The 130,637-nt window shown below is 45.5% G+C and overlaps 3 protein-coding genes across 3 annotated transcripts; all 3 read right to left on the bottom strand.

Annotated features, from left to right (window-relative positions):
* Positions 1–29,846: 29,846 nt before the first annotated feature.
* On the bottom strand, positions 29,847–73,324 carry FAAH2 (fatty acid amide hydrolase 2). The gene is made up of 11 exons (XM_060249674.1): positions 73,074–73,324; positions 57,282–57,364; positions 53,708–53,844; positions 45,969–46,178; positions 43,830–43,949; positions 43,320–43,455; positions 42,124–42,241; positions 38,558–38,677; positions 35,273–35,384; positions 33,475–33,669; positions 29,847–30,970 (listed from the first exon to the last, which is right to left on the bottom strand). Exons 1-11 carry the CDS (start codon positions 73,320–73,322, stop codon positions 30,795–30,797), a joined length of 1,656 nt encoding a protein of 551 aa, XP_060105657.1. The 5' UTR covers positions 73,323–73,324; the 3' UTR covers positions 29,847–30,794.
* A 16,085-nt stretch (positions 73,325–89,409) lies between these two features.
* Positions 89,410–104,595, bottom strand: LOC132579414 (transmembrane protein 47-like). The gene is made up of 3 exons (XM_060249738.1): positions 104,048–104,595; positions 90,631–90,771; positions 89,410–90,123 (listed from the first exon to the last, which is right to left on the bottom strand). Exons 1-3 carry the CDS (start codon positions 104,244–104,246, stop codon positions 89,942–89,944), a joined length of 522 nt encoding a protein of 173 aa, XP_060105721.1. The 5' UTR covers positions 104,247–104,595; the 3' UTR covers positions 89,410–89,941.
* Positions 104,596–116,742: 12,147 nt separating this feature from the next.
* On the bottom strand, positions 116,743–127,390 carry BRCC3 (BRCA1/BRCA2-containing complex subunit 3). The gene is made up of 8 exons (XM_060249096.1): positions 127,269–127,390; positions 126,027–126,146; positions 125,295–125,382; positions 124,126–124,214; positions 122,788–122,843; positions 120,688–120,819; positions 118,947–118,990; positions 116,743–117,392 (listed from the first exon to the last, which is right to left on the bottom strand). The coding sequence occupies exons 1-8, from the start codon at positions 127,371–127,373 to the stop codon at positions 117,244–117,246; spliced, it is 783 nt and encodes a 260-aa protein (XP_060105079.1). The 5' UTR covers positions 127,374–127,390; the 3' UTR covers positions 116,743–117,243.
* Positions 127,391–130,637: the final 3,247 nt, after the last annotated feature.

Genomic DNA, 130,637 nt, shown 5'->3' with positions numbered 1-130,637 from the left:
CAGTTCGTGATCAGAAATCGGCAGTGAGAGCCATGGTCTACCATTTTCTGCCCATTAGCTGCCAGCGTCCTCACTGCCTCTGCCCTAAGCTACCAGGATCTACTTTGACTCTGCAACTTCCCTCCCTCCTTTGCTAGTGTTTTCTCACAGGGAGTTCACCAGTCCCATAAAGAGGCAAGATATAACTGTATGATGGAATGAGTCGTGCTTTTCATTAAGATGTATGTCCAATGCATTGGCTGGGAGGGGGAAATGCAACATGATAGCCTGTTGCAGCGAAGGCAACAGGAGCCCTGTGAAGTTAAGGATGACTGTGACACAAAAAGTATTTCTGAGTCATCCATCTGCCGCTAATGAAAGCAGGCTGTGGCTCATTCCAAGAGGGGCCACAGTAAATGGGTTTGTCTTAGGATGTCCGGTAAGGTTTTGTGGTTTTCTCCAAGGAGTTCCTAAACTTCTCTCTGTTGCACTAAAGCAAAGTCTGCTTTGTAATCACTCGTATGACTGTAATGATAATAAACTTTATTTTATGTACAACTTTCACTACTCGGCCTCGATGTGTGCAAAGAAGAGCTGCTGGGCTGTGTGAGATGCCCAGACTTTGGCAGGCTCCGTGCAGTCATGAGATCGTTTGCACGGACAGCAGATAAGATGATGAAACTATTCCTGGGATCTACTGCTTCATAGTGCGGATGGGTAAAATGCAGGGTTAAATACGTCCTAATGGTTAAATTAAAAAATCTCTGCACATAGAAACCCAGTATTTTGGGAACAGAGAAAAGGGTGTCTTTTCTCTTGACATTTAGTAACAGGGAAGATATAGGCAGGAGCACTTCCCCATAACACCGAAACAAACATTATAACTACTTTGTCCTCGCTTTGCATCTTCAGCTTATGTGCGGACTGACTTTCTAGTAAATATGGTTAGAATTAAGTGAACTTAACCAAAATTGCATTTGAGTCAGCCTAGGTTGGGTTGTTAAGCTGTCTGGGCATGATCCAGCCACAAGTAAGCTCATTTAAGACCCACAGATGCCAGTGAGAGCATTGCTTGTACCTACCTCTCTCCAGCTGGTTTCCCACCATGTGAGAGGACAATACACCTTACACTATGAACCAGCAGTGATGGCACAATGAACTGTTCCTTTGCAGAACCCGAGGGCTGAGATATTTGGAAGCCCATTCGGCCGCATGTAGTGGCATGGGAAAATAAATGGCCCTGGTGCAACCTAGATGTTAGGTGTTTTTACATTGTTTGATCCAGAGTTTTAGAGTCTTCAAATCGCCTGCCACCGTTCCACTTTAATTATTTTCCTTTTGCATTGGTGGATTTGCTCGGCTCATTTTACGTAACCAAACTTCATTTTCTGTTGAAAGCGTTTTTTTTGCGGGGGGGGGGGGGGAGTGTCTCTGATCAGAGGGCAGACGGAATACCAGTGCTTAGTTAAATGTATACAATTGCTTGGAAATTGTGTCAACACTGCAAAAACAATACAAATTTAAATTACACAATGAGGCAAGCAATGATATGTAAAAATCTCAAGTGCTATCAGTTCTCATGCAAATTACTGCACCTTGCGGCTTTTGGAGGAGTCTTTTAAAACGCATGAAAACTTCTACAATACAAGTTTGAAATGCCTGTAGAGAAATGACTGGATCAAAACTAATTTTGAGAAAAACATTGCAGCAGCAGTGCCAGAACTCATCTCACCGAAACAAATGAAAATGCTTCGGACAGCAACGATGCAAAACAGTTGTGAGAACGTTAGGTAATGTAAAAGGTGAGTTTCCAATGCAGTGATAGTCACAAACTGTCAGTGTAAAAACACCCATTGTTGCTGTTTAGACTAACCGCCATGTGGCAGCACAATGGGACACCCTGGCCTTGTTAAGCCTGAATCCTAATCCACACAACCCACAGTGTCATTCAAGCGTGGTTTTAGCCCCCAAGGAGTGTCACCCTTGCCACAACCTGCCACACAGCATACATGTCTCCAGTTGCCCTGCCCTAACACACATTGAGGGAGCACTGACCCCCCTCCCTGTGTCCATTTTCAGACACACAGCCTGCCTCACCTGTACAGCCAAAGACAGCAGGGCCAGAGTGACACAATGATGCCAGGCTGAGACAGCGAATCTAGAGGAAGAGAGGATCGCACCAGTCATAAACATTGAAGGGTTTATTCAGGAGGATGCAGGATAGTCATACAGGCTTGCTGGCAGTGAAGTGAGAGATAAATAGTCAGCCTGAAAGTTCTGGGTCTTAGGTGAGACGATTCAGAACTTGTTTTGTAGCAGGAACTCCTTTGCATATTAGTCCAGACACCCCTGATGTAGCCAATCCTCCAAGAGCTTAGAGGGCTCTTAGTACAGGGCCTATTGTAAGCTCCAGGAGGGTTGACTACATCAGGTGGGTGTGGTCTAATATGCAAAGGAGTTCCTGCTACAAAAAGAAAAGCCCTGATGATCATCACTAGTTGATAACAGTTATGTAGAAGCGGAGCTAACCAGTGGTGTTGTGGACATGAAAGGTCACGGTGTGTGGCTACGTCCTATCTTGTGTATGGTAAGCCCTGTGTATCGGCCCTCCTTGCCCATACAAGGCCAGTGGGACAGCCTTCTGACCCCTATGTGAGTAAAGAACTCCTGGTTGGTTTAAGATTTTTTCAGTACCCAAGGAACAGCCTGGAAGTACAGCCATGAATCATGCGATGGGCAGGAAATGAGCTTGGTATCTTCAAAAAACCCCCAAAACCACTGAAGTTTCTCTTGAAACTATTTTTATGCCTCCTGTCAGCCCAGTTTGATTTGTTACAGGAAGTGAAACTCCTCTCCCAGGAGTGTTTGAAATCAGGGTGGGGTTCCAACTGATGCCAAAACCAGACTGCCTGTCCTTTTAACAAGATCTCCTCCTATTTGTCTATTTGTCTGGCTAAGGAAGACAGGACAGAAAACCTCTGAAAGAGCTTTGCTTAAAAAACATTGACCCTTTCCTATGCATTTTAACTTAAATGGGGGGTGGAGTTAATTCAGCAGTGGAATCTCATCGGCATTCATGAGGGAGCCAATTCACCTGCTCCTAAATGCTAGATTTTCATGTGTTTGCATTTTGACACAGTGAAAGAAATGAATAGACTTTTCCTCTTCCTCCCGCTCTCAATCTTTACAGCACTATCCATCACGCTTTCTCTCAAGACAACCTGTCAGACTCCAAACCGAGCCAGCTTCTGTTTTACAAATGTCTTCTGCTTTCCACTGATGGGCCGTCATCATGATTTGCAGACTTGTATTTACAGCACAATGCAAGGCATGTCCTCCGTGCAAACAAAGCAATGTGGCTCATTGTAGGTGAGTTGGCACGGGGAAGGCTGGGTGAAAGCAAGGGACCCACATTCAGGATGACTGGGTTTGAAGGCATTCTCCAGGAGGGATTTGGCAAAAGGGGGGGAAAGGCCGCACGCTTGCACTCCTCGCGCTCAGTTGGTGACACAATATTTCCAGAAGCAAGCTGGCAAAGAAAGAGAAAAGACATCATTAATGGCATGATGCCGATAGCAGTATTCATGCTCAAGAATGTATATACACACACACATATATTGGCCACTGTGTGACACAGAGTGTTGGACTGGATGGGCCATTGGCCTGATACAACATGGCTTCTCTTATGTTCTTAAGAATGCTCCAGCTTTGGTTCAGGGATCTTCTGCTGGCAGCCCCCAACTTCCCACCACTCAGTTGGCCAGCAGGGAAGAGAAATGGTGGGAAACCAGCAGTGTCCTGACACTTTGACATTCCATTTGCTAAGAAGTGATGTCAGAACATCGCTAGGGATGCTCTATCATTTGGGCAAACTGATTTGTTATGAAGGCTGGATCTGACATAAATGAGACCTTGTTGGGCTGGACCATGTGTGTCATGAGATGTAAGGCCAGGGAGCAGAGACATAAACTTTACAGGGCACAAACACAAAAAGTTTTTTTTTAAGGCTTAAAATAAAACTTGCTTAAAACATTAGTGCTCATAGGTCTTAAAGGTGCTTTCTTTGTATCTCTCCTGTGCAATCCAAGGAACTGGGCAAAGGAAGCTCTGGATCTCTCCTTTCTTCCGCAGGAGGGGGAGGAGCCTCAGTCAATAGGAAGAGAGGCTTGCCTCAGTAGCTCTGCTGTGTGATTGAGAGAGCCTGGCAAAGCAAGCTATTCCTCCCCCATTCCTCCCCAAGGAAGGAGCCTCAGCCACTGCAGAAAACAGAGGTTTTGCTCTGTAGCTCCTATGTGATTGAGCAAGCCTGGCAAAGGAAAGTATGATCCAGAAGGAAGCAAGAGAGGGAGAAGGAAGCAGATGACAGCCAGTTGATTGGGGGCCTGATTTGGCCCCTGGGCTTCATGTTTGACACCCCTGGCTTAAAACTATTAAAAAATAACCCATTCTCTCCAGTCCATAACACCCAGAATGCCTCTTGTTCTTCCGCCTGCTGCTGAGGTGGCTCACCTCTCTTGCTTGGCTTCTGAGGAGACTGCTCAGCTTTGACAAAGGACTGGCTCCTCAGTTTGTCCGCTGCTGCCAGCTTCCACAGAATGGCCTTCACATCTCCCACCTGAAAAGCAAGATTGCTTCAAACAAGAATTTCTCCTTGAGTTTTCCTGAGGTCTCTCCACACCCCACCTTCTCCAGGCCCCACCCCCAAATCTCCAGGAATTTCTCAACCAGGAGTCGGCAACCTGGCCTTCACCGCTGGCTCAGAGGACCTTGGACTGTGAACAATGATCTTTTCCCCCCTCTTACCAGATCTTGTGGTGCTAAAAGTGTTAGAAAGGCAGGTACTGCTCTCTCCACTGCAGAATAAATGGGGGTGGAGTTTGTGGCTAAGAGTTAGGGGAAGAATGGAGCCACAACTGGGGGGCAGAAATGTAGCTACAGTGGGAGTGGGGAAAGGAAGCTACCACTGATAACCCCATGCCTGAAGTCCTGATTTGAGAATTCAGGTAGGCTAGGCATACACAAGTATCTCCATTTTGATCTGTCGAAGAGCCTGTCGTAAATGCTCACCAGGTTCTCAGGGGTCTCATCCTGCAACGATTCTTTGCCTCCTGTAATAATAACAACAATAACAACAACAACACAAGGTATATCTGGAAATGCTACTACAAACAGTTAAACAGGTATTTTTCTGCAAAAAACAAGCGGTCAGTTATTTTGCAAGAAAAGCAGGCAGTACAGTTGATTGGATACAGTTTTATGGAGATGAGACCCAATGGAACTGTAAGTGGGAGTTAGGTCTCTTTGTCAAGAAGGACTACGGCACCAGCACCTTCTGAACCGGTGCAGATTTTTATATCTACATTTGTATACAAGTGGGGGATGCAGATAGACAAACGGCTGATAACAAAGCAATTAGACAGCCATTTCCATCTTCATATGCTTCCATCATATTTTAATTCTTACAGCAGCTCCATAAGGTAAGACGATATTATCATTCTCATATTGCGGATAGGGATGGGCTGAGGCTGAGAGAGGTTTGCCTAAAGCTGACTAGTGAGACTGTGGTGGAGGCAAGAGTTGGAATGGGGTCCTTCTGCATCACACACCATTGTATGCCACAACATAACCACACAAAGTTGCCAAAGTTGCACCACTATCACTGACAGTATTGTCTGCTGTGGCCTGCAGCAGCTCTCCAGGGTCTTGGATGGAGGTTTCTCATCACCTACTACACGATGCTTTTGGGGACAGCAGGGGCCTTCTGCATGCAAAGCAGAGCTTTTTTTTTTTAGCAGGAACGCACATGAATGCAGTTCCGTCTGGCTAGGTGTCAGGAGGTGTGGCCTAATATGCAAATGAGTTCCTGCTGGGCTTTTTCTACAAAAACCCTGTGTGAAACAATGGTGGTGCCAGGGGGTGTGGCCTAATATGTAAATGAGTTCCTGCTGAGCTTTTTCTGCAAAAAAGCCCTGGTTTATTGGATGTCCCATCCTGTTGACAGGGACAGCCTTCTCACTAGGCAAACTAGGTGATTGCCTAGAGCAGTGGCCTTCTGGAGGTGCCAAATAGAGCACCCCATGTGGCTTGGTGATGTCATCAGTGCAGGGGGGTGCCAGAAGTTAGCCTAGCCTAGGGTGCCAGATGGTCTAGGGCCAGCCTTTCCTGTCGATTATATTTACTTAATCTTTGTAATCTGCCTCGACTCCCAGAAAAGTGCTAAGTATTACGATTATGTAGAAAACCTACCAATGAAGCATCTAACTTTGGCTTCTCTCCCCCATTTCAACACAGCAAAAATGCAATGGAAGACATCATAACGCCTAGTGGGGAACTGCTAGCTCCAAACGATTACTAATCATCCATAATGAAGACTAGAGATAATTTACAAAGTTGTGGTCCTTTGGACCATGTACTTAAAAATGAAACACAACATGGTTGGAAGTCTACAGATCTGCTATTCTGGCATATTACCAATGGGATGCTAGCCTGGAGTGTAGAGAAGAGGCAACTGTGAACTACATGCTCACACAAACCTGTCCACCGCCCAGCCTTCTGCATCTGATTAATTCCTCCTTCCAGGGCAGAGAGAGCAGAGTTCAGATTTCGGGATGGGTGTAATGCAGCAGATGGCACATCATCAGGTACGAACCCCACTGAGTTGTCCAACAGATTAAAATCCGTAGGTACAAAATCTAGTATATAAATAACATTTAAAAGCATAAAAGTTTCTTCTCAGAGAACATATAATTATAAACCTGCATTATACCTGAAGTTGCTCCAGACTCAAACTAGATGTGACTTTTTTTAGCAAGTCTGATCAGGGTTCCCCAGGAAGACATCTATCTGTCTCACTCACTCACTCACATACACACACCATCCACTTCCCTCCCTCAGAAGCAAGGTTTTACCTCCATTTTTCTTTCCCTTTACTGACTGGGCTGCCCTATTAATATGTTTTCTTCTTTGCTGAAGGACTCTGGCTGTCCCACCCTGTCACAATATGATATCTTGGCAGTTGGCTCAGCCCAGGAACCTGAGGGAAGGATCAGGTGCCCCCTTTAAATTAAACAAATTAAATGGCACTCAAGACATTTTGAAATTCAAGAATAACAAAATATTTTATTTCACATAGAGGGGAAAGGTCAGGTGAAATCAGAGATTGAAATTTCTGAGGAAAAACCAGTACATGCACAGACTTCCAAGCTGTTCTGGAACAGGAAAATGTTTCAGTGGAATGCAGAGGCCCATCCTCTCCCCAGCACCATGACAGAGATACCAACTTCCAGGTGGGGGATGGAGATCACCTGCAATCAAAACTGATCTCCAGGCAACAGAGATTAGTCCCCCTGAAGAAAATGGCTGCTTTGGAGGATGAACTCCATGGACTCATATCCCTGTTCAGGTCCCTTCCCTCCGTAAATTCTGTCCCCAAATCTCCAGGAATGTTCCAGCCCTTAATTGGCAACCCTAACCCACGGGTTCAATCAGAATTGAGTCCTGTAGTGCTTGAGGAAAGAAGCTTTTAGAAAGTGCAGTCCATCAAATGTCCCACCCTTTGAGTTCATTGCTTCAGGGTAGGCTCTCACAAGCTGATGTGTAATGGGGTCAAGCAAGTTGATGCGTGTTACCTTTTTCACATTAATTTATTTTACAAATTGACTTTTAGCCTGCCCTCCCCTGTGCACAGGGCAGTGAACAAGAAGTTCAACAGACATTTACAGATCCAGTTAAAAACAATTAAAAACAATAAATACAGAAACAATTTCAAATGGCGCTGAGAATGAACCAAATTGTAACCTAACCCCTTGGAGGGAGAGGAAAGGAATGGGAGTGCCAGGCTAGAAGGAAACTATTGCTATCCTCAACCAATAGGCCTGGCGGAACATCTCTGCCTTACAAGCCCTGTGGAACGGCATAAAGTCCTGCAAGGCATAGATGGCGTTTGGCAGAGAGTTCCACCAGGTCATGGCCAGGGCCAAAAAAGCTCAGACTCTGGTTGAGGACAGCCAGACATTCTGTGGACCAGGGACCACCAGTAGGTTCTTTTCTCCAGAGCGTAATGCTCTTCGGGGGTATGCGAAGAGAGGTAATCCAATTGATACATTGGTCCCAGACCATTTAAGGCCTTGAAGGTTAATACTAAAACCTTGAACCTGAGCCAGTGTTCAACCTGGAGCAAGTGCAGCTGGAGAAACACTAGCTGAATATGTGCTGTCCATGCGGTTCTGGTATGGACCTGTACCACTACATTCTGGATCAGTTGGCATTTCCAGGTCAGTCTCAAGGGTAGACCTGCGTAGAGTGAGTTACAGTAGCTCAGCCTGGTAGTGACTGTTGCATGGGTTACTGTGACTAGGCAGGGCAAGGCAGAAAGGAAGTCAGTTGCCTGGCCTAGCATGCCAGTCTAGCAACATTTGTGATCTGGGCCTCCAACCATAAGGAGGCATCCAGAAACATACCCAGGCTCTTGACAGTCAGTGCCAGAGTTAGATAGGGACAACATCAAGAGCCAGGAGTTGGCACCTTGGTCCTGAGTCCCTTGTACCCAGCCACAGAACCTCTGTTTTAGCTCGACTGAGTCTCAGCTGGCTCCATTTCAGTCATCCCACCATGGACTCCTGCACCTTGGCCAAATTTGCTGGGGTGGTGCCCTGCTGGCTGTCCATCAACAGATACAGCTGGGTGTCATTTGCATACTGATGACAACCCAGCCTGAAACTGCACCAGCTGAGTGAGGGGGCACATGTACATGTAGAATAGCACTGGAGAGAGAATTGCCCCTGAGGCACCCCAGATACCAGGGGGTCTCTAGGTGACACCCTCTATCCTAGCACGACCCTCTGTCCCTGACCGTGAAGAAATGAGGTAAGCCACTTCAAGGCCATCCCATGGACTCCTACATCAGATGCAGTGGGTCAACAGGTTGTGGACAACCTGCTACCCTCAGATAGCAGTGCCAACCCATCTCAATCCAGCTGTCTGCAAAGGGGTGATCCGTGAGGGTGACCAGCATTTTCTCTATCCCATGACTGGGATGGAAGCTGGACTGGAACAGGTCCAGAACCAACATGTCTTCCAGAAAACTCTGAAGCTTCTCCTCCACAGCTCTCTGTTACCTTACCCAGAAACAAAAGATTCGAAACTGGGCAGTAATTAGAAGGATCAGTAAGATCCAAAGATCTTTAACAGCAGTGTTACCATGGCCTCTTTTGTTTACTTTACTTCTGAAAATTAAACATCTTATATCAACATATGCATTTACAACATGTAAAATGCATTTAATAACCTGTTTCAACAACCTCCACCCTCAGGTGGTTCTGGAGAGTGCATCTGAAATGACATTCTTCTTCCCTTTTATGTGCACTATGCCATCAATACAATCAAAAGTAAAACTTTTCATTCCATTAACAGTTTGCACATCAACCATTTGAACATGTTTGGGACTTTCCTAAGACCAATTGCTAAGATTGCGGACTCTAAGGGTCTCTCTCTGGTCACTAATGCAGTTTTTCACTGGTCCTTCAGGTCCATGGCCACCTGCCAATACCCTTTTGTTAAATCTACAGTAGATATGAAATGTGCAGTCCTAATTGTTTCCACTAATTCATTCACCCTTGGCATCAGGCATACATCTGGGATTGCAACCTTGTTTAACCCTCAATAGACAACACAAAATCTGACTGTCTGATCTGGTTTTGGAACTAAAATAAGTGGTGAGGCCCAAAGACTTTCTGAATGAACAGAAAGTCCAGGGTTTAACATTTCTTTAACCTCCCTCTTAATACTGATGACATTTGGGTCAGTTACTCTATCAGGAGGGAGAACAATAGGTCTGGTATCTCCAGTATCGATCTTGCGTTCAGCTAACTGGGTTCTGCCTGTAAAATTGGCGGGGGGGGGGGAGACTCTGATACTCTGTTATGATAGCCTTAATGTGCCAATGCTGGTCTTTAGTTAGGGTTGGTGCAAAATTTACCTCACTAATGCTGCTACCTTTGATTATCTTTCCCCAATCCATCAATGCAGCTCTTTTGGTTCCCAGAAGGCTGGTACACTCTTCGGTACCAAACCCCTTCTCTTGAAACACCACTACTTGTCTTGAGTTTTTAACTGACTCTTAAGGTCTTTAAAGGAAGTTTCTAACCACACTAGACCAGAGATCTCTGCACTCTTCAGAGCCAATTCTCTGTTTGACAGGGTAGGGAAATTTTCCTCACACTAGAAGACCTACCCCATTTCTTTGGCCCGAATGGGGGTCTCTGTCTAACTACCCCCTCATCTTTGCCAACTGTCCCCAGTTCTCCTGTGTTAAACTGTTCTCTGTCAGGGCTGAATTCAGAACCTGTCAGTTCTCAAGTAGGGCTGAAATCAGACTGAATTCTCCTCAGCATCCAGTTCAGAAGTCTTTCTCTATTCAGCTGATGCTAACCAATCAGATCTCTTGGAGAAGCCTGTCACTCAAAGCTCTCTGGCTCTGTGAAAAATTAATCCTTCACAGTCCTTTAGCTGTTTGTACGGCATTTCTACACTTTTAAAAAGTGCAGTCCGTCACAGCATCGTTTGCTCTATTGCAAAGCTGCTTGTGTACGGAATTCTGAACAGGCAGCCCCACAATGGGGGGGAAGTTCATTCCAAGCTGTTTTGGAACAGGAAAATGTTAGGAATGCCAACCTCCAGGTGGGGGCTGGAGATCGCCCATATTCAAAACTGATCTCTAGGCAACAGAGATTAGTTCCCCTAGAGAAAAAGGCTGCTTTGGAGAGTGGACTCCATGGACTCACATTCCTTCTCCGGTCCCTCCCCTCCTTAAACTCTGTCCCCAGATCTTCAAGAATGTCCCAGCCCATAGTTGGCAAACCTAACCCACAAGTCCAGTCTAAACTTAATCCTGCAGCACTTGCAGAAAGAAGTTCCCTACAGTTGCTGTGCGGCTGCAGTAAAAGCAAATTGTGTGAATGACGCGCCCCCCCCCCAAAAAAAAACTTGATTAAAAAAATCAAAAAAAAAGTTTGAGCTTAAGTCATTCCAAGGTAGAAGTCAGTTAGGGATAAGTGAAAGAGATCCAGACTAATAAAAGATTTTTTCTTCTGTCTGAAAGCATGCAAAGAAAACTTTTAGTGGTTTAGCTCCCAGCCTTAAAACTCAAATGAGGCCTGTGAACTCCCTTCTGGCCAAGACATCTCTTACGAACCTAGACCACTGGCATCTGTACCTAACATGAAACCATCTCAACAGAGTCTCCCAACTTCCACTTCAACCCCAAGTCAAAGGAATCATATTCAGCATAGTCCTTACCCTGAGTGCTGTCAATTTCTGGGTAAACAGGATAGGCACCCAAACCGCAAGCTGCTAAAAGTACCGAAACAGCATATGCCAGTATTTGGAAATACATCTCTGTCTGTCCTCTTCCCCTGCTGCAGTTTGGCTAAACAATGAGGATCTTGAAGTGGCCTGCATGCCCAGAAAACATGGACCTTCCTTTATACCCTTCTCATCCTCCTATCTGTGCTCGATCAATACATTATCATCTTGCAAGGGATTCTCATCTTCCCGCACCATTCATCCATCCCAATGACAAGAGGACAAGCATTACGGTTTGTCATCATGATGCCCCAACATTCCCTTTACATTGCCTGTCTATCAGCGCTTGAACAGGTAGCCCTTAACAAATGTTTGGACTACATCAGAGAGTTCATCATTGTTTGTTTTGGCCAAGAGAATCTGGGGGAGAAAATGAGCCTTTTGACGTCAGCGGTTGTCCAAATTAGCAATAAAATTGGCCTGGGTGAATGCAATTGATGGGCAGGGAGGAAGACCATTCAGTAGATGTGACCATTTGTTTTATATATGAAATGCAAATCAGCATTTCCTTTTCATAGGATGTTTCTCTTCAAAGATCACAGCCCACTTTTTCCGCTAATAGCTCTGTAGAGGAAGATACTTCCCAGAAGTAAACATTACCTTGGTAATGTATTTTCCCCACTTCTTTCTGGATTCAAGGGTCCCACAAAGCTGAAAAGGATTGTCCAAGTCACCCATTTTCATAGAAGCCCAAGACATCAGGCTAAAAATGATGAAGGATTCAGCTAGAGCATCACTGGTATCACTCAGCTATTAGTCATTCTCCAGAGTCTTACCAATCAAAGTAAGGTTCCTGAAGGAGACCCCATACAGTTACAAGACTATAAGAGCCAACTTGCTGGATTAGATCCATTACCCAGGATTGTTTCCAACATCCTGCCCCCAATCCTTATTCTAGAACCTGGGTTTTTTGGCCACTGTGTGACACAGAGTGTTCGACTGGATGGGCCATTGGCCTGATCTAACATGGCTTCTCTTAGGTTCTTAACCTGGTACACTGCCCTTGAGCATGAATAATCACAACTAACTCTTGTTAATATACCTGTTCTCCACCAAGCTGCTGATACCCTCCTGAACTAACCCCTAAATATTCCAACTGGAACTTGCAGTTTCTTTCTCATTAAACCACTTACAACCTCTGCTGAACCTTTCTAGACCATGGCTTTTGAACACTGAGGAGTTTAGGGAAACGGAATCCATCTTAGTGCTACCCAGGGAACCCAGCTGAGAATTTTCTACAGCCTTCACCCGCACTAAGATGGCTGATGGACGGCATATATTGCACTTGTCCAACCTATGGAGGAAATGCTTCCCCCTTTTCCCAGGAGCCAGAAAACTCATGATTCATGTCAGGGAAGGGGTCCAAAACTCAATAGCAAAAAGTTCCAAATCAACCTTGGGGGAAAATTTCCTACCTCAGACTTTGGAAAACTGCAGCTAGTAAGTAGATGATATTGAGCTAGATGGACCAATGGTCTGATCCAGCAGTGCAGCTTCATGCGTACATGTTTGTATCTGAGCATGGAAAAGTGGAGATCAATTTTTGCACTGAGCATGCCTGTCTACCTGGAAAAGGAAAGGTCCCCTGTGCAAGCACCAGTCGTTTCTGACTCTGGGGTGATGTTGCTTTCACAACATTTTCACGGCAGACTTTTTATGGGGTGGTTTGCCATTGCCTTCCCCAGTCATCTACAGTTTCCCCCCAGCAAGCTAGGTACTCATTTTACCAACCTCGGAAGGTTGGAAAGCTGAGTCAACCTTGAGCCGGCTATCTGAAAACCCAGCTTCCACCGGGGATCGAACTCAGGTTGTGAGCAGAGCTTAGGACTGCAGTACTGCAGCTTTAACACTCTGCACCACAGGGCTCTTCATTGTTTATCTGGACATGCTTCTAAATAGCACAGAAATGAAATTTGAGCTCCAGCAATATTCTCATACCCTCCCACCAATGAGACATGGAAATCTACCAACTCCTTCTTTTTTGCACTTCTTGGGGCTCCATGACCAATGCAATTGTGCCTTTGCGACCCTTTTGGCTGGAGAAGACACGACAAAGAATCAAGTGGTATCTTTCCTGAGACTTGAGGTCACAGCAGTTGTTGAAAGACTCATTATTTACTCCCAACAATGATGGGCTCATTTCCGTCTAGTAGCACATCCTATGCCCATCAGAGAACGAGAAGGACAGACAAATGAGAGTGATCAGCCATCCATCTTGATCAGAGTGTTCACCATAACTTTCAGCAGCGCGCCCTAATGAAATCTATTCCTGACCCATCGATTTGTTCCCATTTTCTGGATGTCAGATTGTTCGTCATCTGATAAAAAATTATCAACAAGGTTCTGCCCGTCGGGCAGATACAAGCCGAAGGAGAACGTCACAAAAGTACCTGCAAACATTGGCCAGAAGTCCAACGATAGCGCTTCAGTAACTCAGCAGTTACTTCAGCCAGTCTCCCGGAGGAGTCTTTTTACAGTCCAATGCCTTTCTTGACACATGATGTTTGCTTACCTGTTTTGGAACCAATCAGACAAGACTGCTTAGCACACTGCGTTGGGATCTGCTATCTTGCTGGTTCTGTCTCATCCTACACTCCCCATTCCCTAGTGAGTTGTTGAGTCATGAACTAACTCATGAAGCAGTACTGCAGGGGTTTTCAAGGCAAGAGAGGCGCAGAAGTGGTTCGTCATTGCCTTCCTCCACGCAGCAACCTCAGCCTACTGTGGAGGTCTCCTATCCAGGGCTTTTTTTGGACCAGGAACTCCTTTGCATATTAGACCACACACCCCTGATGTAGCCAATCCTCCAAGAGCTGACAGGGCTCTTCGTACAGGGCCTACTGTAAGCTTCAGGAGGATTGGCTACATCAGGGGTGTGTGGCCTAATATGCAAAGGAGTTCCTGCTACAAAAAAGCCCTGCTCCTATCTAAATACTGGCCACGGTCCAAACTGCTTAGCTTCCAAACTCCACTAAGATAGGGCTAGTCTGAGCTAATAGGGCTGGTCTGAGCTATTAGGGCTTCTGTAGGCAATGAGAGTTTCAGGGAAGGTTTCATAAGGTCAGTGGCTTTTGGAGGAAGAATGCTAGTGACATTCATTGCCGTTATCTGTTGATTTACCAGTGTACCACTTAAGCGGGAGTCCAAAAGTAGTGCTGGTCCAAAAGAAGGACTAGGGTACAACTGGTCCAAAAGTAGCACAGGGATATCTCCAGTCAAGAGCAATAATTAAATGCAGGGCTTTTTTTGTAGTAGGAACTCCTTTGCATATTAGGCCACACACCCCTGATGTAGTCAAACCTCCTGAAGCTTACAATACACCCTACAATAATAAGACCATAGATTTATACCCCGCTTGTCTCTCTGAATCAGAGTCTCAGAGCAGCTTACAATCTCCTTTATCTTCTTCCCCCACAACAAATACCCTGTGAGGTGGGTGGGGCTGAGAGAGCTCTTACAGCAGCTGCCCTTTCAAGGACAAGCTCTGTGATAGCTATGGCTGACCCAAGGCCATTCCAGCAGGTGCAAGTGGAGGAGAGGGGAATCAAACCCCATTCTTCCAGATAAGAGTCCGTGCACTTAACCACTACACCAAACTGGCTCTAAGAACCCTGTAAGCTCTTGGAAGATTGGCTACACAAGAGGGGTGTGACCTAATATGCAAAGGAGTTCCTGCTACAGGAAAAAAGCCCTGATTAAATGTATCATCTAATCAAGGGTCACCAGTATGGTCCCCATGGGTGCCATAGCAGTTAAATCTTTCCAGGCATCCATCAAGTGGCTTTAGAAAGCGCATGTGGTTTTCGTCCAGCAGTATTGTTGGAGTTCCAGTTGGCTTTGCAAAGTTTTTAAAAAGTTGCTTCATCAACCATTGCCCCCAAAACCCAAGGATCTTCACTGTGACACTATGTGTATGCAAGAAAATGTATTTATTTTAAAATGTTCATTTAAAAGTCATCCTGTTAAAACAGCTTCTGCATTAAAGTTTGAAGTTACACGTAACCTCCCTCCCTGACATTTTGTAGTTGGCTCCGCCTCCTGTGGCAGCCATTTTCTCAATTGTCTTGGCCTCCTGGGTCAGCCATTTTTGTGCTAGTGTCCACCACCCTGTGTGAGAAGCCCCATAGTGTCTAAACGCTTGAAGAGACTGGGGGCACCTGGTTTAATCAGACCCTAATAAAGAAAGCTTCTGAACAATCATTCACAGAACAGGATGGGGGGACGGAACTCGTAGTCAGATAAAGTCATTGTCTTTATGTCTCTGAGTTTCAGGCTGGAGTCATCTTGAAAGTCTGAACCTTTGGGGAAGCCATGAGGTTTGTGATGCTCCTCGGACTCAACGGTCTGCTGGGTTGGAGTCCCTTGGGATGTGTCACCATCTGTCCTTACAAGGTAAATCTCTGGACTGTACAATATGTCCACCTTCGTCACAGAGTTGATGGGAATATCAACCCGAGATGAAGACAATGATCCTGTCAGTCTGTTTTTGTTCTCAATTTCGCATTCCCACTTCTGGGATATATAGCTGGTCTCTGTTTCATGAGGAAGAATTCTCACTAATGAGGGAGATGGACATGCTGAAGATCCTGTGAGCTCTGGAGCAAGGCTGCAATTCTCATCTGTTGAATATTCCAGCTCTCCTGAGGAGAGGAAGTCACTGCTCCAGCTGCTAGTGTCAAAGCCCCTGGCATAGTAGGTACTCCACACCGGGGCACTGCAATCCCTTGGGATTAGGTGCAATGCTGTGTTAGTTTCAGAGGGTAGCACCTCAGCTGAGACAGAAGCAATGCAGTCCTCTTCCAAGCAAAGACTCAAAGCAGAAGGATTCCCATTTGGTTCTAGATTCAGAAATGTCTGCGGAAAACCATCAGTTTGTCAGTCTGAGTGAATCAGAAAGGATTTAATAAGTCAGCAATAAGCGTTTCAGAAGGGCAGTGGATATCTCCAGGGCTTTTTTTTGTAGCAGGAACATCTTTGCATATTAGGCCACACCCCACTGATGTAGCCAATCCTAAGAGCTTACAGTACAGGGCCTACTGTAAGTTCCAGGAGGATTGGTTACATCAGGGAGGTGCGGCCTAATATGCAAAGGAGTTCCTGCTACAAAAAAAGCCCTGGATGTGTCTCACTGGCAGAGCATCTGCTCAGTTCAATCCTGGGCATCTCCTGCTAAAAAGGATCGTGCAAAAGGTCACATGGAAGATGCCTAAGATGCTGGAAGGCAGCTGCCAGTCAGAGTAGACAATACTGACCTTGAAATAGCCAGGTCTGACTCAAGACCAGTCTAGTCATGACAGTGTCTGTTTGTCTAACACGTGGATGATGATGCCATTTTAAAGCCTAATGCAGACAATTTAAGGATGCTGGAAGAGCTTGATCCTGATTGCTCCACAGCACAATGGGACAAGATGCTCTTGCTTCCTTGTGCTCCTTTTCAAGTGCCAAAATGAGTCCCCCCACAGCTGTTTTGGCAATTGAAACAACAGAGGGAACAAAAGCAACCTGTTCTGCTGTGCTGTAAGTTTGGTCAGGATCAGGCCCCCTGCAGCATTTTAAAATTGCCTGTGTTAGGCTTTACAATGGTGGCAGAGGTCACAGGTTGGACACGTGGACGCCTTCTTGTTTACTTTGGTTGTCAGTATACGGCAGGTTCATGCATTCATTTAGCAGAAGTGTCTACTGGAACAATCACATTATATGGTATTCTGAAATCTGCGGATCCCCGACATGCCTCCAGGCTTAATGTGAAATGGTAGCTTGAAATCTAATTACTGGCTTCACAAGACTTCCTTATTTTATGCTACCGAGTGTTGCAATTGAAACTGTTTTATATTCATGGCAAAAATAACCGTCTGAAGTATGTCACCTTCTCTGTAAGTAACTTTGGGTTCCCCCTGGGGATAAAACCAGGGCATAAATATCTGAATATACACAGCAGAGACAACTCACTTTTAAAAAGCTATTAACTATCATCTATGAAAATACAATATGAGCAGCTACCTATTTTTACTGCTCCCAGGACAGAAGCAGTGAGTCTTTGTTTCAACCGTTTCCGATTCCCACATTTGCTTGTGTTAAAAACCCAGCCTTTCCTTAGTTGGATCAATAGACTTTTCCACAGCTCAGGGAACCTGAGCCTTTTACTTCTGAAAACTGAACAGTGCATTACTATCTAAGAAATCTGTGTGATGACTGCCCTTTAGCGTAACCAGCCCCAGCAAGCATGCCTTAGACTAGGGCGGGGGGGGGGGGGGAGGAAAGGGCACAGATATGGCCAGAGCTTTTTTGGTATAAAAAGCCCAGCAGGAACTCATTTGCATATTAGGCCACATCCCCTGGTGTCAGCATTGTTTCCCACAGAGCCTTTTTGTAGAAAATCCCCAGCAGAAACTCATTTGCATATTAAGCCACACCCCCTGACGCCAAGCCCGCCGGAACTGTGTTCCTGTGCTTTCCAGTTATTTTAACGCCCTGGGTATGGCTATTTATTTGAAAATCTTATATGCTACCACTTCAGAGGTGACAACCAAAGTCAAAACACTACAATAAAATCATTTCAATTCCCCCAAACATAAGAATGACCAATAATAAAGCACACCTTAAAAACAAACCAAAGGTATACAAACTAGGCTTCCCAAGCCTCCCGCCCTGGCGGGAGAATACTGGATTTTCAGCCTCTTTTCCCGCTTTCCATAACTCTGGAAGCGGGGGGAGGAGGGGGGAATGGCGCCAAGGAGCATTTGCGTCGTCCGGGGAGGAGGTGCTGAGCCTGGCAAGGGAATCTTGAGAAGGGAGGCTGGCTCGCCAGCGAGCGGGTGGAGGTGGCTGCCGAACGCAGCATTTCTTTTACTAAGGAACTTCCTCTTCGCCTCTGAATAGGCAACTGCCCAAATTCTTCCATGAGGTGGAGCTGTGTTTGTGTCAGAGCATCTTCTTTGCTAGCAGATGACTCAGTATCTCTGGCTAAGAGGACCAGGTGCAGGTGATGTAAAATGACTTCAAAGTAAAACTCTGGAAATTCTGTGCCAGTCAGAGCAGACAATGCTAATCTTGATGGAACAATGGTCTGATCCAGTCAAAGGCTTTTTCATGCATTCATTTATGCAAATATAAAGGCTATGGGAACCCTGACTTTCACATTGTGAATACGAGTTTTTCTGGGAGCCTCCTTTGGGGCTCTTACCACTCACTGATAGAGCTAATACATGCCATGGGAGTTATGAAGATTAATAGACTGAGACTAGGTTTATAAAATCTGGTCTGCTATGGAATGGACAAGACCTTACAGGGTGAGCTGGGCTGAGCTGGGTAACGTCCAACCAGCATATTCCCACCTTCCCACTCATCAAGAATCTACTCAGAATCTTCCAAAAGAAGATAGAACTCTAATTTGGTACTTGCTCTCAGCTGCTAGGACATTGTATGCGCAGTTGTGGAAGCAAGAAAAAATACCAGAGAAATGGGATTGGATTGTGAAAGTTTTATCGTGGCGTGAGATGGACAAATTAACAAGAATTTTAAGAGATTATGATTTAGATGTGTTTAAAAAGGAGTGGAAGAAATTTAGAGGATATATAGAGAAAGAGTGGAATGTAAAAAGGCATTGGACAATTTTTTAACATGAATATGAGGAAAGATAGATAGTGAACTTTGATTGGTTAAGGGTACCTTTATAACTGAACTTAAGTATATCACCTCGGCGGGAGTCTAGTAACGGAGGGAGGGGGATTGGAAAATATCATATGGGTTAGAGACAGTAATGATATAATTAGATATTGTTACCATATGTTATCAATAAAATTGTTTAAACTAAAGAATCTACTCAGAATCCTTCTTCAACCCTCAGAACAAGATAGGTTTCCTTACTGTCTTTGTAAGGCTGCAATACATTAGAAGACACCCATTCAGACAGCCTGGCTCCATCACATGCTCTCAATCTGGCTTGATAAAAGTCGTGTGAAGATGGCAGCAGAAGGCCATACCTCTGGGTTTGTCTCATCTTGTTATCCTGGCAGGATGTCACTTTGGTCCAGTCAGGAAAGCTGTTAAGTAGATGCAAAGGTGTGATGAGACACCCCTTTATAAACATTCACTTAGTCTCTGTCTTGTATGGAAGCTTTCACCACAGGCTTCCTAAGAACATAAGGGAAGCCATGTTGGATCAGGCCAATGGCCCATCCAGTCCAACACTCTGTGTCACACAGTGGCCAAAAAAACCCCAAGTGCCATCAAGAGGCCCACCAGTGGGGCTAGAAGCCCTTCCACTGTGCCCCCCCGCCACAATCACAAGAATACAGAGCATCACTGCCCCAGACAGAAAGTTCCAACAATAAGCTGTGGCCAATAGCCACTGATGCTTCTCCATTCCCCTCTTGAAGCTGCCAATGCTTGTAGCCGCCACCACCTCCTGTGGCAGTGAGAGCTGAGGAAAACATCACTGACTCAGAAGGCTCAATCAGACTGAACACCCATCTCATCTTGCTTCCCAATAGTGGTGGGGCTGCCCATCTCCTTGTGGGGGCTGGAGATCTGGAATTTCAACTTGTCTCCAGGTTACGGAAATCGGTTCTCCTGAAGAAAATGGCTGATTTTGAGGGTGCACTCTATTGCACTTCCCAGTGAGGCTCATCTCCTTTCCCAAACCTGTCTTTGCTAGACTCCACCCCCAAAATCTCCAGAAATTTCCCAACCCAGGGCTGGCAACCCTACACAGTGGTCAAGCAGAGGTTTCTGAGAAGACCCACAAGCAGGGTGTAATAGCTGAAGCTTTCTGCTGGTGGATACCCTGGCAACTGATATTCCAAGATACACTGCCATTGAACTTTAGAGCTCTGATTTAGCAACCTGGTTAATAGCCCTTGATAGACCTACCCTCCATGGATTTGTCTAAACCACTTTCAAAGTCATTTATGTTACTGGCCCTCCAATGGTAATAGGGGTATAGGGTTGCCAAGTCCAACTCAGGAAATATCTGGGGACTTTGGGGGTGGAGCCAGGAGCAAGGTTGTGACAAGCACAACTGAACACCAAATGGAGTTCTAGCCATTACATTTAAAGGGGGCCCATGTCTTTTAAATGCCTTCCCTCCAGTGGAAGCAATGGAGGATAGGGGCACCTTCTTTTGGAGCTCAGGGAATTGAACCCACTGGTCCAGTCTTTTTGAAACAGCCCCCCACCCCACCCCGAGTCCCAGATACCCATGGATTGATTCTCTATTATACCCTATAAGGTATAATGGACTAGTCTCTATAAGGTATAATGTGGAGAAATGCAGTCGTGAGGTCCTGGAGGGAAAATTTAGGCAGCTGGCAGAAGACTCAAGGCCAGAGTCTCAGAAGTGCTACCTGTTCCATGTGCAGCACTAGAGAGACAGGCACAAATTAGGAGTCTCAGAGCATTCCTTGATGGCTGTTGTAGACTCAACTGGGGTTAGGAAAGGGATATCTTTAGTATTTTAATTATTTAAGGAAATCAAGAGCCCACCTTTGAGTACAGTGATTCTAAAGGCAGAGAACAACCATTGAAACAATTTGTTGTTCCGTCTCACAGTCGAGTCTGACTCTTTGTGACCCCATGGACAAAGTCACCCAGGCCCTTCTGTCTTCCACCATCCTCCAAAGTCTGCTCAAATTCGCGTTAGTTACATCAATAATGCTGTCGGTTGAAACAATACAAACCACAAAACATCAATTGGCAGTAAGGGATAGGGGACTTAACCCTTCTACTCCCACTCAGTTTCACTTATTGCAACTGGCCTCTTTACAATTTTGGTATATTTTAGAGGGAAAGATGTGGTAAAAAGTAGATAACGCATCTTTTCCCTTTTAAAACACTAAAAAAGAAACAGCATAGGAAGCTTAGTTTTCATTAATGAAACTGAACAAGGACTGGAAAGGTTAAATCCCCCTTGCTCTGGTCCAAATTACAACTACATGAATAATTTACCTTTTACAGATGGTCAAAGATCTGCAGTATTTGTCATGTCCGTTTTGAGCCCTAAAGATACACTTTACATTACAGGCTGTTGAAAAAGGCCAAGATCACAGAACTTGTGTATTTCAAATTTGTACAAGAAATCAGGAATCTCCGTACCCACTGCTTCCACCGTACACTCTCCTTATCTCTACTTCATACTGCATGTTGTTGGTGAAGTCCAGAGATGGCTGCCATGTCAAGAAATTGAAGAAGTTCTCAGATGTAAGAGTCACATTTTGTGGAGGACGTAGAAGCACCCCTTGGACTGAAGCAACACACAAACAAACTGAGATTTCAGAAGTGAGAACATTTCCCAAGACCTGTTGTCTTCGCAGGAAAAAAAAGAAATTAACCTCTTTCGAGTTATAGGCTCAAATCCAGAAAGAGCATCTGCTTAGAATTCAACCAAAAAGAAGAGTTGGTGCTGCCGCTGCCAGAAGGAAAGTGGTAAAACCTACAAAACCTACACCTTCCTGAATAGACGGCGCAATCTTTGGGGGGAAATCACAGTAAACCACATTTGAAAAACCAAGCATGATGATCTGTGGGTTCTTTTCCTCTAACAACTAAAAATGAGCTTTATTTATTTATATTTCTATCCCACCCTCTCCGCAAGTGGACTCAGGGCGGCTAACAAGTCAGTTCAGACATTTATAATTACAGTTTAAAACCAATAAATTACAATTAAAACTTCAATGAACCGCACTTTTTAAAACAGAGAAGAAAGTTTAATTTTTATTAGGGTTTGCAGAATCTTTCGGGATCAAGTGCCGTGTTCTACTGGAGAAAGCAGCCAAGAAGGTCTGAGCGCCTGCTCCGGCTGCAACGCCACTGAGGATGTTCTCCGCAGCTGAGAACGAAACGTCTGGAAGGAAAACTTTCTCCAGTAGAACACGGCACTTGATCCCGAAAGATTCTGCAAACCCTAATGATGTTACCAGCCGTGAAAACCTGAAATCTTTGATAAGTTTAATTTTTCCACTTTGCACACGTATCAGTACTCAGCTCAAGACTTGAACAAAAAGAAAATAAAAACATCTAGAGACTAACTTTCTACTATAAAATAAAGTCTGTCCTGCAGGTATAAACTTCTCCAGCCCCTGCAGTACATGCACTCCTTCAGTCAGAGCTGGCAACCATAAATTTTGTGTGCTGTGTGTGTGCCCAAATCTGCTTCTGTTGTTGGCATAATAGTCTCTGTTCTGTCTGGCAATTATACCATTTGCTTTGGCAAGGTAACCTGTTACACTAGAGCTGCCAAGTTCCTGCTGGGGGCGGGGGATCCCCCAATTTGGTGGGCCCCAACCCACTGGCAGGGAGGAGGCTGCTGGGGGGGGTCCTCAAACCCCCCCCCAAAGATTCCCATTGTCACATGGCATATGTGGTGCCTGAAGTGACATATCGCACCAGGCACGTCATGTGAGGATGCTCTAGAAATTTGCAGGAAACTCTGGTTTTGCATGGGAACGCTTGGGGAGGAACTCTATGGTATCATGGAGCTGACAGCCATGGGGGACTTGGCAACTCTATGCCACACAGCAGGGGGAGCAGAAAGGGCCTTCTATTGGCTGCCATCACTCTGGTAAGGGTCTGTCTGGGAGGGCCCAGAACACGCAATCACCCTGTCTTCCTTATTAGCAAGTACTTTTTAACTGTGACCGAGAAGACGACATGAGAACCCAGGCAGTTTAACAACAAGAAGTTAATTATAAGTGTTCTAGAACAACAAATGTGTAGTAAAACATTTAATGCACAGTGAATATTTTAAATAGTAATGGTTGGTGTAAAGAAATAAAAGCTGTCACATTTAACTAGATGTTCCCTTCCTAATACCAAACAGACTTACCTCCTCGGGCAAGGGAACCCTCCAGCTACCTTCCCTCCCGAGAAAACCTTTCTACCTGCAGCCTTTCCAGAGAGAACAACTTTCCTTTCTAGCTGGGCCGTTTATGGCTTCCCTGAAGCCTGTAGGCCTCATTAGACCCAGGATTATGGCATAACCATTTAACAAGGATGACCTTTTTAAATTAACAATCATGGCTTCATTCCTAAAAGGAAGAACCTGATAAAAGTGCTTCCTTATTAAATTACACAACTGTTTGCCACCTTCCAGCACTTACAGAATTTAAAGTAAAAGTGCAATTAAGCCTGATCATCACGCCAAGTACCAAGGATGAAAGAAATGTTTAAAAAGGACAATTAGGAGATGACATCATGTGGATGCTCCCACAAACAGCACCTCTGTTTTGAGGTCAAGGGAAACAACAGGCATCCACTACCAAGGCAATAAATCTGCAAGAGTGGAATCCAAGGTAAGTGGGTTGCAAGGACTACAACAGAGGTGGCCAATTGTGGCTTGGGAGCCACATGTGGCTCCTTCACAACTATTGTGTGGCTCTCAAAGCCCCCACCATGCCATTGGCTGGCTAGGAGTAGACATTTGTCTCTTTCAATCGCTTCTCCAAGCCAAGCCAGCTGGCTGTTCGGAAAGCACATTTAAAGTTGCTTTCTTTCCACCTCTTCCTCCCCAATCCATTTTTTCCTTCCCTTCCTTCATCTGAACTTCATGTCTTGTGGCTCTCAAAATCTGACATTTATTCTATATGACCTTTGCATTAAGCACGTTTGGCCACCCCTGGATCACTGGCTTGCGCAAGGACTCCCTCCTCTTGAATGGAGCTCAGGTATCAAAGACTTTACTTCCTGGGATATGCGATGCCAATCAGTGGAGGGGGGATATTTCCCTTCCTGGCCTGCTTGTGGACTTCCTGGAAACATCTGATGGGCTACTGCAGAAGATAGGAGATTAAACAGCAAACCAAAACAGAAGGGAAACAAAAACCCAACCCAAAGAAACAAAGTTGGGCACCCAAAGGTTGGATGAGAGAAAAAAATGTGGTTTAAGGTTATCGAGTGAGAGATATTGAATTGTTGGTCCTCTTTTATTGATTCAAGGCTCTTAATCTAGAGATATTGAATTGTATCATTTCATATAGATCAGGACTTCAGAATTTTTGAATATTTGCTATTTAGAGGGCTGACGTTCTTAAAGTAGGGCTTTTACTGTACTTTGTAATAGACAGGGTTTCCAATCCCCAGGTGGGGGCAGGGGATTTCTTGGTTTGGAGGCTCTCCCCTCAATTCAGGGTTATCAGAAAGTGGGGGATGGGAAGGGAAATGTCTGCTGGGTACTCCATTATATTCTCTGGAGACCGATTCCATAGGGTATGATGGAGAATTGATCTGTGGATATATCTGGCTCGGGGGGGGGTGTCTTTTGAGGTAGAAGCACCAAATTTTCAGCATAGCATCCAGTGCCTCTCCTCAAAACAACCCCCAAGTTTCAAAAAGATCGGACCGGAGGGTCTAATTCTATGAGCCCCAAAAGAAGGTGTCTCTATCCTTCATTATTTCCAAATGGAGGGCAGGCATTTTATTTATTTATTTCTCAGATTTATATCCTGCCCTCCCCGCCAGCATGTGGTCCTTTTAAATATGATTGTTCCTGGTTCCATCCCCAAAGTCTCCTGACTTCACCCCAAAGTCCCCGAGATATTTCTTGTGTTGGACCTGGCAACCGTATTATGTTTATTTCTCAGAATTTTCTCTCTCCCAGTCTTTGGGTATCGTATCCAACACTATTAAACAGACTATCAGTCTTATTCAGTGGGACTTTTTTCATGGCCTTGCATGAAAATGGAAGATAGGGTGCCCCAGTTTTATTCATTGCCCAAAATACACCAAGGTACATTCCCTGCCCCAGGAAGACGTATAAGTATCTCGTTGTGGACCAGTATTGGAACTGTCAGCTCTCTACATGGATTTGTTCTTAAAACCACTAATTCCCAATTTTAGATTCTAAATGGATTTTTAAAATCACATCAACAGTATACAGTTCCACTCTGAGGAAATATTATTCATGACACTGGATGTTTCCAGGCCTCATTTTGGGCAGGAGCTCACAGGAGCAGAACTCCAAAACCTCTAAATTTTATTGTGTTCTTTCCTTCTCCGCCCCCCTCCCCGTCCCCCACAATACTTGCTTCTGGTCCCCATTGTTCAAACCCCCTGTGAGAATTTTGCTGAACTCTTAAGTTTTGACAGACTTTCTAATATTTCCCCTCACAAAAAAATGGGGAAATAATCAAAACATATAAAGCAGGCAGATGGAAATCTTCATCATGCTACTGGGGCCACATAGGAAAAAGTAATTTAAAAAGTATGACGGGAGTAAGGTTTTATTATGACAATTCTAATTCAAGAAGCATTTGAAGGTAGATGCTGAGCTGATATAATTTAGTATACCTTCCAGTGATGTCAGCGGTGTGTGGCATATGCAAATGAGTTGTGCTAATGAGCTCCAGCACCTCTTTTTCTATGAAACGATCCCTGGTTGTTTCCCTTTACACCAATATCCCACAGGATGAGGCTTTGGATATATTACATGAGGTGCTTGGCAGGAGAGAGCAGAATTCATATCCACCTACATCTTTTCTGTGCCAGGCAGCCAGATTATGTCTTAAGAAAAATGTCTTTCCGTTTCAGAATAGATTTTTTGGCAAGTTTCTGGCACTACTTTGAGTTGCAAGTTTGCTGCCAAGAACCAGTTTGGTGTAGTGGTTACAAGCGGCAGACACTAATCTGGGAGAACCGGGTTTGATTCCCCACTCCTCCTTCACATGCAGCTGCTGGTGTGATCCTGAGTCAGTCACAGTTCAATCAGAGCTGTTCCCTCAAAAGCACTTCTCTAAGAGCTCTCTCAGCTCTACCTACTTCATAGGGTGTCTGCTGCGGGGAGAGGAAAGGAAGGAGATTGTAAACCACTCTGAGTGAAGGACAGGCTATAAATCCCACTCTTCTTCTAAATTTGTTTTTTTTTAAAAAGCATACTGTTGCAATACAGCTTCAGCCATCTTGGTCCTGACTTTTATCACTAAGCCTGTTCCAACTTGCAACTGCTTCCTTTTCCCTCCCCACCCTCAGAAACCTCAGACCCACCCTACAGTTATAGAATGCCCATTGGAAAAATGCCCATCTCCTACCTAAGCATGAGCTCCCTCTGAGGAAATATCCATTGATCATTGTGAATCATTGCCAAGAAAAGAGGGTCATCGCTTCCCTGACTCGCTGCAATTCTTGCAATTCTCAGATAGGCTGGCCTAAAGCTCTTTTCTAGTGCCCTATTCCTACTCTTATTGATGCCAAACGATTTAGAATGCAGCGTTGCAAGAGTCTTCCGTATGAAAACCAATCAGTGAGTTTCTTCTTTAGCATATACGCTGTCCCAGGTACTTTTGCTTTTTGTTCCATTTTTGCTTGAAGTAAGTAACCCTGTATGGGATGCAGGGCTCTCCCCCCCCTCCCCCGTAGAAAAAGCTCAGCAGGAACTCATTTGTAGATTAGGCCACACCCCAATGCCAAGCCAGCTGGAACTGTGCATTCCTGTTTGCTTTTTTAAGCCCTAAAGGGCTGGAAGGCTGGAGGGTACTGCATGATCTTGATAGATCTTGGAAGCTAAGCAGGTTCAAAACTTGGATGGGAGACCACCAGAGATTCTGTAGAGAAAAGGCAATGGCAAACTACCTCTGCTTCTCACTTGCCTCGAAATCCCCTTGCAGGGATCACCATTTAACAGTCCATACGTTCATGTTTAACCCCTTTAGAGCCTGTGCATAACATTTTGCTGCTTCCTAAGAGTTGGTTGGTCAGTAAGAGAAAGGTACATGTCATTTTGATAACCCTATTGTCAGCGAAAGACACCAGAAAGAAAAAAGCAGCAAAGAATTTCACAAATTGGCTCACGAGTTCTATTTGCCAGTGTGAGAAATCACTTACCATGGCAGAAAGCGTTGCCCAGAATGAACACAATAGCCATCCATAGGAACCATGGTCCATCACTGGGGGACCTGGATCCATTTCCATCTGTCCCCAGGCCCCTCATTTGTGTCAGCGAGGGAGAGAAAGCAATAACTCAGGGACAGGCTGTGTGCTGCTCTCTCATCGTGCAACCTTCTGAGTAATTTTAAGATCTTGATGACATTCTTTATTAAACAAATGAGTTCATGAAGTGGAAAAACAGGTTGTTGTTTTTTTAAGGCATTCCTTTGTGTGCTGACTGCCGTTCTTGAGGATGACTCACGCACAAGTTTTTCCCTTCAGAACTTTTGGTCACCAGGCGTCATCTGAGTACAGGTAGAAACGTGGCCCCTTTTCACACACAAGCTACTAAAACAGCCTCTGGACTTTTTGCAAAAGTTAAGAGGACCAATTTATATGCTGCACACTTCCCCATCTAGCTGCAACCTTGGATGGATCGTTTCCTTTCCCATCTGTTTAATTTTTTCTGTGCCAACAAACTTTTGGTGATTTCCGCATAGGGTTGCCAGCTCTGGGTTGGAAAATATCTGGAGATTTGGGCAGCGGAGGGTAACCAAAAAAAGGTAGGAACAAAGTAAAAGAAAATAAAATATAATTATGCCTGTAGTACAAATGCATGAACACGGAAGCTTATACACAGAATTAAACTTTGTTGGTTTTAAAGGTGCCATTAGATCCAAACTTTGTTCTATTAGCAGATAATAGTTTGTTTCCATGCAGCTGAAGCTGATCTTTGCTTCTCAAGGGAAAAAAGTCGACCTGGATAGTTTTGTTGTCAATTTGGTTTCCCCAGTTTCAACCCACTCTCTTTCCTTGCTTGAAAGCGTTCACATAAAGCACTATATAAAGGTAAAGGTAGTCACAAGAATGCAGTTCCGGCCTGGCTTGGCATCAAGGGATGTGGCCTAATATGCAAATGAGTTCCTGCCAGGCTTTTTTCTATGTAAAAGCCCTGTGTGAAACAATGGTGACAATAGTGGGTGTGGCCTAATATGCAAATAAGTTCCCACTGAGCTTTTTTCTACCTAAAAAGCCCTGAATGGGATACAGGGAAGTGATAAACTGACTCTACCCAACCTCCACACTTTAAGGGCAACATTCCTCCCTAATTCTGTTCTCACAACAGACATTGCAGGTAAGTACAATCATGATGTATTTTGATATGACATGCTTGAATCAGCTCTTTTCATCAGCATGTTAAGGTCTATATAACCAAGATCAGAGATCACCCAGAGTAATTTAAAGGTAAAATTTTGGGTGTGCAAAGGCGGGGGGAGGGAATTAATCCTTCCAGTCCTGCATGGGTGCCTATGGAACCCAGTCCCTCTCCTGCAAGCCGTAACAGGGGGGGGGGGGGCGGGGAAGAGACCAGCATCTTTATTTCCTAAGGTAGATACAGGGGGGCCTTTTGGGATAGATAAAACTGTGCAGGATTGGGAAGGTTTATGTCAGCTCCCCATACAACCCCAAGTCAACATCTGAGATTTAATTTTAAAAATTACTGAGAACCAGTCACAGATCTCCCACTAGCTTGTCCGTTTTCATCCAAGGGAAGCATAAAGCTGTATTTCTCGCTCTCCTCTTCATCCATGCTTATGGGGACCAGCACACAAGGGTAACATTTTGGAAGGCAGGAAAAGTGAGGATGGATAAAACCGCAGTCAGAAATAGGGGACAGCTTTGGAGGGAGATTTTATATATAGTGTTGCAAGAATAGATCTGTTGTTTTTTATACAAATAATATAAAGTGTTTATTTTTAATGATGCAAAACCCATCAAGTCAGGGTAGCTGTGCCAGTATTACCATTACTTGCCACAGGCTAGTTTAATATTCTTTGCCTTTCCCCCCCTAAACTCATGAGTATTATTCTCCCAGTTGCAGCTGTTGGTACATCCTGGTCATTGTTTGAATTAATGAAAGTTTCAGAATGCGTTTTCTGCGATTTCCCATATTGGAATTTATATGGTACCTGCTTGAGTTTCTTGAGCTGTTAGTTGCATCGACCACAGAGAAGCAGCAAACAGATTCATAAACAAATGCTCGCACAGTGCTCCACATAAAAACCCGTTCAGTACCGTACTTCTCCTTGCCGCTTTCCATGAAAGTTGGAATTATGAAAATGAAACATGCATGTGCCAATTTGCTTGGTGCACTTATGCTATATACACCTATGTCCTGGGGAAATGAGGCCTTCTAGACCCTCCCAATAAAAATCCACACATGTACCCCTTTCTCCTGCTTGAAGCTCTGAGTATATATCTGCCAACTGACTGCATCTTAAGATGCCCCAAGACTGTTATTCTGTCCACAGTAAATTAACACAGCTACTGTTCTGGAATAAGCGACTCAGGTTTCAATTAGTGTTTTTTAAAATACTTTATTACTTTTTCCCTATATGCCACACTGAAGACAGGGTTACGTATTTTCACGTTAAGTGACCCCCCCCCCCCTATTAATTTCTCCCAAGACTTTCCTGAGTGCCTTATTCTTGAAAAAAAAAAAACCTGTCTAGTTCCCTATGTACATTGTTACCCTCGGAGTCTCAGATTAAAATACGCACATCTGGATCCCTAAATTCATGAGGACTAGCAGCTTTAGAATCTGGTCCCAGGCACCTGATGTTAGGAATGAAGATAACGCTAGAGATATCAGGAGTTCCAGAATATATTAGCTTCTCTTTAATACCAGTGCAGTTGCATAGGTTTGGCCCAACAGAAATGGTGGACGGCATGTTGTTTTTTGGTGCACCCAATCAAGAGAGCGGAATGATGTGATGAGGACCCACGACCAATCAGCAGGAAGAAGAAAAAGAAACCCCTGTACTAATACAAAGTACGTCTTGGACCCCAGCAGATTTAAGATTCGGTTCCTCTACAGTGGAAGAGAGTGGATGCTGTGTGTTATGCCCCACACGGAGATTTACCTGACTGATCAACATATGCCTTGGGAGAGTTAACAGCTGCCCTGCAGATTTGTCCACTTCTGCCCTGAGCTTTATGAAGTCTTGTAGTCAAGCAGGCAGCCAGTGCTGGGGACTTGGAAACATTCAAGCTGAGCTGAAGCCATGAAGAACTGAGGCTACCGGGAAGGCTCCTTCATCGCCAATGAACTTTTGCTCAAGTTGCAAGAAGCTGAGAGCCCCCAGATCTCCCACAAACAGATGGGAGATAAATAAGACCTCATAACGGCTCTCTAATGACCCTGGATCAGGTTTGGTCCTTAAAGCAGGAAAAGGAAAAGTGGGAGTAGAGGGTTTGAAGCCTGGCTCTACTGCTGCCTTGGTCAAGACAAGGAGGGGGGGGGGGGGAAGACAAAGCTATCTTCTCCCACAACATGACTCTTTCCAGCCAGAGATCCAAAAAAGCCCACCTATAGCGTATCCTTTCCCTGAATTGCTTTGCATCAGTCGCAACTGGGAAAGGGGAGGAAAACTAGATGTACGCCTTGCCCTTCATCGCAGCAGAGGGAGCACTAAAACGGTGGGCTGGTTCCCCCCCATCTACGATCCCTTCTATGTCAGACACAGTTGCCTGTTGCTAGGTTTGTTGCAGACGGGGTGGCCTTCACGTCCCTGCTATCTCTGGGCCCTGTGCAAGCGGCATTAGCGTTTGCCAGGAGAAACCCAGCCTCCAAACTCCTTCTCCAAGTACCGCGCCACGGCCAGGGTCAAGTGGTCATTGTGAGGGCCAGCCACCACCTGAATGCCCAGGGGAAGGCCTTCTCTGCTCAAGCCCAGCGGGCACTGGGTTACTGGTAAGCCAAGTATATTGAAGATGGCTGAAAGAGAGAGAGAGAGAGAGAGAGTTGAGAGAAGCAAACTCAAGCCACATCTCTGATACACAAAACAACCCATTGTGATTTACTCCACTGTTGCCTAGGGAACAATCTTTGAAATTGCGGAACTTCTGAAGATGTGATTTTAGAGGGCAAGTACACTACTGATAGGTAATGCTCCCTCTAAGCTGGAGTCTGGTGAGCAAAAATTCTGCTACTGACATTAAAGTGGTGAGCTACTGCATAAATTAAGTTTGCTCTGGGGCCGTTTTTCCTGAGCAAAGTAAAAAAAAAAATGTGTGGAGGCCAAAAATCTGTGCACTAGCTCACACTAACTCATCTTAGAGGGAATACTGCTGATAGGCAAATAGAAGGATGTCTATTTTCTTCATTTATACCCTGGCTTTCTCTCCTATGGGGACCCAAAGAAACTTACAACATCCTCCTCTCTTTCATTTAATTCTTGAAGTGACCCTATAAGCGAGATCAGGCTGAGGCTGTGAGACTGGCCCAAGGTCATCCAGTAAATGTCTGTGGCAGAGTTGGGGGGGGGGGGGAGGCGCTCAGACCCAGGTCTCTCAAATCCTGTCGACTCTCTAATCATCAAGCCACACTTGGTCCCAAATCCTAGCCCAAGACTCTGACTGCAACACTGCACTTGCTCTGTATACCCCAAGTATCCATAGAATTCTGGGGCATCAACAAAACCCCAGAGCCACAGACTAGGGTCACGAGACCATTAAGACCCCAGTGCAAAAACACGTCCTCCACGCTTGAAATACAAGCACTGTGTGACTGAGCTCTATTACACATAGATATGAAAGTAGGTATGTCAAATCTGCTAGGCCTGGAGAGAGGAGGAGGAAAGAGATGCAATTGGTCGCATCCTGCTATATATATGTAAGAAGTTGTCCCATTCACATAAGCATCAGGACTGCAGAGGAAAAAAAGCCACAAAATGTATCAGCAACTCTTTGCACATGAAATATCCACAGAAATATCACCCAATTTCACAATTTATAACAAATCATTATAATCCACAGTGACAACAAGAATACAGTAGGTAAGCCATGTCCATTGTTCATTGCAATTCCTGTCCAAATAAAGCAAAAATATCCACAATGGTTCATATTAGGTATTAGTCCAACAGAAGACCTGGATGGTCCAATTGTGGAAACCATTTCGGATGAAAATCCTTCTTCTAGGGACCATTTATGTTCCTTTATTGGTCCAGTAGTGCCAGAATTCATAATATCATTCCTCTGTATTGATCCAGGCTTCCTCTAATGTCTATGCATGATCTGCAGGACGCCGCTGTTAATTACTTTCCATAGCAGCACTGAAAGCATACCTAATATGCACCATTGTGGATTTTTTGCTTTATTTGGACAGTAATTGCAATGAACAATGGACATGGCTTACCTACTGTATACTTGTCACTGTGGATTATAATGATTTTTATTATAAACTGTGAAATCTGGTCATATTTTTGTGGATATTTTGTGTGCGGAGAGCTGGTGATACATTCTGTGACGTTCACAAAAGCATCAGCTGGCTCCCAGAAAAGAACTCAGGAATATCTCAATACACATTACAATGATTTCCTCCGCCATCCAGGTGCAGATAAAATCCAAATGCAAATGAATATGTCCTGGTGTCCTCATAGAAGACCAGCCTGCCGCATTCCAGCTTAACAGTCTCATGGAGGGAGACTGAGGACAGAGCAATTTGGACGACGCTGCAGTTAACAGAAGGGATTATAATAGCAGGCTGCAGCGGGATGGGGTGGGTTCATATGTAAATGATTCTTTATATGGGGGATGTTTCACAGGAGAAATGTTTTAGCTGGGCAGAGAGCTGGTCTCCCTCGCAGGATTAGAGTGGGACTGGACAGTTTTTAACCACTGTTAGAAATCTTTCCTGCAGGAATGAGGTGAACTGAATTTCCCAGACCACGGCTTGCCTGATTCTTAGTAATCGGCTTCCAATTTTCCTTATGATTCTCTAGTCCAGGGGTGGCCAATGGTAGCTCTCCAGATGTTTTTTGTCTACAACTCCCATCAGCCCGTCATTGGCCATGCTGGCTGGGGCTGGTGGGAGTTGTAGGCAAAAAAACATCTGGAGAGCTACCACTGGCCCCTGCTCTAGTCTGTCAGTTATATTGATCGGTTCCACTTTGGGCAAGACACAAAAGGACGGCATCAGGTTGGTGTCTTCCCTACCCAGGGACTCATCTTTTAGCAAGTCTGAAAGTGGGGGGTGAGCTTTTTAGGGTCACATGCCGTTCTTTATTATTCACAACTGAAATCCTAGTTGTTGGGATCAAGCTTGGATGGATCCATGTCTTTTCTTCCTGGGGACAGATGGATTAAAGGTCACGTAAAATGCCTAGATAGTTCTATTACAGTGAATAGATTGAAGGTGCTCTGGTTAAGGACGCTAACGACACAGCCCAAAAGCCTTTTGAGAGCACTACTAACTCTACAACAAAAAGAGGAATTCCTTACCTGTGTAGGCAAAATTGAAGGGCATCCCCAGAGGTGCATGGTGCTTGGGAGCCAAGACAGGGTGCGAAGGGTACAGGAAGATACCGTCGTCCTTGAGCAGGTTGATGAACTCCATCCGGAGACTGTGCCCCATGCTTTCTAGCTTACAGTTTGCTTTGGGGGTGTACTTCACAAACTTCTCACTTATCCCCAGTGCTAAGGAGAAGGAATTCAGAGAGACAGGCTGGTTAAAACAGGTGGGAGAGTGCAAGCTGTTCAAGACAAAGTATGCTGTGGCACTGGCAAAAGGGTTCTACTAGATCCAAGAAATGGGTACACAAAAGTTTGAAAGCAACGGCACGGAAGATCCAATTTTCTTGCTGTTGATGGTGAAGGCTTTCTGTGATACAAGCAGACTCGGGAAGGTCCCACTGTTGGGGAAGGGCCATGGTTGTGAGAATAAAAAGCAGGAGGGGAGAACGATGCTGCAAGCAGCTCTGGGTCCTCACTGGGGAGAAAAACAGTATAAATCTCTAAATAAACGCAATGATCCAAAGAATCCTTAATCATGTTTCATGGGGGGGGGGGCACAGAGAGGGATGAGTGGAGCAGTAAGTTGAGTTTGTGCCCAATCTTGGCTTCAGTAGAGTATGTTGTAAGCAGGGCTTTCTTATAGCAGGAACTCCTTTGCATATTAGGCCACACACCCCTGATGGAGCCAATCCTCCTGGAGCTTACAGTAGACCCTGTATGAAGAGCCCTGTCAGCTCTGTCAGGGGTATGTGGACTTCTATGCAAAGGAGTTCCTGCTACAAAAAAAGGCCCTGGTTGTAACACTGGACAGCAGGCACAAATTCCCTACCATGGAGAGCAGGGAACTTTATTACCTTTTATGGCTGGCTTATCATGTGGCCACAGCCAGTTTTCACTCTTAAACAACAAACTGCATGTATTTCAGCCCGCAATACCTGATCCCCTCATCTGATGAAGTGTGCTTAGAGAGCACACGAAAACTTACGTTCTCAATAAAACTTGGTTGGTCTTAAAGGTGCCACTTGACTCCTGCTTTGTCAGTATAACAGTCCTACCTCCAAGGATATGGCGCCCCCTTTGGGTCACGAATATTACTACAGGGTATCACAAATAATTGGGTTCCCGGATGAATTTTACCTAGAAGATATTGGATTTCTATCCCGCCCTCCACTCCGAAGAGTCTCAGAGCGGCTCACAATCTCCTTTACCTTCCTCCCCCACAACAGACACCCTGTGAGGTGGGTGGGGCTGAGAGGACTCTCACAGCAGCTGCCCTTTCAAGGACAACCTCTGCCAGAGTTATGGCTGACCCAAGGCCATTCCAACAGGTACAAGTGGAGGAGTGGGGAATCAAACCTGGTTCTCCCAGGTAAGAGTCCGCACACTTAACCATTACACCAAACTGGCTAAAATGGCTGAACTGAGGCTGTAGAACTTTGGCTGCATTATGGGAAGACAAGAGTTGCTGGAAAAGATAATGATGCTAAGAAAAGTTGAAGGCAACAAGAAAACAGAAAGACCCAGCACAAGATGGATCGATTCCCATGAGGAAGCCATGGCCCTCGGCTTGCAAGACCTGAGTCAGTAATAAGACTTTTGGAAGTCATTCGTTCATAGGGACACTGTAAGTCAGAAGCGATCTGATGGCACTTAACACACACATACTACCGCTCCAAAGTCAGATCAATAGCTACCAGGGACAAAATGCACACGTATCATGGATGATAGTTGAAAGTAGTGAAAAACACAAGCATCAAGCGGGCCTCCTGCTGAAATGCAACATTACCGATGGCTGGAAGAGTGTGCGAAGACATCCCCACTGTCCATTTCACGAGCTCCCACAATGGCCACACTGGCTTCCCATGGTCTCCAAGCAGGTCCGTGAAGTTGTGAATTTTCTGCAAGGAATGTGCATTAAAAAGTAAGAGGGAGAGAGACTCCTGAAAAACTTCCTCCTTGTGTCCCCATCGCCAGGCCTGCAGCCACAGGGGGGGGCCCATGAATTCCAGGGAGCCCTCTGGGTGTAGCCAATTTTTTTTTTTTTTTGGACTTGAGCTCAGCTGGAGCCGGGAGAGCTGAGCAGGGTACAGTGCAATGAAGCAGCAAAAGCAGCAGGTGAAGAGGAGGGAGGCGGAGGAGCAGGAGGCAGAGGAAGCAGTGTGGAAGGGGCCGGGGAAGAGGGAGATGGAAGGAACCTCCCTTCTTGCACACAAGGTGCAGCCCCTCCTTGACTCCCACGTTTTAGGGTTGGCTGCCTCGACTTGGCCACTTTCAGAGCCTCCAGCTTTTGCCCCTACCCCAGAAAGTTTCTGAGAAGTGGCAAGCCCTGCAGTGGATGGGAAAGGGTGCCCCCCCATTTTTTAAAAGGCCCCCTGACTTTTAAAATCCTGACTACGGCCCTGCCCATCACCCGTATTTTCTGTAAGGTGATCTGGAAGAAAACAGGACTTTGCCTTCTCTCACTTTACTGAGCATAATGACAAACCTCCCATGATGAGGGATGAGCTGCGGAATCAGGCAATGAAAAGCTTAGGCCTCTGGGTTGTGTTGCAACTTGCAAGTAACCTTGGGATTCCTTGGAATCCTGCCAGGGCTGCTTCCCCCCAGAGATGATTCTCTGTGCAGCTCTCATTGCTGCTGCTAATGCAGATGGAGTCACAGTTGTGACAGAGCATTCCAAGGAAAGTGTCCCCTGCACTTTCCTTACTTCAGTCCTCTGCAGCTGGAGCTACTTATCCTGACACCAGAGTGCTTTCCTTAGCCTTCATTTTTTAAAAAAAACCTCAAGTCTCTAGGCCAGGGGTGGCCAAACTGTGGCTCAGGAGCCACATGTGGCTCTTTCACACATATTGTGTGGCTCTTGAAGCTCCCACTGCCCTGTCAGCTGGCTGGGCGAAGGCATTTTTGTCTTTAAATCTCTTATCCAAGCCAAGTCAGCCAATAGCTTGGAGAATGCATTTAAAGTTTCTTTCTTTCCACCTCTCCCTTCCTCTTCTCTCTCCCATCTATTTCCTTCCTTCCGCTCTCAAGCATATGACGTTCATGCCTTGTGGCTCTCAAACATCTGATGTTTACTCTATGTGGCTCTTATGTTTAAGGGAGTTTGGCCATCCCTGCTCTCGATCTTTTTGTTGCAGAGCTACAATTTGCAGCCAGGACCTTTCCCGTTATAATTCTTCAATCAGAAAGGTTAGAGACATCCCCCCCCCACCCCCCAAAAAATCAGGGAGTGACTGTAGGCCGTTATAACATTATTACACTCTAGACAGATAGCTATTACTCTCTGGAAAGTTCCTTCAGAAAAAAAGGGGGGGATGGCTACCACAGGGACTTAAGTACAGAAAATGGGCATGTGACTTGGAAAAAAATGTGCACCTGCCTATTCACATGACACACATCATCATTTTGGCTGTGATCTTTCCAAAAAGATTGCATCAAACCAGGGATAGGAAAGATTGCAGCAAAGTGGTGAAAAAAATTAGAAACGGGTCAAATAGAGGGTGACATCATGTGGATGATCCTGAAAATGGCGCTGTAGTAAGGAAGCCCGGGGGGGGGGGGGGATGGTAAAGGTAGTCAGTCCCCTGTGCAAGCACCGAGTCATTGCTGTCCCATGAGGTGATGTCACACCATGACGTTTTCTTGGCAGAGGAAAATGTCTGTCTGGAAACAGTCCGGAGTTTAACATGAGTATAAGAAACTGCCTTCTACCGAGTCAGATTGCAGATGAGACTACTGACTGGCAGTGGCTCAGGCAGAGAAAGGTCTTTCTGATACTTGGTATCCGAGATCCTTTGATTGTCAATCCCAGAGACTGAACCTGAGATCTTCCCTCCTATGCAGAGCATGTGTTGGAAAACTGAACCAGGCCAGTAGCATAGAACAAGTGTCTTGGAAAGACAGGTTGCCCATCACAACTGATCTTCTCCTGCAACCAGTGTTCCTTCTAAGCTGAGTTAGTGTGCGCTACCTCACAGGTTTTTTAGCCTCTAGCTCAGCAAATTTTTGTCTTAGCTCAGGGAAAAACAGCCCCAGAGCAAACTAATTGATGCAGTAGCTCACAACTTTAATGCTAGTAGTTCACAAAGTAGAATTTTTGCTCACAAAACTCCACAGCTTAGAGGGAGCATTGCCTGCAATGTGCAGGAAGTGTCCATGGTGCACTCTAAGTACAATGTGGAATGACAGTGAGATTCTGCAGACTTGACCAATCCTCTTTGTCACCGTTTCCTATTTGCAGGGTCATGACCAGGTACAGGGCCACACAAGCCTCAATGCCGGGTCGCCAGGGGCGGCCCAACTGCCCCCTCCCCTTTCTATTTATCTTTAGCTCCACAATGCACCACTGCGCTGCAGCCCCTGCTCCCCAGGCTGCTGCCAACTGTAACACTCTCTGAGCATCCTCCAGGTGGAGGATGCTCAGAGAGCATTACAGAGACTGCGCGCTGGCCAGAAGCCCTCCCCCATCCTGTCCAGCGCGCAATCCCTGTATCGCTCAGGGAGCAATTCTGAGACTGTGCACCAGCCAGGCACACCCTTCTCTGATGTTCGGATCATGGGAAAAAACCTCTGGCCAGTCCTCTGGCCAGACCACAAGGAAAAAAATGGGCCATGTGGGGGGGGGGGGGAGTTTGGGAAACCCTGCTCTGCGTGAACTGGCTGCACCTAGTAAGCTGATTTGGGAAAGGCTCTTGGAAAGTGTGAATAAACTGTTGGCTCAAGCATTTGTCATCCCCAACAGCACACGACCAGTGACTTTACAGTACAAGTGACACCCCTCCCCTTTGCCAACACTGCTGAAGCACCCTCTTATTGTTCCAGCATATTGCAGTACCATTTTATGTAGCCCGGTTTATGAAGTTGGAGAGGAGCAATGATTCCAGCTGGAAACCCTGTATTTTAAAACTTTTTATACTGCTTTACTGCTGTTAAATTGTTGTTTGTATCGACTTTTACGTGTTCTTGCTTTTGTGCCATGATCCGCCCTGGGCTTGCTTGCGGGGGAGGGTGGACTAGAAATGTGAATAATACAATAGAAATAAATAAATAAATAAATGTACGTGCTATTCACCTTTCCATCTTTGGAATCGGCAGACATCATAACCGACCAGATCTGGAGCGAATACTTCATCTTGCTAAGAGCCACGTGTTGAACTTTAACTCCCAGCTTAGCCTCCAGGTTTTCTACCACCTGAAAACAGCGGGGGGGGGGGGGGGGAGAGAATTGTAAGATCTCTAGAAGACGCACACTTAACCACTACACCAAACTGGCTCTACTACCTGCCCATCTGTAGTAACTGTGATTAAGGCAACAGAAGGGAAGTTGCAGTCCAAAGGCCCTCTAAGCAAATGACACTCTGCCAAAAAAAAAGGGGTTTCAAGGTTCTAGGCAGACAGCAGGCAAAAAAATAAAAGTTCTCTTTCCACCAGCTGAACAAGGCCTAATTTCAGAAATGAAAATGACTGGGGACCAACATAAACTAAGGCAGCACGCCCTGAAGGCCCTTCTTCCAGCTCTCAGAAGCAAACAGAAAGGTTGTGACTTCTCAGCAGCTATGGGAAGGTTATCTTGCACATGCTGAAAGGTGTTCTTTACTAGTCTAGTTTTAAAAGACCCGTTTCCCCAGAAAAGCATGTCAAATGAATGCACACACTACCTCTAGGAGTCCTCTGCTTGGAGGATCTGGAGAAATTAGTGATGAAATCATTCAGAATTTCCCTCTAAGGGAAGCCATGTTGGATCAGGCCAGTGGCCCATCCAGTCCAACACTCTGTGTCACACAGTGGCCAAAACAAAAACCCCAAGAGCCATCAGGAGGTCCACCAGTGGGGCCAGGACACTAGACGCCCTCTATACAAAGTGGAGTAGCTGACTCCCCCTTTGCTCTGATAGAACCTACCAGTCAGGGACAAACAACCATCTACTATTCAGTCTGAGTCACACTGGAAAGTGAGCCAGAAAAATCGAAGGGGCAATGTCTGCTAGGGACTCCTCATGTGGCAATATTTTGGGTAAGTGCCACTAAGATGAAAGGGAACGACAACAGAAAAGAAAAGGAAAGAGAATAGAAAAGAAACTCTTCCTGGCAGATTGCGGCTGATCAAAAAGCAGATGTATCTGCCTCCCACTCTACCAGCCTTGTCCAAAACGTGCTGGTGTATCTTGCCTCCTGGTAGGATCATCCACAGTTGATTTAACAGGCAACTTGCTGCCACAGGAAATCTTTTGTAATAAACTCCTTAAGAGTTGCTTCAATATAAAACAAAATTTTGACCTGTGCTCAGGGCTTTTTTTGTAGGAAAAGCCCAGCAGGAACTCATTTGCATATTAAACCACACACCCCTGACATCAGCCTTGTTTCACACAGGGCTTTTTTGTACAAAAAACCCAGGAGGAACTTATTTGCATATTAGACCACACCCCCTGACACCAAGCCAGTCGGAATTGCGCTCCTGTGCGTTCCTGCTAAAAAAAAAAAAACCCTGCCTGTTCTAGCTGGAAACTCCTGAAAGTCAATTGGGCTTTTTTGCTGCATTCAGAGCTGACTGGGGTTTATGGCCCTGGACTGGTTGAACATTGCCTGTCTGCTTTGTACTGCATCCCTGTTACACCTGATTAGTCTCTAGACATTTGAAAATGGAGAGGGGGGGCCCCAAGAAACCTCTAGTACTATTACCCCTCCCCCAAGGAAAACAACCAGGGCTTTTTTTGTAGCAGGAGCTCCTTTGCATATTAGGTCACACCCCTCTGATGTAGCCAATCCTCCAAGAGCTTACAGGGCTCTTCAGGGCCTGCTGTAAACTCCAAGAGGACTGACTATATCGGGGTGTGCGGCCTAATATGCAAAGGAGTTCCTGCTACCAAAAAAGCCCTAAAAACAATGCCGTGTAAAAGGTGTTTTAAATTCCTCCTTCCCACTGTGTTGGAAAGGAGAGAGAGAGCAAAATAATCCTAGCATAGCTCCACTGGCGACAAGAGGAAAGCAGCAAGTCTCTCACCTCGGGCTGCAGACAGCTGAGGGCCAATTCATAGATTATTTTGTGGCCTATTGCTTGGTGAGTCACTGCTGTGATCATGAATGGCTGCTGAACGGTCCTATGCTTCAAGCCACCGATAGTAAAGCTAAAGACTGCAATGTGTGGCCGTTTTTCCTTACTTGCATACCTGCCAGTAACAATCTGAAGCCAAAAGGCCCATTTGCATCAATTCTGCCTTGTGGCAAAGGACAGAACGGCGCTCCGCTCTCAGATCCTTCCACCACAATGGCTAGCGACACAAGAATGCTCTATTCAGGCATCACAGCTCAACAGGACATGAGATAAATGCCATAAGAAGGTAAGGGCAGGTGAACTGGATCTGACCACTGCTCCATTTAGCCTGGCCCACTGCTTCACACAGCGGCCAACCCAATGCACCAAGAAGGCCTATCAAAGCAGGGCACGGAGTCCAAGCTTCTCTCTGTTGTTGCCTTCCTGTAACGGTTTCCAAAGGCTTATTTGCCTCTGAAACCTCCATGTTCACTTTGTTATCATAGTCAAGAGCTGTCACATAAATCTGCCTTATACTGAATCAGACCCTTGGGCCATCTAGGGCAGGGGTGTTGAACTCATTTGTTACGAGGGCCGGATCTGACATAAATGAGACTTTGTTGGGCTGGGCCGGGCCATGTCAGGCCAGACCATGTGTATACCTATTTAAGATTAGGGAGCAGAGGTATAAACTTTTTAAAGGACACAGGCAAACACGACTAAAGATGTTTTTTAAAAAAACTTAAAATAAAACATGCTTAAAACATGAGCACTTGTTGGTCATGAAGGTGCTTTCTTTGTATTTCTCCCGTGGGATCCAGGGAACTGGGCAAAGGAAGCTCTGGCTCTTTCCCTCCCTCCCCAGGGGACCAGGAGGGGGAGGAGCCTCAACTAATGGAAAAAATCAAGGTTTTGCTCTGTAGCTCCTGTGCAATTGAGCAAGCCTTGCAAAGCAAGCTGAGATGCAGAAGGAAGCAACAGAGAGGGAGAAGGAAGCAGACAAGAGCCAGTTGCTCAGGGGCCTGACTTGGCCCCTGGACCACATGTTTGACACCCCTGATCTAGGGCCATTTGGACTAACAGCAACTCTCCAGGGTCTCAGACAGAGGTCCTTCACCCTGTCTACCTGATCCTTTTAACTGGAGATGCAAGAGATCAAACCGGGAACCCTGTGCAGGACAAGCAGATGCTCTACATCTAAACCATGCCACTCCAGGGACCAATCTTCCATGGATATCTCTAGCCCCCTTTCAAATCTACCTAAACTAACAGCCATCACCACATCCCACAGGAGTGAATCCCACTCCTTAGTTCAGAAGATGGAGTGCCATCTTAAGTATCTCCCTTAAGTTTGGCAATTTTTATTTCCCATAGTAAAAAGGCGCAGGGCATAGCGGATGCCCAGTCTGTTGTTCTCTTCAATGAGCATCTCTTGTTACCTCTTGAGCTTCCGGCCAGCACAATACCCAAAGGTAAAGGGTACGTGAGAGCATACAGAGAATAAATCCACTAAGGCTGAGCTGCCATTTATTTAATCTTCAGCCTAGGAAGCCTGTTAGAACGAGTGGACTCCAGCGTTTGAAGAACCTTGTAAGGCCTCCCTCTTACCTTCCGCTGTGTTTGAATGATTTCTTGGGCCACGGGGCAAACAAAAAGGGAACCCCCATCATGCTCCATATAGTAGAATTTCACCTTCTCCAGGGACACCTTTTCATCCAACTTCAATCTGAACAGGAACAAAAAGAAAGCAACAGATGTGCATCATCTTCCCTTAAAGGGGCATCAGCTCATATTTCTTCAGGGGGTTAAGATATGTAACACAATCACAATTTCAGTGTACAGATAATACAATACTAAGAAAAATCACCAAAATAAACACTTCAAACGATAAACGAGTCATCTTAATTGGATTTATATGAACGCCTTCTCACACTATAAGTAAACATCAATTACAGCTTTTAGAACAGAGCCAAGAACAGAATGAACCTATGTAAAACATAGTGTACACTGTAGCTCCGTGAAAGGAACTATGTACACGAGAGAGAGAGAGAGAGAGAGAGCAGACGAAGGTTGCGATATTGCTACAAAGGTCTAGATTTGGCAAGTTCTCTCATTCTCTCCTGTGATCTTTTCCTGTGGAACTGTTGCCTATTTCTGCTGATTTGGAATTTTCAGTGGCCACCAGCAGAACATCTTTTCCCTTTATTATGTGCACGGCATCGTCTAAAAACTTTTCAGTTTAAAGAGACAGTTTGTTTCAGTATACCACAGGACTATGGAAGCTATTTGCCATGGACTTTTTAAAAGCTGCACTTGATGTTTACTTATAGTGCGAGAAGGCGTTCATATAAATCCAATTAAGATAATTTGTTTCCGGTTTAAAGTATCGTTTATTTTGGTGATTTTTCTTAATATCATATTTCTTCCGGGGGCTGCAGCCAACAGGCATCTAGTTATTATCACCTGCTTGGGATGGAACTTCCTAACACACCAATGAGAAGTGTGCCTTCACCTTGTGGCTTTCTACGACAAGGTGGCAAAAAAAAAAAGCCAACAATATCAACCCTAAAAGGTAAAGATAGTCCCCTGAGTCTTTAGCGACCCATGAGGTGACATCACATTGTGATGTTTCCTTGGCGGACTTTTGACAGGGTGGTTTGCCATTGCCTTCTCCGGTCATCTACGCATTACACCAAGCAAGCTAGGTACTCATTTTACCAACATCAAAAGGATGGTTTGGTACCCTAGGTAGCAAAATAAACTCTGCACGTCCTAGAAGTGACACTGGGATGAGAACCACCTACTTTGTAACACCTGGTCCAGCCATGATCCTCAACATGGGCTCCAGGTCTTCTGCATAACGACACATGGGGCCCGTGCACAGGAAATTGACCCGTATGCCCTCTGCTCCGGGGAACTGGCCATCGTTAGGCACGACATCTAGACAGAGAGGCACTGAGATGATATTTCCGCAATCAAGCACACCCTTTCGAGCACAACGAAGTTGGGGTCCAGTGGCACCTTTAAGATGAAGAAAGTGTGCATGCACACTTCTGCTTATACCCAGGGTTAAACTGGATTGGTCTAAAAGGGGCCACTGGACTCTGAGATTCAGAGTGGAGGGCGGGATATAAATCCAACCTCACAACCCTGCCCCGACTTCCTTGCTGAAAGGCTACAATAACCTTTAACAAACAACCTTTTAAAAAATGTCAGGTGCTCAAATGAAGTGGGTCCCACTGCTTACACTAAGGGCATAAGGAAGACTGTCTTTCCCTTAAAAGAACGCTCAGTGGGAATGGGCCATTGGGTACCTGTGGTGGGTTTGTGTCCAAAGACACCGTTGAAGAAGGCAGGCATCCGGATGCTGCCTCCGATATCCGAGCCTATGCCAATCACAGAGCCAGCAGCTCCCAAGATGCTGCCCTCTCCCCCTGCAAGAAAGCAACACTCAGATTGACAGACAGCACAAGACATGAATGGAGAAGACGATATGCACAGGATCATCACCTTCAGGGATGATGTAGCTCACTACCTTTATTTAATCCCCCCCTCAGGGCTTTTTTTTTGTAGCAGGAACTCCTTTGCATGTTACTTTGCTCTCCCAGTATACCCCTTAAAAAGCATTACGCTTGGCTGACAAGAACTTGCTTGTGGTCCCCGGCCCAAGAGATATCTGGCTGTCCTCAACCTTGGTTAGCAGGCTGCAGGCTGATCGTTAATGCAGCAGCCATCAGTCGGGGTTGCTCAACTTGCTGCATTGCTGGATTAGTTGACAAGTTTGTGTGATCTGTTAGGCAAGTTTCATAGAATCATAGAGTTGGAAGGGACCTCCAGGGTCCAGGGTCATCTAGTCCAACCCACTGCACAATGCAGGAAACTCACAAATACCTCCCCGTAAATTTACAGGATCTTCATTGCTGTCAGATGGCCATCTACCCTCTGTTTAAAAACCTCCAAGGAAGGAGAGCCCACCACCTCCCGAGGAAGGCTGTTCCACTGAGGAACCCCTCTAACGGTAATAATAATAAAATTTTATTTATATCCCGCCCTCCCCGCCTAGGCAGGCTCAGGACAGCTAACAACATATCCATACAATAGTTATACAAAACTTTAAAATCAGCATTAATCTTAAAAACCATTCTAATTTACATTTAACAATAATTTAACAATAACAGTGGTATTTCTGGTCAGGAAGTTCTACCTAATGTTGAGCCGGAAACTCTTTTGATTTAATTTCAGCCCACTGGTTCTGATCCTACCTTCTGGGGCCACAGAAAACAATTCCACGCCCTCCTCTATATGACAGCCTTTCAAGTACCTGGAGATGGTGATCATATCACCTCTCAGCCGCCTCCTCTCCAGGCTAAAGATGCCCAGCTCCTTCAACCTCTCTTCATAGGACTTGGTCTCCAGACACCTCACCATCTTCGTCGCCCTCCTATGGACCCATTCTAGCTTGTCTATATCCTTCTTAAAATGTGGTGCCCAAATCTGAACACAATACTCCAGGTAAGGTCTTACCAGAGCAGAGTAAAGTGATACCATCACTTCAAATGATCTGGACACTATGCTTCTGTTGATACAGCCCAAAATTGCATTTGCCTTTTTAGCCACCACATCACACTGTTGACTCATGTTCAGTGTATGGTCCACTAAGACTCCTAAGTTTGCTCCAGTCTTGGGGACCGGGAAGTAGAGTGCTGAGAGTAGAGCGCCTTTTACTGTGCTCAGGCTTCCCTGTGCCCCTAGTGGCTGCAGCCTGAACTCCATTAAAAGAAAGTGGGAAGGCAGTGGGGCTGGATGCAGCAAGATGCTGGTTCCAACAGCCCTCCAGCAGACTTCACCCTTCTATTGGTGGCCCTGCCCTTTTAGAAAACCAGTGTCCCATTTCCCACTCTCCAGTTCTCTGATAGGGAGGCCAATTATAGAGATGAGTTACATATAATAGACCAGGGAGCCACGCGCAGCTCTTTTACACGTATTGTGTGGCTCTTGAAGCCCCTCCCTCGTCGGCCAGCTTGGAAAAGGCATTTCTCTCTTTAAATCACATCTCTAAGCCAAGCCAGTTGGCGGCTTGGAGAATTCATGTAAAGTTAAAGTCACTTTCTTTCCACCTCTCCCTCCCTCATCCCTCCCCCATCTATCTGCCTGCCAGTCCCGCCTTCCTCCCTCCCTCCCTCCAACATCGGACGTCCATGTCTTCTGGCTCTCAAACATCTGATGTTTACTCTATGTGGCTCTTACATTAAGAAAGCTGGCCACCCCTGCAACAGACAGTCAAGAATTTTACATAAGAACTTTTCTTGGACACAGAGCCTTCTGGTCTTCATCATCCACTGCACAGTCTCACCTGCCACGTGCACAGTTATCTCTCAGGAGGCCTGGTTAAGCTGCAGCTCATTCATCCAGCGACTCAAGTGCATACTTCTGAAGAGGACCACCCCACTCACCTGAACTGCCTCCCACTATGCATGCCAGGTTATATGGGTTGTTGGATCGGCCATAGAGGCGGTTGCTTGACTCGTACCACATGCACAGTTCACTGCAGTTGGTCACGCCCAGCGGGATGGCGCCAGCTTGCTTCAACCGTGACACTACCGTGGCATCCGTTTTCGAGATGACGTTGCGGCGGTTAACCAAGCCAGAGGTGTTGGGCATCCCTACCGTGACAAGGAAAGCAACAAATGAAATGAGACAGAACTGTCAAGATCATGTGCTGGCTGAGGTCCCAGGGATGAAGAAGACTGAGTCCAAAGCCCAAAGAAATTGCTGCCCCCCAAAGGCAACAGAGTTCAATTCTTAATTCCACCACCGCCTGTGGCATATAATACAGCAGAGATGTATGGCAATTCTGTGATTCTGCACAAGGCACAAAAACTTTTGTTTCTGATGCTTCTTGGGTGAATTTATTGTCAGGGAACTGTGAGGAAGGCAGGCAAGCTGCCCTCCTTGTTCAAATATGGCCCTACATGGCCGAGGACCTGCCTACCTTAGGGACCATCTCTTCCCATATGTTCCCCAGAGAGCACTGAGATCTAGTTCAAAAAATTTGCAGAAAACCCCTGAGCCAAAGGCGGCCAAATTAAAAGCGACAAGGGAACGGGCCTTCTCGATAGCAGCACCCCAATGGCGGAACCAGCTACCAGAGGAGGTGCGGGCCCTATGAGACCTTAATCAGTTCCATAGGGCTTGCAAAACCATCCTCTTTCAACTGGCCTTTTAAGGTGGAACCATTGCTTCAACATAAAAATGATATCTATATGTACGTCAGGACTGTAGCACCATAATATGTTATTGTGGTTTTAAGTTATTAATCTAATGTTGTTTTCTATGTAATTATATTTTAATTGTTATTGTTTTGAATTTTATTGTTGTATCATGGTACGATGTACTATATCTTGTGAGCCGCCCTGAGCCTGCTTCGGCGGGGAGGGCAGGATATAAATTAAAATTTATTATTATTATTAAATATTCTTTCTTTTTGAAGCAACACCCCCCCCACTCTGCTACGCCAGGCAAAGCAGCACTTAGAAGGCAAAGGTCAACCTGAAGAGCTGATTTGGTTCATCCTATGTTGAATGAGGCCTTCTCCCTTTGAACCTTTTTATTGATCTTACAAACAGCTTCTCCCCCTCCACATTTCCCCATTATATCATGTTATCTACAGAACTGACATACTGCTTTTCTGTAAATGCATTCAAGGTGGTTTGAAAATACTTGAAAAGAGAGAAAAATACTCAAGAATTAACAGTTTATACTCTCTGTCGCAATTGGACTTACCAATTGCCTTAACCATATCTTATCTATATTTATTGTTCACTTAGGGCGTTTTCCCACAGAGCTTACCTCGGAGCGACGTCCCTCTTCACCGCGCAGCGTCTGCACGGATTTCCCACCAACTGCTCCGCATAATCAGGAAGAGCCGCGGCTTTTGCGTCGCATATGTAAACCGCTAAAAACCAGTTTACGTTAGCGATGCAAAAGCCGCGGCTCTTCCTGATTATGCGGAGCAGTTGGTGGGAAATCCACGCAGACGCTGCGCGGTGAAGAGGGACGTTGCTCCGAGGTAAGCTCTGTGGGAAAACGCCCTTACTTATGTATTTTGACTCTACTTAGTCCTTCCAAGAAGGAAGGAAGGCAGGCAGGCAGGCAGGCTCTGGTATTGCTTAGAAAGGAATATGCTTACAGAGAGAGTTTCAGAAATAATTAGCACCTTGCATATACTACAATATGCAAGTCTTCAGTATAAAGTTGTGGCTAATTATAATGAGGGCATTCCATGGCAATTCAAATAAAGGAATGGATTATAATTACAGAAGTTGCTGAAATTGTGCAGTCACATTAGGTCTGCTTAAACGCATCTACAGCCAAAAGTAAAAAAATTCTATTACTAGAGGGCAAGATCACCCACTTCTGAAAATGTGGTTGCTGCATTTCCTGTAAAATGTGTTCCTTTCCTATAGAATAAGATTGCATAGACTAAGATGTACTCCATCTGCAACAGCCATTAAAGACTTGCTTGATTTAAAACAATTAGATTCTTTCCACTGTAATTCACTTTGAGTCCTGGATAGGACAAAGGCGGTTCAAAAATGGCACTCTCTCCTTAAAAAATGTAGAGCATACCAAAATATGGATGCAGCTGAAAGTTAAGACCAGGGATGGCCAAATTGTGGCTCAGGAGCAGTGTTCCCTCTAAGCTGCAGTGTCTTGTGAGCAAAAATTCTCCTTTGGGAGCTATTGGCATTAAGGGTGTGAGCTACTGCATAAATCATTGTGCTCTGGGGTCATCCTTCCTGAGCTAAGTCAAAAATGTGTGAGCTGGAGGCTCATGCTATCTCATCTTAGAGGGAACACTGCTCAGGAGCCACATGTGGCTCTTTCAAACATATTGTGGGGCTCTCAAAGCCTCCACCACCCTGTCAGCCAGCTTGGAAAAGGTACTTTTCTCTTTAAATCACTTATCCAAGCCAAAGCAACCAGTGGCTTGGAGAATACATTTGAAGTTAAAGTTGCTTTCTTTCCACCTCTCCCTCCCTCCCCCATCTATTTCCTTCCTTCCTTCCTTCCTTGTGGCTCTCAAGCATCTGATGTTCATGTCTTGTGGCTCTCAAACATCTAACGTTTATTCTATGTGACTCTTACATTAATCATGTTTGGCCACCCCTGGTTAAGGTATTTCCAGGTTTTCAGGAAGTTCTAGGCTTATTATCTCCAATGGATGAACAGATCCAGTAATGCCTTTGGCTATGGTCGCTGACATTTAAAAAGATATGAAACCCAGGATGAGGAGGCATGGTCAGGGGAAAGCCTTGACCTTTGAACTTCTGTCTCATGTATGCTGGCCCTTCAGGGTAACTTTCTTGGCTGGTATGCCTTTCAGCAACGAAAGTGAAAATCACGGAGAGAGAGGGAGATAAGGAAGGCCCTGTCCCTGTGAAAATCGTCCTGTAACTCAACACTTCAAACACACTCAGAACACAAACTTACTAATATTAATTCTTGTACAAAGTGGAATAATTAATTAACAATTCCCGGAACAACCATGAGGTGGAACAGGTAATGTGTCAGACGTATAACATAAAGTCCTTAGTGGTAGTTAACGGACCAGTCCATTCATGCTTTTTCCTCTATTCACACAAAACGGATCCCATTCCATCCACTTAGCTGTGTGGCTATATGCCTGAAGTGTTCACCTTGTCCAGAGCAGAATCCTCTTCCTCAGTGGATGGAACAGGATCCATTTTGTGTGAATACAGGAAAAAGCACAAATGGACTTGTCTGTTAACTACCACTAAGAACTTTGTGTTATATGTTTGACACTTGACCTGTTCCACCTCATGGTTGTTCCGTGGATTGTTAATTAATTATTCCACTGTTTGTAAAGAATGAATATTAGTAAGTTTGTGTTCTGAGTGTGTTTGAAGCGTTGAGTTACAGGACAATTTTCACGGGGGCAGGGCCTTCCTTATCTCCCTTGGCTGGTGTGCCAGCAGGACTCTTACGTTTCGTAGGATACTGCAAAGAACCATCAATATGTATTATAATGTGAATTAACTATTGTGAATCAAGTAATTCAAATTCCATTCATCATGCAAATCGTTTTGCTTTTTTGGTATACAGCAACAAAAGTGCCAGAAAGGTGCATTTCAGGGCAGGAGATAATGAAGCCAGAAAAGCCTGAAAACAAGTCCCCTAAATTTTTGACCATCAATTAAACCTGCTTTTCTGCTAATTTCAGAACTGAGAACATTATTATTTTTGAAAGAGATGCTCAGCTTTAAAAAAAATGTCCTTAGCTACTCTTTACATAAATACAACTCATTCTATGGCAGTCAGAATAATAATATGTTTACTGGGAAACATGACCATGAACAGGTTTTTGGAGGGGTGTGGCCTGGACCTTGTGATATTTCTTAGCAGGGTTTTTTTAGTTTGGTTCTAGATTACAGACAAGGGCTGGCCAAACTTGCTTAATATAAGAGCCACATAGAACAAACATCAGACGTTTGAGATGTCTGAGGGAAGGGAAGGGAAGGGAAGGGAGGGAGGAAGGAAAATAGATGGTGGGAGGGAGTATGGAGAGAGAGGTGGAAAGAAAGCAACTTTAAATGCATTCTCCAAGCCCCTGGCTGGCTTGGCTTGGAGAAGTGTCATAAAGCAACAAGTGCCTTCTCCAAGCCAGCTGACAGGATGATGGGGACTTTGAGAGCCACACAATACACATGTGAAAGAGCCACATGTGGCTCCCGAGCTGCAGTTTGGCCACTCCTGTTATAGACAATAACTGTATTCATTTCAATATAGTTAATGATACTGGGAAAATGTCAGTAAAATCCATGAAGGAGAAAGTAAGGTCCAGGAGATGTTTGTGGGAACATGGCTCCCATTTATTGTGGATTGGAAATAAACCAAAGGAGTGGATAAAAGAATATTCTGAGCAAAAGACTATTAGGAAAATAAATTGGACAGCAATAGGCACAAGTTTATATTATTAGGAGAAGTAAATGTAACAGTACATTGGCTCCTTCTCATTTTGTCTTTTTCTTTAAATTTAATTACATATGCAACTCCTTTGCATATTAGGCCACACACCCCTGATGAAGCCAATCCTCTTGGAGGTTACAGTAGGCCCTGTACTAAGAGCCTGGTAAGCTCCTGGAGGATTGGCTACATCAGGGGTGTGTGGCCTAATATGCAAAGGAGTTCCTGCTACAAAAAAGCACTGTATGTGATAACTGATATATGGAGGATTCTCCCTACGTTTGGTTTATTGATATATGGAAGATAAGTACAATAAAACAAAATATTTTTTAAAAAAAACAAATGAATATGATGCAACTGTCACAGCCAAACTGTTGTTGAATTGGGATGGAGTGACCTAACGTTGGCCACTGTGCTTTTGAGAAGCACTATTTTTTTAAAAAAAACCAGTCAAGAGCATCAGCGTTCCAACATTCTGGTCATGCAAGTAAAGCTTTGAGAAGAGGGATCTTCCAAAACACTCAAAAAAACCCACTCAGCAACGAGAGAAGAGAAAGATCAGAGTAGCAAATGTTTAGCAAATAATAATTAATAATTATCGTATGATGGTGGGTGTGGTATAGCCAGGAGATCTGAAAACTGTCTGGCAGCCTGAAACCCTAGCTCTTTTTGTGATGACAATGACATTGGATTTATATTCCACCCTCCACCCTGAATCTTAGAGTCTCAGAGTGGCTCACAATCTCCTTTATCTTCCTCCCCCACAACAGACACCCTGTGAGGTGGGTGGGGCTGAGAGGATTCTCACAGCAGCTGCCCTTTCAAGGACAACTCCTACAAGAGCTATGGCTAACCCAAGGCCATTCCAGCAGGTGCAAGTGGAAGAGTGGGGAATCAAACCCAGTTCTCCCAGATTAGAGTCCGTGCACTTAACCACTACAACAAACTGGCTTTTTTAGTAGCAGGAACTCCTTTGCATATTAAGCCACACACCCCTGATGTAGCCAATCTTCCAAGAGCTTAAGGGGCTCTTAGTGCAGGGCCTACTGTAAGCTCCAGGAGGACTGGCTACATCAAGGGTGTGTGGCCTAATATGCAAAGGAATTCCTGCTATTGTTGTTGAATTGGAATGGAGTGACCTAACATTGGCCACTGTGCTCTTGAGAAGCACCATTTTTTAAAAAAACCAGTCAAGAGCATCAGCATTCCAGCATCCTGGTCATGCAAGTAAAGATTTAAGAGAAGGCACCTAAAGCACCTAAAAAGAAAACTGTTGGAGGATTGGCTACATCAGAGGTGTGTGACTCAATATGCAAATGAGTTCCTGCTACTAAAAAAGCCCTGATCATGCATGTAATTCATGCAAGCTAGGTTTCTCTTTTGGGCTGAGAGAACTGTGACCCACCCAAGGTCATCCAGCTGGCTTCAAGTGGAGGAGTGGGGAATCAAACCTGGTTTCCCAGATTAGAGTCCACTGCTTTTAACCACTACACCACACTGGCTCTCACTTAGCAAATACATTAACCAAAAGCAAACATGAGGATACTGGTGTTGCAAAAAGCCTTATACAAACAAGATAGGTGTGAACTGAGATAGGAAGGAAATCAATATGCAGAAAATAGGAGAGGAAATCATAGGGGGTGGTGGAGGAGGATGGACCAGTTTAGGAGGAAAGGAACGCAGGAACCACTGTGATATAGGAGTCAGGATGGTGGACCAAGATCTGGGAGGTTTGGGTTCAGATTGCCCTTATGTCACAAAGCTTAGCGGGTAAATTTGGACTCTCAGCTTTTGTGAGATGTGACGCCGTGGGGTGAGTCCTTTTAATATAAGGGACCTCTCCAGACAAAATCTCAAGTGTGTTAACCTGCCCATGGCCCCACCCACCAGCGACATCAGCAGGAATATAGATCTCGGGTTGCCGTCAACTTGGATAGAGAACCCACCTAAGCCTCTGCCTGAGGGGTGAGGCAATCTCGACAGAAAAACAGGAAGACTTTTCTTGAAAAAAGAACCAAGCTTTATTCTGTGCAAAGCAAACTGAACCAAGGTAATTATAACAGGGACCATGGGTTAAAAAACTAATTGTGCTGAGAAATATCTTCCTTGAATAATTGTGGTTCAGAAGTTACACTGCTTACCCATTGTCACTCAGTGGATTGTTTGCCACTCAGGTCCCTGAGCATAACATGAATTTTCATGAAAAAAAATCCTTTTTCCTAGGCTTATCCCCCTTTCCTGGTTACCTCAACTCCCTCAACTAACTCTTATCCCTGGGTCTCTTTTTAACTGTCACAACTCAGCTGCTCATTCTCAAACGACTCCGCTTCTCAGCACTCAGCTCCTACTGGCTGCTGAAGCGCCACTCTCACAGGCTCCTGAGTTGCTCTGTACTCCCCTCACCTAGCTCGTGAAAACAAAATAAGAGAGGAGAGGAGAACTGTGGACACCACTTCGAGCTCCCCCAGGGCCGTAGCCAGGATTTTAAAAGACAGGGGGCCTTTGAAAAAGTCAGGGGGCACCCTTTCCCACTCACTACAGGGCCTGATGCTTCTCAGAAGCTTTCTGGGGTAGGGGCAAAAGCTGGAGGCTCTGAATGTGGCCAGGTCGAGGCAGCCAACCCTAAAACTTTGGAGTCAAGCAGGGACTGCACCTTGCGTGCAAGGAGGGGGTTCCTTCCACCTCCCTCTGCCCCACCCTGGTGCTTTGCAGCCAGCAGCTCCATCTATCCCCCTCTCCCCATCCCATTCCACATGGCTTCCTCTGCCTCCCTCCTCCTCACCAGCTGCTTTTGCTGCTGCTGCAGTGCACTGTGCCCTGATGAGCTCTCCCAGCTCTGGGTGCTGCTGCTGCTTTGCCAGCTCAGTAATGGCTACAAGAAAAAGAAAGCAGGTTGTCCCTGGATGGTTCACAGGAGTCAGGGGGCCCTGCCTGGAAGTCAGAGGGCAGTGCCCCACAGCCCACCCCCTGTGGCGACGGGCCTGAGCTCCCCACAGGAAGGGCAGGATAGAAAAGTAGTTAGGGACTATGATATATTGATCTAAGAAATGCTAGTAACGAAGAGAAGAACGATGAATTCTACCCGCCAGGCCTCTCTTTCTGGGCAGAAATAAAGGAAGGTGAGGCAGGAGGATGGAAGCAAGAAATGAACGGCAGCAGATGGAAGTCAAAGTGTATGCAAAGAAGGCCGCACAAAATAATGTACCTTGCAGCGCAAAGGCCTCTTTGATGGTGACAGGGACCCCCAGGTAAGGGAACTTTTCCCGCAGTGACTCTTCATCATCATGACCTTCAGAGACCAGCTTGTCAACCTCATGAGCCTCCTTCAGGGCTTCCAGAAACCTGAGAGGAACGGTTGGATAAGAAGAGGAAGAAAAAAGGAGAGAACTGGTCAATCCTCAGTTAAACTCTGACCTTTCTGATGACACGTGAAGCTGCTTTCCACTGAATCGTGCCATTGGTTCATCAGAGTCAGTAATGTCTACTCAGACTGGCAACAGCTCCCCATGGTCTCAGGCAGAGGTCTTCCCCTCACCTGCTACCTGGTCCTTTTTTTTTTTTTAGTGTTTTCAAACTTAAATTTTTTATTACGAACAACATCATAGTCAAAATACAAACACAATATAGAAAAATAATTAAACTCAAATTAATAAACATTGCTGTGTACTTTAAAGGTCCACTTTTACTTAGAAGTATCAGTATAAAACAAAATCTAGGTGTTTGTTAGATATTTTACGCTTCTTTGAGTAGTTATTGTTAACAAAAGTAAAAAAAAAAAACAATTTTTCTATGAAGTTTTCACCTGCATGAGGGTTATCACTAAGTAAGAGTTGAGAGGCTATTTTGTCTTGGATTGCTATGTCCCATACCTTTTGAAACCAAACGGTTAAAGACGGAATTTTGGCTAGTTTCCAGCATCTGGCTAGCACTAGTTTCCCTGCTAGAAGCAAAAGGGAAATTACTATGAGGCCAGTAGTTATCTGGTTCTTTTAACAGCAGATGCCAGGGATTGAACCTGGGACTTTCTGCACACCGAGTCCCACCCCTTTGCTGCCACTCCCACTATCCTACCACACTTCTTTTGGGGTGCAGCTGGAGAAGTGCTTCCGAAAGGCAAGCAAAAGGGACCCAGAACCAATGGAGCTTTCCACTGCAGCAATCACCACCCTCTGGCCCTGTCTTCCGACCATTCCTCTGAGCAGAAAGAGGGCAAACAAAAAGAACTCAAAACACAGGATTTTATCCCCAGCGTTGTGTCCAAGGAAATGCATGGTTTTGCAGCAGTTTTTGAAAGGAACACAGAACCAGAGCTTTAGAAGTTTTTAGCAGAAAAGGAGCATGGCAGTGCTAAAGAGAAAAAATGTGCTTCTTATGCAATGCACTCCTGCATTAAAAAAGAAGTCTGCAGGATACACCAATACCCAGTGTGGTATAAGTGTCAGTCTAGGATATGGAAAACCCAGGTTTGAATCTCCATTCTGCCATGGAAGCTTGCTGGGTGACCTTGGGCCAGTCACATGCTTTCAACGGAACCTATGTCACAGGTTGTGAGGATAAAATGGAGGAGAACTATGTAAGGCACTTTGGGTCCCTATTTTGGAGAAAGGCAGAATATAAATAAAGTAAATAAACTAGGAATTTCTGAAATTGCTATAGGGGCACTGGTACACACACTGAAATGGCATTCTGTACTCAGAACTGGGAGCCCCGAACTGAAATCCTGTCCTCTTGGGCCAACTTTAGACAAGTCACTACGAATGCTCCCTCTAAGCTGTGGAGTCTTGTGAGCAAAAAATCTACTTTGTGAGCTACTGGCATTAAAGCTGTGAACTACTGCATAAAGTAGCTTGCTCTGGGGCCATTTTTCCTGAGCTTAGACAAAAATGTGTGAGCTGGAGGCTAAAAAACCTGTGAGCTAGCTCACACTAACTCAGCTTAGAGGGAACATTGCTCACCACTTGCCATTTGTAAATGGGAACACTGCTCACCACTTCCCATTTGTAAATGGGAAAACAGGTTAGGTGAGCCAAGATAAGGGGGGACCAAATGGAACTTCCATACTTAAAGGCAGAAAAATTCTGAATAAGAAATGCTGGAGACAAATAATGGGGAATGGCTTTTTCCTTCATGCTTTACCTGAAAGCTTCCCCAAACTTCTGATCAGCTGGTGCAGGAGGAGACTGAGCACTCAGTTATGAGGGAAGTGGACAGAGGGAACTTTTTCTCTCTCCCAAAATACTGGAACTCAAAGGCATCCCAATGAAGCTGATGGGCAGCAGATTCAGGATGGACAAAAAAGAAATACTTCTTTACATAATCAGTTCCTAAAATGTGGAATTCGTTGTCCAAGGATATAGCAATGGCCACAGGACTTAAAGGGAAATGAGACAGATTAATGGAGGATAGGTCTATCGGTGGCAGTGCTGGATTAAACCCTGTGGAGGCCCCTAGGCAAAATCTCAGAAGCCCCCTCGCAAATTATCTCAGAGTGCTGCCGCCACCACCACCACCTCCGGCCCCTGCTGCAGGCATCTTCTCAAAATCCCCTTTGACAAAGCTGCAGGGGAGAGGCAGAGAGAGGCAAACTTGGCAACAGCACCAGCAGCAGCCGCACCAGGCAAGCTGGGCAAAGAGCGGCTCAGTTGCTGGCTGCACATGCAGGCAGGGAAAGCTGCAAGCAGGGGGGAAATGGGGGAGAGAGCTGGCCCAGGGCGCCTAAAGGTGTGGGGGCCTATAGGCCAGTGCCTACTTGGCCTAATTGTTAATCCAATCTTGGCTATGAGGGTGTGAACCTCTGACTATCAGTGCCAAGAGGTAACACCAGGGAAGGCCTTGATCTCTGTACCTTGTTTGTTGGACCTAGAAGATAACTGGGAGAGACAGGATGTTGGACTAGATTGGGGTCCCCGGCAATGTTCACTCTAAGCTGCAGAGTCTTTGGCATTAAAATTGTGAGCTACTGCATAAATTAGTGTGATCTGGGGCCATCCTTCCTGAGCTAAGACAAAAATGTGTGAGCTGAAGGCTAAAAATCTGTGAGCTAGCTCACACTAACTCAGCTTAGAGGGAACACTGGTCCCCAGCCTTTTGACTCGGGGGCACAAGGCTGCCACAAAAGCTGCCACAGGAGGTAGAGCCAGCCACAAAATGGCTGCCACGGTTTACCTTCAGTCACACAGTGAAGACCCTTGCGCAGTGGTGGCAGCTGCTGCCAAACACTGTTATAAAGATCTGCACAGACAACCAAACCAATCAGAAATCTTGCTCAAGAAAAGCCCAATCTAACCCCTCCCACTTTTTAGAAAACTCTTGACGGGCACCGGGAAAGCTGTCAGTGGGTGCCGTGATGCCCACAGGCACTATGTTGCAAATTCCCGGACTAGATGGACCTCTGGTCTGATCCAGTGGGGTTGTTCTTAGGTACTCAGCTTTTTTTCTGACCCAGCACGCAGTACAATTTTCCAGGTTCTTCATGTGAAAACAGAATGTTCAAGGGCAGCAAAATGACTGAGGAGTACCATGACAATGATGCAGCAAAGATACAGCTAGGATACAATTTGGATACAGCAACCTGCAAATTAGCTACTTTTGCAACGCAAAGCGTAACCACAGAGTTGTTTCAAAGCATTTTACAGGCATGGAAGTGTTTCAACAGAATAGTGCCGTGCCAGTAATAATAGAGAACCTCAAGCATCGCTCCACGCCCGTCCGCCTCTAACTCACCAAATTCCAAACCTGTTGGACAGAAAGCCTGATTTTTTTTTCCCCTTCTGGCTCACCTGTCCTTGACAACTGCATTGATCAGTGGGTTGACTTCTTTGATCCTCCCAATGTAAGTTTCAATTACATTCACGCATGTCACCTGCAAGAGATGAGAAAATGAAGAAACGTATTTTTTTTTCTCCTTGCCTGGCTAGCTACTTTTCAGAGTGGCACCAGAGCATTTTAACTCTTGCTTTGTTTTATATAAAAGATAATATGGGTTGACTTTTCCACCATGAAATTAAAAGACGTTTGCTCCCTGGGAGGACAGCTATGGCAAACATGGACAGTATAACAAAAAGCAGAGACATCACCCTGCCAACAAAAGTCCGTATAGTCAAAGCTATGGTATTCCCAGTAGTAATGTATGGCTGTGAGAGCTGGACCATAAGGAAGGCTGAGCACAGAAGAACAGATGCTTTCGAGCTGTGGTGCTGAAGAAGACTCTTGAGAGTCCCTTGGACTGCAAGAAGATCAAATCAGTCAGTCCTCAGGGAAATCAACCCTGACTGTTCCTGGAAAAGTCAGATGCTGAAGCTGAAGATTAAATACTTTGGCTACCAAATGAGAAGGGAGCACTCACTGAAGAAGACCCTGATGCTGGGAAAGAAAGAAGGCAAAAAGAAGAAGGGGACGGCAAAAGATGAGATGGCTGGACAGCGCTACTGATGTAACAAACACGAATTTGAGCAGACTTCGGAGGATGGTGGAAGACAGGAGGGCCTGGCATGACTTTGTCCATGGGGTCGCAAAGAGTTGGACTTGACTGTGCGACTGAACAACGACAAATGAGTTGACAGTGGGGGCGGATTTGGAGCTGGAGCTCTTAGGTGCAAGCCCCTGATCAGCCGTGAAGCTCGCTGGATAAACCTTTTCAATTTACAATTTTATTAACTTTTTAACAGAATAAACTACCGCAGCTCTTACAAGTAGTATTGTTTCATACATGATATGATTACCTTAAAGCATAGGTGAACTAAAGATATAACAAAGTTCTTATGCTTATTAAGATACAACACAATTTACTATTTGTAAGGCTCTTAAACTAAAAATCGATTAACATAAAGCATTACTGATAAACTAATTACCTAAAAATAAATCAGAGATTGAGACAGAGCACTAGCTGGTAGGGTTTCTTGTTGCATTAAGAAGGAAACTATAGGAAACCAAGGTTGTACTATTTTTTTTCTCATAAAGGTTTGATGAAGCAGAGTAATGACTAGCATATGCCATTTTACTATAAATAAAACATTCCCAAATCTTGTTAAGCCAACCTTGTAATGAAGGAAATTCGTCATCTTTCCATTTTTTAGCTATTTGGTTTTTTGCAATTGCCAATACTATGGCTACTCACTGGATAAACCTTGACTGCTCATTATTTTTTAGCCTAACCTACCATATGTTCTGCTGTTTGGTGGTAGTGGTGGGGAAATACAACCCCTGCTGTACCAGCTTGGAACACCTTGGGTGAAAGTGCGATATGCCGATGCTGATAAATAAAATGAAAGTGATCCAGGGCTCTTTTTTGTAGCAGGAACTCCTTTGCATATTAGGCCACATACCCCTGACGCAGCCAATCCTCCAAGAGCTTACAGGGCTCTTAGTACAGGGCCTACAGTAAGCTCCAGGAAGACTGGCTACATCAGGGGTGTGTGGCCTAATATGCAAAGGAGTTCCTGCTACAAAAAAAGCCCTGAGTGATAACTAAACCCACAAGGGGAGCATACAGGTGAAGGTAGACAATCCTCAACGGGGATGAGTGAAGATGGAGGGGAGGGGAAGCTGCTCATCAGAATGGATTTCAGGAAGAGGCCAGTGGTTCGTGCTCTCGCTGTTCTCCATCACTGCTCCTTTGTAGCTTGGCAATGGCAATCTTAAACCCTCATCTGTTTGAAGGAGGTCCCCAAGTCCCAGAGGCCATTCTGGAAAGTCGGGTCATGTTCCAGTTAAAGCGTCTACAGGGCAAATGGACTCAACAGCAGTTGATAAATTTAGACCTGCAGTGATTGAATAAGATGCTATCGAGACTGAAACGGCTTTTATCTGCAATCTGGTTTTATTTATTGTTTTATCTATTGTTGTACATCACCCAGAGCCCAGCTTTGGCCGGGATAAGGCGATTCATCAAGAAGAAGACTGCAGATATATACCCCGTCCTTCTCTCTGAATCAGAGACTCAGAGCAGCTTACAATCTCCTACATCTCCTCCCCCCCCCCTACAACAGACACCCTGTGAGGTGTGTGGGGCTGAGAGGGCTCTCACAGCAGCTGCCCTTTCAAGGACAACTTCTGTGAGAGCTATGGCTGACCCAAGGCCATTCCAGCAACTGTAAATGGAGAAGTGGGGAATCAAACCCAGTTCTCCCAGATAAGAGTCTGCACAAAGAGTCAAATAAATAAATAAAATAAAATAATGCTAAGACCAGTGATGTGGTTTTTTTACTCTTTTTGAAGAACGACTGCAAGACAGATTCCCCTGATGAGTCCTGTTGGCGAAACGCGTAGGGAATTTTGCTGAAATTTAACTGAGTAATAAAATATATTTTAACCTGATTTCACACCTTCGGCCTTGGCCTTATTCTTTTATCTCCTGTGACTGCTGCGGCTCTTTATTTTCTAGTCTCAACCTCACAGTTAAGAGATGAACAAGCCTTTGATGAACAAGCCTCGGTCAGTTTAATACGCTTCTGTTCCTGTTATGCCTTCACCAAGTGGCCATTCCCACCACCGCACCAGCGGGCCACAAATGCAGAAAGCGGCTAGAGAGAATCTGCCATTTCCACTTGGCTGCCACCACCTGAGTCATGTATGGAAATTAGCCACAAGGGGGGAGTTTCCAGAGGAGGCTTATTAATTTGCTAATTCCTGCATAAGTGAATATGAGTTCCATAAGATAAGGCAGGCAAGACTGTACATGAAGAATGTTTATGAAGTTCAGATCAGTGTCCTAAATAAACTCGATGATCGAACAGCAGGGATCACTTTTCCAGCATTGTCTTCAACCTTTGTAGGTATGGGACAAGTCCTGATTGGTGCCCGCAACCCCTTTTTTTTTTTACATTTTTACACTTTTTATTCTTTACACTATGTCTGTCCATCCAGCAACCACAGAAAGAGAAAGCAGGCTTTCTGTGCTTTCCCAGCTATATAGCAGAGATATTTTTAAAGTGCTATATCTCATGTGGAGATTGAAAAACCTGCATCTGTCATGAATTTCATCCTATTCACAGGGCTGGAAAAACTGGTGCCAGAACTCTCAAGAGGGAAATGAAGCAGAAACACACAGGTGTCCTTCACGAACTTTAAAAGATTTCTTGAGAATTTTGCTACCACAAAGAGGCTTTGGAACTCCATTCTGCCAGGTTCCCCCAGAAAAAAAAAGCCCTGCCTACATACAAATGGTAAACTGTATGGAAGATGGAATTTTTAGCAGGTGTGGCTTTTTGAATGCATAAATGATGTGCTGTGCTTGATAAGAAACCCTTTGCCATACAACAGGGTAAGTGTAGAAGCTCTGCCCTCTTTTCCACATGGCAATTGTTCTGCTAAAACCATTAAAACCAACAAAAAATTGTGCCAATGGCACCGAAGAACAGCATGACTACCAGTTGCAAGGCATGTCACACTAGCTGGAGATGTGAAGGTCCACCAGAGAGGGGGGGGGGAGGAAAAAGCCTCCCTCTGAACTTTTGTTTTTAATTTCTGAAAACTTATTCCCTCCCCCTCCAATTATTTTCAATTGGCATTTATCCTGTAGCTGCTCTGAAAGAGCGTGTAATGTTTCCTCCTTTAAAATGAGTGGTCATGTTTTTCATAGCAAGGTGATACTTTAAATAATACAAAATTTTTACATTTTTGTAATACACTATTGAATTTAGTTTTTCCTGTGTTATGAAATTTGATATCCAAATATGCTGCTGGTATTATTGTGACTGTATAAGACTTCTATTCCAATAATACATCTTCTTTTCTTTATTACACATTTCTATTTTCAACTGTTATTTTCTCTGCCTCTTAGATGGCAAAAATTACAGTACATGGGCCAAGGTAGCAATCGGTACAGCATACAGCAGCTTTCCCTAGCATTAATTCTTACATTAATGCCAATAAAGTTCTAATGGATGGATGCTAAGTTGTAGGTGATGCTGTTAAAGCAGTAAAATAAGTTTGTTTAATAAGAAAGTATTGCAGATATTTCAGTTTTCCCCAGTATTTTTCCTGGCTTTCCATGACTTCAATATTTCTAGAAAAAACTAGTGTTTTTTCAGCTTCACTAGGCCAAGCAACTAACTCCCTACCTGTCCCAGTCTGACTTAGCCAAAGTAACCTATACAACGTTCACCTCCAGACTGGACTACTGTAACTTGCTCTACATAGGGCTACCCTTGAGACTGACCCGGAAACTCCAACTGGTCCAGAATGCAGTGGTGTGGGTCCTTACAGGGACCCCACAAACTGTACATATTTTGCTTGTCCTATATGTGCTGCACTGGCTACCAGTGGAATGCCGGATCAGATTCAAGGTTTTGATGCTTACCTTTAAGTGCCCTGGCCCCAACCTGGTGGAACTCTCTGCTGAGTAACATACGCACCCTGCGGGACTCAATGCAGTTCTGCTGCACTTGTAAGCAATGTTCCCTCTAAGCTGAGTTAGTGTGAGCTAGCTCTCAGTTTTTTATTTATTTCTATTTTATTACATTTGTATCCTGCCCTCCCCTGATGGGCTCAGGGCGGCTCCAGTTCACACATTTTTGTTTTAGCTCAGGAAAAATAGCCCCAGAGCAAACTAATTTATGCAGTAGCTCACAACTTTAATGCAGAATTTCTGCTCACAAGACTCCACAGCTTAGAGGGAACATTGCTTGTAAGAAAGGCTTTTTTTGTAGAAGCCCAGCAGGAACTCATTTGCTTATTAGGCCACACCCCAATGCCAAGCCAGCCAGAACTGCGTTCCTGTGCGTTCCTGCTCAAAAAAAAGAGAGAGAGCCCTGCTTGTAAAGCAGATGTTCTGCCAGGCAAGGGTGGAATTCTAGCAGGAGCTCCTTTGCATATTAGGCCACACACCCTGATGTAGCCAATCCTCCAAGAGCTTACAAGGCTCTTTTTTGTAAGCTCTTGGAGGATTGGCTACATCAGGGGTGTGTGGCCTAAGATGCAAAGGAGCTCCTGCTAGAATTCCACCCCAGCCCCTAGGCATGTTGTTGAGTGCAGCGAGAATGTCCATCTGGCTGGCATTCTAACCCCTTGCCTTCTCCCTTCAGGGCAGTGGCACAACTAATCGTGTTCACTGCCATCTGATCAAGCTGCCTAATTTTATTGTAATTCTAATGTATAAATATGGGTGGCTTTATCTATCACTGTACCCTGCCCTGAGCCCTGTTTACAGGGAAGGGCGGTATAAAATTGAATTGAATGAATAATAAATCTGTAGGCAGGCCAACCATACGCAGCATGCTAGCTGTACAGGTTCTGAAAAGTTGTAATTTGCCATGTTTGGAGATTGGCTTAGATGTTACCTGTGTGTGTACACTTCGCATACATGATTCCCCCAAAGTCACCCAGCAAGATTCCTAGTTATATTTGGAATGCGAAGGCAAAACAAAAAGGGGAGGCACTGCTTCCAGCATTCCTGTACAAGGCACCATGAGCTTCTAGATCTTCTAAGCCTTAGCTGCCAGATTCCATTTGGAAGAGAAAAATTATTTTTAAGCAACCCCCACCTCCGCCACTGAAGCGGTCATATTCTCATTTCCCTTGTCTTCCCAGAATGCTTTGACTTGTTTCAGGACAGCTGGTCTGTCTCCTCCAGAGATCCCCAGGTGAGGCTAACGCTGTAGCTAAATTCTGTGCTGCTTGTGACAGTATTCGAAAAGGTCTTTCAAACGTCATACTTTATACATTTAACTAGTACCCATTTGTTTATGTTTTTATGTAATTTTTAACTATGCTATTAGGGGTTATATGATTTAGTTATAACATATACTGACCTGGAGCCATAATAAACTATCTGTTCTGTTCTGGTGAGGCTTACTTTGTTGCACAAGTGAAAACCAGTGAGAAAGTTTCAGCTGGAGATTAATCCCAATTACTTTTGGAGATTTTTTTTTTTTTTTGCTGCTTTCCCCCCCTGAATCATTCGCCATCTTGAAAATCAGCATTCTCATGTACCATTTGTTGCTATTGCACACACACACACACACACACAAAAGGGGGGGAGGAGAGAGAACCAAACATGTTTTGAACCACTAAAAGTGGATGGGAGGAAAGAAAGAAAGAAAGAAAGAAAGAAAGAAAGAAAGAAAGAAAGAAAGAAAGAAAGAAAGAAAGAAAGAGAGAAAGAGAGAAAGAGAGAGAAAGAGAGAAAGAAAGAAAGAGAGAGAGAGAAAGAGAGAAAGAAAGAAAGAGAGAGAGAGAAAGAGAGAAAGAAAGAAAGAAAGAAAGAAAGAAAGAAAGAAAGAAAGAAAGAAAGAAAGAAAGAAAGAAAGAAAGAAAGAAAGAGAGAGAGAGAGAGAGAGATCAGGTTCTATAGGGGATTGCTAACGTACATTTTTGTAAAAACAAAAATGGAATGCCATGTGAAAGTGATTTTCACACACACACACCCCAAAAACTCACATCGTTTCATGTTTTATTACTTATTTTTTAAAAATTTTAGTCCGCCCTCCCAAGGGGCTTTGGGCAGTGCACATCATATGACAAAACATAAAATAAGCTAAAATATGTAATAAACAGGGTTCATAACAACGAACAGGGCTTTTTTTGAGCAGGAACGCAGTTCCGGCTGGCTTGGCATCAGGGGGTTTGGCCTAATATGCAAATGAATTCCTGCTGGGCTTTCTCTACAAAAAAGTCCTGTGTGAAACAGTGGTGATGTCAGGGGATGAGGCCTAATATGCAAATGAGTCCCTGCTGGGGTTTTTCTACATAAAAAGCCCTGACAACTAACAATAGTAGATGGCAGATAAAACAACAGCATCCTTGAGATAATTTATGGTATTAAAATTCATCTCCTTCTATTGGGGGGAATCGTAGACTGGGCATGGGGAAAGCCCCGGAAGAATCCAAGTAAAAGATCATGGCTGTCCTTGATCATAGGCCTAGTGGAACATCTCTGCCTTACATGTCCTGTGGAAATGGACTGGATCCCGTGGAGAGCAGATGACACCAGTAACACCAGTACTTTTTGTTTTTAAGCCCAAGGCTCTAGAAATCAAATTTTCTGAAGCCAGCCCTATTAAGAATGAGAAAAGAATTAGAAAAAGGCTTAGCTTCACCATTTTTAGAAGCTAGATTCCCCCACCTCTGGTATCAGGGGTGTCAAACATGTGGCTCAGGGGCTGGATCAGGCCCCCAGAGGGCTCTTATCAGGCTCCTGAGCAACTGGCTGTCATCTGCTTCCTTCTCCCTCTCTCTTACTTCCTTCTGCATCACAGCTTGCTTTGCGCCAGGCTTGCTCAATTGAACAGGAGCTACAGAGCAAATCCTCTATTTTCTCCATTTGCTGAGGCTCCTCCCTTGGGGAGAAATGAAGGGAAGGATAGCTTGCTTTGCCAAGCTCTCTCAATTGCACAGCAGAGCTACTGAGTCAAGCCTCTCATCCTTCTATTGGCTGAGGCTCCTCCCCCTCCTGGTCCCCTGGCGAAGGAAGGAAAGAGCCAGAGCTTCCTTTGCCCAACTCCCTGGATCCCATGGAAGAGATACAAAGAAACCACCTTTAAGACTGAGTGCTAATGTTTTAAGCTTGTTTTAAGTTTTTTTAAAAAAAATCTTTGTGTTTCTCTGTATTTTTATAAAGTTTATATCTGTGCTACCTGGCATTACATTATATGACTCACATGGCCTGGCCTGACAAGATCTCATTTATGTCAAATTTGGCCCTCACAACAAATGAGTGACACCCCTGAATGATGGCTAAATGTTTGGAATAACGCAGTAATTAGAAGGACTACAACTACTTGTATGGATTATGACTGAGATTAGCTTTGTTTTCTACCTGCTGAAGCAGTCCTAATACAAGTTTATTTATGGCATTCGTTTACCATCCATCTTTCTCGCTAGGGCGTGACACAGATTACATGATTTTAAAAACACTGTAATAAATAACCTAAGAGCCCCGAGGCACAGAGTGTTAAAGCCGCAGTACCGCAGTCCTAAACTCTGCTCACGACCTGAGTTCGATCCCCAGCAGAAGCTGGGTTTTCAGGTAGCCGGCTCGAGGTTGACTCAGCCTTCCATCCTTCCGAGATTGGTAAAATGAGTACTCAGCTTGCTGGGGGGAAAGTGTAATGACTGGGGAAGGCAATGGCAAACCACCCCGTACAAAATCTGCCATGATAACGTTGTGAAAGCAACGTCACCCCAGAGTTGGAAATGACTGGTGCTTGCACAGGGGACCTTTCCTTTCCAATAAATAACCTACAATCATTAGGACTGGATTATAAAATTAAAAAAAATACAAAAATGACACCACATATATACATCAAACAACGCAACAGAACAAGATGAAAATTGGAGAGCAAGAAAAACTGTACAGTATATACGACAGTGCAACAAAACCAGATTATAAAACCAGATACTATGATATAGACAACATTGTGCAGGTATCTTGCTTCCCACGGCACTACCAGGCCAAAAGACAAGCCTTTGCTGGAGGAGCGCAGATCGCTTTGACCCCAAAGCACACCGTGTGCAGAAAGGCAACAAGACAAGCTGCATAAACAAAAGAGGTCCAAGAGGCTTTCATGCAAGATACACCCCTGCTCTTGTAAACGGAGCCAAATTGTTATTAGTCCCTTCATCCCAGGTCAAAGTATCGTGGAATCAGGCGTGGGGTGAGTTGCAGACTGAACTCTGACAAACGAGGCCTGTTTGATGACATTATTACTCTCCATCACACTTTAAGGACTCGCAACTACACTTGGGCAGGGTGAACAGAACAGCTGATATTTTCATTGGTTCAGAGCCAACCACAGTAGCCCAATTTTTAAACTAAGCGATGGACAACAGAGCAAAGCAAGAAAGACAAACGGCCTACTGTGATCTCAGTGTCTTCACAAAAACATCACACAGGTATCTCACATACAGCTGGTTCAGCAAGAGGCTGAGAGACAGAACCCTGCATCTGGAAGCTCTTCTTTTGAACTCTTTCTCTGCTGTGAACCGGTGCTTCAGGCACTCTCTCTTTCTCAGCCACCCACCTGCAACCTGGAAATAATGCTGACCTACCTTGTAGGGAATGTTTGTAAAACACCTCAGACACACTGAGGTCTTATATAAAAGTCTAAGCGTTGTTACTGGAGAACAGGAGACGAATGCCAATTTGCCATTATGTCCCATAACCAAATTTCAGTTTCTTCCCCCAATATGGTAAAAGAGATAAGGGAAGTACTACGGATGGCTTCTTCCAATTTGAAAGGAAGAAGTGGGTGTTTGAAGAAATCCCAATTCAGTCTTTAAGAAACGTCTCCTTGTCAATAGAGCTTCCAAACTATGACAAATCCATAACACTTGTGAAAGGGTGGCAATGGCGAAAAGAAACAAAAGTGTAGTGGCACAACTTAAAGCAGAGTGTTGAACTCATGAGCCAGATCTGACAAAAATATCACTTTGTTGGGCCAAATCATGTATGCCATATTGGAGATATGAACTTTATAAAGGTTACAAAGATGACCGCAGATGCCAAATGGCAATAGCAGGTGAATGACAATAGCAGGTTTGATTGGATTAGGTGTGATATGCAGAGAGGTAGTAGGAGTGGAGATACCACTATTGGTAATGAGACAGGAAACCTAGGTCTCAATTTCATCCAGGAGGATGCTAAGAATAAATGGACATAAGTCTGATCTTAGAAACCACAATATTCAGTTGCTGACCTAAGAGTGGCAGTGCTCTTACAAAGAAATTTCAAAGGAAAATTAGAAAGAAAGACTGCTGAATTGCAATTAATAATGAAGTTCAAGATAATGGATCCACCAGGACTAAACCGAGAGCTAGTTTTCCTGTCTCATTACTAATGTGTGCTAGCCTATTATCATTCGGTATCTGAAATCACTCCACTCTCTACTTGGACCAATCCAAGTGTTCTAATTCCTAATCAGGGTCATTTTGAAAGAAAATAAAATCCAGATAGGAACAGAGAAATCCAATCTTTCAGAATGAACCAAAACAATTTCCTCAGTGTAAACTGTGCTTCTCAGAAGAATCCATCCACCCTCCCTCCTGCTGCATAAATGTGTTTGCACACAAAAGCTTATATCTGGAATAAAACATTGTTAGTCTTATAGCTGCCATGTGACTCCAATTTTGTTCTCTCTCTCTCTTTCCTTCCCCTCTCTTCCTCCCCAAAAGAGAAGTAGCCCCAGAGATATATAGAAGCAGAAGCTCTGTGTGTGTGTGTGTGAAAGAGAGAGAGAGGGGGGGAGAGAGAGGGAGAGGGAGGGAGGAAGAGGGAGAGAGACGGAGGGAGGGGGGAGGAAGGGGGAGAGAGAGGGAGAGGGGAGGGGGAGACAGGGAGGGAGATATATATATGTGTGCGCTTGAAGCAGCCATTGAGGGAATGCTCTGTGTGTGTGTGTGTTTCTGGCGGAGGGGAGGGAAAGGAGGCAAGAGGCAGGAACAGAAGCAAAGAGCCACTGAGGGAGCTGAGAAAAAAGCAAGCTAGCGTTTGGCTGCAGCAGCAGCCCTGGAAAAGGATGATTTTATCCATTCATGGTGATCTTGCTTCATGGTCAAAACATTCTGGGAAAAGATTGTAAAGAAGATCAACACAATCACAGGAGAGTCACTCCCACCGCTGCCTGAAGCTGTACTCCTAGCTTGGTGGCCAGGAATGCCGCAAAATAAAATCTTGATGGAAAGACTTGCGCTGTCACTAACAGGGGCAAGACTGGCCCTTTAGGCGCATTGGAAGAACTCAGCTCTGGAACTACTTCGTACTTGGGGAAATTTCCTTTCATAGTTCTCAGGCATTCTCACCTAAGTCTCAGGAAACCTTCACAGAGCTTCAGTTCCCTGTTGCTGCACATCTCTCTGACCTCAATATTCTGCCAAAAAACAACTCTTTCCATAGTCTGATATTTTTCTAAAAGCAGACACACTCCTTCACTTCTGAAATACGGTCTTAACACCAACCCCAAACTTTGCTCACCCTGTGCATTTCTGTGCATTCTGTGTAATATGTCTTGTCAAACTCTGGAAATTCTTATTGTCTTCCAAGCTACTATGGAGTTTACTGGCATACTATGCCTATTTGTATAGATCAGGGGTGGACAAACTGTGGCTAGGGAGCCACATATGGCTTTTTCAAATATTGTGTTGCTCTTGAAGCCCTCAGCACCCCATTGGCCAACTTGGAGAAGTCTGCTTAAAACGCTTTAAAATGCATTTAAAGTTGCTTCCTTTCCACCTCTCTCCCTGTCTCCCCCATTTCCTTCCCTCAAACATCTGACATTCATGTCTTGCAGCTCTCAAACATCTGATGTTTCTTCTATGTGGCTCTCACATTAATCAATTTTGGCCACCCCTGGTATAGATTATATTACCTTTGTACTGAACCTACTTTATTAACTGTGCCTGTATTATTCTGATCCTAGGTGGATTGTTAAGTTGTATTCTGTCTAAGTTTCGGTAGGGTGCGTGGTTTATAGGTTTAGTACCTTGAAAGCATAATTTGGCATATGCTGTATATCTTGTTATAATTCAATAAAAACCGAGAACTGGGCGGGAATAAAGAAAAAGAAGCAGGAGAATGAAATTGCTTGTGTGTTGGATCCAAGCCCTGTGGGGATCAGATATGGCCAGCCAGCTGTATGTTTGACACTTCCTTAAAGACTAACAACATTTATTTTGATACAAGGTTTTATAAGTCAAAACTCACTTCTTTCGATACGTGAAAAAGAAATCGCTTTAGGAATACTTGTAAGGAAAATTACAGAAGGGAAAGGCAGGAGTAGTCAAGGGAGAGAGCATTTTTGTGTGGATCCCACCAGCAATATTTCATAAGTGTAATTCTCTGTTTAAGATATTAGCTATGACACATAATGGATCATGAGAGAGGTCAGAGGTCCAGACCTGTCTTGGGATACAAAGTAACACAGTAATGAGGCAGAAGAAGTACCAGTATAATTGATTTGAGAGAAGGATTCAGAAGTTTTAAATAAATGAATTAATATCAATACAAATTGATAAGTAAGATTAAGTTAGGAACAGCCAATTAAAGTTTCTAAAAAGCAGAGATCTTTGGCAAGGCCCCCCTAAAGAACAAGCTGTTTCCACAATGGAACGAGAACAAACATACCTGAGGGATCGCCTTTCCCCATATACGCCCTGGAGGTTGTTGCAATCGGCTTCACAACACCTCCTTACCACCCCTGCCCAAAGGATGTCCGACTTGCCTCATCCAGAGCCAGGACCTTTTCAGCCCTGGCCCCTGCCTGGTGGAATCAGCTCCCTATGAAGATCTGGGCGCTACCTGAGCTACTGCCATTTCGTAGGGCCTGCAAGATGGAGCTATTCCGCTGGGCTTTTGGCTGAAGCAGCGGGTGACCTATTCCAGCTATCATTCCATCAGTTGGCCTCCCTTGTAGCAACACTGTGTCTTGCTACAGTGCTAGCCTGCTATTACTACCATCATTTAATTTGGGCCAATAACTGCTTATTCTGTATGATGTCCCCTTCCTGCCTGTGGTGCACATTTATTGTTTTTTATTGAATCATAGAATCATAGAGTTGGAAGGGACCTCTAGGGTCATCTAGTCCAACCCCCTGCACAATGCAGGAAACTCACAAACGCCTCCCCCTAAATTCACAGGATCTTCATTGCTATCAGGTGGCCATCCAGCCTCTGTTTAAAAACCTCCAAGGAAGGAGAGCCCACCACCTCCCGAGAAATTCTGTTCCACTGAGGAATTGCTCTAACCGTCAGGAAGTTCTTCCTAATGTTGAGCCGGAAACTCTTTTGATTTAATTTCAACCCACTGGTTCTGGTCCTGCCTTCCGGGGCCACAGAAAACAATTCCACACCATCCTCTATATGACAGTTTTTACTTGTTTAATTTTAATGTATTGTTTTAACTCTGAATTGTAGGTTTTTATTGTTATTACTGTATGTTGTGATTCGCCTTGAGCCGTTTACAGGAAAGGGTGGAATATAAGCCTACTAAATAAATAAACAAACATTCAGTTGTGAACACTGCATAATAGGGAATTGAAAGTTAAGAGGTATGTAATGCTCTATCTTTATGCTATGCACTAGAACGGGAAGACAACATGCAGAATGGTCAAGAGTCTTATCAAGATTGTGGAGACACCTCAAGAGACCAAAAATATGGTTGAATTTATGAAGCCATCTTAAAGCAAATAAAGACCATTGTTGTCAGAAGATGATGATGATATTGGATTTATATCCCGCCCTATACTCTGAATCTCAGAGCAGTCACAATCTGCTTTACCTTCCCCCCCCCCCCCCCACACACACACAACAGATACCCTGTGAGGTAGGTGGGGCTGAGACAGCTTTTACAGCAGCTGCCCTTTCAAGGACAACTCCTGCGAGAGCTTTGGCTGACCCAAGGCCATTCCAGCAGCTGCAAGTGGAGGAGTGGGGAATCAAACCCAGTTCTCCCAGGTAAGAGTCTGCACACTTGACCGCTACACCAAACTGGTTCTTGATCAACTTATTGATGACTAGACCACTACACCAAACTGGTTCTTGATCAACTTATTGATGACTACACCGGTAATAAAAGGTCTTTCCTAACACCTGCTATTCAGATCTTCTGTTAGAGCTACCAAGGACTGCACGCATAAAGCTAACATACTGATCACTGTTCTGTCAACAATGACTGATGTTTAAGTCATCAAGTCCATGTTCTGAAGCATAGGATTTGATCTGTGTAGACAGTGGTTTAGTCATAATCCTGGAAGAACTCCAGGTGGTACTTGAAGGCTGGCAATTCTAACCTACAAACAGATCTTTCACATCCTTTCACACCTGATCCTATTAACTGGGAACATCAGGGATGGGACCTGAGATTTTTATGCACACAAAACTTATTTTACTGCCAGTGCCTCTCAGACAGTGGGAAGAATCAAGGCTCTGTAGAATGAGATGAAGCAGCCTCTCCCTGCCATGTGTTCTCCCTAGCCAAGGATGCTGTGATGTGCGCTGGATTTCTTTACAACTATAATCCAGACCTTTGGCAAAGTTCACTCATCCAAGGCAATCTTAATCTCCCAACTGTAGCAAGTCCAGAATGCCTGGAAATTGTAACATGCCCTATGAAACACATTTCAAGGGTTAAGAGATGCAGGGCTGCCAAATGTACTTTCAGACATTCCCAAAGATCTGGGGGTGGCAACTGGGGAAAGATTTCAGTGCTGCCATTTCCTCCAAAGAAACAGATCTCTCTAGAAATCATTGTAAGTCTTGAACTCCAGGCCTGACCTAGAGGGCGGCAACCCTAGACTCTCAGGAATGGTCAGGAATTCATTTGCATATTAGGCTACACCCCTTACATCACCATTGTTTCGCGGGGGAAGGCTTTTTGGTGGGAAAAACCCAGCAGGAACTCATTTGCATATTAGGCCACATCCCCTGGTGCCAAGCCAGCCGGAACTGCGTTCCTGTGTGTTCCTGCTCAAAAAAAGCCCTGGGAATGGTTATAATTACTCTGTTCAGAGTAGGGTTTCTAGGTGCCCCCTAGCCACCACTGGGGGAATGGGCAATAGGGCTGTCAGATCCAGGCTGGGAAACTCTTGGAGATTTGGAGATGCTGCCTGGAGAGGACAGGGACCTCAGTGGGGCACAATACCGCAGAATCCACCTTCCAAAGTATCCATATTCTCCAGGGGAACCGATCTCTGTGGCCTGGAGATGATCTGTAATTCTGAGGGATCCCCAGATCTCACCTGGAGGCTGACATCCCTAGCTGAGGCAGCGTGATAGTTATTCACAAATCCCTAGTCGCTTCACACTAACTTTTCTGAAGAGAATCAGAATCTCCAGGGCTTTTTTTAAAAAGCAGAAAAGCAGTTTTGGCTGGCTTGGCATCAGGGGGAGGGCCCTAATATGCAAATATGTTCCTGCCAGGCATTTTCTTTTTCAAAAGCTCTGTGCAAAACAATGGTGATGTCAGAGGGTGCAGCCTAATATTCAAATGAGTTCCTGCCAGGCTTTTTCTGCAAAAAAGCCCTGTGCTAAATGATGGTGATGTCAGGGGATGTGGCCTAATCTGCAAATGAGTTCCTGCCAGAATTCCACCCCTGCAAAAAAAAAAAGCCCTGCGCAAAGCAATGGTGCCAACAGGGGGTGTGGCCTGATATGCAAATGAATTCCTGCTAGTCTTTTTCTCCAACCCCCCCCTGTGAATCTCTCTTCCGTCCCCCTCCTGCAGGAGCAGGACACGCCCCTGTCTTACTCTAAACTACATCTCCCAGAACATGTAGTAGAGAAACCTTTCTACAAAAAAACCCCCTGCACGAAACAACGTATATGTCAGGGGGTGGGGCCTAATATGCAAATGCTTCCTGCCAGGCTTTTTTCCTACCAAAAAAGCCCTGCGCAAAACAATGCTGCCATCCGGGGGCGAGGCCTAATATGCAAATGAGTTCTTGCTAGTCTTCTTTCTGCAAAGAAAAGAGAAAAAGCCCTGCGAATCTCTCTTCTCCTCCCCTTCAGGCAAGAGCAGAACGCTCCCGCTCCTTACTCTAAACTACATCTCCCAGAACGCTTAGCGGAGAAACTTGAGGGTATCTGAAGGCTCGCTCCATTCCGCTGGCTCCTCTTCCTCCCACCGCCCCTCCTTACTTACCTCATGACAGCGAATTCGCCGCGCTAGTTCTACCCCGGAGTGGAGCAGCAGCTCTTGCGAGGGCGGCGGGACCGAGCGGACCTTGCACGAGGCCGACGGCGGGGAGGCGGTGGCGGGCGAGGGGGAAGGGGAAGGGGAGGGGGCGGGGAGGCGGGAGGCGCGCGCCGCCAACCCCAGCAGCGCCAGGAGGGCGCGCGACAGGAGGCGCAGGAGCCGCGCTGCGTAACGTTCCGTGCGAGAGCGCGCCATGGCCCTGCCTGCTGCCACCTGCGAAGGCGAAAGGGAGAAGCCGGCAGGCGAGGAGGAGAGGCGAGCAGGCAGTCGGGCAGGTGTGGCCGCCCCTTCCCCGCAGCGGGAGGGCCTGAGCCGAGCCCCGCCTTCTCCTTGCTCCTGAGGTGAAACTGGCGGGCGTCGAAGCAAGGAAGCCCGGCGGCGCCGTTGTGCTGCTCGAGCCGAGGCAGCCTTCCAGCCCTCCCACGTGCCCCAGACCGACGTGCCTTCTCCGCAGAGTCGCAAAGCACGAGATTATCTCCTCGACTGCGGGGTGAACTAGGTCAAAAGGAATGCTCGGCTTGCAAGCACAATAGCAGCATTTCCACACCCCCCCCCCAGGGATACCATTAGGGGGGAGGAAGGAGACTTAGTAGCGTCTCTGTACGGTTTCTTCCCTCGTGCAACTGGAGAAGGCACGCATAGGGGCGCCTTCTTCCAACCAAGGGTATATTGGCCCACAGGGGTGTCAAACTCATTTGTTATGAAGGCCGGATCTGATATAAATGAGACCTTGTTGGGTCGGGCAAGGCCATGTGTGTACCTATTTAAGATTAGGTAGCAGAGAGATAAAGAACACAAACAAAAGATTTAAAAAAAAACCCTTAAAATAAAACAAGCTTAAAACGTTAGAGCTGGTTGCTCTTAGCTGTGCTTTCTTTGTATTTCTCCCATGGGATCCAGGGAACTGGGCAAAGGAAGCTCTGGCTTTTTCCCTCCCTCCCCAGGGGGCCAGGAGGTGAAGGAGCCTCAACCAACGGAGAAAACAGGTTTTGCTCTGTAGCTCCTGTGTGATTGAACGAGCCTTGCAAAGCAAGTTGAGATGCAGAAGGAAACAAGAAAGAGGGAGAAGGAAGCACACCTGCTCAGGGGCCTAATAGAAGACCTCAAGGGCCTGACTAGCCCCCAGGCCGCATGTTTGACGCCCCTGCTCTGCTGCGACCTGGGACCGTTCTCTTAATAGGACATCTAACAGTAATAGCTAAATAATGAAACTTAATATTGACTGAATTAGTAGCTGCCCACAATTACTAATCCATCAATATATTCTGCTGTTAGATCATAATAGCCCTTAACGTTGTTTTATGGTATTGTTTTCTATGCTTTTATTTAGGATGTGCTTTATGTTTTTTGAGTTATGGTTTATTAATACTGTTTTTTATGACCTTTCAGTGTGAGTCGCCCCGAGTCTGCTTCGGTGAGGAGGGCAGGATATAAGTAGAATAAATAAATAAATATGGCTGCCTCTCTGTTGAAAATTATCACACCAGACTGCTTCCACTTTTACTACTATTCAGCAGTAATCTAAGCTGTGATGTCTTGTGAGCAAAAATTCTACCTTGTGAGCTACTGGCATTAAAGTTGTGAGCTACTGCATAAATTAGTTTGCTCTGAGGCCATTTTTCCTGAGCTAAGACAAAAATGGGTGAGCTGCAGGCTAAAAAAACCTGTGAGCTAGCTAAGCTAACTCAGCTTAGAAGGAACACTGCTCTTCAGGGACAACTGGACAGACCAAGGGGGAAAAATCAGCCGTGTGCCTTTTTTTCTCTCCAGCCTGCTAGACTAGAGGGTTCCTCAACCTAGTGGACATTTTTAGAAATTTAAGATGTGGTAATGGGCAAAAGAAATGCCCTTTAGGGCAAAGGCCAACCACAATGTATTCCAAGCCAAGCTTCATCCTATGAAGCCTAGGGGTTATCTTGGATTCGTACCTTTCTATGGAGGCCCAGGTTGCCATTGTTGCTAGATCAGCTTTTATCAGATGATAGCTTTTCTATTGTCTTTGGATGGTCAAGCTCCTTATCTTGCTTCCCAAGATTTAGCTGCAGTGATCCATGTAGTGGTCACTTCCAGGCTTTTAGTTGAGGCAGTGGGCGTCCCTTTGCCATTTGGCCTTCCCCTAGGGCCCCGCCCCGAAACAACCATTCCAGATTTGCTGATAGTATCTGTCAAGGCACTGACTATTATGCTGATTTTTAGATGTTTTAAGCTGCAATTTTATATGATGTGGTTTTAACTCTTTAATATATGGTGAAGCCTGCCCTGAGCCCGCTTATGGGAAGGGCGTGATACAAATCTAAATAAATAAATACTCTACCTGGGGCTGCTTGTGAACTTGATCTTAAAACTGCATCTGGTGCAGAATGCAGCGGCACACGTGCTGATGGCAGTGCCTATGCAGGCACACATTCAGCTGGTGCCCTGCCATCTGCACTAGCTGCCTGCAGATACTGGGTCCAGTTCAAGGATCTAGTGCTGACTTTTAATGTCCTATGTAGCCCAGGACCTGAATATCTTAGGGACTGTCTCTTCCCATGTGTGCCTAGCACAGTTTTTCACGCAATTGATCTTCTGGTTGTTCCTGGCCTGAAGGATGTCTGGCTATCCTCAACTAGGACCAGGGCCTTTTTGGCCTTGGCCCCAAGCCTGATGGAACAAGCTGCCAATTGAGATCAGGTTACAGTTTTGCAGGGCTTGTAAAATGGAGCTGTTCCATGAGGCTGCAAGCATCCAAATTTTCCATTCTTTACCTCCTCTGCTGATAGCCCTGACCTTGTGGTTAGTGGCTTGATATCCAACTCCACCACTCAGAAGGCTCCATCTGAGCATCACTATCAAGGCAACTTTCATTAACATGTGGAATTCATTGCCACAGGAGGTGATGGTGGCTACAAGTATAGACAGCTTCAAGTGGGGATTGGATAAGCATATGGAGCAGAGGTCCATCAGTGGCTATTAGCCACAGCCTGTTGGAACTTTGGGGCAGTGATGCTCTGTATTCTTGGTGCTTGGGGGGGGGGCACAGTGGGAGGGCTTCTAGCCCCACTGGTGGACCTCCTGATGGCACTTGGGTGTTTTGGCCACTGTGTGACACAGAGTGTTGGACTGGATGGGCCACTGGCCTGATCCAGCGTGGCTTCTCTTACATTCTTATTCTGGTTTTCTGTTGCTAAATTTTAAATTTAATTTGTATATATTGTCTGAATTTGATATTGTTTACTGTCATGACCTTGTAACCCGCCCTGAACCCGCTTGCAGGGAGAGCAGGATATGAATTGAAGAAAATACATGATGGAGGTGGTGGTTTTGACTTTCAAAGGTGATGCGTGTGGGGCTCTTCTGAAGCAATGTTGCAATAAAGTGGATGAAAGCCAGGAGTTTCTTTTTGTGCTTTGGGGAAGAGTCAGGCAGGTGCCAGGAATCAGGCCAGCAGGTGCTATGGTAACCACAGATGCCATGTTCCCAACGGTAATCTCCAGTCCCTGCACTTGGCAATATACTTTGGCTTAATTTAACCGGTGATCACTGGATGTTAACCCCAGGTCTGTAATTATTCATTAATAAACGAGTGTGTGTCTGCATGTTAAATACCTGGAAATCAATGGCACTGAATCACCACAACCAGCTGCGCATAAAAGTTAACAGCTTGTATTAAAAGGCTGTTAAATGCCAAACCTCAGCATTTCTTTTAAGTTCCAGGTACAGACGGATTACAAAGAGTGTCTTGGAACACGAGCAGAAGGCCCAACATATTGCTGAAAAAAACCGACCTACATCCAATTGTCAGACAAGCCCAGCTTCCACGAGAGAAAAGATTAAAGCACAGCTGCGATGGGATCATCTCAGACTTCTCAATACTGTCAAGCCTATGAACAAAGTAGGAGTCAAGTGGCACCTTTAAGACCAACAAAGTTTTATTCCGAACGTAAGCTTTGTGTGCTCCAAGCACACTTCGTCAGACGAGGAATCGGGTACAGTGAGCAGGGCTATATATAGCTGGTAGGCAGGCAGTGGTTTAGAACGCAAAATGGTACGAATTTAAGATCCAATGACAGAATAGTAAAATTGAGCAAACCTTTGATCTGGGTATCATGAGCATGCAAAAGCAATAAAACAGTAATATGTCTAAATGTGAAAATGCCAAGCCTATGTGAAATAACGAACAGATCACGTGCAGAACTCCTTTCCTCCATCAAATCAGGAACAAGTGAAGGGCGGCTTCCGTGACAGAGAAGTTTAGAAATCTGGGTAGGATATAAACTTGGGTGAGATATAGAAGCAGCTAATTAATGAGATCTAATTAAGTTGAAGGCGTTGACCTAGATAGCCTGGGCTAGCCCGATCTTGAGAGATCATGGGAGCTGAGCAGGACTGGCCTTGATTACTTGCTGCAGGCCCAAGGGTACAAGAGGAATCTCACCAGGCATCGTCCCCTGCCCAGTTTGTCCAGTCCACCCAGAAGATTGTGTGATGTTTGCTCCAATAGGGAGGATAGAGAAAAGCCCTTTTATAGGTAAAAGTTGCTTTCATTTCCCTGCTAGCTGTCAGCTTGTCGGTGGAATTGTGAACTGTGAACAATTCTGGTCACCACACCTCAAAAAAGATGATATAGCATTGGAAAAAGTCCAGAAAAGGGCAACTAGAATGATGAAAAGGTTGGAACGCTTTCCCTATGAAGGAAGGGCTTCTAGTGTCCTGGCCCCACTGATGGACCTCCTGACGGCACCTGGGGTTTTTTTGCCACTGTTGGACTGGATGGGCCATTGGCCTGATCCAACAAAGCTTCTCTTATTTTCTTAACCGACTATCATTTTCTGGCCAGGGAGATCATCAGCATTTCAAAAGGGTTGTTGGGTGAGACTGGAAACTATGAGAAAACATTTTTAAATTAGTGACAATCCAGACCTCCAAAGTACTCCACAAGTAAAGTTAATACGAAGTTTCCTATAAATGTTTGTTTGAGACCTGATCTGGAATAGACATGACTGCTCAGTCAAAACAAAAGCAGCTTCTCCATTCCTTTGCCACAGCCCAATCTGCTTAGCAGGTTTCCTCAGAAGTAAACCCCACCATGCTAAACTGTCCTCTGCCTGCCCCAGCACCGTAGCCAGCAATTTTTCGGGGGGGAGGGGGATTTAGCACGGTGGAGCTTATTGCCAAGGAAACCTCCTAAGTGGATCCGGGTGACAGAAAATGCATTGTGTTAAAAATGCAGGCAGTGATATTTTCTGTTATGGTGCCTCTAATCATTACAATGAATGAAGAATGACAACAATGCTGTAAGAAATCTTGTCTGCAGCATACAAGTTTCCCTTCAGGCCAACAATGCTTTAGAAATGCTATTAACCTCTCTGGCCGGAAATGGTCAATTTCCACCTCTAGCTAGAAACTGCCATATAGCAAGGAAATGTCAACAGCATTCACCTACAGAAGTTTTTTTCCCCTCTCTGTCTCTCCTACCAGAGAACACACAGGACAATTTTCTGGCTGGGGTGAAGAAACTGGGGAGGGGGCTTTGCCTGATGAGAGCCTTCTCATAGCTACAGGCCTGCCCTACCCTCCCCAAGAAAAAAATTACTGGCTACAATGCTGACTTGCTGTGTCTTGCACTCATGTACAATATACACTTATATAATATTTTGTTAAAGGATTACTTGTAATGGGCACTGATCCTTCCTTAACATGTCTCTCAAGGGACTGGTAAGAAGAAGATATTGGATTTATATCCCACCCTATACTCTGAATCACAGAGTCTCAGAGAGGTCGCAATCTCCTTTACCTCCCCCCCTCCCCACAACAGACATCCTGTGAGGTAGGTGGGGCTGAGAGAGCTCTCATAGCAGCTGCCCTTTCAAGGACAACGCCTATGAAAGCTGTGGCTGACCCAAGACCATTCCAGCAGGTGCAAGTGGAGGAGTGGGGAATCAAACCCGGTTCTCCCAGATAAGAGTCCACGCACTTAACCACTACACCAAACTGACTATTAATTATTTTTATTAAGCGTTTATTAATTATTTTTATTTTAAGAGTTTATTATTTTTTTCATTCTTGGTGGGAAATCAAGGGATCTTGTGCCAATCTTAACAATTTTCCTTAGGTGAAGAGTAAATAACAGCAATTGGAGAAAATAATGGTCTGTGTCTGCATATTGAGAAAAACAGGAAAATAAATTTAGCCTTCCATCTTGCCTGGAAACCTGGTACACACTAGCTTAAGCGTATGCCCCTCTATAATTCCTCCCCAGTATGCCCCATCCTTTGTTTCCTTTAAACCAGGACTCATAAATGCTTTATCATAACTTGAAAGGCCGCTTCTGCTGACTTTTATGAGAGCAGGTGGAGTTGAGGCTGTAGACATTTTCTAGAAATGGCTGACTCCACAGAATGGGAAGTAGCACTAGTGCTCTGAATTCTCTCTGGAGTAATTGTCCAGGATTATCACTTGGTAAATGTGACATTCCTTTGTGGTTTGGGACGATTGGCCAGTGTATGGTGTTAGGAAGGGGGCAATTGAGAAAGAAAGAAAAATACGGATGCGGTACAAACAGGTGTTGTAAACAAAATAGTTGATTTCTTACATCACTTATAATTTGGTGTTCTACAAAGCTATTAGTATTGCATAAAGCTAATTAATGACTGAGGAGCAAATTGCCTGTCTCTCCCCCCCACCCCAATTACTTGTGCTATTTTTGTCAGTTTTCTTGTCTGCTTGCCACAGTGGATTCTGTCTTCTGAATATAGAAAACCACATCCAAAGGACAACAATTATTTTATTTACTTCATTGATTTTCTGCCATTTCCCCCAGTGGGAACCCAAACTGGCATACATTGCAACATGAGTTTCCCAAACACTCTGTCATTTTGAACTGAGTGCTTTTAAGTATGTGCACAATGCCCTTCCCCTAGAGCTGAAAACATTAGACAAAGGCCAAGTTTTTTGGAACATGTTTCTTTTGTGTGTAGGACTAGCTGCTTTCAGAAATGGAGCTATGAAAACTGTATTGGAAAGTCAGCAGAAGGCGTTTGCCCTCTGATGGAAAACAACACAGAAAAAAAAAACGCAAAGGCAAAGCCCCCACTGAGGTGTATAATATTCACAAAATCTGAAAACAGAAAAAGAAATGAGAACACCAAACCATTCCCCTCCCCAACCCCTACAAGTAACCAGGGAGGTGAAATTATCTGCACTTGACAATTAAGTGTCTCAGCCAGTTTATAATACAAGTGCATAAAAATCCAGAACCAATCTCAGGAGCTCTGCTCTGTCTCAGGTTGGTTTCTAGTTCTAAAACAAGAAAGGTTTACAAAGGAATGAAATAGATCCATCATAAAGAAATGTCTGACATTTTGAGTTCCACAGATCACCACTTGCAGGAAAAATAATCACTGTCAGGTGGTCACACACACATGCACACAAGCTGTGGTCTAATCCCTGCTCCCTAGTGCTTGTAAATACAAACTACTACACATAAGCACAATGTAGGGACCTTGTGGATTCTGTTGCACCAAATGTGCCACTACCTGATTCTGATGATAATTCTGCCCCCTTATTCTAGCCTGGATGTCTTGCGACTGGAAGTCTGCTTGGTAGGCACCATACACACATTTCTACACAACAGACAGCTCTAGGTTTACAATTGCTATGTTTGATATGAAAGGGCTGATCACCTGACTGTCCTGAATCTGACCTACAGCTAGAAGTTTATAGTCTTGCTGTTAGTTAGAAAGGGCTTATGGGATGATAGGCAGTGGAAATTGTTATTTAGAACATTCTTTTTTATTGGCTATTAGATTAGATAGTGTGCGGGTAAGTGTCTTGGAACAGGAAGGGCAGAAAAAGTAGTTAAGCTTTTTCCCATAATACAGAGGAAAAGTATACATAAAGGAAGACTTGGGCACGCTGAACTCAGTTGCCACAACATGTGGAATCTGCCTCCTCCATCTAGAAATCAAGACTAGCTGGTGAAACCCAGCTGTGGACTGGCATTTTTAGCAACTTGTGTGTACATACGTTTGTTTAACTGCCTCAGTAAACCCAGAGCTACTTTTTTTTCCTGTGGACAGACGTCTGAACATGTTTGTTCTCTGTCATGGATAATCAGAATTGTAGATCTTATGCTTTGGATAACAAAGATGGAATTGTATCCGTTGAATGCACTAATCGCCTCAGTCTGAAGGCCCAAGCAAAAATATGGATCTTGGAAAAATCCTTTCTCTTTTTACTTAACCGCCCTTGCCATTTTTATAGAAACAATTTCTAGGACAACTGGTTCAATTTCCCCACTAATGGGGAGATACTTCTTTGTTTGAATTTACATCCCAGATCAAAGAGTCAATAGAAATACAGTTCATATTTGTACATCTTCAGCAGGATTCTACTTGCCTACATCTATGTGTGTTATTTAAAGGACAGAATATTCTTTTGTTTCAGATTTCAAATGTCCAAGACTAATACTGGCTAAAGATGCTCTAAGTTCAACAGCGTTATAATATCCAGTTTTGTAATGTAATTTTCCTTTTGTCCTTCACAGCATTTCCTGTTCTTCCAGGATTTTTTCCCCTCCTAGATTTTTAAGACATAGGTTTATTCGTTCTGACCAGCCAAAATCAGAACGAATAAACCTATGTCTTGAAAATCCAGGAGGGGGAAAAAACCCTGTAAGAACAGGAAATGCCGTGAAGGACAAAAGGACAAGAAAACACTGTCCATACTTTTGCTTGGGCCTTCAAACTGAGGTGATTAGTGCATCCAATGGATACAATTTGATTCAGTATGTCAAGAGGAGGCATATTGTCTCAATACTGGGTGATAAGCATCTGTGTTCTTGCAGTAAATAATTTCTTCTGTTTTTTTTTTAAAGTCACCAGCAATGGATATAAACAAATGAGCCCATGGATAGCATGGTGGAAATTTATCATAATTAAATTCATTTATACTGTGCCTTTCTCTCCAATGCAGACACAAAACACCTAACATAATTCTCCATTTTATCCTCACAGGATTCTCCATTTTATCCTCACATTATATCCTCACAGTAGGTTAAGTTGAGAGTGTTTGCCTGGCCCAAGGTCACCCAGCAAGTTTTCCTGGCATGCATGGGGATTTGAACCTGCATCTCCAGATGCTAGTCTGTTAACCGACAACACCACACTGTCTCTCAGTGAGAGAAAAGAGATGGCACAGTGACACAGAAAGAGGACGGCCCTGGACTTTGGCTCAGACCAGTAAGTCCACAAAATTTATACTATAATATATGTGCTGTTCTCTGAGGCACCACCTGATTCTTTTTTTACTGCAAGATTACTAAAGCCACCCCATTACGATGTGTTTCTTTGTATCAATAACATCTGTGGCAAAGGAGAAACACCCAGACTGGCAGCGGCACCCTTAGAATTCAGAGCAAACCAGTGCCTAGAAATGTGCTTTGTTAAGGCCATTATGTTTCTTCGCCCCCATAAGATAAACTACGCAGCAACATTTCACAGAATTACTGGACCCCTGTGCTCTCTGCTAGAGTTAGAGCTTCTGGGCAAGCAGTGCAGAGGCAGATCTTAGCCACACGATGGCACTGCACTTTCTATGTCTTAGTGCACTCCATGTGGTCCTAGAGTCGGTTCAGAAGACAGGAAAAGGACAGGGAAGTTTAGACATTTTGAGGAAGTGACAGCAGTGGTATTGGAGCCAGTGTCTCCATGGCACAGAACTTCTTTTCTGGTATTAGAATGGGGAAGCTAATTTAGCATGTAGGTGGATAAGAAACTTTTATGGCAGAACAGACTGTATTGCACAAAACATTAAAATAGTTCTGGCCATAATTCGCAGAGTGGTAAAGCTGCAGTACTGCAGTCCTAAGCTCTGCTCACGACCTGAGTTCGATCCCGGTGGAAGCTGGGTTCAAGTAGCCGGCTCAAGGTTGACTCAGCTTTCCATCCTTCCGAGGTCGGTAAAATGAGTACCCAGCTTGCTGGGGTGGGGGGAGAGGGGGGGGAGTGTTGATGACTGGGGAAGGCAATGGCAAACCACCCCATAAAAAGTCTGCCATGAAAACGTCATGATACGATGTCACCCCAGAGTCAGAAACGACTGGTGCTTGCACAGGGGACTACCTTTACCTTAATTCCATGATGCCCAGACTAGCCAAGTGAAATCAGATATCAGAAGCTAAGCAGGGTCAGCCCTGGTTAGTACTTAGATGGAAAAACACCAAGGAAGCCCAGGGTCACTATGCAGAAGCAGGCAACGGTGAACCACCTCTCTTGTCTTGAAAACCCCCATGAGGGGTTACTGTAAGTCAGCTGCAGCTTGGTGGTACATAATCCACACATCGTTTCATGACAGTTCAAGCCTTTTGCAGTCGGAAAGGTATCTTTGCTATCAAGTAATGAAAAGCTGGTTAGCTGTGCATACCTCATTTCCTGTCTTTCCAAACCTTTTAGAGAGCCAGTTTGGTATAGTGGTTAAATGCGCGGACTCTTATCTGGGAGAACTGGGTTTGATTTCCCACTCCTCCACTTGCACCTGCTGATGTGACCTTGAGTCAACCACAAGTTCTCTCAGAGCTGTAGAGCACGGTGGCCAATAGTAGCTCTCCAGAGGTTTTTTTGCCTACAATTTCCATCAGCCCCAGCCATTGGCCATGCTGGCTGGGGCTGATGGGAGTTGTAGGCAAAAAACATCTGGAGAGCTACCGTTGGCCACCCCTGCTGTAGAGTTATGGGAGAGCTCTCTCGGCCCCACCTACCTCACAGGCAGTGTTCCTTCTCAGCTGAGTTAGTGTGAGCTAGCTCAGTTTTTCAGCCTCTGGCTCACACATTTTTGTCTTAGCTCAGGAAGGATGGCCCCAGAGCAAACTAATTTATGCAGTAGCCAAATCTTTTGCTCACAACTTTAATGCAGTAGCTCAAAGCAGAATCTTTGCTCATAGGACTCCACAGCTTAGAGGGAGTATTGCTCACAGGGTCCGTTGTGAGGAGGGAAAGGGAAAGGAGATTGTTAAGCTGCTCTGAGACTCTTTCAGGTAGCAAAGGGCGAGGTATAAATCCAATCTCTTCTGCTTTTAGGAAAAAAAATGATCTGCTATATTTAGGGTTGCCAGGTTCGACTCAAGAAATATCTGGGGACTTTGGGGGTGGAGCCAGGAGCAAGGGTGTGGCAAGTATGACTGAACTCCAAAGGGAGTTCTGGCCATCACATTTAAAAGGACCACAGTCCTTTAAAATGTCTTCCTTCCAATGGAAATAATAGATAGGACACTTCTTTTAGGGCTGAGAGAAATGGACCCCCTGGTCCAATCTTTGTGAAATTTGGAGGGTGTTTTGAAGAGAGCCACCAGATGCTATGCTGAAAATGTGGGGCCTCTACTTCAAAAAACAGTCCCCTACAGAGCCCTCAATACCCATGAATTGAGTCTCCATTATACCCTATGGGAATTGGTCTCCAAAGGGTATAATGGAGTACGCCGCAGACATTTCCCTCCCCCCACTTTCTGATGACCCTGAAGCAGGGAGAGGGCCTCCAAACCAGGGGGTCCCCTGCCCTCAACTGGGGATTAAGGCAACACACAAAAATACTGCGTATATCAATTTCAAATACATATACACACTCACATTTTACTTCTTCTCAATACTGTTTAACTCTTATTATATTGATTTCAGTTATACACATTGGTAGCCACATTGTGGAGAACAAATTGTATCAGCCACATGCACTCCAAACAAAAATCCCAAAGGCTCCGTCCTTCATAACTTTTGCAGAAGATTAACGAGAAAAGCTTGGGTTTGTCCTGGGGACTCACAACATGAGGAGAACAAAGTCATCTTCCAAACTGATGTAAAAGTATTCAGAGCCCAGAAAGTCTCTCAGAGATACGGGGAAACTTCAAAGTGGCGGCAACAGCTCTTCAAGTAGAGTGGAGCGGTGACATGTTTCTTTGTAGTCTTCATCAAGACGCAAATATATTCAGAATAGAAATAATATTACATAATAAGTATCCATTACAGGTTAGCAGCATTTCATGAAAGACGGAGCCTTTGGGATTTTTGTTTGGAGTGTATGTGGCTGACACAATTTGTTCTGCACAAAGTAGTTATCAATGTGTGTAACTGAAATCAATATAAGAGTTTAAAAAAGTAAAACAATATTGAGAAGGAGTATATGTGTGTGTGTGTGTGTGTGCATTTATATTTATCTCCACTGCAGTTTCTGTGGTTTGCTAAATTTTCTGTGTGTTGCTTAATTACTCAACTGGGGTTCGGCAACCCTAGAACATCAAACATTGCCTTTGACTAAAAGTGCTTTTATGTATTCTGCTATAATCATGGAAAAAACCTTTCAAGTATCTAAAGTTGTCTTTAAAACCAGAACACGAGACCTTTAAAGAATTTGCCTTAGTAAAGGGGGGAGAGGAAGTGTTGTTTACATTCTTGCCAAGTGAACACGTTTTACAAAAACAGGAGGGAAATGTGGTAATTCTAGAGAATTATTAAATCTGCATAGCACAATCTAACGCAATATTTCTTGAAAGGCTATTTTGTGCTAACCATCTGCAAACTCCATTATAGCTGTCCTTTCTTGATAGGGGATAAAAGGTTCAATGTTGCATTGCAACACAATGAATTCTTTGCAGAATACTTAGCATACAAATCAAACCCATGCAATCCTTCAGACGTTTTATTTATTTATTCAAACGTTCATATCCTGCCTCCCCTATTAATTTGAGGCAGCTTACAATAATAGTTAAAACATCCTCAGCTAGAACCAAAGAAAAAATAACAAGCCCCAAATCCCGTCCCCTAAAAGATACTTGCTATTTAAAAAAAAAAAAATCCACCTGCATATAAAAGCTGTAAAACCCTGGTTTTTATTTTTAATTGGGAGAAATAAATAGAACAAACCATGAGCAGATGAGGAGATGGGAGTAACAAACTGTGCAATCCTAGAGAGTTATAATCTGCTAAAGCAGAAGTCCCCAACCACTGGGTCGGGGACCAGTACTAGTCCTTGGCCTGATAGCAACCGGGCCGCAGTGTTCAGGGCTACTGCTAGGGTTTTTAGTGCCCTAGGCGAGCTGCCCACTAGCACCCCCCTCCCCGAAATCTAAAAAACAGACAACTGTAGGAGAAATAAAGAAACTTGAAACTATTTGCATTTTTAATTTTTTTTTAAGTGAGATTAAGTAATAAAAATTGTGAGACTACTACTTGATCCTTTTAGCTGGAGGTGCCAGTGATAAGACCTTGCGCATGCGAGAAAGAGGCTCTACCACTGCACTATGGCTCCCACCCCATGGTTCTGTTAAAGTAGAGTAGGAAGGATGAGGGGCAGCACACAACTTCAACAGGAGCCAGTCTTTAGAAACTGTAATCGGCTCTTCATCAACTTTTACAATTGGTTAATTTATCCCTGCTGGGCTCTGAGGAGTGCACTCCGCAGACACTGTCCACTTTCGCATTTCCTGGGTCTGTTAACAGACTCGGGGAACGCGAAACCGGCAGGGCAGTGTCTCTGCTTCATGGATCCTGTTTTCCATTGGGGAAGACGAGCTCCAAGAAGCACACATGCGCACGTGGGGAGAGGGGGTGCCTAGTGGCACCCCCTAAGCCAGGTGGCGCCCTAGGCGACCACCTACTTGGCCTACTTCCACACACCGGCCAGGAGTATTCCTTTCGCCTGCCCGGGACCTTGGCGGGTTAAAGAGGCAGCGCAGCCTCCCTCCGAAGCTGCCTTCCCTTGCAGAGGAGCCAGCCTCAGAGCGAGACCACACCGCCTCTTTCAGCCACCCAATCCAGGGCTGGCGGGAGGGGCAGCGTGGCAACGACCTTCCCCTACCTCTCATTTAAAGACCCCTGCCTCATCTGTAGGGGTCGTTAAATGGGAGGGGGAGGCAGATCGGCTGCTTCTGCCCCTCACCACCTAGTGGAGAGGCAGCAGAAGCAGCCCCTGGCTCCCCCTTCATTTGCACATCCTCAGGGGGGCAGGGTGGACAGCAAAAAATTGTTTTCTAGGAAACCGGTCCCTGGTACCAAAAAGGTTGGGAACCACTGCACTAAAGCCATGCACTTTCCTGGCCTTAAAAGGGTATCTCAAGCTTGCAGAGTTACGCCTTTAGGAGTTGCAGATCTGAAATCAGCAGAATAGGGAAGGGGTCATTCAGCAGTTCCCTGCTGCTAACCATCTGCCAGGCAAGGCCCGCATGTCTCAATGAAGGCAAGACAAACTACTATCAGCCTTGGAATTCATCCCAGAGGGGCAGTTCAAATGCAGCTCAGATGTTATACAGGAGCCTCTAGTAACATCTTAAAAACTAGCCAAATGTATTCCAGGTGTTGGTCCGAAGCAAAAAGAACAAAGTCTAGTGGCACCATTAAGACCAACGAAGTTTAATTTCTGAGTATAAGCTCTTGTGTGCATGCACACTTCATCAGATACATCGAAAGAGTTTTCCTCAAGCCTTACATACAGGCAGAGAGAGGGCCGGGGGGTTGGTTGCCAGGAAGGACTAGCTGGAGTCAAGATGCATAAGCAATGGGGTGGGAAATACAGCTGAGACTGGATTGAAGCAGCTGGTGGACCTGTGAAGAGCAGCAAATTAGCATACAAATGCAAGAGTTAACAAACAGATGTGAGAACTGAGTCTGAATCCAGTGGCACCTCCAAGACCAATGCAGTCCAATTCTTGGTGTGAGAACTGAGAGACTTAGTACCTGTAAATGCACACTTCCTCAGATACACTGAAACAGATTTCTTCAAGCGTTACATAGAAGAAGACTGCAGATTTATACCCCTTCCTTCTTTCTGAATCAGAGACTCAAAGCAGCTTACAATCTTCTCCCCCCCATAACAGACATTTTGTGAGGTGGGTCAGGCTGAGAGGGCTCTCATAGCAACTGCCCTTTCAAGGACAACACCTGCGATAGCCATGGCTGACCTAAGACCATTCCAGCAGGTGCAAGTGGAGGAGTGGGGAATCAAACCCGGTTCTCCCATATAAGAGTCCGCACGCAACCACTACACCAAACTGGCTCTCCATAGGTGTGTGTGGGGGGGGGGGGGATTAATTTTATAAGTTTTTGATGTGAGCTCTGACTCTTGAAAGCTTTCGCTGGAACAAATGGTGTTTGTTTTTAAGATGCTACTGGGTCTGCTGTAACTTTAGAATTAAGACCTTTAGTCCAATTTGACCATGCAAAGTGTTTTGAGAATTTTGGATGAAATTTTGAAGATAAATGTGGGCCAGGTTCTGTGGACCTGTTCTGCTAACAATGGCATCTTCCTCCAGCACAAGCAGTCCCTAGGACTTAGGCCATTCTAAATAAGTATTTTCAAGGGTTCAGTGTGACTGTAAGAAGTCTTCTCTCAGCAGCTGCTGGATGATTCTCTCTACTTTTGCCTGCCTATTTTGACAGACTTCTCCCTCTTTTTTAAAAAACGAGTAAGCATCAGGTTCTTCTCTTATCTTATTTCAGCCACCCCTCCCCAGAGCAACGGGCCCTTATCAATACACCACTTACACTCATTACACAAGCATTTCTCTGGGTCTACAACATGTGGGGGTGGAATTCTAGCAGGAGCTCCTTTGCAAATTAGGCCACACCCCCTGATGTAGCCAATCCCCCCCCCCCCAAGAGCTTACAAAAAAAGAATCTTGTAAGCTCTTGGAGGATTGGCTACACCAGGGGGTGTGGCCTAATATGCAAAGGAGCTCCTGCTAAAATTCCACCCCTGACAACATGCAATGGGATGTGATGGGAATGAGACGGAAGGAGCAGCTATACTGCTTCAGACTGTACGTTGAAGACAAGATCCCTTGTAATACCCCCCAAGTAAACAAAAGCAACCTGCAAGCAGACTCTACCACCACCACCCCCCCGCAAAAAAAACCTTTGTACATCAGAGAGGGAACAAAAATCGGCCCCAACCCTTTGCCTGCTGTGTTGGTTTTCTGTGCATGGGGATGTCTTTCCTTTTTAAACACAGGGCAGCATTCAAAATTGTGATCCAGTCCCTTCTACCACCTCAGCATGATTACAACAACTCCATTTTGCTGAAACCTAGACCCAGCTTGAGTTCATTCGTCCCCCACCGACATGCTGACAAGGGCCACTTCACAGCTTCTGTGTATTCACTGTTCCTGCGGATTGATAGCTCCCCTCCCCCTACCGTATCCTAACCTTTTCAATCCTGTCCCAGCAGGAGCTGCCTTCTCTTACGATGGCGGGCCGCCCAAAGCTCACACACATGCACTCCCCCTCAAAAAAAAAAAAAAAAAGCACACGACTTCGGGGAATGCATTTAGATCGGCTGATTTATTCTTCCCTGCATCCATTCACACACGCATGCTGTGCAAGGCAGTGATTGAAATCCACCAGCATTATTACAGTCTCTGTACACTTTTTTTTTAAAAAATGGACTGCCTTCCCACCAACCCCCCCCCTTAGGCCAGACTCCTCAAAGTAAAGGCAAAGTGGAATCCTCCTAACCCACACGAGAGTTGCGCTCTTTCAAAAATAAATACAAATGTATTCCTGCATCGGAAATCAAAGAAACAGGAGAAAGATCACAAGCTAACGTTCCTGGGGAGAAGCAGAGCTCACTCGCCAACAGCTCCTCTTGACTACTTGAGGAGCGGCCGGACCTGGAGACCTTCGTGAGTTCCTTGTTCAAAAGTTTAGCTGGCGTTGTCCCAAGCTGAGGTGCTCAGGCAAAAGGACCGAGCATGTTATACCTGTGCCCTCCCAGTGAATCCAGTGGTCCCTTCATCTCTCCAGCCATCCGATCCCGTCGCTCTAATAATCCAAATGCAGCTCCCTTTGCCGGCCTCAGTAGTAGGCATCATCGTACACATCTGTGCGCAGGCAGTAGAGGATGGCTGCCCCCAGCATGAAGATGGCGGAGCCCCAGCCCAATCCGTATCCCCAGTTGAACTCGTGGTAGCTCTTCAGCAGGCTGCTGTCGATGAATTTGATGGGATAAAGAATCAAGGCGCAGACCTGCAGAACCACTAGATCATGGAAACAAATGAGAGGACCATTAAGTCAAGGAGAATCAATACAATGCACTCTCCATGTGAACTCCACATGTGGCCTCATCTGCCACCATTAAGGAAACCAAGAATGGTGAGTCTCTGCCCACTCATCTTCTTGCTTCCATTAAGGTAGAGTACATTGCAAATTTGGCTTTGGACAGAGAAACAAAAAAAAAAATGGTGTGTCTTAAGTACAGCCAGCTAAAAGCACCAGTATCTGCCGTAGCCATCCTTCTTTCAATGAACTGTAAAACACAGTCACTGGAGATTTTTCTCTCCACAAATAGCTGATGGATTGGATCATGTAGAAAATTTCAGCAGACTGAAGGATCCAGGGGAAGGATTTTGGCAATTATTTGGGGCTTCAGCAGGAGTAGGGAAGCAAGGGGATCCCTTCTTCCAGCAGAGATTTGCCGTGGGATCCAAGCCATCTAATGCCATTTAGACAAGCGTGCAGGGTGGGGTGGGGAATGCTTTACGTACCTGCTGCGAAGAGGAGCATGGCAGCAACTCGATAATAGCTCTTGTAGGTACCCAGGCAGAAGGAAATCAGGGACATGAGAAAGGACAGCAGAGTGATGGTGGCTGAAGTCAGGATTAACACCAAAGTAGCTACTTGCCAGTCTGGAAAAGAAAAGGAAACAGATGAAGAAAGAGTTTCAAAGAGTTGGCAACAGCAAAAAGGGTCTTTCAGACCCTACTCAGAACCTTGGGGATTTTTTACATAGTTTTAATGCCTGTTACTAAGGCACAGCAAAAGTCTAAGCATCCATTTTGGAGGTTTCTGCCAATCCACAGCAATGCAAGAGGACTGTAAGAAAAACAGAGACTCTGGTTTTCAGAGATGTAATGTGAATCTCAGAGGAGCCTAAAGAACTGCAACAATATATGTCTGGGCGTCCACATATAATACAGTGACAGAGTGCGGGTGGTTCCACACTTGCCATCTATTCTGAAATTGCCATTAATATGTTTTAATGGGAAACTGTGACCACATTGTTGGCACATGGCATTCAAGTATGATGTTTTTCTATCTTTTTTCAGATCAAACTTACAGCAATTAAAAATATATTAAAATGCAACTGGGGTTCCAAGCAATCCCACGTGGACCATCAAAGCTCTTTTTAGACTTTGTGCAATTTTTTAATCCCACCCCTTTCTCCTTGCAGTTTACTTATTCACTCCTTGTTTCGCCACATGTGTTTATGCACATGCTAGCCCTCTCCTGCTATGCACAAACTGGAGGGGGATGTTGAATGCTTTTCCACTTGTAGATAGCCAAAGTTACTGCTCATTGTAATGTTTCTTCTCATTATTTCATTCTCATGCTATTACCAAAAAAAGAGTGGCTTTGATGGACTACAAAGTGAACGGCAGGCCTTAATTCCCTCCACTTTAATTCCCACCCAAAAATGGATTATTAACTATTAATCCAGAATGAACTGATCAATTCACTGATTCAAGAACACCTTCAAAGAACTCGTGGAACCCTACAGAGCAGAGAGTGGTTAATTAATCTGAAAAGAAAAGGGAAATTAATGGTAGAGGTGGGATTTTTTTTTTGCTGAAGAGGACTCATTGCTGATTAGACACAGCAGGATCTTGCCTGAGGAGACAGATCTTGGAGGATTTAGAAGTGCCACGCAGAATCTGCTTGCAGATGAATGTGATAATAGAGATCCTTCAGTAGTGGGGAAAGACTGTAACATGGAACCATCCAGTGCAATAAAACATTATGTTCACATCAACCAAGAATCCCTACAGTATCCTGATCAAAACAGGCCATTCATAGATGCAGACATTTTCGCCAAGACATCCTGTCTGCGGCAAACTAATGAGGCAGGAACTGTTGAAGGGATGTCTTGCAGAACCAAGAAATGGGAATAATTTCAAGCCTGACTAGTGGATTAAAAAAGCACATCTGAGTTTCTGTCCTCCAGCTGACAACAGAGGCAGTGCTGGTAATTTCTAACTCGGGAGAACTTTCTTGTAGTTGGACAGTTTACTCATGGGGAGCCTGACTTGCATCCAAATGTATCCTTGATTTACAATTTCTTTCCCAGCTTAGTTCTGATTAGTCTTTATCGGGGGTGGCCAAACTGTGGCTTGGGAGCCACATGGGGCTCTTCCACACATATTGGGTGGCTCTTGAAGCCCCCTTGACAGGCTTGGAGAAGGCATTTGTCTCTTTAAATCACTTTGCCAAGCCAAGCCAGCCGGTGGCTTGGAGAATGCATTTCAAATTGCTTTCTCTCCACCTCTCTCTCTCCCTCCCCATCTATTTTCCTCCCTTCCCTCCCTCCCTCCCGGCCCTCAAGCATCTGATACTCACATCTTGCAGCTCTCAAACATCTGACGTTTATTCTATGTGGCTCTTACAATAAGCAAGTTTGGCCACCCCTGGTCTATACGTTCCTTAACAAGGAGGAAGGAATGACTAGAATGGCTGAATAGGGCACTGGTGAATATTGTGCTTTCTCCCCCACCTCCCACTTCTGCGGTCCCTGCTGCTTTTGGTTGATAGGTTGTTTCAGGTGCTGCTGGTGCAGCCAGATGGCCAAGCACCCCCAGCAATAAAGCCAACAGGGAATCAGTATGCGCCTCCGTTCTCCAATGAAGGGAGTCTGAAATGCCACCCCAAGGCATGGCCTGAAATGATCTTAACGTGAGATACCCAAGCATAATGACAATCACAGGGCAATTTATTTGTTTCCTGGGAAAAACCAACAGCAGCCAAGGTCCTTTGTTGTTGCCAGTTCTGCTTGGATAAGGAAAACTGCGGGTAAATGTGTCTCACAAAACAAAGCTTGGGACGGTGGCTCAGTGGTAGAGCATCTGCTTGGGAAGCAGAAGGCCCCAGGTTCAATCCCTGGCATCTCCAAAAAAGGGTCCAGGCAAATAGGTGTGAAAAACCTCAGCTTGGGACCCTGGAGAGCCACTGTCAGTCTGAGAAGACAATACTGACTTTGATGGACCAAGGGTCTGATTCAGTATAAGGCAGCTTCATATGTTCAAGCCTCTTGCCTGCAGTCAAGATTAAGTTGAGAAGCTTCACAGCCACCGTCTCTCACCTTGCATCCACCAGAGACAGCTATCCTGCTGCTTTTTACAGGACAACATAACTTGAGACAGGTGAATGCAGAATGTCACCCAGTGTTCTTTATAAAAGGTAAAGGTAGCTCCTGTGCAAGCACCAGTCAGTTCCGACTCTGGGGTGACGTCGTGACAACTCACATAATTCACAACTTGAACACAGAAAATAAATCAGAGATCGGGGATGCCAGAACTGCTTTCCCCAGGACATGTGAGCACCAGTTACCTTACCAAAAAGGATCCAAGAGACAGATGCAGAAAGCAAAAGGTTCAGGTTACACAACTGACCTGCAGATAACTCAGTAAAAAGTCATATCTTATATATCCCAAGCTGAGAAAGAGAGCAAAGAACCAAAGCCCTGTGAATTTAATGGGGGGGGGGGTGAACCTCCAAAGCCAATCCTTATAGATTTCCACTTGGAGACAGAGATTATTCATTTCTGCTGAATGACGGGGGTTCAACAGCGTGGTGTAGTGGTTACGAGTGGAGAACTCTTATCTAGTAAAGAGCCCAGTAGCACCTTTAAAGAGCCCCGTGGTGCAGAGCGGTAAAGCTGCAGCACTGCAGTTGGAGCCCTCTGCTCATGACCTGAGTTCGATCCCAGCAGCAGCTGGTTCAGGTAGCCGGCTCGAGGTTGACTCAGCCTTCCATCCTTCCGAGGTCAGTAAAATGAGTACCCAGCTTGCTGGGGGAGAAAGTGTAGATGACTGGGGAAGGCCATGGCAAACCGTAAAAAGTCTGCCATGAAAACGTTGTGAAACCAACGTCACCCCAGAGTCGGAAACGACTGGTGCTTGCACAGGGGACTGCCTTTACCTTTTAGCACCTTTAAGGCTAACAAATTTTACTGTAGCATAAGCTTTCGAGAAACACAGCTCTCTTCTGATGAAGCAACAGTCTAACACGGTTAACTTTTCTGGATCTAGGACTCTAATCTGCAGAACGAGGCTTGATTCCTCACTCCTCCACACGAGGCCTGCTGGGTGACCTTGTGTCAGTCACAGTTCTTTTAGAGTTCTCTCAGCCCCACCTACCCCACAAGATGCCTTTTGTGAGGAGAGGAAGGGAAGGCAATTGTAAGCTGCTTTGAGATTCCTTAAGGTAGAGAAAAGTGGGAGAATAAAAACCAACTCTTCTTCCTCCTCCAGTGATGAAAAAAAATACACAGGGTTGGATCCAAGCTTTTTCACTGACTTGCTGCCAGTTCTTCTCCATATTGCAGCTCCTCTCCTGCACAGCTTTTGTACGTGCAAATCCCACATTCCCCAGCATAGCCTCTTTTTGGTGGTCAAAGGAAACCTCTCCCTTTTTTTCCCTCCAGGAGAAAAGCCGGCTGGATCCAACCTATAATTATGCAGATTCGCTTAATCTGCAAATCTGCTTTTCAGGCTTCATTTGTTCCAATCCCGGATTTTTGTGCCAATTTTGGATGTTTCTTTGAAGACTAGGATGTGCAGAGCCCTTTGGATAATTACTGGCATGACCTTGAATTAAGCGTCAACAGAAAAGAAAGTTAGTAGCCGGAGAGAGTCGGTAACTGCTTTCCTAGCAGACACATAAAGAGAGCCTGGCCTGGCCTGGGAATTATTCTAGACCCAATTTTGGCTTGCACTAAGCACAAACAAATGAATCATCTGGAACCGCTGGCCTTTTCACTCAGCCCTCTATTGCCACAACAAAAGACTCTCCCCGGCTCCTGTTAATCAGCAATTAATTGTGACCAGGTCAGATGGTGCGGCAAATGAAGGGGGGGGGGGGGTTGCAGACATCTGCAAGACAAGAGGGCAAGGAAAGAAAGGGACAAAGCCACAACCCTGTCCCTGTCTGATATTTCAAATACCAAGAATTTTTCCATAATGGTAATTCTAGCCCACCTGCAGCGAATCCAGCTTTTGTGACAATGAATACAAAGCTGGAGGCCCAGGAAGAGTTGCAAAAATTGGGGGGGGGGGGGGAGGAGGGGAGAGAACCATTTTGAAGTCCAGCCCCCTCCCAGATTACCTAAATCAGGGTGGAACACATTTGTTATGAGGGCCAGATCTGACATAAATGAGACCTTGTTGGGCCAGGCCATGTCGGGTTGGGCTATGTGTGTACCTATTTAAGATTAGGCAAGAGAGATATAAACTTTATAATGTACACAGACAAACACAAATATATTTTTTAAAAACTTAAAACATGCTTAAAATGTTAGCACTCATTGGTCTTAAAGATGCTTTCTTTGTATTTCTCCCATGGGATCCAGGGAAATGGGCAAAGGAAGGCTCTGACTCTTTCCCTCCTTCCCCAGGGAACTTGGGGGGGGGAGCCTCAGCCAATAGAAGGAAGAGAGGTTTGGCTCAGTGGCTTTGCTGTGAAATTAAGAGAGTGGCAAAGCAAGCTATTCCTCTCCCCTTCCTCCGCTAGAGAGGAGTCTCAGCCAATGGAGAAAACAGAGGTTTTGCTCTGTAGCTCCTGTGCAAGTGAGCAAGCCTAGCAGAGCAAGCTGTTTTGCAGAAGGAAGCAATATATAGGGAGAAGCAATATATAGGGGCCTGACAGGAGCCCTCCAGGGGCCTGATTTGGCCCCCAAACTGCATGTTTGACACCCCTGACCTAAACTTTCCAAGGCTTATGCATGGCAATTTCTTTTGCCCCCTTTTCCCCCTTGAAGTGACATTCAACTGCTCTCAACATTCTGTTCCTCTTGGAATCTTTTCTGACCTCAGGATTTCCCCCCTTAGTCATATTTTTGAGTATGCCCAGAGTGTTCTCACCCAGTGGGCAGAGACCTCTTCCTTGCCTGTGGGTGGCCAGGGTTTGTTTGGGGGTTTTTTGGCTTTCATCATTCTCACAGGAGCCAGCCAATTTACAATTAGATATAGCAACAGGTTTGCTTTCCCCCAGGAATTGAGCCCACATGACAGGTGGTTTTTAAGCAGACCCTGAAAAACAGGCCTGGCTTTGCTGCTCCCCCAGATTCTACAAGGTTGGCAAACAGCTGTTGGCTGCTGCTTGTTTACTTAACACCCCTGCAGTCCTCGCCAGCCTGCCCAGTGCTCGTTGCCAAATTGCTCTCTTGTCTGAATCAGATGTACCAGGCAGGCATCCTCCAATCTGCACTTCCAACAGAAGAGCTCCTGGGAACTGTTTGCACCAGACAGGAAGTGACTGACTCACCACAGCTTGCCATGGTGTCTCTGGCTCAGCTGGGGAGCCAACAGCACGCCTGGCCCCGCCCATCAGACCTGCAGCAGAGGTTGCAGCTGTAGACTGTAGGAAGAACCTTTCTTGCTATTTCACAAATGATCTGCCTTGACCAGTGTTCCCTCTAAGCTGAGCTTATGAGAGCTAGCTCACAGTTTTTTAGCCTCTGGCTCACACATTTTTGTCTTAGCTCAGGAAAAATGGCCCCAGAAACACAATAATTTATGCAGCAGCTCACAACTTTAATGCCAGTAGCTCACAAAGCAGAATTTTTGCTCACAAGACTGCAGCTTAGAGGGAACATTGCCCCAGAGCAAACTAATTTATGCAGTAGCTCACAACTTTAATGTCAGTAGCCCACAACTTTAATGCCAGTAGCTCACAAAGTAGAATTTTTGCTCACAAGACTCCGCAGCTTAGAGGGAACATTGCCCCAGAGCAAACTAATTTATGCAGTAGCCCACAACTTTAACGCCAGTAACTCACAAAGTAGAATTTTGCTCACGAGACTCCACAGCTTATAGGGAGCACTGGCCTCAACCAAACTTTCAGATTACTTCTCAGCACAAGGCTTCAATGGGGTCATGAGGGGGGAGCACACAAGGAACTGTGAGAGGGGGACCCAATTTGTAAGTCTCCCACCCGCTCCCCCAAACCTTCCCTGCTAGGAATCTATAAGCTATCGAGCACTCCAATTTCCCCCATCTCCCTCTATTGTGTTCTCTCAACATGCCATACTTCCTACAGCACATTCAATCTTTGTCAAGCTGGTTCTCCCCTCCCCCCACCCTTCATTTTGGCCTATTTGCAAAATTGCATTTTTCTGAGAAATGCCCCAAGCATGTAGAAACCCCTGCCATTTCTTTGGGTAGAAGAAGATATTGGATTTATATCCCGCCCTCCACTCCGAATCTCAGAGCAGCTCACAATCTCCTTTATCTCCCTCCCCCACAACAGATACCCTGTGAGGTGCGTGGGGCTGAAAGGACTCTCACTGCAGCTGCCCTTTCAAGGACAACCTCTGACAGAGCTATGGCTGACCCAAGGCCATTCCAGCAGGTGCAAGTGGAGGAGCGGGGAATTGAACCCAGTTCTCCCAGATAAGACTCCGCACACTTAACCACTACACCAAACTGGGTGGCTTTGTTGCTTTGACGAGTGACACAAGATACCGGCTTAAGTTATGAGAGTAACATGTAACATTAATATACTACGAACCGTTCAAAGCCCTTGCACATCCATTGTCTTGCTGAGAGAGAATGGCCACCTATGAGTTCAGGACAGAGGTGAGAGTCAAACCTGCTGATTTGTGACTATGTCTCTGCTCTGCTGCATCAGCTATCAGTTCCCATCATGCAGCTGCAAGCCGGCAAATGGAAGGGAGAGGGGAAATCAAGCAATGTAACTGCAGGTAGGAAACCAGTCCTTCCTAATGCAGCTTGCTAGTGGCTCTAGGTCCCAGTTGGGACACTAAGTCCCCGTGGGTGGTACAGCTTGCTACTGGCTCTGAGTCCCAATTGCCCCATCAAGAGGCAGGGAAACCAAGCAGCAGGCCATGTTTCTTCCACACACCACCCCCCACTCGTGTAGGGGGAGGGAGGAGGCTGAAATTGAAAGTGACCCGGATGGCCCAGAGTAGCATGACTTCGTTAGATCACAGAAGCTAAACAGGGTCAGCCCTGCTTATTATTTGGATAGGAGACTACCATGGAGTTTTTGCAGGGCTTTTTTGTAGCAGGAGCTCCTTTGCATATTAGGCCACACAGCCCTGATGTAGCCAATCCTCCTGGAGCTTACAGTAGGCCCTGTACTAAGAGCCCTTTAAGCTCCTGGAGGATGGGGTACATTAGGGGTGTGTGGCCTAATAGGCAAAGGAGTTCCTGCTACAAAAAAAAAAAGTCCTGCGGTGCAGAGGGCACGCAGCAGTTCCTTCTTCCTTATTCAAACCATCTTCCCAAAAGAATCTTAGCAGCTTCTTTGGAGATCTGCCTCAAAGTACTTGGTGCCAGAACCAGTGTTTGGACCAGACGCTAGCGCATGTCCTCTAGAATGCGTATTTTGAGTTGCTATTGAAATCTCATATCACAGGTCAGAAGGGTCTTATTCCCAAGATCGACAGAATTCTGATACATACTTAAGGGAATAAGGTAGCGCCATATCAAACCAAATGGGAAACTAACTGGAATATGACAAATTTCTCCTCCACGGTGAAATAAGATCTGGCACTCCAACACATATATTACATTAACATTAAAAATGTTGTCATTTAAAATAATGGCGTAATTGGTACAATACACCTCAGAAACGACATTTTATGAATACCAATAACTCTCCAATGTGTTAAGAGGCAATGCGGACATAAGGGCAAGCTTCCATTCATTGCTGGTGGAGCTGCCCCAAGGTTGCTGCATTGTTTTGCACACAGAGAAAATTGCAAAGTCCCAATATGTCCAGAGGTAATCCTGTTACAATTATGGGAAACTACAGAAGTTCCCCTGATCAGAAACGAATCTTATAAATATTTTGCTTAATGCAGCAAAAAAAGAAAGAAAAGGTCGCTTATTGGAAAAATTCAGATCTTCCTCCTGTCTCACTTTGGTACAGGAAACTATGATTGAATCAAAGCTATGGGAAAACCTAGCTGCAAATCATCATATGCTGAATGCTGGTTTCCTTTTATAGAATACATTCAAACTAATCCAAAATATGCTAATTGTATTCAACATTCTTATTAGAAGTTAATAGGGTTTGAATATCCTACAGATTAGTATTGTGGTATTAATTAACACCACAATATAGAATATGCCGTCTTTTTTACATGCCCACTTCGTTTTGATACCAATTTGTCCTTACTTCTAATTGATGTGATGAATAGCTTTTTTCTTGTTAAGGGAAATGTAGTTTTTTGTTGGGTTTCTTTAGTTCAGTTATATGATACATAAATTTCAACAGCATTTGAATTTAAAAAATAGAATGTGTGTGGGATGTGATTCAGAGTGGTCCAAATCAGGGCTCTTTTTGTAGCAGGAACTCTTTTGCATATCAGGCCACACACCTCTGATGTAGCCAATCCTCCAAGAATGTACAGGAAGGGCCTACTGTAAGCTCCAGGAAGGTTGGCTATGTCAGAGGTGTGTGGCCTCATATGCTGCAAAGGAGTTCCTGCTACAAAGAAAGCCCTGGTCCAAATATTATTTTGGGGTACAGTCCACCACCATTCCCCAATCTGCATTTGTTCTGAAGGCACCCTGCTTAGGAACTGCACTGGTCCCCTGGCAGGGCAGAGGGCCCAGTATATGGGTGTGTGTGTGTGTAATATATCTCTTGAGTCTAAAGCATATTTTGGGGTGCAGAGTTTTTTAAGCATCCTCCGCAGGGGTGGAATTCTAGCAGTGGCTCCTTTGCATATTAGGCCACACATCCCTGATGTAGCCAATCCTCCAAGAGCTTACAAAAAAGAACCTTGTAAACTCTTGGAGGATTGGCTACATCAGGGGTATGTGGCCTAATATGCAAAGGAGCTTCTGCTAGAATTCCACCCTGATTCCTCCGTATTTGAGATGGGTTTCATGAATAAGGAAATAATAAATGCAAATAAGAACCTGGGAACCAATTTCAGCCTGCTGGGAAGAGGATGCCTCGGCTGCTCAGCTGCACGCAGACAAGGAACCAGTCCCACAACTTCTCCCATTTCTCCAACACAGTGTCTGGGCAAGAGAGCGTAGATGGCTATGGAAGCAGGTGGTCAGCTGAAAAGCTCATCATAAATCACAGATGTGAGCTCTGGAGTGCAAAGCCAACTAGCAAATGCCGCACATCTGTCGCCTCCCGCATCCAAGACTAAACAGTCCTCCGCAAAGGAGACAAATGGACACACATTTCCCCTCCTGCCCCTTCAGGTCTCCATGCTTGAGTGGCTGCTAACAAAAAGGAAAGGCAAATTCCTTTGCAGCAAGACTGCCCAGCTGCCTTCCCGCCTCCACTCAGATTTGTAACTCCTGATGGCTAGGACCAGACACCAGGCTAGGCCTTGCCTCCTCTCAAGAAAAATAAACCTGGCAATGCAGAATGCGACACAAACCTCTCAGCTCAATGGGCTTGCATTTTGACCCAAGACAAACAGCAAAGTTGAAGCTGTGTCTAGTTACTTATCTGCCCTGAGAGAAGCTTGGGCTTGTTTGTTTTTTTAACTAGACAAACTCACACTGAAGAATCTCTAAGCCCACCCAACAGAATTGTAAGCAAGACAGGAGTTACGGACAACAGGCTTCACACTTTAGGAATCTGAGATAGAAAAGACACTGTTGGGAAAACTGATGTTGTATCTCCCACGTGACATGGGAATTTCTAAAGAAAAGCAATCACAAGGGTGCAGCAGTGCTCAAGAAGCAGGTATTGAAATCCTTTCACCAAGGCCTTTTCCTGAGCTAAATCACAGCCATCCCCCAGAGAAAACCCTAAGTCACACAAAATGAAAAGAAAAAGTTGAGGTGGGGGAAACTAGCCTAGAGAAAAAGTACCTCAGGAAGGTTAACTGCTCCCTTGGCACTGTTGCTCTACTCAACTTTTTTAGAATCCCCTACTGAATCATGGATCTTCAAGAGTCTCCTACTGAATCATATTTTCTAAGACTGAGGAGAAGTGATCACAAATCTGCACTGACTACAGGACCCATCACTTCACCTGCAAGCGCTGACTGTTGCCAATTACCAGAACTGCCCTTCACCTGTCTCCATAAGGAGCAAAGGCTGCAACTTTGAAGAAGAGCTGGTTTTTATACCCTGCTTTTCTCTACCCAAAGGAGCCTCAAAGTGGTTCACAATAGCCTACCCTTCCTCTCCTGACAACAAACACCTTGTGAAGTAGGTGGGGCTGAGAGAGTTCTGAGAGAACTGTGACTGGCTCAAGGTCACCCAGCAGGCTTCATGTGGAAAAGCAGGGAATCAAACCTTGTTTCTCCAGTTTAGAGATTCCCCTTCAGCAACCAGAATACAGGTCTACCTTATTCTCCAGGGACTACTGGAACATGTGCTATGCTAGGACTAACTCTTGAAGACTGCTTGGCAGTTTCCGCAGATTCAGAAGTGCAGCAGCTTGTTTTCAGATGATGGGTTGGATATGACAGCACTTAATTTATTGTGTTTATTTATTTTGCTTTCACACAGTCTAGTTGCTTCTCACTTCTTTTTGCACTGAGGGAATTTAGCTCTTTCAGGCTTCTTCCTTTCTAGCCTTCCCCACCCTTTCCCAGGAACAAGCAAAACATCTCTACAAGGAAGGGATGCTCCAGAATTACAATAACTCAAGGAGCTAAAGTTGCCAAGAGGCAGACTCCCTGGAAGCTGCCAAAAGAGAGCTGTTTTGCTGTCCTTGCAAAACGCATTTGCCCCGGTCCCTATAGGATATTCTTTCCCTTTAACCCTTCCAAGAGTTAGGCTTAACTAACAGACACACCACCTGGTGCCCATAAGATTCATCTGGGGTTTGGATCAGCCCCCAAACCTATAGCCATCTTGGTATTATTTGTTTGTTTATAATTTTGATTTATATATACCACCCTTCTCTGAATTCACAGAGCTCAGGGTGGTTAACAACAGGAGCTGTACAATTTCACATCCAATTAAAACAGCCCAAAATAGCATCTGATGGCGCCAAAGCAATCAATACAGAATGTGAAATTACAATTAGAGAGAAGGCAGGAGTGAGACTCTGAGCCTGTGCAGAGTGCCCTTCTCTCTGAATCAGAGACTCAGAGTGGCTTATGATCTCCTTTATCTTCTTCCCCCACAACAGACACCCAGTGAGGTGGGTGAGTTTGAGAAAGCTCTCACAGAAGCTGCCCTTTCAAGGACAACTCCTACGAGAGCCATGGCTAACCCAAGGCCAACTCCGGAGATGAAGAGCATCTTAACCCTAGGAACTGTTTTAAGTGCTGAGATTCAAGCAACGGAATGAAGCCACACAGTGTAGAAGAGGGTTCTCTGTATTAGAACGTGGTTCTCTGTCCTTTACTGAGGCCAAAGTGGGTCCCTGGTTCTCAGTTCTTTAGCCAACAAAAAAAGCACAGGAAAAGCTTCAAAGCCACCTCTGATCACATGCCCTGCCACCAGCGGACTGTCCCCTGTGACATAATCTTGCATCACCTCCTGTCCAGTGCTTTTTTGCCTACGAATGCAGTGTGTGTGTATGTGTGTGTGTGCCCAGAAATAAGCTTTAGACTGCATCACATCATGCACTCATGACCTCTGGGAATCTTGCATCTGAGAACATTACACGAAATACAAGCTTCGAGCCTGCCGGTCCTCAGCTGGTCATCTCAAAGCGCACAGCCCCTGGGATTTTTTGGGAGGGGGGGGGACATAGTGATTTGAAGTGGCCTAAAGTTTATTTCAGGGCATGAGCAACCCCCCCCCCCCTCCAGGCTACTAATGAAAGAGGAACTGGGCCCTGGGAAATCATCCCCCTCCAATCCAGGCATCCGGGGATTAGAAAGCACAGTAGGCAGCCTCCTCTGAAAGCTCATCGCTTATTTTTTAAAAAGAAAAGAAAAGAATCCAGCAGCTGCTGAAGCAGTTGGGCTGGCTCCTTCTTCTCAGAGCAATTCTCCTGGATCTTGATGGCTGGCCATTTGCCTGTTAGCAGACATTCCTTAGGAGAAACATCCCCTCCCCCCACTAAATATCCACACTAGGGATAGGCACCTGTAGAATTTCTGCCTGCCGTGCAATTGTTGAAAGGCCCAGAGCCTCCATCAAAAAGAAGAAGAGGACGATTTTGGATTTATATCCCGCCCTCCACTCTGAATCTCAGAACAGCTCACAATTTCCTTTATCTCCTTCCCCCACAATAGACACCCTGTGAGGTAGCTGGGCTGAGAAAGATCTTACAGTGGCTGCCCTTTCAAGAACAACTCTGCGAGAGCTATGGCTGACCCGAGGCCATTCCAGCAGCTACACAAATGCAGTGGTGATGACGATGATATTGGATTTATATTCCGCACACCACTCCGAATCTCGGATTGGTTCATAATCTCCTTTATCTTCCTCCCCCACAACACACACCCTGTGAGGTGGGTGGGGCTGAGAGAGCTCTCCCAGAAGCTGCTCTTTCAAGGACAGCTCTGCGAGAGCTATGGCTGACCCAGGGCTATTCCAGCAGCTACAAGTGGAAGAGAGGACAGTGGCTCAGTGGTAGGACAGTGAAGGACAGTGGCTCAGTGGTAGAGCATCTGCTTGGTAAGCAGAAGGTCCCAGGTTCAATCCCCGGCATCTCCAACTAAAAAGGGTCCAGGCAAATAGGCATGAAAAACCTCAGCTTGAGACCCTGGAGAGCCGCTGCCAGTCTGAGTAGACAATACTGACTTTGATGGACCGAGGGTCTGATTCAGTATAAGGCAGCTTCATATGTTCATATGTTCAAGAGGGGAATCAAACCCGGTTCTCCCAGATATGAGTCCGCGAACTTAGCCACGACACCAAACTGGCTGTGGGAGGAGGTACCAGCCTTTAATTAAACTCAATCTGTCAGCAGGCGGGCCTCCTAGCGTGCCTCCCAAACGAAATGAATTCCCCTGCTTGCATTTCCCGCACGCATCCCCGCTTCCTCCCACCCCACCCTTACCGGTCTGGAGAGTGGAGACGCACAGCCAGTCCTCCGGGGGCTGGCGGCAGGTCTTCCAAAGGGAGAGGGAATCGCGTTCCGACGTGACCCAAGCCGGGCTGAGCAGGGCGGCCACGTCGAGGGCGAGCGCGATGAAGGCGCAGAGGAGCGCGATGAGTTTGAACGGGCGGACCAGCATCCCTTCTTCCTCGGCCGACATCCTCGCCAACTTTCCCAGATCCCTCGCCCCCGGGTCGGAGCCGCCGCTGCAACTTTGGGAGAGGCTGGGGTGAGAAAGCAGCCGGCGGTCAGCTAGCGGGAGCTTGCATAAACGGGAAGAGCAGCGAGGGATCTGCAAAAAAAGAAAAGAGGAGAGAGAGAGAGAGAGAGAGAGAGAAAAATGCCCACCCCGGCTCCGGCCCGGCTGCAGCAGCCTGCAAAGTTTGCAAAGCGCCCGCAGCGACAACAAGCGAAGGAGCTGCCGCGGCGGCACGTGGCCAGCTCGGCCTCAGGACCCGCCCCCTCCAACCCGCCGCCGGCTCCACGGTAAACGCTGCCCCCTGGATCCTAGAGCCCGCCCTGCGCTGGTGGGGAAGAAACTGGGCTCGGCGGACTCCCCCACTATTCGCGTTGCCAAGTCCAATTCAAGAAATATCTGGGGACTTTTAGGGTTCAGCCAGGAGACACTGGGGGTAGAGCCAGGAGCAAAGGTGTGATAAGCATAATTGAACTCCAAAGTGTCCTGCATTGTGCAGAGGGTTGGACTAGATGACCCCGAAGGTCCCTTCTAATGCTATGATTCTGGCCATCGCATTTAAAAGGACTGCACACTTTTTAAATGCCTTCCCTCCACTGGAAATAATGAAGGATAGGGGCACTTTCTTTTGGGGCTCACAGAATTGGACCCCTGGTCCAATCCTTTTGAAACGTAGAGGGTGTTTTGAGGAGAGGCATCAGATGCTATGCTGAAAATCTGGTGTCTCTACCTCAAAAAACAGCCCCCACCCCAGATTTTAAAGAAAGGTAAAGGTAGTCCCCTGTGCAAGCACCAGTCGTTTCCGTCTCTGGGGTGATGCCATAGCACGACGTTTTCAGGCAGACTTTTTACGGGGTGGTTTACCATTGCCTTCCCCAGTCATCTACACTTTCTCCCCCAGCAAGCTGGGTACTCATTTTACCGACCTCGGAAGGATGGAAGGCTGAGTCAACCTTGGGCGGCTACCTGAATCCAGCTTCTGCAGGGATCGAACTCAGGTCCTGAGCAGAGAGCTCGGAGTGCAGTACTACAGCTTTACCACTCTGTGCCATGGGGTTCTTCCCACCCCAGATAACCAAGGATCAATTCTTCATTACACCCTATGGCAGGGGTGGCCAACGGTAGCGCTCCTGATGTTTTTTTGCCTACAACTCCCATCAGCCCCAGCCATTGGCCATGCTGGCTGGGGCTGATGGGAGTTGTAGGCAAAAAACATCTGGAGTGCTACAGTTGGCCACCCCTGCTGTATGGGAATAGGTCTCCATAGGGAATAATGGAGTGCCCAGCAGACATTTCCCTCCCTCCCCCCGCCCCCCCGCTTTCTGAAGACCCTGAAGGGGGGAAGGGCCTCCAAATTGGGGGATCCCCTGCCCCCACCTGACAATTGGCAACCCTACCGACTATCTTTGCTACTAGGGCATGAATTCAGCAGGACAAACTCTCAAGGCTGCTTAAAGTGCCAAGGAGGGGGAGCCCACCACCTCCCTAGGTAGCTGAGTCCACTGCTGAACACCTCTCTTGCTATTAAATTTGTTTCCACCTATCCAACCAGTACCTTCCCACCAATGCTCTCCCTAAGCTTGTGTGCAAAAATTCTGCTTCCTGAGCTACTGGTAATTAAAGCTGTAAGCAAGCAATTTGGCTACTGCGTAAATTAGTTTGCTCTGGGGCCGTCCTTCCTGAGCTAAGACAAAAATGTGTGAGCTGGAGGCTCAAAACCAGTGAGCTAGCTCACACTAACTCAGTTTAGAGCAGTGGCTCCCAACCTTTTGGGGACCGGGACCTGTCCAGGGCCTGAGGTGGGGGTGGTGGTTGGGGACCTCTGGCTTAGAGGGAACATTGCTTCCCACCCTTGATTCAAATCCATTATTGAGAGTCCTCTTCTCTGCTGCCAGCACAGAAAGAGATCCCTGCCCTCCTCTAAGTGACCGTCCTTCAAATACTTAAAAGAGAGCAATCATGCCCCCCCCCCCACCGCCAACCTTCTCTTCTCCAGACTGAACATTCCCAGATCCAATCTATTCAGGGAAGGTCAACAAAAGGTAATCAGCTCATCTGACAACTGGATAGGGATTAGATTTCACAATCAGGAAGACTTGGATTTGCTGATGAAATTATCTCAATAGATTAAGGAAGGTACTTGGCTTTGCAAGCTTCTGGGGCAATGGATAGGTATGCAAATGCCCCATCCATGAATCCAAAACCACCATGAATCTGCCCAACATTTTGGTTACTCTTTAGCATAGCCTGAGGACAGCTTTGACCTCATCTCCCCCAAAGCAAGGCATTGCTAACTCCTATAACATGGCTGTCGAGGCACATTTAGGAAGGATGGAATCAGGGCAGACAGCACACATCTAGGTAGGAGGGGGGGGGCGGGTCTTGGTAACACTCCCCCACACCCATAAGATAAAGATCAAATAAGAACATAATAAGAGAAGCCATGTTGGATCAGGCCTGTGGCCCATCCAGTCCAACACTTTGTGTCAAACAAGGGCCACAAAAACAAAATAAAACAAACAAACAACCCCAAGTGCCATCAGGAGGTCCACAAGTGGGGCTAGAAGCCCTTCCACTGTGCCCCCCCCAAGCACCAGACCAGCATGGTTACCCACCTGGAATAAATGCTGTTAGCCTTTAAGGTGCCCCTGTGGCAGTCATAGACTTCTGTTTTGTTTTGATGTAATGGACTAACATGGCAACAGTGTTCCCTTTAAGCTGAGTTAGTGTGAGCTAACTCACAGATGTTTAGCATCTAGCTCACACATTTTTGACTTAGCTCAGAAAGGATGACCCCAGAGCACAATAATTTATGCAGTAGCTCACAAAGTAGAATTTTTGCTCACAAGACTCTGCAGCTTAGAGGGAACACTGCATGGCAAGCCCTTGGACTGACTAGCATTAGTTTCCCAAGGTCTTACTGAGAAGAAATGCATATTAGCCCCACCCCCCCCCACCCCAAGCTGAGACAGCTGGAACTGTGTCCCTATGAGAGCCAATTTGGTGTAGTGGTTAAGTGCGTGGACTCTTATCTGGGAGAACTGAGTTTGATTCCCCACTCTTCCACTTGCAGCTGCTGGAATGGCCTTGGGTCAGCCATAGCTCTGGCAGAGGTTGTCCTTGAAAGGGCAGCTGTTGTGAGAGCGCTCTCAGCTCCACCCACCTCACAGGGTGTCTTGTTGTGTGGGGGAGGAAGATAAAGGAGATTGTGAGCTGCTCTGAGACTCTGAGATTCGGAGTGGAGGGCAGGATATAAATCCAATATCATCATCTTCTCTTCTTCTTGCTCAAAAAAAGGTCCTGGTTAGTCACCCCTCTCAGCCTAATCTACCTGACAGGGCTGCTGTTGCAAGGATAAAACAGAAGATGGGAGAATGCTCAGTCTAAGTTACTTTGGATCCCTGCTGGGGAGGAAGGTGGGGTGTCAACAAAGCAGAGAGAAACTGAACTTGGAATCTTATGCAGGCAAAGCACCCACTCTACCCCTCTGCCCTCCCCAACACCTTGGCTTTTGCTCAGTACCTGTTGTGTATGTTGATCTGTATTGTGTGTATATATTGACATTCCTGCCTGGCTCATTGGAGTCTGTAGGACTGAGCTTGGGGACCCGGGAACAACGGGCAGTTGGATCCAAACCTCTGCTGCCCTGCTCCAATCACGGCCCCCCTGCTGGTTTGAATGATCCAATAACATGCTTGCATGGGAACCCTGAGTGTATATACGTTCGCCCCGTTGGCAGTCTTAGAGTGCAGCCCTATACTATGCTGTGCTGAATAAAAAGAGCTATGATCACTACCACCTCGCCTCTTCCTTGCGTTGAACCCACGATATTATTATAGCAGCCAGGGGCTGAAGGAAACAAATCCCACGTTATTTGAAAGCTCACTCCTGGTGTTACCAAACAGTGTTAATCCAACATAAGGTGCCACTGAAGAAGGAAAAAGAAGACACGATCTCTATGCTAAGAAGTCAAGGACTACAAATAGTGAAAAGTCAGAGTGGAGAATGTTCTCCGGTTCACATTCTCCCTATTCAGTGGCCAGGATTCAAGCTGAAGGCCTGTTTCCATGCCATGGCCTGGTTCTGTCATCTTAAGAAACAAAAGGTGACCTTTTTCTTTCTGAAATGAGAATGAAAAAATGGGAAAAGGGGGAGGTTCAACATTCATACAGAACCCACCCTGAAAAATGATGCTGGGGTCCACCAAGCGGCTACTACCATGGGGGGGGGGGAAGTGGCAGGTGTTAGGCTGACTTTGCAGTGGGGGAGGGAAGATGCAGTCCTTTGTCTTGCTTTATATGCTAGTTAGCCCCCCTCCCATCTATAAATAGCCCAGCCAGCTGCCAGAAAGTCCTGAACTCAGTGAACCTGCAGAAACACTACCCAGGAAGGCAGAGGAATGGAATGCAATGCATATTCTCTGAGCCAGCTGATGCCAATTTCATGTGTGGGAAATCAGTTCTTCCTTAGATAAATTAGTGGAACCGGCTGGCGGGATGGTGCGCAGGGGGCCCTATGGGTTGTGAGGTGAATCAGTCTTCGTTTCAGTACAGCCTAGGTGTCAAACGTGCAGTTCGGGGGTCGAATCAGGCCCCCAGAGGGCTCCTATCAGGCCCATGAGCAACTGGCTGTCATCTGCTTCATTCTCCCTCTCTCTTGCTTCCCTGTGCATAACAGCTTGCTTTGCAAGACTTGCTCAATTGCACAGGAGCTACAGAGCAAAGCCTCTGTTTTCTTCATTGGCTGAGGCTCCTTCCTTGGGGAGGAAGGGGGGGGGAGGAATAGCTTGTTTTGCCAGGCTCTCTCAATGGCACAGCAGAGCTACTGAGTCAAGTCTCTCTTCCTTCTATTGGCTGAGACTCCCCCCCCCCCCCCCCCCCGTTCCCTGGGGAAGGAAGGAAAGAGCCAGAGCTTCCTTTGCCTAGTTCCCTGGATTCCATGGGCAAAATACAAAGAAAGCATCTTTATGACCAATGAGTACTAATGTTTTTAAGTATGTTTTAAGTTTTTAAAAAAATATATTTGTGTTTTCCTGTCTCCTTTATAAAATTGATATCTTTGCTACCTAATCTTAAATAGGTACACACATGGCCCAGCCTGACATGGACTGGCCCAACAAGGTCTCAGTTATGCCAGATCTGGCCCTCGTAACAAATGAGTTTCACCCCTGGCCTAGTTTGTTGGTCTTCTGCAGTCAGGTACATGCAGAAATTGGCACTACATGAAGAATTCAGTAGCTTGAGATTCTCAAGTTTGATTTTAAAGAATTCCTAGTTCTTAAAACTGCACAGATTAAAAAATGTCCAGATAAGCCAGGACCCTGTTAAATCTTAGGAGGCATCAGGAAGGACATGCAGCTTCCCAAGCCATCGGCGGTCTGTATATTTTCTGCATCCTGCACGGCAAAAAGCAGAATTAAACAAAACCAGTCAAATACATGCCTAATTTATGCACGCTGCAGATCTGGTTTCCGTGCACGAACTATGAATAGCAGCAAAGAAGCTTTCCATCTCTGTAGGAATTATTCTTACAACAATCTGCATGCTAACAGATGTAGCCCACTCAGCAGCACACATACTAATCAATCGGTCTTGTCTTGCATGGCATGGCACGCTTTAATGCTTGCAACTCCCACTTACCGTCCACACTTGAGTTCATTGCATCTTCATTAGAGCGGTGTGTGTGAATGTGCACGGTTGACAGAGAAAGCCTAACCAACTAGATTGGGGAAGAGCGCAGATCAAGAGATGGAGCTGCCCAAGTTCTATACTTTTTCCAAAGAGATCACCTGCTGAACCAACTAAAGAAGGCCAAACTGCACATTTCCCTTGACTGAACGCAATCTGAATGCAGCATGTATTCTATACACGTGGAGCATGCAAAATGGGAGATAATTCCCTCCCCCGAGCATTGTTTTAGCACGGGAATATGGTTTGGGAGGAGGCAGGAGCTGTGCCGCTGCACAGCAGCGCTTCAAGCCCATTAGGGCTCTCCTTTATTTTTTGTGTTAATTTTTTTTTCTACTGCTGCTGCGTGGTTGGAGCCTCGCAGCGCCGGATTAAACCCTGCAGAAGCCCCTCGGCAGTCAAAATCTCGGGGGCCCCCTTGCAAATTATCTCTTGAGTCGGAGCTCCCGCCCTGCCACCCATGGCCCCATCTGCGGCACCTTCTCAAAAGCCCCTTTGACGAAACTGGGGGGGAGAGGCAGAGAGAGGCAAACTTGGTGATGATGCCAGCAGCAGCCGCAACAGGCGAGTCGGGCAGAGATACTCAGTTGCTGGGAGGGCTGCAAGCAGGGGGGAAACCGTCCCAGGGCCCCTAAAGATGTGGGACCCAATAGGCCAGTGCTTAGTTGGCCTAATTGTTAATCTGGCCCTGGCTGGAGGGAACCTGAGTTGGGTCCACGGAATCCAGCCCCGAGACCCTGCTGTTTACAAAACCATGGTTACGAAGCCAAACTGTAGCTTGCCCCTGAGGAAACCTCTGTTCCACCCCTGCAGGATCTTGTCAGATACAGCTGCACTCGTCGTCTTCTCATTAGCACCAGAATCATCTGATAAAGTTTCCAATGGAAAGAATCTCTTTTGCAGGCTTCCGACCATTACGCTGTCTCAATTGCAGGGAAGTCGGCAGCGGTCTCACCATCTGTACCAGGATGAGAGAGAGGTCACCATCCTTTCCCCCTAAGGACCAATCTTCACCCTTCGGCAGTGAAGCAGAACCTCCCACCACTGAGCACATCTCATTCTGCTTTGGACATGTGGTTGATGAAAACCAAAGGTGGCCAAACTGTGTCTCGGGAGCCACATGTTGCTCTTTCACACACATTGTGTGGCTCTTGAAGCCCCCATTGCCCCATTGGCTGGCTTGGAGAAGGCGTTTATCTCTTTACATTACTCAAAGGCAGGGCTTTTTTTTGAGCCGGAACGCACTGGAACACTGTTCTGGCTGGCCCGGGCAACGTTCTGGCTCAGACGGTCGGCGTTCCGGCTCAGCCTGGGCGGCTTCCCCGCTGTTGGGCAGGGCTCAGGGAGGCCAGACAGGCTTGCATGGGGCCTCCGGACATCCAGGTGTTGGTGCGGGGTTCAGGGAGGCCAGCCGTGCTTGTGCGGGGCCTCCGGATGTCCGGGTGTCTGGCAGGGCTTAGGGAGGCCAGCCGCAGTTGCACGGGGGCCTCCCGATGTCTCGCTGTCCGACAGGGTTCAGGGAAGCCAGCCGCAGTTGTGCGGGGGCCTCCGGACATCCCGCTGTCTGGCAGGGTTCAGGGAGGCAAGCTGCGGTTGTGCGGGGGCCTCCGGACATCCCACTGTCTGGTGGGGTTCAGGAAGGCTAGCCGCGGTTGCACGGGGGCCTCCGGATGTCCCGCTGTCAGGCAGGGTTCAGGGAGGCCAGCCGTGGGGCTTGGGGGCCAAGCTGCAGAGCCCAAGCTTCTAGGGAGTCAGCAGTTTTACAGTTGAGTTGCTTTCAGTTTCTTTCTTTTTTCCTTTCCTTTCTTTCACTATTTCCCTCCTTTTTCCTTTCTTCCTAATTTTTTTCTTTTTTTCTCTATTTGTTTCCAACTGTCCCTCCCTCTCATTCATTATTTCTGCCAGTGTTTTTTTCTCTCCCCTTTCATTCATTCATTCATTTTTCTTTGTCATTCTTCTTCTCTGTCTGCTTTATTTTCCACTCCCCCACTTTCTTTCCTGTCTGTCAGTCTTTCTGCTAATATTTTTTCCCTTTTCCCCTTATTTCCCCCTCCTCTCTTTTTCTATTTGCTTTATTTTCCAGTCTCCCACTCTTTCTTTCTGTCAGTCTGTCAATATTTCTTTTTCCATGTTTGCCTTTTCCCACTCCCTCCCTCCTTCCCTTCCTCCCTCTCTCTCAGTCTTTTTCTCTGTCTATTTGCTTTATTTCTCTTTCTCAAAGAACTACACCATGCTGGCTCTTGTGATCGAGTAATGTGTTGGAAATTGATTATTTTTTCTGGGATGGCTGTATATTTATGGCTTTGTATATGTATATGGCTATATATTTCTGGACTTTTTCCAATGCTAGAATATCTTTTTTGAGGTGTGATGACCAGAACTGTTACCTCAAAAAAGATATTATGGCACTTTCTGTGATGTCAGAGGTGTGGCCTAGTATGCAAATGAAGGTGATGTCAGAGGTGTGGCCTAGTATGCAAATGATGGTGATGTCAGAGGTGTGGCCTTGCATACTAATGAGTTCCTGCTGGGCTTTTTCTACAAAAAAAGCCCTGCTCAAAGGCATTTCTCTTTAAATTGCTCAAGCCAAGCCAGCTGGTGACTTGGAAAATGCATTTAGAGCTGCTTTCTTTCCACCTCTCCCTCCCTCCCCATCTATTTCCTTCTTTCCAGTTCTCAAGCATTCTGACGTTCATGTTTTTTGGCCCTCAAACATCTGATGTTTATTCTATGTGGCTCTTACGTTAAGCAAGTTTGGCCACCCGTGATGTAAACTCTCTACATACAGTTGTTCAAATTTCATGCTGTGCATGGGTGTGCAAAGCAACTGAATGTGATCAGTCTGGCTACCTGTGGAGGAGGGAGGGAAGACAGCAGAGTTTGATCGTTTACAAGCTGCCTTCATATCTTACAGCTTTGACCAGTTTCTACAACCCCTTGCCTCTCTGCTGGGTTCAGAAACCAGCATCTTAAGAATGACTGGGGAGGTGTTGCTTGAAAGTAGCAAGTATGTAGTCCTCAGTGGTGCTGGCAGAATGTGCTGTCAAGTCACAACTAACTTATGGTGACCCCATAAGGTTTTCAAGGCAAGAGACATGTCTTTTGATTGTTTTTTGTTTGTATTTAAAATAAAATTTTATTTAAAAAAAGGCAAGAGACATTCAGAAGTGGTTTGCCATTGCCTGCCTCTGCGTCACAGCCTGGACTTCCTTGGTGTTCTCCCATCCAAGTACTAAGCAGGGCCAACCCTGATTAGCTTCTGAGATCTGGCCGGGATGGACTGCGCTTTTTTAGAGGCTTAGAAGTACAGTACTAACAACGAAAGGACTGCGAATAGTTAATTCTTCACAGAACCATCAGAGCTTTGAGCAATAGGCTGCTCTAAGCAATCAGATTTGTTGGCATAATAGGCTGAGGAGAGAAAATCTTGAGAGAGCTTGGAAGCTGAGGAAAAGCTAGATTCCTGCCTTTACCGTGAAGAGACGTATATTGACATAGTCTGAGAATAGCCCTGTCAGAAAGAGGGCTTAGTGTTGACAGTGTCAGATTGCTACCTTGACTGAACGCAGTCTGAATTCATCAGTAGCTGAGAGCAGTTTGAACACAGACAGAAGAACTGGGGATAATTCGGCAAAGGAAGCGGATAGTGAAGACGACTTCCATTCAGTCCAAAAGGAAAGGGGATGGATCTTCTAGAGAGAGAAGGTTCCCTGCCCAGTCAAACAGGGAGTACTGGTGTTCCAAAGAGAAGTTTGGAGAAAGGGTTCCTTCCTTCTAGAAACCAAAAAGAGTCAGCATTTATACAAATAAAATGAATCAGTGTTTGGGAACTGTAAAAGCCTCTCAATATAAAGGTATAAGTAACTGTGAATAATTTAAGAACCTCTCATTAGCCTGATATCTAAGAACAAAAGTCTGCGCTTGTAATAGATTTACCTCAGCAATTTCAACCCCTAATTTCACTTGACCTTTCCCTTTGATGTTAAATAAAACCTTTCGCTACTTTGAATTTTAAAAGTGTCTCAAGTGCCATTTTCAAGGGTTTACGTTAAAGGGCGAACCTCTCCCTTTCCCTTCAAGTTCCTGAGCTGAGCAAATAGCCAAAATATAGTTTACACACAGGGTGGGGCAGACAAGGACTCTTCAAGGGAACAATAAACTCATTACCAGGGCTGCTCATTCCGTGAGGCGACAAACAGAAAGGGAGGGAAAATCTTGCCTCTGAGGGAGGAAAGTGGAAGGGGTCCATCATATTGGACTAGCCAGAACTCTCTCTTTTTGCCATCAAGTTGCGACTGGCTTATGATGACCAAGTAGGGTTTTCAGGGCAAGAGATGTTCAGAGGTGGTTTGCCATTGCCTGCATCTGTGTAGTGACCCAGGACTTCCAGGGCTGAGCCTGCTAAGCTTCAGAGATCAGATGAAATTGGGCTAGGCTGGGCCATTCTGGTTCTGTTAGCTGGAGCCAGGGCTTTTTTTGAGCAGGAGTGCACAGGAACGCAGTTCCACCGGGCTTGGTATCAGGGGTGTGTGGCCTAACATGCAGATGAGTTCCTGCTGGACTTTTTCTATAAAAAGACCCGTGTAAAACAATGGGATGTCAGGGTATGGCCTAATATGCAAATTAGTTCCTGCTGGGGTTTTTCCTGGCTGGAGCTAGTTTTTCTCCAGGAAACTTTTTGGTGGCACCTTTACTCCTTGTTTATGGCCCCTCTTTGGATGAACTCAGTCAATTGATTTCCTTGGTTCGCTTAATTTGAAGAACCAAGCATAACCTGGCTGGCCCAGCTTGTCTGATCTCATCCCATCCCAGAAGCTAAGCAGGATCAGCCCTAGTTAGTACTTGGATGGGAAACCACCAAGGAAGTCCAGGGTCGCTATGCCAAAGTGGGCCATGGCAAACTACATCTGAAAGTCACCATCGGTCGGCTATGACTCAACGGCACTTCCCACCACCACCAAGCATAGCTACAAGGAAGCCCTGCGTCCAAATGAGACCGCACAGCTTGTGCTGTTCATTCAAGCATGTAATTTTCAATCACAGGCTTTTCTGTGTTACCCCTTGTGAGATATTTCTTAAACTCATGATCCATGAAGGACAGGCCCGAGCAGTAGCTTTGCTCATTCCACTTCTCCTCTCACTAAGCCCTGAACTGTTTTCTCAACAGTTTTCCTGGAAAAAGAACTGCGCTAAAGTTGGGAGAGTTGGGGAAAGGAGGGACTGTCACCCAGCCTAATCTGTCACCTTCAGCAAGATGGATTGCTGTTTCAGCCACAACTTGATTACTTTATCTCACACTGTTGGAAGAGATAAAAGGAAAAGAGGATGAGAAGATGTTGCCCTCGCCAGTCCAGGATGCGCTTCAGAAGTTTCTCAATGATCGTAAGAGGGATTAAGGGACAGCACTTGCTTCCCTGTCAGATGCCGCTCATGAGAAATTGCAACCTAAACGCCTTTCCCCCCCCTTTTGATACACTTCCCCCACTAGCTCTTCAGTCCACTGACTCTTATCAGTGAGAAACAGGTGCCCAGAGGGAAAGGTCAAAGTGGTCACTTCGGCTGATCCTGAAGGAAAAGGGCTTTAATGTTTAGCATTCACCAACAGCCCAAACAGGTGCTAAAAGGAGGGGCTGTTACTGCAGAGGGGTGAAACGTTCCTTTCCCCCCTCTCTGCCTACATCATCTAATCTGAAAACAAGAACATAACTGTTTCCACAGATGTGTAAGTTCCATGATTCTATAAGTGCAGGGTAAGCATGAAGCCTGATACAGGGCATGCAGCCCAGCATTCCGAAAAAGACATATAATTTGCCTTAAAGCAAAAGATATAACACATATGCCAGCCTTCTCCTCTATATCTCTGTTATTCAGACTTCCTTTCTAGTGACATGTTCGAAGTGTGTCCAAGCTGGTTCTGGGTATACACCAATTCCCTAGAGGTGTTTTGTGTGCAGTGTATATATAGCCTACCCAGTAATGGGAGAAGCCTATACAGAAGCCTCCGCAGGGGGTGCTAGTCATAACAGGCACTAGCCGATAGGTCCTTATCAAAGTCATATCAAAATGAGCAGTTTGCTGAAAGCAAACGTTTTAAAAAGTGAACACGGGAGCCATATCTCCAAGCCGCAAAGGTATTCTCTGCACAGAGCCTCGGCGTGTTAGAATAAGGGCAGGCATACTTTGTTTTTAACTCACTCCCTTCTAACCAGATCCTCTCACTCATTCCCTAATACTGAAGTTCAGAAAGCTCCTTTAAAAAAAAAAACTAGTTAGCTCAGCTGTGCCTTGCAGGACATGAGGTTACAGATTTCCTTAGAAGGAAAAGCCTTCAAAAATGATCTCATGGAGCAATTATGTTTCAAGCAGTATTAAAAAAAAAACAACAACCACTGCCTATAAAATGCTGGCTGGAGACTCCAAGTGCCATAAGCAACACAAGAAGTTGCAGGGGTGGGGAGAAGATCTGCAGGAATACAGTAACAGAATAGGGGCCAAGGTGACTGAGGAAGCAAGGGGCAGCTTGCGTTCCCAGGGTGGAGCATTCATATGAACACATATGAAGCTGCCTTACACTGAATCAGACCCTCGGTCCATCAAAGTCAGTACTGTCTACTCAGACTGGCAGTGGCTCTCCAGGGTCTCAAGCTGAGGTTTTTCATGCCTACTTGCCTGGACCCTTTTTAGTGGGAGATGCCGGGGATTGAACCTGGGACTTTCTGCTTACCAAGCAGTTGCTCTACGATTGAGCCGCCATTCAAGAAGCGCTGCAGCTCTGAAATCTTCTCTTCGCTTTATTTAGCTTAAAAGACAGGACATGAGCACGACTACTCCTCCACAAGCATCAATCAGCCGAGTTTTCAGAAGCTTAATAGGGACAAAGATCCTCACAGGAGGTGGCAAATACACAAAGATCTCTGTAACCCCAAATTACTGATCTGTGCCAAGCGTAGATGAGTTTGTTGTTACAGGGCCCGTGCCAACGTCAGGGCAATGGAACTCTCCTCTGACTCCAGCGGCAGCTGCTTGGAGAATGAAGTAGAGTCCCCCATCTACTTCAGAGAGGTTTGTCCTCGGCAAAGGCTGCTCTTCTGCGTTAGGAGGCCAGTCCTTCCTTTGACATGATGGTGTTTGTGCCCAAGGTCCTTCCCGTTTTGTGGCACTGTTGGCTACAAGATGGAGAGGAGGAGGAAAGCAGCAAGGCGGGACCCAGCCAGGCTTAGGGACCAGTCATCTCGCTTTGCTTCCTAATCCACGAGGGCTTTTTGTTCTCGTGGCTACAGGGTAGAAAGTTCCTCCAGCAGCTCTTCTTTTTCCCGCTGCAGCTCCTGTATCCGCTGCTTGTTCTGCTCCAGGCGGTCCTCCAGCCACTGCAGCAGGGGGCCACTGATGGCAGACATCTGGCTGCAGAGGTTTTTCGTGAACACTGGGAAAAGGAGGGAAGAGTCAACAGGCAGATAGGTTAGGCAGGTGGCAACTCTGGAAAGGGCCTTTTTGGTTATGGCACCAAAACTCTGTAACTTCACCCTCAGGGAGACTTGTCTGTTCCCTTCTGCTGCCATCTTCTGCTAGCAGGTGATGATTATTTTTTTTTGCTTGTTCCACATTTCCCCCGTGATCTTTCCTTCCTGCCCTATGTTTTTAATTGCTGTTTTTTCTGTTTTGTATGTATTTTAGCTCTGCTTTTAATTGTTTTAAGGATGTTTCTTGTTGCTTTCAATGGTTTCTAAGGTGTGACTTTATTATGCACGTTTCGTTAGTTGCCTTGGTGACCCTTATGAGGGCAGAAAAGCAGCATCTAAATTTTGGAAAATAAACAGCAAGATGACCCTTCTCTGGCTGCACAGGTTCCAGCTTTCCAGCAAGAGCAGTCCTTGCCATGAGCAACCAAGAGCCTAATTTGGTGAGTCAGGCCTCTGAAAATTATTTACGTGCTCATCAATAACCTGCTTTTCTCTGCGAGGGGGATTCAAAGCACCTTACATCACTCTCCTCCATTTTCATCCTCACAGCAACCCTGTGAGGTAGGTTAGCTAAGGTCACCCAGCAAGTTTCCATGGCAGAGTGGGGGATCAAACCTGGGCCTCTCAGATCCTAGTCTGACACTCTAACCACTTCCCCATGCTAGCTATGGACTATGTGGCTAACCCTGCAAAGAACTGTAAATGCAAGAGAGACATGCCCAATCCATAGCACTGGTATAAGGCGAAATAAGCAACCCTCTCTCCAGGAGAGCCAGCCTCAGTGTAGTGGTTAAGTGTGCGGACTCTTATCTGGGAGAACTGGGTTTGATTCCCCACTCTTCCACTTACAGCTGCTGGAATAGCCTTGGGACAGCCACAGCTCTCGTAGGAGCTGTCCTTGAAAGGGCCCTCTCAGCCCCATCCACCTCACAGGGTGTCTGTTATGGGGAGAGAAGATACAGGAGATTGTAAGCCGCTCTGAGTCTCTGATTCAGAGAGACGGGCGGGGTATAAATCTGCAGTCTTCTTCTTGCTTTGCAGGAGAGATACCAGTGGAACAAAGATCCTGTTTCCCAAGTGTGATGGACTGGAAAGCAGTCTGTGTGAGTGACAGTTGAGACAGTCTCAACTGTTACTCACGCGGACTGCTTTCCAGTCCATCTTACCAAGTTTCCATGCTAATGTATCACAAGCTGCAGAGGCCTAGCTGTGCTAAGAGCAAAATCAAAGAGTCTTGTGCACCTGAAAGACCATCAAATCATCCCAAGGAATGGGATGCACAGACACCTGTATCAGAGACTGCACAATTATACACATGCTGGATGTGTCAGTGGAGGGAGGGTCGACAAAACCAAGACACACCAGGGCAATGCCCTTCCACTGGATACTTCCCACCAGTCAATGGAGAGGCTTGCAGGTGTGGAATAGCTCTCTAGTCTCAGTAGGGTTCAGAAGCCTGATTCATCTGCAAGGATCAGAAGGAGCCACGCCCTTTCCCTTGATCTGGAAGTCCTTACCTGAGCCATTGTGGATCTTGGTTATCGAATCTAGATGAGTCAGGCTAAACAGAGGAAGAGAGCACATCCCTGTGAGAGGACAGCAGTCAACTATATCACCTGACAAAAGGTCCAAGAAAAACTTTCTGTATCTGCACCCCGTAGTAAGAGGCTTGAGCCTCTGACCTCTCCAATCATTTATCATGAGCAATCGCCACATCCGTTCCACTCCCTTTCATAGGGACTTATACCTGAAATATTTGCAATAAGTTTCTTTCACTCTCTCCCTTCCTCCCCTTGTAAAACAGATTATAAAACATTTCTGTACAATGGTTATAAACTCAATCATCAGAGGAAGCAAGGTCTGACTCATGAAAGCTTATGATGGAAGAAATTCTGTTGAACTTTCAAGGTGCCATTGTTTGTTTTATTTTCCTTTTGTCTAGTCACCCTGAGAACTGAGCTGATCCACCTGCAAAGCTGTGAACTCTGTGTCTGCGTCAAAAAGAACTAAATCAGGGTGAGCATTGCAGGTTATGAGAATGGATGTCTTGTTGCTTTTTTGTCCTAATTGTTGAAAAATTGTTCCATTTAGCAGCCAGAAACTGAAGACATGCATTGAAACGTCATGAACTCTGGCTGGATAAACCTTTGTACTCTTGCTCCTCTGCTGAAATGACCGAATAGATAAGTTGTATTAATATTGAAACTTACAGAAGAGAGTATTTGTAAACTTTCTGTATGTATTCTTGTTTGGAATCTTGACATGGTGGTAGTAATGGGATGTAGCTTACAATAATATATGAATTGGAATACATGTATAGGTAATAGAAACTGGCTATTTTTCACTATGCTTCTGAAACTACTTTGGAAACGACTATAAGGGTTTAAAAAATTATGGTTTAAACTTGATGGTTTGGTATTGTATAACACAGAGGTGGCCAACGGTAGCTCTCCAGATGGTTTTTTTGCCTACAACTCCCATCAGTCCCAGCCAGCATGGCCAAAGGCTGGGGCTGATGGGAGTTGTAGGCAAAAAAAACATTTGGAGAGCTAACGTTGGCCGCCCCTGGTATAACACACAGCCCAGCTTAGCCCCCCTTGCTGCCAACCAAACAGACTGTCAGGTGAAACAAGTATTCAACATTGCTGGCAAGGCCAAACTGAGCTGTCCAATGACTTATTAAAATCATTTGTATCCTGCTTTTCTGAATGGAAATGGGCAACTGTCAATGAATTAACATGACCAGCAATAATTTTGTAGAAAAGCAGGTGGTGGAGCTCATCCAGGGATTGTTATGCAGCTGCACATACTATTCAATGGACAAGGAGGTGGAACTCTCAGGAGGAGGAGGAACTCTCAGAAAGGTTCAGGAGCTGTGCTCCTGTGAGCTCCCACTGAATCTGAGGCCTGAACACGACAAAATAAAAATAATAATAATAAACCCAAATGGCATAGACTAAAATGAGAAAAAGCGCAATAGAACGGTAAGAGGGAAAGAAATCTAAACAGATCAGAGTAGAACAGAACAAAAGCCAACTGAAATATAAAAATGCTTGGTGACTCGGCATCAAGAAGGATGATACCAGAAAGTGAATCTCCAGAAGAGGTGGGCACTGGATGCACAATGCCACAAGAAAAACAGCCAAAATCCACCCCCTGTAGGAAGCGATAGGCCCTCTCTTCTTCCTCAAGAGGCAGATCTTAACTCTGTGGGTGAGTTCAGAAATCAAGAAGGAATTGTGCCTGATCCTACTTTACCTATGGATTTTTCGGTAGGCGTCTTGCTCCTCTTGACACAAGATCTTGGGCAGCTCCACAGCTGACTCCAGGCACACTTTCCCAATGGTATTATGAGGGACCACATGAATAGGAATTTCAATCCTCTCGTACCTACAACAAAAATATACGAGTTAGTGCCCGCCTTTATACTTTCTGTAAAAAAAACAAAAACACCTTTCTGTTTCACGTGGCATCACCACCCAGCAGCAGGGCTTGGCAGGTTTGCTAGGGCAGACAAGCAGATGGAAACCATCTGCTGTACTGCAGACAAAAGCAGCGTACATAGCTGTGTGGAAGTGGAACCATGAAAAGGTGCCCTATTGCATGGGCATTAACTGATGCTAGGCAACAACACAAGCAAAGGGTGCCTGAGATCACACTGCAGATGTTTCTAAGCAAAGCACAAAATGCAGCCACAAAAGTCCCAGCTTTCTGCAAGGACACCTGTCATTGCCACAAGGGTTATCTGCCCTGGACTGAAAGCTTTTGGGAAGCGTTTCCGCATCCCCACACTTCACCAGTGTATTGTGGTGCGTTCATGTATTGCGTGGGGTTTTCCCAGCTTTTATCTGATCTTTCTCAAACCTGGTTAGCTCCAATGTTTGGGAAAGACTGCAGTAATGCCTGGATGCATATTCTATGCATGGGGAAATTCAGATTTTGCCACCCACATTGCAAATATTTTTCCTAATCTTGAGCCCTCTGCTGTCACTTCCTCTCCCACTGCCTCTGAGGTGGCAGGGTGCGGTGGGGTGGAAGCTTTTTAAAACCAGCACAAAGATACCAATATAACCAGGGCTTTTTCTGAGCAGGAACGCACAAGAATGTAGTTCCGGCTGGCTTGGCATCAGAGCATGTTGCCTAATATGCACATGAGTTCCTGCTGGGCTTTTTTGTAGAAAAAGCCCTGTGTGAAACAGTGGTGACACCAGGGGGTGTGGCCTAATATGCAAATAAACTCCTGCTGGGCTTTTGCTACAAAAAAAAAAGACACCCTGAATGTAACATTATATCAATATGTGTATCAAGTTTCCTGAATTCTCATCTTTCATTTTGAAAAAAGCCAGTTTCTAGTCCCTTCCACTGCAGAGATGTAAGCAGAAAGTCATACCTCCACAGTGGAAGGAGTTAAAGACTTTTTAAAAAAAGAGAACCTGGTGCATATATTGGTATAACAATATAGTGATGTAACAATATTCTAGTTTTGATTTTTTAAAAACCTGCAAAGCCCTTGGTGGCCTGGGGGGGTGGGCTGGGGCAAGGAAAACTGCCATATGGAAGTCCCACGCAGTCACACCATCAGTGGGGAAGCCATGTAAGCTCATCTCTTTGTGGAAAACATCACCAGCCTTCATTCAGCAGCAGGTATCATGAGAATAGTGGTTGTTCTATCCATCATTAGACCAGAAAGGCCCAGATAAAATCCTTACTCAGTCACAAAATCCTTACCACAAAAAGTTACTGGGTGGCATTCTGCCAGTTAGGCAGAACAAACTGGCAACTGGATCCTGGGACGGGGAGTTGCTAAGTGGCTGGGAAGTGTAAAGTCTTCCATTCAAGATGTTGGAATGAACACTCCCTGCCCTCCCTAAAAGCAGTCTTCAAGATGAAAACCTGAGAATTATAAACAAAGCAGCTCCACAAAGTGTGAAAGCACCCTTGAAGCTAAGTTGGAAAGAGACTCAGCAATTCTCAGTCATAATTGCTTTGCTTGATTCCATTTACAGCTTCATCTTAAAACAGAGTTACATCCTTCTAAGCCTACTGACTTCAATGGACTTAGAAGCGTGCAACTCAACTTAGGAAGGGATTATGTATCCCAGCTTTCTACAAAATACAGTTTATTTAAGGATACATAAAAATGAAGTCATAAAGCTACCTTATTAAAATAGATAAAACTTCTTGCTGCTTTTAACGGTTATTATAAAATGAATTCAAAAGATTTTACAATAGGTTTTAATATCTAGAAGCAGCAAAAAACTCCAAATGAAACAGTATAAAATAGAATTTAAATTTTTTTTCTATTACAACACGTTAGCAGCAGTGCTGAAATATAAAAAAAGAAGCCTAAACACTTACTCTGAGCTTTTTTGTGCCTGAATGGACTGGAAACAGGTGTACAGGATCCGGCCTGTCTGAACCAATAATCAGATACAAGTTAGTGTAAGAAAACCTCCAAGAATTGTTTATATAAGGTCACACTATTTTACCAAGACCCGCTCCCCCAAGCACACAAAGTGTCCTACATTAACACTTCCCACATTCCAGTGTTCTACTGCTTGAAGAGGGAGAGGAAGGAGGAAATATATATGCTGGTTCTCAGCTGCAGATTAAAGTTCATCTCAAATTCCCAAGGAAAAAACCTTATGGCTTGTTAAATATTGACTATAGAAGTTTATTTAAAAATGACAGGTCAGTGATCTTTGCCTTTTCTTAAGTTATAATGCCTGAGGCCAGCCTCCTTTAGCAATGTCTGAGATTGCTGAAACCCAGCAGCCAGGGGTTCCGTTTCCTCAGATCCACTGAGAAACTTCACTTCACTCTATGCTTATGTACTCAAGAGCAACGGCTTGTGAATTATTCCCTGCCCGCCATGCACACTTGCAACCTCCTCCAGTATTCTGTTCTTCATGCCCACTCCCAGTTTCAAACCATACAAAAAACAGAGATCTACAGCAAACTGAACACAGTCTGTTTTGGTTCTCTTAGAGAACTTGGATTTGGGGGGCTATGAGACACCGTGCACCAAGTCATTGAATAATGTGAATCAATCTCCATTAGCCTCTTCTTCCAAGGTCATGTTATTTTAAACCACTGAGTGAACAAGGTGCCAGTTAGTGCTTGTGAATTTTTAGGCAGTTTTACTTGCTTTGTCCAATGTCTATTAGTTATACTGTCCTATGCATTGTTCTCTAATTTTGTAATCCAGATTTGCTGCATTGTTTTACTGTATATGTTAGACTGTTTTTAGCATGTTGCTCTCTAATTTTTTTAATCCAGGTTATTGCACCACTGGTTCTGCATATTATACTGTTCTTATGGCTCTGGTTTAAGAGTGTGATCTGCCTTGAGTCTCAGTGAGAAGGCAGACTATGAGAAAAGGAAATAAATACATGACTCCACTGAAAATACATTCACAGATCAGACCACCAGCATGCAAGAGAAAGCTATGCAGGAGACACAGTTCCCACTCAGCCTCTAGTACTAGGCACTTCTGGATACTCAGATTATGCTGAGGTCACGATCACAACAGCCACAGGCATTAAATCGATGTGCTCCATGCACAGCCTCTGGTTTCTACAGTCCCAAGCACAGAGGAACACTAAGATTGGGGGGGGGGAATAGTGAGATGCCTGTTCCCCCTTACCTAGTATGTTTGTTAAGAAGAAAGATACTCTTTATTTGTGAACTTCTTACCTTTGTGTTTTTATCCTCAATGAAACAGGAGAAAATAAGCCCCACAAAGCCTTGGTCCATCATCTGATACATAGCTTGAGTGCGAACATCTGAAGATACAACATTGGTAAAAAAAAAACAAAGTCAAGACTTCCAAGATTCCTGCTCCAAATGCAGGCATGGGATCATCAGCACTGGATGCTCAAGCCAGTAAGGAGAGATTACCGTATATAGCTGCCTTTTCTGCTGAAGTAGAAAACAACAACTGTGAACAAAACATACCATAAAAATATACAAAGTAATTCTTATTGTCTATGTTTGTTTCCAATAATACCAAATTCACAGTATATCAAAAAGTTTCACAAAAGGAAAGGATCCACAATATTTCAATGTCCAGAAAATGTCGTCCTTCTCCCTTCTTATTCAGTCCTGTGTGGTATCCAAATTCCTTACAAATCCTGGCTCTAAAGATGCTGTTCCCTTATGTGCCCGTCAACTTGGATCACGTTTTGCATATAATGCTTCCTCGAAGAGCCGATCTGCTCAGTTTTTCTTTTTGATGTCAACTAAGACCACTTGATCAAATTTCCAAAAGGCACTAGCTAGTCTGATCAAGTGGTCTTAGTTGACGTCAAAAAGAAAAACTGAGCAGATCGGCTCTTCGAGGAAGCATTATATGTGAAATGTGATCCAAGTTGATGGGCACGTAAGGGAACAGCATCTTTGGAGCCAGGATTTGTAAGGAATTTGGATACCACACAGGATTGAATAAGAAGGGAGAAGGACTGGACATTTTCTGGACATTGAAATATTGTGGATCCTTTCCTTTTGTGAAACTTTTTGATATACTGTGATTTTGGTACTATTGGAAACAAACATAGATAATAAGAATTACTTTGTATATTTTTATGGTGTGTTTTGTACACAGTTGTTTTCTGCTTTAGACTGTGTTGCCACTTCTGTATGGTGTTTTCTGCTGAAGTAGCAGGGTGCCTCCTAAAATATGGTATTCCACAGCAGAAATAAGCATTGGCATGCAACATTAAAAATGCACAACAGCTGTTTACTCGGCTCCTCTGAAAGAGCTACAAGTCAACTGTGGCAAATTTTGGAAGAATGTCTAGGCTGACATGCTTGGGATTGTGGTCTTAGGACCAAGATATACTTCCTGTCCAGCAGAAATTTCTTACCTACATGCGATGGCCAGACTGTTATATGAGGGTGAGAATGATACCAGCCCACAACTCTCATAGGACGGCCTGTTAACTCAGCCAATCTGTGTGTTCATTAAGGTTTCTCCATGACACAGAAAAACTTTCAAAAAGAGAAAACTGAAACAGGCATGTTGTTCCATGGGGATGTTAGGATGCTTTAAAAGTAAAAGAAAGTGAACGAATTTGCTTGCCAAAGCTAGAGAACTAATGAAATATATTTCTTCATTACACCAATATTAGAGTACCTTTGCAAGATGGCTTTGGTCTCACACACACAAATATAAATAAGTAGGGAGGCTTACACTGATTGGATTTTTCAATCTAGTCAGACTCTTGTAAAGTTACTACAAATATTGCAAAGGGAAGGAAGCAGGGAAGAAGAAGAAGACTGCAGATTTATACCCCATCCTTCTCTCTGAATCAGAGACTTAGAGCGGCTTACAATCTCCTATATCTTCTCCCCCCATAACAGACACCCTGTGAGGTGGGTGGGGCTGAGAGGCCTCTCACAGCAGCTCCCCTTTCAAGGACAACACCTGCGATAGTTATGGCTAACCCAAGGCCGGTCCAGCAGGTGCAAGTGGAGGAGTGGGAATCAAACCTGGTTCTCCCAGATAAGAGTCTGCACACTTAACCACTACACCAAACTGGCTCTCACCAAGTTTCCCTTCCAGCCCCTCTCCTCCTCCAATGTCTGTCAAAGGATATCTCAGCTTCTGTTGAAGCAGCTGAAAGCTGCTCAGGAGAAATCTCCACACGATCTTTCCTTTTGTCAGACCGACGTAGGATGATCACAGAGTGGATGTGAACAATTTGGCTGGTGTCAACCTGGAAATAAATCACAGAAGGAGCAGTCAGTCAAGACAAAATACGGAGCAGTGAACCTGACACTGTCAAAAGCTACAATTTAAAATTCCTCCTTGAATATGCAGTATCAGGAGACAGGATTCTACATTTGGCATTGTGAACCAAGAGGGTTATCAAGTTATTTAGAATATCTGTACCCCATTTATCCAGAGTTTAAGACAGCCTCTGACAAAGAAAAACAATTGGAAATTGAAATGGTCAATTAATACAATACCAAAAATTGTATGATTAAAATAGATCTAAAGTTCACTGAAGAATTCATTCCAGCCCTTCAATGTGTGTGACAGAGAAATACAAGGGCTCCAGGTTGCCTGGATTGTCAAACCTAGACAACGGACTGACATTGAACTAAGTCTGCCATTTCATACACTGCACCTGTTTAGGTTGCTTTTATATGCATGGGGTGAGATATACACAGTCCCTGCACTGACATTGAACTTCCAGACATTTTTAGTGGGAACTGAACCCTTTAAAATAATAGCTCTAACAACACACTGAAAACTGGTGTAAGTCACATTCTGCCATTTCATACACTGCACCTGTTTAGGTATACCCTGAACCATAGATAACCTACAACTTTTTTTCTCTTGAATACCTGTAAGCAAAAGCATTATTCATGGCCTTCCAGTCAATTAGACTGCAGAACAGAAGGAATACAGAAGGCAGAACAGACATTTCAGAAATATGTAATAATGGGGGACAGGTCTGAAACTCAAGCAGTTACCCAGACAGAGAACTGCAGTATCACAATCATGTCCCCGTTTTTGTTCGTGACATACTGGAGGGGAAACTGGCATAGAAAAGCAGCTGAGCCTGGCCGATTTGGTGCTACAACAAAAAAAACCCCTGCAATTAAATGGCAAGCATCGTAGTGGGAAATGCTTAGTTCTAGGGCCACTTCCACCCCTATAACAACAGAGGACAGAAAAAGCTTCTAAGGGCACGATCGATTAGTTGGAAGCAAGCGTACTGAACAGAGCGGGGCTGAATTTCGAGGAAACCCGCAGACGTCGGAGCTGTGAAGAAGGGAGAAGCAGATCTCTCAATCCTTCGGCGGCTCCTCTCCCCTTCCCTTCCGCCTACCTCTCCAATGCAAAGCCCCATCACTTCTTCCTTCTCGGTACTCAGCGCGTGGTTCAGGCACACCAAGAAGGCGTCCGCCTCCAGGTGTGCGGCCTGCACCGCCATCTCGGGCTGCTTCACTGTCGAGGGAAGATGCTGGTGGGGAAAGCGCTCCCCTTTATCGCCGTCTTTAAGTGAGACCCCCGCTACGCCCGAGGCCGCAGCCTTCCTCTTAGGCCTGCGTCTCCGGGACAACGGCAACTTCCGGTCCGTGCCCGGAAGTGTCCGGCCAACCCCTTACGAAAACGTTCCTGGGTTCCGCTGGCGCCGCTAAGCCAGGTCTGTTCCGCCCGGGGGCGGGTGGGTTCAGAGGAGCTGTGTGGGCCCAGCTTGAGGGTGGGAGGGGAGCTAGGCTCATTGGGGAAAGTGCCGGAGGGATCTTCCTTGGCGCCCTGGCAGCTCTGGGCTATTAATTCAGGCAGGGTAGGGGGCGTGGCTCGGCTGGGAAGGGGCTCTCCTGGGGGTGGAAATGGGGGTTTTAGCAGCCCTGCGTAGTGCGGAATGGGGCTCGCCTGTTACCATGGCGACTTTCGCAAGAGCGTGAGGGAAAGAGGGTCAGGGGCCATCTGGCTAAGGGGGTGGTGGTAGATTTCTTCTCCTTTCCTTGCTAGGCTCCTCTCAGTTGCGTATCAGGCAAGCATTCAACAGGACACAGCTTCCCCCTTCGCTGTTATCCAACGTTTCACCTGTTGAATTTCTTCCTGGCACATTGCTGTGAAGCACCCAGGCTTTCTGTTCGGGGGTGGGGAAGGATGAGCCAAAGCAGGAACTGATAACTTGAAGAGTAGAGATTTGGAGAAGACGTCCTCTTTGTACCTGAATCAGCCGGGCTGTTTTTTTTTGTCTTTGCAAAGGCTCTTGTCTTTAATAGTCTTTTCTTTATCAGGTAGATTACTTAGCTAACAGAAACTCAGCAGGTGAAGCCTCTCACAGGATGAAGCTGTGGGGATGGGGAAAAAGATTTCTCTGTCGGGAGTTCTGCTTCTTTGGGTTCCTATGCCTTAACAGACCACCGCAGTAGAATTAAGTAGGATGTTACTGGATAGCCCGTTCTTCAAGGATATATGGGCCTTCATCCTAACTTTTGACAAAAACACCAAGAAGATGGAACTTGAAGTTCAAGGAACTTAAACTAGACAGGGATGCCCAAATCCTTCCCAACCTCTGCTCACAAACAGGCCTTTTTCTGTCAGGTCTCCAAAATCGTGAGGGAACTTTTACTAGCCTTTAAGCCACAAAACTCTGGATTTTGTCTAGCAAGGCAAGATATTGGGACAGAAAGCTCTTTAATTTTGCATGTTTGAGGCTGGATGGTAAGAAGGATAATCAAAATGGTGGTTTTTTCTCTATCTTGTTCCTTTCAGTGAGCAATTGTATTGAGATGACTTAAAAATACAGGAGCCTTGAACTCCTTGGGACTTGCAAGATTTTCAGAGCAGTTCATTGAGTTCTTTGTGTTCTCCTCATACCCCCCAATCTCACTAGTGTTAAAAAAGGGGGGAGAGAGACATTTTCAGCAGCTTCCTTCCTGTTAGCCAAGGCTCTGAAATGCCATCTTTCGTTGCACAGTACAACATGGTTAGGCTCTGGTGCACCAGTGGCAAAAATATCCTGAGTTTCCAGTAGAAGCTGAGGCCTAGAGCAACGATGAGAGGCTAGACCAAGCCATAGGTCACAATGGTGCCTCCTCACTTGGACACAGCGATTGTTTCTTTTAATTTCTGAGTGGTGAGACATTCCCTCGGAACGGTGTCTCATACCCTGCTTCCGTCTGCTCACCATCCTTTGCTTGTTTCCGTATCAGTTGGCATTTGACAGACAACAAGAAAAGCAGGAAACGGACTGCTGTTTCCTGTTTTAGAACTGGCAGCCTTCGTTTCAGTTACAGAGATCCCCTGCTGGAATGAGAGAGAGCGATGGAGAATATAGAGTTGAACAACGTCGGCAGTACGTTTAGAAATAAAGCTGCCCACAATTCCTTTCCTGTGAGCACAAAGGAAGCCTGTCAGACCTTTAAGCCACATTCAGTATGGAACACAATTGTGAACATCAAAGCTGGTGATATTATAGAATTTGTGGGGGATGTTGCGAGGGCAGGACACCTCTCAAGGAAGCCCAGTTGTGGTGGTGGGGGATCAGGCCTGATTGTAGCCCACCATGGGGTTGGGGTGCTGTGTTTGTTGCTGAAGCAAAGGTATGGGCCCTCGTGGTTATGAAGAAACTGTGAATTCTGAATACTCTGCAGCACGCTGCCTCTGCTGGAGTCTTGTCCAGTTTGGTGTAGTGGTTAAGTGTGCAGACTCTTATCTGGGAGAACCGGGTTTGATTCCCCACTCCTCCACTTGCACCTGCTGGAATGGCCTTGGGTCAGCCATAGCTCTGGCAGAGGTTGTCCTTGAAAGGGCAGCTGCTGTGAGAGCCCTCTCCAGCCCCACCCACCTCACAGAGTGTCTGTTGTGGGGGGGAAAGGTAAAGGAGATTGTGAGCCGCTCTGAGACTTTGGAGTGGAGGGCAGGATATAAATCCAATTTCTTCTCCTTCTTCTTCGCTGTGGAGTCTTGTGAACAAAAATTCGACTTGGTGAGCTACTGGCATTAAAGTTGTGAGCTACTGCATAAATTAGTTTGCTCTGGGGCCATTTTTCCTGTGTGAGCCGAAGGCTAAATACCTGTGAGCTAGCTCACACTAACAGCTTAGAGGGAACACAGGTCTGGACTGTATTCCAACTTAGGAAAAGGAAGTGACATCCATGCAAGTTGAATGCTGCTTCCTGTTTGGAAGCTGTCTAGCACCGATGTGTGCTGATTCTTGATCCATGTCGTTTGGGCCCCCTACAGTACAAAGGATGCTTAGCAATTTGATTCCAGAGGGAAAGGCCAGAACCGTACTAGAGAAACATGATCTTCTCTTGGCTAGTCTACCCCTGAAAAAGTCATGACCATTTCCCTACTGCTTCTGCAGTAACCAGAGGCCTTTATGGAAGCAAAGTATGCTTTTTGTCTCTCTGGGTTTCACACCAAAGTAGTTAACCACATGCCGGTCCCTTCCTCTGCCTTATCTTTGTATTCCCAGCTGTTAGCATGTAAACTTGGCTTTGTCTTCCTGGCAGTTTGGAAACCGTTTGCTTTATTGCTGGAAAGGACGTGGTGTTTTTGTTGTACATTGGAGAGACTTTGCATGTCTTGCTCCCTGAAACCATTCTCTTCCTTCCACGCCTTTTTGTGTCTCTCCTGTTGTATTAGCAGAAGAATGGTTTTCAGCTTTTCCCCGACTTTTCTGCTGCGGTCCGAGTGAATCCGTGGGTGCCAAAAGCATGAAGTACCATTTTCC

The sequence above is a fragment of the Heteronotia binoei genome, chromosome 11 (assembly GCF_032191835.1).
Source record: "Heteronotia binoei isolate CCM8104 ecotype False Entrance Well chromosome 11, APGP_CSIRO_Hbin_v1, whole genome shotgun sequence".
NCBI classification, from domain to species: Eukaryota; Metazoa; Chordata; class Lepidosauria; order Squamata; family Gekkonidae; genus Heteronotia; species Heteronotia binoei.
This window is presented reverse-complemented; position numbering and strand designations above follow the sequence as displayed.

Excerpts from the sequence above, each read along its gene's own strand:
- LOC132579414 (XM_060249738.1), bottom strand. The coding sequence starts at position 104,246 with ATGTCGGCCGAGGAAGAAGGGATGCTGGTCCGCCCGTTCAAACTCATC. Across the intron at positions 90,772-104,047 it reads CGTCTCCACTCTCCAGACCG|ACTGGCAAGTAGCTACTTTG; the intron begins GTAAGGGTGGGG and ends TTTCTTTTCCAG. Across the intron at positions 90,124-90,630 it reads CATGCTCCTCTTCGCAGCAG|TGGTTCTGCAGGTCTGCGCC; the intron begins GTACGTAAAGCA and ends TCCATGATCTAG.
- BRCC3 (XM_060249096.1), bottom strand. The coding sequence starts at position 127,373 with ATGGCGGTGCAGGCCGCACACCTGGAGGCGGACGCCTTCTTGGTGTGC. Across the intron at positions 125,383-126,026 it reads CTGCTTCAACAGAAGCTGAG|AGATTGGCTGAGTTAACAGG; the intron begins ATATCCTTTGAC and ends TAATGAACACAC. Across the intron at positions 118,991-120,687 it reads GCCTACCGAAAAATCCATAG|CCTGACTCATCTAGATTCGA; the intron begins GTAAAGTAGGAT and ends TCCTCTGTTTAG.
- FAAH2 (XM_060249674.1), bottom strand. The coding sequence starts at position 73,322 with ATGGCGCGCTCTCGCACGGAACGTTACGCAGCGCGGCTCCTGCGCCTC. Across the intron at positions 43,456-43,829 it reads TGGACACAAACCCACCACAG|ATGTCGTGCCTAACGATGGC; the intron begins GTACCCAATGGC and ends CTCTCTGTCTAG. Across the intron at positions 33,670-35,272 it reads GCACACTCTTCCAGCCATCG|CACTGGGGATAAGTGAGAAG; the intron begins GTAATGTTGCAT and ends CCTTCTCCTTAG.